Genomic DNA, 144,179 nt, shown 5'->3' with positions numbered 1-144,179 from the left:
AGTTTGAACTTCCACTTTCACTTTCCTCTTCATCAGTCAAAAACAGAAATTGTTAACTCAACATAAATATTTGGATTTGTTAATTCAACATACATGTTAAGAATAGTAGACATACCTTTCTCTTTAGTGCATTGGGATCTTGAGTTGTGCTTTTGCAAGTTTGAGCATTGTGACCAAATTTGTCACATTTAGTACACCTATAAGATACACCTGGCAATCTCCTCCTCCTTGCACCATCTTCACCACACTCTCTGATCCTTAATTTTTTAGGCCTGCCAGGACCTCTCTTGTACATAGGGGGCATTATTGGCTCAGACTGTACTTCAGGCCATATTTCTTCACCATTTATTGGGCTTATAGCAAAACTATAGCATATGGCATACTTGTCCCTGTGGTAACAATGGTCTACAAAATCTTCTGGATTTTGTTGTCTAAAACCTAGAGCAGCAATAGCATGTCTACAAGGGATACCAACCAGCTCCCAGAAATTACAACTACAAGATCTCTTAGAAATGTCAACTATAAACTTCTAACCATTATAGGAATGATTCGCCTCAAAAGTCTCATCCATTGCCCAGGTGGGCAGCCAATGTCCACTAAGCATGACCTCTTTATCAAGCCTTTTCCTAGGAATTGGCATTACTTTATGAGGCCATTTTTTCAGCTTTAGGGATGAGGCAGAACACTTATTCATTAAATACTTCCTAATCCACTCGCACATTGTCAAAATAGGTTTGTCTCTAACACTTAAAATGGTAGCATTAAAAGATTCAAAAATATTGTTCATCAGAACATCACACTTAGGATAAAAGGAGAAAGCATGCTTACAACCAACAAAAGGCCTACAACCACTTAGAAATCCTTTTTTACATCCTTCAAAGCAGAAATAAAAAGAACCAAATCTTGGTGGGATGGTTGGATTTGGCCTTTCAACAGTTATTGACAATGTGTTTCCAACATCTTCTTGGCTATGAGTTTTGCTTTCCACACCCTAGCCACAGTTATTCCAACTGAGTAATTTTGCCTCAGATCTTGTATAATATCAGTGATTCTAACATCCTGTGAGCTTTGCATCTTCTTCAGAACCGCCTTAGCAACCCACCTTGAATTTGCAGATCTGTTGTCTAAAACCCTACCACATGTGTGTTTGTCTACTATGGTTTTTATAGCAAAAGTCCTCTTATGGCCCACTTTGGAGCAAAGCATTAAAACCCCACATTTGGCCCTGCACACTACCCTTACCCTATCACTTTCATTTTTGGTAAAAGTTATTTCTCTCCCATTTAATACTGACCATTCACGTATGGCATATCTAAATTCATCTAGGGAGTTGAATTGCATGCCCCACTGAAATTTAAAATCCTTATTTAAATGGTCCTTTCTAAACTTTTCAAATTTTTGGACTTTGCCCTTCTCACTATCTGACAAATCTGGATTTGAACTTTCCAACTTATCACTAATATACTCATCCTCCTCACACTTTTTCTCTTTAGGCTCACTAATAAACTCAAGGCCTTTTGTGGTCTCCTTCATAGGTAAACCTATATCAATCCCTTCAAAACCATCAAGAATTGCAGTGGCCCTCTCATCTTCACTGTCACCTAAACCTTCAACATCATCTTCATCACTTCCTTCCATCTCAACAACCTCATTGACACACCTAGGCGACCTAACTGATGCTACAGAATCATCAACATCATGCTCTATGAAAAGTTCCCCATCTATTCGATTAACACAACTATATGCAGCAAAGTCATAACAATTGTCATCCTTTTTAAGTTGAAAATAATCTTCACATATTTCATGAATTAGAGTCCAGATTCTGTAAGTCCCTTCCCGGTACCCCCAACCCATCTCCAACCTATGTACACTATCCATTGCAAACTCTTCTAAACGGAGTTCAGAAACTAACGACGACACACCCCCTCTGTAAATCGTATCACCGTTGTTCAGAAGCACAAACTCACCACCATATTGGATTACAGCATTGAACATATCATTTGACTGAAATCATATGAAAACACATTAAAAACCAAGTCTTTAAACCTAATCATCAGGGAAGGTACCATAACATAGCTAAACATACCTGATCACCGTGAACGGATGTTCCATCTTCTTTGTGCTTCTCTGCATCCTTCTCCTTCTTCGTTTTCCTTCCGTGCTTCGTCTTTGACAACTTCTCCGACGGCTTTGACGGTGGCGACACCTTCTTAGAAGCACGCTTCTTCTTCCCCATTGCAATTTTTTCAGAATGGAAAACCCTAACTTTCTAAGGGGGGATTTGCAATTGGCCCTAATTATAAAATTCAAAGTGCCAGCGTGTCACCCCATGCCACATCAACATGAACATTCTGTCCACGTATGCTAAATTGAGAGAATCTGGCTCCATAAGGTTTTTCATTTTGGAATTTTTTTTTGTTAAGGGGTCAGGACAAAAAAAAATTTTAATAGGGGGGAAAATTAAATCTCGCTACTATTGCAGGGAGTGAAAGCCATTTAACCCTAAGAAATATAGTTTCTAAAATTCTAAATTTTTTCGTAAGTTTTTTTTTAGTTTTATTTTTGATAATATATCATATTAATTAATGATCGGATAAATTACAGTTTGGTGGGATTATATATATTGTGAAAAATCATGATTCTTTTTTCAAGTTTACTTCTTTTTTATATGGTTTACACACTCAACTCAATTAGTTAATATGCTTAAAAATTTTAATATGTCAAAATTATATTTATTTATTTTTACATTGTGAGTACATAAGAATCAATCCCTTATCTTAATGCATAATTGTTTGATATTTTTAAAATAGTGACATATTTGTATTTAGTTGATATAAGTCAAGATATTGGATGAGCTTTCAATCTCCATCTTCATCACCGACAACATTGACGGGTCTAAATAATGAACAAGACATGTTTGTCATTCAAATAAATGCTAAAAGTTCTTCTCCAAATTTTTGTGTTTCTTATTAAAATGTTATATTTGCGAAATATATATGCGATAGCATTTCCAAATATTTGTGTTTCCTAAAAAAAAAAAATTATTATACATTTAAATGGTGGGCTTTTATGATCGATGAATGGTTGCTATAACTATTTAAAAGGAAATCTTTAACACTATTTTATATTTTAATGGTTTTTTTCGGTAATTTTTAAGCTTAATAAACGTCAACTAAATTCGACAAATAAATATATACTCCCTCCGTCTCATAATAAGTGTCCTATTTGGAGTTTTTCCTTGTCTCAAATTAATTGTCCATTTACAATTCCAATGCATCAATCATTATTATTTTTCCACTATTATACTCCTATTTATTAACTTTCACGTTATTCAACTACTATTAATAGGGGTATTCTAGTAAATGACATTAACTATTTTACTAAAATCAACACATCCAATCATTTTCTTAAAAACCGCGCATTACTCAAATGGGACACTTATTATGAGACGGAGGGAGTATTTAACAACTCCAACTTTTTCAAGAAGTTAATAGTTAGATTAGTGTCTGAGTAGAGTAATTTTTAACAAATTAGATACTCTAATATTTTTATAATATTTTGTTAATTCAGATATTGGGTTAAATGCACGACCGTTAAAATCAATTTCACGTTATATTTAACTTTAGAATTTCACTAGAATATTGAATTTTCTCTCTAATGAGACTTGAGATAACTTCAAGATGAACAACATCATTAGAAATAGCTGAAAATATATCACTAGAGATTGATGTGATCAAGTAAAGGATCAACCAATATGATTTCACCGAACATCATAGTCATCATTAAAACCATCATGACCACTCAAAAGATCAAAGCATAATCAGTTGTAGTACCTACAAGCACATAGATCCACATTATCCCCCTTTTTTTATGACGACAATGCATCTCTCAAGGAGGTGGACAAAATAGAAAAATATAATTGATAGATTGGAGTGGTTAAACTCCCCAGACAAATATAGAGAGTGGACTATACTTCCTCTGGGAGTATACTTCTTCCCCTTTGACATTATCTAAACGACAGAAGAAGAAGAAGAAGAAGAAGAAGAAGAAGAAGAAGAAGAAGAAGAAGAAGAAGAAGAAGAAGAAGAAGAAGGAGGAGGAGGAGGAGGAGGAGGAGGAGAAGGAAAAGGAGGAGAAGGAGAAGGAGAATGAGAATGAGAAGGAGAAGGAGAAGGAGAAGGAGAAGAAGGATAAAAGACATTTAACAGGTATCAATTCATGCATGATTGACTATTTGACTCAATATCCCTAACTCATTTTTTATGAAAAAGAAATTTTGTTTAGGAAGCGGTTTAATAAAAACATTTGTGAGTTGATTATACAGAGACACATGTTCAATTATGCAATCCCCCTTTTCAACATGATCTCTAATGAGAAACATTTGTGGAATATCTAATTTTTGTGAGATTTATGGCAATAATGTTGTCGCATTTTATTGGAATAGCACCAAGATTAACTTTGTAATTACTTAGCTAGTGTTTCATCCAAATAATTTGCAAACAACAACTACTCACAACAACATATTATGTCGCAACTGTGGATAGCGCTACACTTGCTTATTTCTTGTTATGCCATGAGACAACGAGTTCACACGTAAGAGACACGTACCATTGGTACTCTTTCGATCTAATTTGCACCCAACGAAATCAAAGTTAGAGTACCCAACTAAGACACAGTCCATCCCTTTGAGGTATCATAAATCCAACTGACGTGTGCCAATGAGATATCTCATAATGTATTTTACCATAGAGAGATGTGAGTTTTTTAGGGATGCTTAAAAACATGCACACAAACAAACATCAAATATAATATCAAGAAGAAATACAATATGATAAAAGAGAGAACTAATTATATCTTGGTATCTGTTTTCCTCAACTGGCTTTCCTCTTTCATTCTTGTCCAAAGTGCATGATGTAGCCACTCGAAAGAGGTTAGAAACCTTTTTCCACTACCATAAGGAAAACATGTTATTAGAACCAAATGACTTTTCAAAACAAGCTGAATGAGCAAGTAAATATGATTAGAAATAAATCTAGACTAGTATATCAAGACTATAATTAGCAACAACATAAAGAGTTTACTAAAACTTTAGCACCTGTTGCCAGGTTAGAACCTATAAGATTATTATTATCATTTATTGTTAACCATTATATCACATTAACAAATTGATGTCAAAAGTGAATTTCTTAATGGATATTAATGAAAGAGTGTATTTCAAACAACTTCTTGGGTTCGAGGATATCAAATACCCAAAAATTATTTTAAAATTGAAAAATTCAATATAAGGTCTTAAAGAAGCCTCGTGTTCCTACGTTAAAAATGTGTTTTTCATAGGGTGTATTGATTAAACAATATTATGTAAAATAATCAAGAATGAAATTTTGTTGTTCAAATATATGTTGATAATATATTTTTTTGTTCTACCAATGTCAGTCTTTGTCGAAGTTTTGTTGACATTATGCAGGATGAATTTTGTAGAGTTATATTTGTGAGTATCCCAAACAAGGGCGACTGACTCCTGGGTCCGCGTCAAGAGCGATGTCCCTCGGGTGACTCCCAAATAGAACACGGGGGGCTCACCCTGGACATATGACATTTATAGTATTATTATCTCTTGTTAGTTATGTGAGAATGAGTTACACCATGATTCCTTGAGAAATAGGTATTCAACAGTTTCCCCTAAATGAGGGAGAGAAATTGCGGCCTCTAAAGTCCTCATCGAGAGAAGAGGACATATCTTAACTCATACAGATAACACCTTACATAATCAAAAGCCTATAGACAAAGTTTGGCACCTCATGCGAGCGGGTCGTTTAACACCATAAACACCACCATACATGATTTCTCTGCTTCATGGGCAAGCCATAGCCACCATACATTATAATATACATAATAAGTCCTCTGAGTTCCCTTGGCTTTGCAGGGTACCATGCATACCTTTACAATGAGCTTGATGGGAGAAATGAAGTTCTTTTTAGGAATTCAAATTAACCAAGGCACGGATGGAGTACACACTCACCAGACCAAGTACACAAAAAACTTCTTAAGAATTTCAACATGGTGGAATATAAGCCAATGGAAAATGATATACACCTAACTTGTACCATGAGAAAAGATGAAGACATCCCTAAGGAAGACCTAAAGAAAGACAATTCATGACAAGCTAGTAGGTTTTTCTGATGCAGGCTATGTCGAGGGATAGAATTGAAAGAAAAATACCTATTGGAAGTTGTCAATTCCTTGGCATAAATTTAATCTCTTGGGCTAGAAAAAGGTATCAAATGATTGAATTATACACACCAGAAGTAGACTATATTGTAGTTGTAAGTTGTAGCACACTTATCCCGATGAAACATCAAATGAAAGATTGTAAAATAAATGAAAGTAATATCTTTATCTTTTTTGAAAATACTTCTGTCATTTTCTTATCATATAATCCAATTTTATATTTTAGAGAAAAAGTTATAGAAATTAAGCACCACTATATCACATTATAACAAAATTGATGTCAAAAGTTGATTTCTTAATGGATATATTAATGAAGGAGTGTATGTACAACGACTTCTTGGGTTTGAGGATATCAAATACCTAGATATCATTTTAAAATTGAAAAGTCAATATATAGTCTTAAAAAATCCTCGTGTTTCTAGGTTAAAAATGAGTTTTAGTAAAATAATCAAGAATAAAATTTTGTTGTTCACATATATGCTGAGATTAAGCAGGATGTATTTTGTAGCGTTATATTTCTGAGGATCCCAAACAAGGGAGACTCTAAGGTTCATGCGTAGAGTGATGTCACCTGGGCGACATCCACACAAATCATGAGGGGCTCGCCCCTGGACATATGGCATGTATTGTATCATTATCTCCCGTTAGTTTTGTGAGAAGGAGTCATACCACGACTCCCTGAGAAATATGTAGTCAACAATCCCCCCTAAATATGGGGGGAGCGATTGCTGCCTCTAAAGGGTTTCCTAAAACCCTACGCCCACAAAGCTTCTATAAATATGTCTCCCACATAGAAAGAAGGGGACATATCTTAACTCATATAGATCACACCTTACATAGTTAAAGACTATAGACAGATCCATTTACCTCGCGTGAGCAGGTCCTATAAACTACCATAAACACCACATATAAGGTTTCTTCATGCCGTGGGTAATCCCTAACCACTTTACATTGTAATATACCTATTAAGGCCTCTGAGTGCCTCTACCCTTGCAGGGGTAACATTCACACATGTACTTTTTAACAAGTACAATAGTGCCCACCATTGTCATCCTCCACTCCTATACCTAACCTTTCGTAACCATTGTTAACAGGGGGGATACATACCTTACACAAGAGGATATTTGTGGTATGGGTGATCCCAACGCCTTGTCAAAGTTGTAGCCAAAAATGGAAAAACTATGCAGATAGAATCAAACACTAGAGGACAATTTCCATATTATTCGAAAACTCCGACAAAAATCCAATCCCTCAGAGGAGATGGAGGTGTCGGATCCCTAGGCACTCTCGGATGAGACATGGTATGTACATGCCCCTGAAGGATTCAAACTCCCATCTTTGGCTAAGTTTAGTGGATGCAGTGATCACTATGAGCATGTCACCTGACTTCATGAAGTAAAAACTTTTGTCTAAACACTTCTCCATGTTGTTGTTTTGTAAAATTCAACCAATTCAATAGACCAATTCGCAAAGAACTTCAATAATCAAGACTAAATATCTGTGTGTATCCTTTAGCTACCAAACAAACTTTGAAATGATCAATCATACCATCTGGTCCAACTTTCAATGTATAAATTTATTGACATCCCATTGTATTTTTTATGGAGGTAAAGAGACAACATCTCAAGTGTTATTTGAATTAGGGGTGGCAAAACAGGTCGTGGTCCACCGGCCCGGCCCCCGCATCCACCAAAAAATGGCGGGTTGGGTTTAGATTTTAGGCCTGCCTAAGCCTACCTCGCCAAAACCCGCCGCCCGCCATAGCTGCCCTGCCAAAGCCCGCCGCTCCGTCAATATTCTCTATTTTTTAGTTAATTCTAATTCTTGATGATTTTATTTTATACATTTATTTGTGAATATATAAAAAGTTGTTTTAAACATTATGTGAAAAATCTAATTAAAATATTAAAAAGTTGATTAATATATTAAAAAAATAAAAAATAAAAAATTAAATAATTAGGCGGGCAAGCCCGCCATTCTGCCACCTTGGCGGGACGGGCTAGGTTTTTATGCCCATTTCAATTTGGCGGGCTTACCCGCCCCGCTCTTTTTTTGGCGGGCATATGGTAGTGCGTGGCGGTCGCCCGCTTTGCCACCCCTAATTTGAATGCAAAGAAAATATTTCAACCACCATCTCCTGACACCAATTGGGATCAGTCATAGATTCCTCTTGTAGACTTAGGAATAGACACAAAATCCAAAGCTGAAACAAAAGAAACATAGGAAGTAGAGAGACAATCATAATTTATAACACAAACATATTTAGGATTAGGATGATGAGACTGAAAACCTTTTTTGTAATGCTATTAGAAGGTCAAGTTTAGGTGACGTAACTTGAGGAGAAGTTGGAGCGAGAGATGGTGTTAGTGGTGGATCATATCATCTATTTCTTTCGACGGAGGGTGTGTTTGTCGCTGGTAGACACGTAATGAAGGTGTAAGGGCCGCAATAGGTATGGGGATGACATGATATATATATATATATATATATATATATATATGGAACCTCTGAAGTACAATTCTCATCAGGTGACCCAGAGGCAGAGAAAAATGGGATTGTTTCAAAGAATGTGACATTGTAGGAAATAATGTATCGTTGAAGTTGGGGACAAAAAAATGATATCCTTTTTGTATAGGTGAATAGCCTATAAAAATATATTTGAGATATGTCGCAAAAAGTTTTTCTTTACTTAGATTGAGCTCATGAACAAAGCATGTGCAACCAAAGACGCGAAGAGGAATGAGGTAGAGAACATGTTACGAGTTCAAGATAGAGTATGGAATATGATCTTGAAGGACTGATGATGTCATTCGGTTGATAAGGTGACAATTTGTGAGAAGAGAGTCTCCCAAAAAACGAGAAGGGACATTTTGGTGAAGTAAAAAATTTTGTGTAGTTTGAACTTAATGACGATTCTTTCATTTAGCAACACTGTTTTGTTGTGGTGTCTAAGCAAATTATGATTGATGAATAATCCACTATGATGTTAAAAACAATTGAAAATGGGATGACAAATATTCATAAGCATTACCAGTGTGTAAAATTTTTAAAATACATGGAAAACCTATGAACGATTTTTCATTATAAATAATCAAGTACATCGTGAAAAATCATCGATGAAAGTTGAAGGATAGAAAAACACTTAGAAAGGGGGGGGGGTTTGAATAAGTGTAGTTTTAAAACTCTTAAGATAAAAACAATTTGCACAATGATTTTTATCCTGGTTCGTTGTTAACTAAACTACTCCAGTCCACCCCCTTGGAGTGATTTACCTCACCTGAGGATTTAATCCACTAATCACACAAGATTACAATGGTTTTCCACTTAGATAACCTCTAAGTCTTCTAGAGTATTCTGATCACAACCTGATCACTCTAGGAACACAATGCTTAGATACCCTCTAAGACTTTCTAGAGAATCCGATCACAACTTGATCTCCTCTAGTTCTTACAAATGAATGTAAACAACTTCTTATAAGAGTTACAATGCTTCTTAATAAGCTATTATCACAACTGTGATTTTTCTCTTAAGTTTAAGCTTAATCTCACTAAGATATTACAACAGTAATGAAGTGAGGTTGAAGATGAAGTTTGAGAGCTTTTAGAATTTGACAGCGTTTTTGTATGTTTGCGCAAAGTGTTGTATTCAGCTTCTCATTAGAACTTCTATTTATAGGCGTTTGAGAAGATGACCGTTGGGAGCATTTAATGCGTTGCGTGATCCGTACAGCATTGCATTTAATGTTTCAGTCTTTTGTCAACTACCTCGAGCCTTGCTTTTGCTGTGTTTACTAACGTTGCCTTTAATAGCTTCTAACGTTCCTTTTGTCAGTCAGCGTAGCCTGCCATCTTGTACTTGCTTCTGATCTGATGTTTGTGTAAACAACATTTGAATATCATCAGAGTCAAACAGCTTGGTGCAGAGCATCTTCTTGTCTTCTGACCTTGAAGTGCTTCTAGCGTGATACCATGAGAACTTCAGTGCTTCTGCTTCTGATCTCAAGTTCTTCTGATGCTTCAATAGACCATGTTCTGATTCTGCTTGACCATTTTCTGATGTCTTGCGAGAGCATGTTCTGATGTTGCATACTTGAACCTTCTGAGTCAGTGCTTCTTGCGCTGAATTTGTGCATACTCTTTATATATTTCCTGAAATGGAAATTGCATTGAATTAGAGTACCACATTATCTCAAGCAAAATTCATATACATTGTTATCATCAAAACTAAGAATATTGATTAGAACAAATCTTGTTCTAACAAAAGTTACAAAGTAATAGTATCCTAAAATTGACTTGACACGACTATGACCCCAAATATCAAAATGAACTAAAGCAAAAGGTGACACGATGCTTTTATTTACTCGTTGACAATAGGTGTGATGATTATGTTTGCCTAATTAACACGACTGACACTGAAATGACAAAAGCTTAGAAAAACTAGAAACTAAAAGACACATTTTATTAAGGCTAGGTTGACCAAACGTTGATGTGTAAGGATTTGAGAAGCAATGGAAGCACATGCGATCGATGGAGATAGATGATATAATCCTACAAACTCACTCCATGCTCCATTCATTCGTCATGTACATTGATCATGAACATAAACAGAATTATCAATAAAAAATGAAATAATCAAAAGTACGAGTGAGTTTGTTGATATATGTTATATTAAAAGGACAACCAGGAATATAGAGCACATAATTTAAAGAAAAATTTGGAATTGGGTGTGTTTGACCAAGACCTTGAACTTTGAATTTAGAGTCATCCGCCACAGTGACAAAAGGCAAAGAATCAGAATAAGACAAGTGAGATAAAAGAGATTTATTACTAGTCATATGATCAAAGGTACCAGAGTCAAGGACACAAGGACCCATGGATGATGTAGGGACAAAGGCTACGGGATTACCAAATTGAGCAATGATAGTAGAAGATGATGATTGATGGGCTGCTTTGAACTTTAGAAACTCTTTGTAATCAGCGGCCGAAATAGTAACATATTTAGTGATAGTCAGTTGAGCAACAACAGCATCCTTAGGTGGTTGTTGTTGTTCTCTTACATTTGTATGACATTCATCTTCAATATGATTGTAACGATTGCAATAATTACAAAGAATACCATGGCGTTGGCCACCACGTCATATGTTTCGTCCACCACGACCATGGTAGTGGGAAGCAAGAGCAGATGATTCAGTGGGAGATGGAGTAGAGACCTATCCAAAAGCATGAGAATTGGCCAAGCGCAACAACTGTTCACTAACTGATTCATAGTCAAGAACAGTGGATCCCAATAAAATCTAGTTACATAAGGAATCGAGTTTTGATGGTAGTTGGATAAGTGTCACGATCATGAAAAACTTGTTGCGTTGTTTTTCATGAGTGGTTGCATCATTTATAAACGACATTAGGGTTAAAAAAAGTTAGCCTTTAACGAATCAAACTTACTAAAATACACTTGCATATTCATGTTCTCCAATTTTAAAGAGGAGATTAAGGATGACAATATAGAGATAATGGACATCGTTCAAGAAACTTTTCTTAGCCTTTTCTAAAACTTCATAAAAAGTGGTAAAGGTTAATATTGCGCTTGAAGATTATGCATTATGGAAACCACCGTATGGTGCATAAAGAGGCATTGGTTTGCTTCCATATAATGCGATGAACGACGATAAGATCCTTTGATCAAGTGACCTTCAAGTCCTTTACCATGGAACCATAACTTGGCGACGCCGACCCATAAAATGTAGTTGGTTGTCCCGGTTAGTTTTTCGCACAGTATGGGAAGAACTTTGGTTAAAGTGACGTAATCGATTGCGGATGGATCTCCCATGATAGTTGATGGCTGAAAAACGTGAAAACAAGGGTATTTAGTGGTGGGAAGAAAGTGGCGGTCGGGACAAACAACGAAACGGGGTGAAAAATAGATATGACACAGTGCGTGCAAGACTCATGCGTCAGGACTGTGGTCGCGCGTGAGGGTGCATGTGATGTCGGCCAGTTGTGGGTGTTGCGACGCTGGGTTCGCCGGAGTATTGAGAACCTAATGGTGGCGGTGTGACAGTGACAGAGAATGAAGACCTGGAACGTGATTATGTATTATGGGCGACAAGGTTTTTAACCATAAAAGAAAAAATCGTAAAATCTTTAACCTATGATAACATATTAGAAAATTATTTTCAGTATAATATTGTCCGTCTAAACTAAATATATCGAGGAAATGGGACTTATTAATCCAGAATTGTGAACTGAGGTATGAACACTGGCCAAACATTATTCTCATCAGGAATCGAACTCGGTATTCCTCAAATGTCGTCCTTTGCAGAACTTCTTTACTACTGGAACCCAAATACTTTTGGTTCACACTAAAATATATTTATATTCATATGAATGGTATATAATAAGACATTGATAATGATTTATTCTTAATGATATTAATTGTACATAAGTTAATCAAAGTAACTTTTTTATTCATTAATTAATGTAACTTAAACCTCTATTAAATCTTACTCATCCCACACCTGTGTTGTGACGTGGTTGGATTCCAACCGATAGATGGTTAGTTAAAGATTGGAAATTAATGAATTGATAAAAGAAATATTGAAAAAGAGACGCAAGGAGAGTCAAAATATAAAAACAAGATGAGTTGTAGTTGTCAAGACGAGAAGAAGAGAGGAGTGGTCACGGGTTTCTCTTGACTCTTTCACATATAACATATGCCCATACTATACTATCATATCAACAATTCAACATGCAGCAGCAGCCTGTAGTAGCAGCAGCCAACATATTTGCCACGTGTGAATGTATATATCTTCTCAACTCAAATATCTGATTCCATTTGCTTCCCAAATACTCTCTACTTGCCTTTTTACAAGTGGTCCAAATATAAGAAACAAACTACAACTTTTTACTTTTCCTTGATTGATAGTTTAACAGATACTTTAACTAAGCTTTTCTAATAAATAACACACTCATAGTCACAAGTAAGGGTAAAAAATATATTATGTAGGGTAAATTAAGCTTTGCAAGGGTCTGACTTTGTAAATAAAAACAAAATAAAATTTAGGCCTATTAGCTGTCATTATCTTATTTTTAAGTTTAATAAGTCTTATATTTTTTTAAAATAGAAATGTATTTAGATAATTAAAGTTTATACAGAAATAATTAACTCTTAATTAAATAACATTAATTAAATTTTATAAATATTTTTTAAAAATTAATGTTATTTTAACTTTTTCAATTTCTACTAACACACTTAAACTTTTATTCCAGGTTCAATCACAACCCTCATACACTAAGCTTTTACACGAGTTTAACTTGCAATATTTATATCACTTACAATGTTGGAAGAAAAATAATTTCTTGAATTATAATTTCTACACAATTTGATCAAAACAACAAAATAACACAGCTCTAATTTAAGTATTTTGCTCTCTCGACACTAATATAAAGACTAGTGTATAAAAATAATGTGTATAAAGAAAGTGAATGAGGAAGAAAAATATTAAATGAAATTTTAATACTTTGGAAGAGTTCACAAGACTCCATTATATAGTAGAATATATTAGGATATAAAAGGAAATTATTTATGGGCTTTGTCCGCCCTCTAATCGATTATCTTGCAGCGCTAGTCGATTATACCTAGCAAATACATAAACAACTCATCTACGATCACATCATAATCAACTCAAAGGGTTTGAAATCAAGTAGGTGGCGAGTTCACTTTTTAATCGATTAGATATGTTGTTCCTTTTGGATTGGATGCATTATACAAAATAACGTAGTTTCTTCAAGTTGTTTCTTTGAAGAAGGAAACGTGTGGGAACAGATGTCCCAGCATGTGTGTCACGTCTATCCCCTAGCAGCAGGCCAAGGTGGATGGTGTTTTGTGCATTATTGTTTGATTGGTTCAATCAGATTTGTTGCAGATTGTTTAGAAATGTTTGTGTGATTTGTTTGACAGTTGTTTGAAGATCAAATCAATTTAAATGCATACCTTTTGTTGGAGACTTTGTGGAATAAATAAAATCCAATAATATCAACTATTATTCTAAACGAGATCATATTAAATATCCAAGGAGAACAAGCCCAAATTGACATTGCTATTTAAGGAGATTCACATCTCATGTTTGAGTGTGTGCTCTAGGATTGATTCTTTGTTCTAGGGTTTTTGTTGAGTCTTTTGTTTGTTGTTTCTTGTACACCACATTGTTGCTTCATTCATATCATAAGGAATAATAATTGGTTTTCTTAGTTGAGTTGTAATTCAATATTAATAATTGATTGTGATTGTTATTCACTTGGGATTAGTGATTGAGAGAAAGTGAGAGGGGGTTCTCGTATTTAGGGGAAGTCCTAAATATAAAAGATACTAGGGTAGAATTAAGAAGAGGGGCATTGAAATAGGGGCTTGTTCATCTAATACACTTTGTACTAATTCTATATAAGAGTTGATTTCCTTTATTGGTTTGGATGACCCCGGATGTAGGTTGGGTTTGCATTGAACTAGGTTAACAATTATTGTGTTCTTTATTACTTTTCTGCTTCATCATCTTGTATAAGTTAAAATGTCATATCTGGATTGGACAAGTTGTCCCAGACATCTGGTCCAAGATTTGTCCCCTAAGGAACAAAATTTCAATTGGTATCAGAGCAGACACTCTATTCTGTTTGGGTGGAGCCCAAAGGAGATATTTTTTGTTCATATGAATAACACTAAGTATGGAGGGTCTCTCAAAAGGGGACTGCATAATTGATTTAGTGTCATCATCTAATCACTCACGAATATTTTTTACAAAACCTCTTCCTTAAGAAAACTTCTTTTCATAAGAACTGAGCAGCAAGTAAGATCTATGTGGATCTATGTGCTTGCAAGTAAGATCATCAATTAGTTTTGATGATGACAATTGATGAAGCAACTTTGAATATAACACCTCCATAAGTCAAACGACTTATGGATGTTGATAGTTCTATATGACAAGGAGAGTTAATTTCAAGTGTCAAAGTAAAGCTTCTGATGATGGCATGTGATCATGAAGACATATCAAGCCTCATCATTAAGAAGATTTAAGTCCAAATTGAATTGCTAATTCGTTGATGTATCAAAAAGGGGAACTTGAAAATTTGAAGTCGTGAAAGTGTGAAAGCTCGTATGGTCCTACGTTTAGAGTGATCAATTAAAATGTAGAAGATCAAGAGTAAGTCTTGAAGTACTATTGCAACCATACATAGATAAAATTTATAAAACTCTCTCTGATTTCGTAAAACTTCTTGAAAATCAAACAAGGCTTGTGTGAACTTGATCAAGAAGTATTTTTAATCAATTGGAAATTTTTTGCACTACCTAATTGATTAAGGACTTGGTCCAATCGATTAAAGGAAGGTAAATGGACTCTTAATTGATAAGAAACATTTTTAATTGATTAAACTATACAACCATTTTAGGTTTCCTTTTTGGCTTAGGGTTATCGTAATTTAAAAGCCTTTAATTTAATAATATCTAGGTATAATGGTATAATTGGAAGAGACTCTAGGGGGCAAAAGGTATATGCTTAGACTATCGTCCTTATCAATTTACCATTTTTATTAGTTCAAATGCCCCGACCTTTTGAATAAGGCGCCCCTTTTTCAGATATTCCGCCCAGACCCTTAATATCTCCATCCATAATGTGCAATCATGCGTAAAATGTGTATTGAGTCAATAAACACTACATAGGAAATCATGGAATTTAGCTACACTCTCTAGATTTCAGGGAACCAAACACCCATTCTTATAGTTATAGTGGTTGCAACATCCTAGGAAGACTTAGGTCCAGACCAGGGCCGACCCAATGTAATGTGAGGCCTAAGGCGACTATTAAAACGAGGTTTTTTGGCTTATCCACTATGATAAAATATTTGATTTTTAGAAGAAGTTCTAAGATTTTTTACGAATAACTTTTTTGGTATCTACTATGAAACTAATGTTAATTTTGGTAGTTAAATATTTATATTTTTTATCAAGGTTGAATTATTTTTCAATACAAAATTGAATACGAAATTCTACTCATTCAGAGTTATAAAATTGAATACAAGATTTGAACACAAGACCTTCCAAATAAAACATCAATTAATATTTGTCGAAAAACGAAAAATTGTGTATAGATGCTTGTTTAGCCCGGGTCGGCCCAATGTAATGTGAGGCCTAAGGCGACTATTAAAACGAGGTTTTTTTTGTTTATCCACTATAGTAAAATATTTGACTTTTAGAAGAAGTTCTAAGATTTTTTACGACTAATTTTTTTGGTATCTACTATGAAACTAATGTTAATTTTGGTAGTTAAATATTTACATTTTTTATTAAGGTTGAATTATTTTTCAATACAAAATTGAATACGAAATTATCCTTATACAGAGTTATAAAATTGAATAAAAGATTTTAACACACGACCTTCCAAATAAAACATCATTTACTTACCAACTGAGCTAAACAAGCATCTAAACACAACTTTCGTTTTTCGACAAAGATACTGAATTTTAATTTTTTGAGGCCTAAAATACCTTTAAAAAAATAATTTTTTTGAGGGCCTAGCTCGCCTTACCCTTGGACCGGCCCTGGACAAGACCTCTGGGACTATAAATAAATCAGTATCATGATACTATAGGGGAACTAACAACTACAACACATTGACAATATACACATATAGTAGCTTCTCACCTCACATGAGTTAGCTCTCAGTACCACATGAACCTTAAATCCTATGATTGTCCTTATTCACTAATGGTTGTTACACATTTGTACTTTTAGTGAGTACTATTCGCGCACACCATGTACTCCCTATAAAACTAACATGGGCCATACATGTCGTTTACTCATGATTTCTTTCACCATCTTCTCACGAGAATGTTCGAGAAAAGTTACAAGAAGACAACCAACACCATCACTGGATATTTCACAAGGGGACTCAAGCTCCCTCCTAGAGAAGGTATGCTCGACAAGTGTTAATAACATGCATCACGCCCATAAAAGCTCTCAGTGTCTCCAACAAGGGCTAAAAGCCCGAAATCACCTTTTCACGAAGACACGGTCGACGTACTCCTTCATAATAATGATGTCATGGTCTTCATGATCCAATATATCAATTGGGATGTGAAGCACATGGTAATCAACCCTGGCAGCTCAACAAACATCCTTCCCTAGAGCACCTTCTAAAGGGGCTTCAATTGGATTCCAATAAAATTATATCTTTCCAAGGGTACCTGGTCGGACTATTGACATGTGTATGTTAAATGCCAATTCTCCCTCGAAATAAAATTTGGCTCAAGGTGGTGAAGTATCTTGTAGTAGACGCCACTTCCCCATACAACTTTATCATAGGAATGACCTCTCTCAATCACCTGGGGTGGTATTGTCCACCATAAACTTAAGCCCAAAATATCCACTATATAACAAGCACGCGGGTAGAGTCATAGGGGGTCGGGTGATAGCCCAAGAATGTTCACTAAGTAGCCTAGATGTAACGAGGAAACCTCTCACCCTGGGTGACATTCCTCGTTCTAAAATGGATGACACCGATACAACGACTTGGGACCTAAGGTTAGGAACATAAAGTGAAAGGTTTACCCTGACCGAAGATTTGAAAGAGGTCTAGATTGGCCTTTACACCACCATGTCACTAAGTTATGCACCTCATTGTCTGAATTTGAAGAAGAAAATTTGATTTCCCTACTCAAGAAGAACATCGACATGCTCTCTTGGGTACCCTCGGATATGTAGAACATAGATACTAGAGTGATATGTCATCGCCTTGCCATAGACCCCTTAGTTATGTCAATGTCTCAAATTAATCACAAGGTTAGCGAGGAGAAGAGAATATGCATTGACGAGGAAGATTAGAATCAATAGATACCTATTTAGGGAAAACTAGAATAAAATGGATCTCGTAGATGCACCTAAGACGACCTTCATGTCCAAATATGGTAATTGCTACTACAACATCATGCCTTTTGGGCTTAAGAACGCCAACGCCTCCTAGGCTAATGGATCCCGCATTATTAAAGATAATAAGGCATAACTTGGAGGTTTACATTGATGACATGATCGTGAAGAGATTAGATGGGGAGCCATGTAGCAGGCTTGGAAGATATCTTAGGATCATTCAAGAATTACAACATGCGCTTGAATCCTCTAAGTGATCATTTGGCAGGCAAGGAGGAAAGTTCCTGGGTTTCATGCTCACCAAAGAAGCATAGAGACAAACCCAGAAAAATTCCAAGCCATCATAGACATGATGAGCCCTTACAATGTCAAGGAAGTTTAGAAACTAACTGGATGTTTAGCCGCACTCTCTCATTTTCTTTCCTGTGCAGGTGACAAGGATTTCCACTTCTTCTACAAATTAAAGAAAAAATGAGAGATTAGAATAGACGGATGAATACGAGTAGGTGTTCTCAAATTTGAAGGTGTTCCTAGCATCACCGCCCATCTTGACACACCCAATAGTAGGTTCACATTTATATCTCTACTTGTTTGTTATTGACCAAGTGTTAAGCTTAATACTCGTCCAGAAAATAGATAAATTTGAATGACTAGTCTATTTAGTAAGAAAAGTGTCCAGGGGCGCTGAAACTCGTTATAAAAATATATAAAGCCTCGCATTTGCAATATTGTTGACCGCAAGAAAGCTCGGGCCTTATTTCCAAGGACATCCGATATTGGTAAAAATAGTTCATCCCGTACACAAGGTCCTCAAGAAGCCATATTTGTCAGAACAATGGTGTCTTGGGTAGTCGAGTTTTCTGAATAGGAATCCAATATATTAAAAAAGGAAGCATCAAGCTACATGTCCTAAAAGATTTTCAGGCAGTATTCAACACGCCAAATGGCGAGGAGGTTTCCCCCGCTTGGATCCTTTTGTTGGATGAAGCCTATAACATTAAAGGGAGTGGAGTTGGGATAATGTTAGAAGGACCATATGACCTATTGATCGAGTAGAAATTAATCTTTGATTTCAAGGCTAGTAATAACCATGTCGAATATAAAGCTACCATTGTCGGCATGTCCTTAACTCTGAAATTAGGTGTGTTAACTCTAAAGGCCAAGAGTGACTCTCGACTGGTGGAAAAGCAAGCCTCTGAAGAGTATCAGGCAAAGAAACCAAAAATCATCAAATATTTAAATAAGGTTCGTAACTTTTCATAGAGTTTCAAAATGTTTGAGATGATGCATGTGCCCATGGAACACAACTTCAGGGAAGTTCTATTGTTCAAGTTGGATAGTTCAAAAATAACAGGGTTCAATTGCACTGTGATATAAGAAACGCTCGCCATTCCTAGCATAGAGGCGGGGGAGGCAAACACTATCAATATCACCCTGAGTGGTTGCTAGATGACACCTATAATCCATTATCTGCAATCAGGAAAATATCCACAAGACCAGTTACAAGTGAAGCAAATCTACAAGCGTGCAATAAAGTACATTCAAATGTCGGAGAAGCTCTACAAAATAGAATGACCCACTCATATGTTAATGTGTCCGGGGGAAGATGAAATCTCCCTGATCTTAGCTGACGTTCACCAAGGAGCGTGTGGAAGCCATATTGTGGGCGGGCCTCGATCGACAAAATGTTAGGAGAAGGTTACCGTTGGCCTTCTTTAATAAGAGATAACATGGTTTTCGTCAAGAAATGTGAAAAATGTCATAGACATGCTAATCTACACTATGCTCTATTCAAACTCGTTCACTTTGTAACAGTGTCTTGGTCATTTTATCAATGGGGCATTGACATTCTAGGACTCTTTCCTATAGCTTTTGGCCAATTAAAGTTCATGATTGTGGGAGTAGACTACTTCACAAAGTGGATAGAGGTAAAGGCGGTGTCCAAGATTACGACAGAAAGAGTTCCCCACTTTTATATGCAGAAGATTATGTGCAGGTTCAATTTACCAGGAATCACCGTCTCACACAATGGAACTTATTTTGAAAGTACTACCGTGATTGATTTCTGTAAGGACTTAGGAGTACAAACCGTGCTCGTATCTTTCGTTCACCCACAGGAAAACGGACAAGTAGAATCTGCCAATATAGTGATATTGAAGGGGATTAAGAAGAATTTAGATGATGCGAAAGGATTATAGGCCAAGCAGCTGCACGAAGTGCTATGATAATATCTTAATACCCCTCACTCCACCATCGAGGAAACCCCATCTACGCTAGTGTATAGGGGGGTACCATGTTGCTAGTCGTAATCGACACGCCATCATAATGACACTCTAAGTTCAACGACGAAGAAAACATAACGGGGTTAAGATATTTCGATGACCTAATTGATGAAACAAGAGATGTCTCACACATCAAAGAGTTTGCCACTAAGATCAATCAGGGGTTAAAAAAGATCAGCCTCTACGAACCCTCGTGCTTGAGAGAATTTATAGTGTTATGTACTTGGAAGAGACCTTAGGACGAGGCAAAAGGTATACACTTATCCTATCATCCTTATCAAGTTTCCCTTTTTATTGGTTTGAGCTCTCCCCTACCCCCCCCCCCCCCCTTTTGGATAAGGCGCCTCTCTATCATATACGTTGCCTAAACCTTTAATGTCTCAGTCCATAACGTGGGATTGTGTATAAAATGTGTATTAGATCAACAAACGTTACGTAGGAAGTCGCGGGATTTAACTACACTTCTTAGATTTCAGGGAACCAACCGCTCATTCCTAGAGTGGTTGCTTCATCATAGAAAGACTCGGGTTCATGCCTCTAGGACTACAAATACATAAGTATTGTGATACTCTATGGGAACTAACACTATAAGAAAAATTGCTTTTAGTGACCGAAAAGGATTAAAAATTGGTCACTATAAGTCTTAGTGACCAATAAAGTGACCATCAATTTTCGGTTGAAAAAGTGTTAGTCGCTAACCTTTAACGACGTATTTGGTGACTGATATTTAGCGACGGAATTTGTAACCCAACTAGCGACCGATTTTGGACTGATTTTAGTTGATTAATGAAAGCGAAAAAATAAAATTTTAAGCACTCTAGGAATTGAACCATTGACAAGACGGTAACAGTTGACACTTCCTACCACTCAAATGTGTTGTCATTGACAAGAAGGTTTTTCTTTGTTTCATTTTACACTAAATTTCTTATTAGAAAACCTTTTATATTTCTTCTACTCTCACCATTTACCATTTTCATATTATACCCATTTTCTTGCGACTTTTTCACATTTTTCTTTCTAGAGAATAAACTGTATTAATGGTTGCTAAAGGAACAAACTCATAGAGAATAACAATTTGATCTTCTACTAGAGAAACAAAATCAAACCGTTGACTTTAAACTTAAACAAGAAACTAATGGTTGTTTAAATACATTTAACTTGATGATAATGTTGACAGGTAATGTGTCCTCAAAGGATACTTCAACAAATGTAATACCAAAAGAGAGCGTATCATATGAGAATGACATTTTTACGTGAGAATATGAGAATAATCTGAACTATTAGATTTTAAAATAAATGATGGAGATTAAGTATCAATCTTTTTTTCTCTCTCATCCATTATTAAAATATAATTAAGGAGGAGAGAGAAAAAAGATTGACACTTAATCTCCACCATTTATTTTAAAATCTAATTGTTCGGATTCATTCTTATATTCTCACATAAAAATGTCATTCTCATATGATACGTCCTCATACCAAAATGATTAATGATAACTTTGTTAGATGATATCATCCAGATTCATTAAGGTCTAAATGATAATTTAGTAAAACTTCTTTACTTTTTTTAGAAGATATATTACATTAAATCTATTTAAAAACTTTTTATAAATATAATAAATGTTAGACAATAATTTTATTATCTTACATTATATTATCATAAAAAAACTAAATTAAATAACATTGTATTCACACCATTCTTAATTCAACATAAATTATGTGCAGCTTTTAAGGGTAACTTAGAATTCACCTTATTTGAGAAATTTAATTATAGAAATTTATACATGGATGTTTAATGTATAAAGAATTGGAGAGAGTGTGCAAACAATACAATTAGTTAATTTTGAAGAGCACCTAAATACAAAATATTAAATAATTAGTGACCATCTCTATATATATAGGTAGAGGTTGTGATAGCTAAAAATTAATCTGAAGTTAAGCAAGTGTGAGAAAATAAATTAAAGTTAGAGCAAGCCCCACGAAAAGATAAGTATTTTAGTCTTTTATACTAGTTTTAACTAATCAATTGGTGACCACAAGACTACAAGATGGAACCAGCTAATTAAGGTATCCCCACCATATTGGCGCCATCGTAGCATGCATTGCACGAAGATATTTGATGACAAATTGTCAACCCAAGTTTATCTTGCTATATTTGTTTTGTTTTCTTATTACATCTAGATCACACGCTTTTTTTTTTAACCTCGGTCAATCACGTCCTAGACTTTTCCACACAACTTTTAAACAATAAATTTATTTTTTTAAAAATAAACTTGTCATTTTTTGAAAAGTTTATTAGATCTCAAGAGTAAATTATATACCATATTCACACTTTTCAATTTAATAAAACGTCTTTTTCAAACAAAAAAAATATCAGTGATGAATTCTCACACTTAAAGTGGACAATACTTCGTAATTGTTGAGAATAATGCAAATGCGAGTGTGGATAATAGTCTCACATTAGATATGCATGTGGTGACTTGAGCATATATACGTGGGAGAACCCACTCACCTATCACCTTAAGGTTTTAGGTGGAGAAGTGGTGTGTCTCCCACAAAGGTGTGTTGTTCAAAAAGAATGGCCACATAGTATGCTCCTCGCTCGGCACCCCCGATTGGTGTTCTAACACATGGTATCATTAGCCTTTGGTTCGAGAAAGGGACCGGCTTACTTGTAGTTGAAAGTCAACGGATACATGTAGTTGAAGAGAATCAACAGATACATGTAGTTAAAGAGAGTCAACGGATACAAGTGTATGTGGAAGTGAAGTTTCCCCTTGGAGGGGGAGCATTGTAGGCTCACACTTGAGGGGGAGTGTTGAGAATAATGCAAGTGTGAGTGTGGATAATAGTCTCACATTGGATATGCATGTGGTGACTTGAGCATATATAAGTGGGAGAACTCATTCACCTATCACCTTAAGGTTTTAGGTGGAGAAGTGGTGTGTCTCCCACAAAGGTGTGTTGCTCAAGCGGAATATCCCGGAAATAACAATGCTCCCGAACTCGACCCTCCCCCGATGTTCGCTAACAGTAACCACAATGATCAGTAGACTTGAAGTGGATCAGAACATTAATATTAGAAGGAGAAGTATGAGCCACATGCTCGTAGTCTGACTCTTTAACCTCTTATAGTCTCGATTAGAGCAACTATTGTGGTACACAAACTATGACGGGCTCTCACTCCTAAAACGGTTGCCATTAGCCTCGACTAAAAGGGAATTGTTCGATAAAAAATTCATATATTTTAAGAATCAAGGACAAAAATAATTTATATACCAAAATCATATTTCTCAAATCAACAAAAATGCCTTTTTCAAAAGACTAAATCATAGCGGTTTTCATCCGACTAAATCAAGTCTTTTTCTCATTTTGTTGTAATACAAGTTTGCAAAAGTGTATAAACTAAAAATTATAGTGAGAAGCAAAGGGTAAAGTTCCTTATAATTTATTATAGGGATTTAGCAGCTTTTTAGAGTTATCAAAGGGATTGGTAAACACTTTAAACACCTTGGAACATTTGTGTGATTCTTTATTGAGAGTTGGAGAAATTGGGAAATACTTTGGTAGAAAATAGATTTGTTCTTGAGAACTCTAAAGACTATTTTCTTGTAACTCATCATATTGTAATCTCTTGTAATAACTTTTGAAGTATAGTGAATTGGAGAGCTGCTCGTTTCCCCAAACTTAGATCGATTTGATCGAACTGAATAAGCAACTTTTATATGTTCTCGCTTATTATTATTTTTATTGCTTGAGGCCATATATCTGGTTGTCATTGTTCTTTGTCTCACACATCAAATTTTTGTGTGTGGTTGAACTATGAATAATTCTTCTGAAGTGGTTTTATTTACTATATCAATTTAACAACAAGTAGCACCCACCGCAACGTAAAGGAGCTAAGTTTGCAAGTGAGAACCATGGGTTTCAAATGCAACATCTAGACATTTTTTTTTGGAGAAAACGACTTTAAATTATGGAAGGTGAAGATGCAAGCAGTACTAATTTAGCTGAGTTGTGAAGAAGCATTCAAGGGAGAGGCACTAAGGCCTATAAGCCTTACACAAGCTGAAAAAATTGAGATGGCGGATAAGGCCAGAAACGCCATTATCTTGTACCTCGGGGAAAAAGTATTAAGGCAAGTCGTGAGGTAGAAAATTGTGTCTGAGATATGGGTCAAGCTTGAATCATTATGCATGACAAAGTCATTGGCTCACAGGTGGTGTTTGAAACAACAACTTTATTATTTTTATATGGTGGAGAATAAATCTATTGTGAAAAAGGTGACAAAATTTCACAAGATCATTGATGATTCGCAAAAAATATAGACATGAAAACTAAATATGGGGACAAAACTCTACTTCTGTTAAACTTATTAACTAGATCCATTGAGAACTTTAAGGATGTTCTTCTTTATAGTAGGGAAGAAACTATCACTTTGGATAAAGTTTAGACGGCCGTAAGATCAAAGGAGTTATCAAAGTTAAAATATTTAAAGGTCGACGATAGTGTGAATGCTTAAGTGTTTCAAGAGGAAGGGGTGAGAGTAGAGGAAACTGGAAAGTAAATACATCCAAGTTAAAGTCTAAGTCCAAGGTTTTTTATAAGTCAAAGTTTAAATATTTCACTTGTCACAAAATCAGTCATTTCAAGAAAGATTGTCCCGAAAGAGGAAACAAGGGTGATTTTGTTCAGATTGCAATTGCCTTATACGAAGATGGTTAAAAGAAGAGAATATTTTATAATATATATATATATATATATATATATATATATATATATATATATATATGTATGTGGAGTCAAAAAAGCGGATTATCTTATCACATATTCCCAAGAAAAGAATATTTTGAAACTTTGGAGTTAAAAGAAGGTGGATTCGTTCGACACATAAATAACAAGGCTTGCAAAGTTCTTGGTATTAGTACAATCAAATTAAAAATGTTTGATGACTGTGAGTTCCTTTTATGCAATGTGAAAAATGTTTCTGAACTGAAGCGAAATTTGTTTTCTATAAGCATTATGGGGTGTTGAAAATTTTGAATTTAATAATGGAAAAAGGGTTTAAATTATGTGTTATGTATATCTTGGATGGTTCCACTATTATTGTTCATGCATCAGTAGCTAGTCAAAACCTTCTTGATAAATATAAGTTATGACATTTGAGATTAAGACATGTCAGTGAAAAGGTTTAATTTAACTTAGGTTTGATAGGTAGTAAGAAACTAAATAAACTAGAATTATAAAATAATTGCATTCTATACAAACAACACATGGTGAGGTTTAAGAGTGGTGTGCATAATTCTAGTAGATATTTTGAGAATGTTCACTTAGATCTATGGGATCGGGCAAGGGTGATAACTCATGGAGATAGATTCTATTTTCTCTATATTATTTATGATTTTTGTGGAAGATTATGGGTCTATATTATAAAGAGTAAAAGTGACACCTTTGCAAAATTTTATGAATGGTATACTCTTATAACGAATCAATTAGAAGTCAAATTGAATGTTCTAAGAACTAACAATAGTCTAGAGTTTATTCAATACAATTTAATGAGTTTAGTAGGAAACATAATATCAAGAAGCATAGAATTGTGCACACCTCAACAAAATGGTTTAGCTTAACGCATGAATAAAATTAATTGGAACTTAACATATGCAATCAACATAGTAAGTTGGTTTATGGAAAATCCTAGTTACATTCACTGGGAAGCTTTAAAGTGGGTGTTGAGGTATTTGAATGGTTCTATAAAGGGAGGTTTAAAGTAAACAAGTTCAACTCAAGAGGATTACGCTTTGGTAGGTTTAGTATATTCAGACTATGTATGTAATGTGGATACTAGAAGCTGGAAGACGCTTTGTATTTACATTTTTTGGGACACATATAAGTTGGAAAGCAAATCAACAATCAGTGGTCACATTATCTACTACTCAAGCAGAATATACTGCCCTTGTTAAAGGGGTCAAAAAATTCATGGATAGTCAACATAACACATTAACATTAGTTTACGCTTTATAAGAGACATGATTGAATCAAAGAAGACTCTGGATCAGAAAGCACCTTTATAAGAGAATCCAACAAACATGTTCATCAAACCATTGCAAAGATCAAGGTTCAAGTATTTCTTAGACTCATTTAAATTTGTTGAATAGTAATTCAAACTTTAGAGAGACAAACAAGATGGCTAGTGGTTAAATTAACATCACCATCAATTTAAGTAAGGTGGATAATTGGAATATACCTTAAGTGAAAAAAAACATATTTTTTTTATATATACATAATAATTATTTGGTGTCCAACCTTAAATAGATAAAAAAAAAACTTAATAAAGTATTTAAGCTTTGAAATACTTTCATTTAATAAATTTTTAGATTTGACTCTCTTCATGAACTTAGGTCTTAACACTTATTATATTATTTATTATTTATTAAAATAATTTTTATTACCTTTTTCAAATTTATATTTCAAAACTAATTTAAAGAACTAAATCCCTTTTATTTTTCAAACATGTATGATTAATAAATTCAGTAATAGCATTGTGGAGACTGGAGACCAACTTTAAAGTTTTTTGTAGTTACATCATCATATGACTGATTATGAATGTTCAAGATTCATGTGGTGCACGTGAACTGCTTATGTACGGGACCCAAAATAAAATAATAATAAACTCAACAATAAATCCAACTCAAAACTTTGCAATTGCAAGCAACAACAGAATAATATAAAAAAAAAAAATTGAACATAAAAACAAAAATGTCATGATTTTCACAGCACATAATTCATCCTTGGTTAATTTTCTACAGATTGGATTAGCTTCAACACCTAAAATTTTCATGTTTGATTAAAATTTTGTTTTAGTTAAAACAGTTTTTGACATGACATAATGTATTGGAAAGAGACAGAAAGAAGAGGAGAGAGAGATCTAGATAGAGTGAGAGAGTGTTTAATTTTCAAATAATATACAATATTTTAATATGATAAAATAGAAGCATGTTTTTTTAAGAGTTATAAATAACATAATTATTTTTATAAACAATTTGTATCAGGATTCGAACTTGAGAACCTGAGACAACATTTAAAGAATATAATACTTTCTCTCTTCCAATTTATATTATGTGGTCATTTTCCACTGTTTAAGGAATATATATTTAATTATGTATCAGAAACAAAAGTTATGAGATAATTACAAGATTACTATTCATTAATTATATATAAAAAGAATGAAGAGTAATAAAAAAGATAGAAGATAACACAAAAAATAAATTTTAATATTTTATTAAAATTATAAATTGATTTATATTTCAATTTTTTCAAAATGATTTATAATTGAAAATAAATTATTGCATAAAATGTCATATTAGAATCATATAAATATGTTCAGCTTAATTATATTGATATTATTGATTGAACTAAGTTTACATAAAAAATGCAAGTAATTTTTCATAAATTAATAATAATTATTAAAAAAACACACACACGCTTATATATATATATATATATATATATATATATATATATATATATATATATATATATATATATATAATTGTGAAATTTTTTAGTGTATGTTTATCTTTTGAAAAAGTCAAAAATAATTTTAGTGATATAGAATTAATTTTGAAATGATTTTGAGATATTTGATACTTTAAAATAAAATAGATTTTGTTTTCAAAGTTTAATTTATTTGAAATTAAAATTAATTTTTTTAATTTAAATATAATTTTTATATTAAAATTTATTTTTCAACTCAATTTTATATAAAATTATTCAAATATAAATCGTTTTACATTCAACTCACTTTAATCATAATTAATTTTAAGGAATTAATTTATTAAAAAATTATCGCAAAATCAAATATACCTTATTTAAGTGGAGAACAAAAAAGTTTAACTTTTGAATTGAATTAAATATAAATTTAATTTTTATGCATTATTAGTATAAAAAAATTTACACCATCACTATATCATGATTATTCAATTGTATTATTTTAAAAAAATTAAAATAAAAGTTAAATATTGTGATTAACCGACCTATTTTAATTATATTTATTAAAAATTATGAAAAATACAAATATTTTATTGATATTTTGTTGCCACAAACTTCCAAATAATATATTTTTTTGAAAACATAGACTTACATATTAAGGAATTTTATTTGTGGTATTTTGTTCCAATATATGTTTAGTAAGTGTTGAAGAAAGGTCCAAGCAAATGGCACTCCTTTTTGGGCTGTGTCCACCCTGTCTCTTCTTAAAAGTCATTTTCTAGAGTGTAGGCCCCAAAACTCATAACTCTACTTCTTCTCTCATTTTCCTCATCAATCAAAAACTAAAAGAAACTAAAAATAAAAACTCAATTAATTAGCATACATACATATATGTAAAATAAAATAAAATACCAATATACCAATCTCTTATCTTTAATTAATTTTCCTGCATACCAATCTCTCTTATCTCTAATAAATTTTCCTCTAACACTATAAAAGAAGAGAGAGAGCAAACCAAAAAGTGAGTTCTGTTACTAGTTAGTTAGAGAGAGTGGATGGCAATAGCAGGAGGAGCAGCAACATCATCACCAACCATAACCATGAGCTTGAGCAACACCAATAGTCACGAAGATGGAACTTCTAATTCCAACGATAACAATATAATTACTAAACCTACAACAACAACAGCAACAGCTATAGTTGATGATGATCACGAGCATGACATGGTCATGCCAGGCTTTCGTTTCCATCCTACCGAAGAAGAACTCGTTGAATTCTACCTTCGCCGTAAGGTTGAGGGAAAACGTTTCAACGTTGAGCTTATCACTTTTCTCGATCTTTATCGCTATGACCCTTGGGAACTTCCTGGTATATATATAGTCATCATCAAAATATATATCTATATAATAATATGAGAACTTCCCTCTTCTTGAAGCAATTCTGGAAACAATCACTTTTTTTTGTTTCCATCTTTAATTTCATTTTTTATATATATTCTTACTGTACTACACTCACTATAAATATATATATTCATCTTCTTTAATAATTAACATACACCAATTGCTTTTGTTTATGTGATTGAAAATTGAATTGTGTGATGAACAGCTTTGGCGGCGATTGGAGAGAAGGAGTGGTACTTTTATGTGCCGCGAGATCGAAAGTATAGAAACGGTGATCGGCCTAATCGTGTAACAACTTCCGGTTATTGGAAAGCTACCGGAGCTGATAGGATGATTCGAACTGAAAATTTTCGATCAATTGGACTGAAGAAAACCCTAGTTTTCTATTCTGGTAAAGCTCCTAAAGGTATAAGAACTAGTTGGATTATGAACGAGTATCGCTTACCACAACACGAAACCGAACGATATCAAAAGGTATGTAAATAAAAATTACTTCTTCTTCTTAATTATCAAATCGTCTTTGCTCTTTATATATATTTCATCATGTATATGAAAATATTCAAACTGTTTCTAGTTTTGAAAAATCAATTAACCCTAATTTTAAAGAACTACTAGTATATTATTATAGTAGCTTTTTTCATAATCGATTAAGTAATCATAGATTCAAAGCTATATAACGCTATAACAGTAGAAGCTTCCAGCTATATATATTGAAATCAGTGAGAAGAGAATCGAAATTGATAGAAGAAGAGGAAGCAATTAATTAATACGTGATAGAAGAAAGAGAGAAAGAGAGTACAAACAAACAGTGCCTACTTACAACAACTATCACCGTTTGTGATTAATTTCTCTTTCTCTCTCCTTTTCTAACATACACATGTACGATTTCATGCATGAATTTGAAAACTCTGACCACAAATTAATTAATTCCTTTCATCTCTCGTGATCACTTTCATGGTGGTGCAGGTAGATTCACACTGTACATTTTTTTTAAAATCTATTTAAACATAATAATGCATATGAAGTGTTTGATAAATTGTTGATTCTTATAATAGTAACTAATAATAAATGTTGATTTTTGTTTGGATTTGAATTTGAAGGGTGAGATATCGTTATGCCGTGTGTACAAGAGAGCTGGAGTTGAAGATCATCCTTCTCTTCCTCGATGTCTTCCGATCACGAGACCTTCCTCGATTCCGTCGTCGTCGAGAAACTCCGAGAAGAATAAACAGAATGAAACATTGGGAATAGGATTTGTTGTTGGACAATCAGCAAAGATAATTGATAATAATCATCAAATAGTTAACAAAATGGATGGAAACAACAATAGCAGTGGTGGTGATTGTAGTTCAGATCAAGTCACAACAGCTCTTGGTTTATCCAAATACAACAACAATACTAATCCAATTTACAGTCCAGAAGAAGAGGAACAATTGATGATGATGCAACAACAGCAGCAACAACAACAGCAACAACCTAGGCAATTAGTACAATATGCAGGAGGAAACTCATTGTTAGTTTCTGCCTGTGGTGGCGGTGGTTCTATTTTCCCTGTCTCGGCTACATCGGCGAGCTGTTCTAACAACGGTTCGAGTTCGACAAGTGCTGCAATGATGATGGATGATCTTAACAGGCTTGTGAGTTATCAGCAACAGCAATACTGTTACAATGTTCAAAGCCATTCCAATCCAAATCCTAATCATTTGTCTAATTTGCTTATGCAACCAATGTCTCTACCAAATCAACTACCAACGACATTCCCTGACAGACTGTGGGACTGGAATCCAATTCCTGAAGATCATAATCATAATCATCCCAACAGTAACACCAGCAACTTCAAGTAATCACTAATTACTCAGTTCTAAGTTTTAATTATATCAATATGCATCAATCAACCTACTATAGTTCAAATATATATATATTGATACATGAGCTAGCTGATTTCAGTTATCAACTTTATGTAGGTTGTTTTTCTAATTACTCTGATTATTCGGCCTGTATCCTAGATTGAAGTAACATATATATAATTGTATCATGACTCATTTTCATCACTCAGTTATATGGATGATATCTTCCTATTATCCTTCCTTTAATTCCTGGTATGTATATATCTATCTATCTGTACCTGCAGTTATGTGTAGGTTAAGTTTGACATATAATATGTTATATTATTCAAAACATGAAGAAATCATATATATGCTAATGGGAAAATAATAATCTAAATTTGGAAAATATGACATGGTGTGTATGTGTTCTCCATTTCTCTTCATGTATATAGATGTCATTTTATGCTGAACATAATGAAATGAAATGGATTTTTTTTTTTTTATAGAGGGTAATCCAACTGAATTCCTTTGCTTTGGTAAATATTGAAGTGATTATTTTGTTTATACCTTTTTTTTTCTTCTATTCATCTTTTTATTATTATAAATTATATATATTTGTCGATAAAAAATATTGAAGTAGATAAAAAAAAATCTATCAAAGTGTGAATTAGGCAAAGACATTTTATGTTTGAATTATATGTATCCAAGAAGTTTTTTAAAATGTTTGAATTATATATAATCTCGGATGTTTAAAGGGGATCCTCCAAATTTATATATTTTTTTATATAGTAAAATTTTGTTAAAGTTAAAAGTTGAAAACTCGTATCAATGAAATATGAGGCTTTTTTTACAAGTTTAACAAAAGAAACATTTTTGGATGCTCCTAATATTGAATTCTAATAAAAATTCAAATATGAATTTCTACATTAATAAAACAGTGGGTTTTGTGCTATATGGTTGTTATGGTGTTGGGAGTGTTTATTTTCTCTGTTTTTTTTTTTTTTGCTTTTTTTAAACCTATTTTATTTTATGTTATCTTTTTTGTAATGAGTTTAAATACTTCTTACTTTTATTTTTATTTAAATATCTATTTGTCATTAAAAAATGAACCAGATGACTTGTGATGACATTTCATAATGGGATTATGAATGAGAATATTAATTTTAATATTTATCATAATTTTATGGTATTTAATGAATCTCCTAGTATTAATCGATTTGGGTGAGTGAGATAACTCATAAGATATCTGTTATTTGAGTTAAAATTGATCTAAATTGATAGTTTAAAGTCTAATCTCTAAAAATAATATTTATTTATATTTATGTATTAATATAAATAAATTGTTGATATTTATAAATTAATAATTTTTTAAATAAAAATTATCCATTGACTTCTTAAAAAAAATTAAATATAAAGTTACCATTTATAATAAAATAGTTTTTTTAATTTGTCAAAAAAAAAGTAAATGTGCTACTTTATTAAATTATAGAGTCCATCTTCTACCTATTTTGGTCCATATTAGGGACCGTCGACATTAATAATTTGTGTAACACCTAGCTAGGGTATAAAAGTTATGACCAATACAGTCTTGGCCAAATTCTTAGGTGGTTAGCTGGAGTAAAACCTAGAGAAATTGAACAAGAATCATGTCATAAGTTTTCTTAAACACTTCACAAATAGTTATGCTACATATAAATCTAAATAAGTTTCTTCATATGCATGCACATCCAAAGTATACACTACAACATCGTGTGATTTACAAGTTTAAAAACATTTTGTGGTTTATCAATGGTTAACACCCATGAAAACAACTTAGAACATTTGAATATTAGGTTTTTGCAAAATGGGACAGGACAGACAATAATAATATAAGTTATAAGTTTTGATTTCTTAAGGTGGCCATTTTCAATGGAAGCTACTTTTGGACAAAATCCCTATGAGGGAGAATATTTTTTGTATAAAGAGTAAGTGTTCTGCATATATCTAGCATATTTGAGTATATATATGATTTAAAATCCAGTATTTGTTATTATATATCTTTTGGCTATGTTGGAGCCTCTCTTTTCTCGAGCAATTTGTTTTGGCAATGAAAGGAAAATCACAAAGGAGGATATCAATCCTTGTTGGTATGCTCTTGTTTGGTGTATGGAATAATACCATTTACTCATATTAATACTTAGATTATGTACATCTGCACTCTATTTCAAAATATTAATTTTTTTTAGCATCTTAAATGTGTTCCAAAACTTTAGATGGGTCTATTGTAAAATATATTTGATTTTATTCTTCTAAATATATATATATATATATATATATATATATATATATATATATATATATATATATATATATATATATATATCTTATTTTTCATTTCACAAGACTTTTTAATGTTTCAATAAGAAATTTATTAATATTATATTAAAAATTCGCACCAATTTTAACCAAGTGTTTTTTATATGGGTATGTGTACTTGTGAAAAATATATTAAGATGAATCATGTCCGCACGAGGAAAATGAGAAGATTTTTAAGTTTGTAGAATATATATCTTAGAGAAATGTTTGCATATACACAATCTTAAATCCATATTCTTAGGAACAACCAATAAGAATAGAGCAATTTTTTAATTTATTTTTATTTTTATGGGGTGGTTGAGATTATGAAGGAGAGAGAAAACTCAATATTTATTTTTTAATTAATTAAAATTTTGTGATTGATTGTGTGTAAAACAATTTTTTAGGTATGTGTCTACCTAAGAATTTTCCTATATCTTAATAGTCAAAGATTCTTTCTCAATATAAAGGTTGGTATATTTAGAGTCACGATTCTATAGGTTGAATTGTGGGTGGAGAACTAGTTTCATCTTAACTTATTGGCAATGGGTTGGAAATCGGAAGACTCATTCTTCCCTTGAATGGGAGGAATGGTTTATTCAATTGAAAAATGATAACAACGTTCTTTCTCAGTTCTTTCTCAGAGAAACATGGTCTACCACATACTAAGAGCATTATCATTCAATAACTCTAACTTGGATCTGACGCCCTTACTCAAATGGGTTGATTCGGGTCGGACAATCTCATGATCTTGTCACGCCCGCTGACTTATTCTCTAATCTCTTACATTATTTTTGGGTTAATTAGGTTATGGGTTACTCTTTTGCATGACCCAAAGTTATATTAGTCTAGTATGCAATTAAATAAAAAATAAATAATAATTAGAAATAAAATAAAATATTAGATATTTTTATTTGTTACAGTAATTTATTTATAAAATAAAAATGAATTTAAAAATAAAATAGATAAAAATATTTATTAAAACTAAATTAAAAGTTCAAACGCAATAAAAAGATGTGAAATTATTAATTAATAATTATTGTGATTTTTAAAAATTTGTTAAGCTTGTTTATATACTACAAGAAAAATGGTTTTTAGCGATGTGTTTTTGCCACATGAAATCATGTCACAAAAAAGGAATATTGTGAGGTGAAATTCACATTGCATTGCACTTAAAATATTTATAAAAAAATGAAAAACAAGTTTACACGTGAGGTGGGAATTGTTGGTGCACAAGAATGAAAGATGATAACAAAGAGAATAAACAAAAAGGAATAACGGCGCAAAAGAGATGAGAGAATAAAAGTTAATGATGTATTTTACTACTTGTGTTAATAAATGATAGCTATTACAAGGCTATTTATACAAAAGAAAATCTTGCCACATAAGCCCTAATAGAGTAAACTTAGTGAACAAGTCTAAAGGTACAAACAATACAATACTAACAAATACTAAAGTACCCTTTAAACTAAACTTAACAACTACGCTAACAAACTCAACTCCAGAACATCAGAAGCATCTGCTTTTGATTAACAACCTCAGAAGCTTTTACTGCTTCTGACTAACAACAACTTCTAGCTAATCAACCTCAAAATTCTACTGCTTATGAGCAACACCAGAACATCATAAGCATCTTCTTCTGATTAATAACAACTTCTGAATACTGAATTACTTTTCAATATCATCCCTTAATTCATATTCAGCTAGCCAAAATCTACAACACCAACTCCATCCCTCAAACGGATAAGGTGTGAAAGCATCAGAAGAACGAAGTCAGAAGCAGAAGTTCTGAATTGGTATCACTCTCAAGCTCTTCAAAGTCAGAAGACAAGAAGACGCTCTGCACCAAGCTGTTGACTCTAATATTCAAACGTTGTTATACATAAAATCTGAGTCCAGAAGAAAGTACAAGATGAAAGGCTGAAACGTCTAATCTCTGACTGACAAAAGGAACGTTAGAAGCTACAAAAGGCAAAGTCAGTAAAAGCAGGAAAAGCAAGGCTCGAGGTAGTTGACAAAAGTGTGAAACATTAAATGCAGAGTTGTACTATTCACGCAAAGCATTAAATGCTCCCAACGGTCATTTCCTCTCAGTGCCTATAAATAGAAGTTCTGATCAGAATCAAAGTAGAGCACTTGTGCATAATACTGAAACGCTATCAAAATCAAATCTCACGAACTTCATCTTCAACCTCACAAACTCTTGTAATATTTAGTGAGTGTTAAGCTTAGAACTTAAGAGAAATATCACTGTTGTGGTTACAGCTTTATTAGAAGCAATCTTACTCTTGTAAACATTATTTTTACATTGTTTGTAAAAGGTTCCTAGAGTGATCAAGTTGTGATCTGTAGACTCTAGAAGACTTAGAAGGTTTCTAAGTGGATAACCATTTTAATCAGTTGGATTAGTGGATTAAATCCTCAGTTGAGGTAAATCACTCTAAGGGGGGTGGACTGGAGTAGTTTCGTTAACAACGAACCAGGATAAAAATAATTGTGTTCATTGTTTTTATCTTACAAGTTTTTGAAGTCACACTTATTCAACCCCCCCCCCCCCCCCCCCCTTTCTAAGTGTTTTTCTATCCTTCAGGATAATGATGTATCAAGCTAATGACGTTAAAAAAGCACTGCTTATGAGGAAACCTAAGGAAGGTATTCTTACCTTATACTTATTTTAATTTATTTTATATTTTTCAATTTTAAATTAAGTTCTTAATTTTATTTTGTTTTTATGGGCTTATTTTATGTTAGGTTACTTCCATCTAGTTATATGATAATTCATAGTAAATAGTGGTTGTCTAATAATCAATTAATATAGCTATTTTTAGTCATCATGCATGTTAACTCGCAAAATAATTTTTATATACTTCCGAATGTTCTAATATGGATTAATTGAGTCGTATTGAAAGTTAAAAAGGTTTATCGTAACTGACAATGAAACTGCATTAAACAAGATGCATTGTGTAGGTTGTTCATCTCTAACCAACCCAGAGTGTGACAAATAAATCCAAACACGTTGTTTCATCATGAGAGAGTATTTTGGTATGTATTCGTTTAGAACTTGTGTATGTTCTTAGTTGATTTCATTTGAATTGTTTACACACGTTGAGGCGAGTTATTTCTTTTTATCCTAGAGCCTTTCATGCTAAATTTTTCAGTTTTATCCCTTGAGAACCCCATTGAGCTTGTTTCACACTTGTTTGTTTTTAACCCTAAGTATAACTCTGGACCTAAACACTTTTCCACCCTAATTAAAGTAGAAGAATTAATTCTCAAATATGTGTATAACTTAAGGTTGAGGTTGTTGTTGGAATAGCAACCAATAAGTTTGGAATATCAATTATAAATTGAGAAAATCAAATGAATATGAATACAAATCTGAAAAAGAAAAAGAAGGGAGTTGAAAAGCAACAAACTTGAAGAGAGAAAAAAAAAAAGAAATAACAAGTTACTCAAAGAAAAGTTGAAAAAATCAACTAAAAAAATAACGATGAAGTCAAAAAGTTGGGAAAATTCAACGAAGCTAAAGAGAACTCGGTAGAAAGCCCGCAATAATTTTTAATTAGACATTATTAATGAGAATAACACTGCTTACTTCGGGTTTTAACTGACTCTCCAAATATATCATACCCTAGCCAAGGGGTGGCAAAACGGGCCCGACCCGTTGGGGGTGCCTGTTTTTTCCGCACTTTTGTGTAGGGCGGGCAAAAGATTTAGGCTCTCCCCCTCTAATGTGTCTGCCCTGTCCCGCCTCGTTTTCTTCGCGGGATTTTGCAAGCATGTCATATACATAAATTTTTGTTTTTTTAAGCTTACAAAGTGTAGTGCCCGCGGGCTTTTTCCGCCCCGCCATTACTTTTTACAGGATGGGCCTAGGTTTTACGCCTGCATCCTCAACTATGTCCGCCTCGTTTTTTGCGGGATTTTGCAGGGCAGACCTAAACGGGGCGGACATGTCTGTTTGCCACCCTATCCTTATCCTTATTACAACCTTAAAGACCTCAAAAGTATGTGTATAGTTTAATCTTGTTATCTTATTATAATTTATTCAAGCATGTGGTATAATTTTTCATATTGTTAATTTTGAGCATCTAAGCATTGTGGACTCACACTTGAGGGAGGTGTTGAAAATAATAACAAGTGTGAGTTAGAGTCTCACATTGATTATAAATGTGAAGACTTGAGCATTTATAAGTGGGAGAATCCATTCACCTATCACCTTAAGGTTTTTGGTGAATAAGTTGTGTGTCTCTTACAAAGGTGCATAATCTTCAACTTTGTATCAATGCTCTCTAGTGAAGAATTCCTCCAACAATAAACTCTTAAGAGATTTGGTGAGAATGTGAGAAGATCACAGAGGAATCATGAGGTATAATTTAGTAAGGTATGACAACTAAAAGGGTTTGGGCAGAGTACTGTAGCAATCATCTCCATACTTACAATTGAAAAAAATTATATGTACCCCAGCCCATACTCACTTAAAAACCAATGTTAGCCCCTATAGATGTACTTGTGGATATGTAAGTATCTATTGTCTTGTCATTACCTGTATTTCTATTAAAATTAAATAGATTAATTATAAAATATCATATCATTTTAAATTTTTAAGAATATTAAAGAAGTTTTAAAAATATTTATCGTTGAAATATAAAATAAATGAATGTTTATATTAAATATACATTTATGTTTTTTAAAATTGACAGACATTTATTTTTATATAAATAATACAAATTAAAATATATAAAGATATATTGTGTGAGTACTAAGGTGCTCAAACTTGGTTATTTTAATGAAAATTATCCTAATACATGCTTGTACCTATTTTGTAAAGGCAATTTCTTTTCTCATCCTTATAGATTCTCTCAAACCCTTGGCAAAAAGTTAAAAATGTCCTCTATATTTTAATATGTATCTCCGAATGCACCATTTCACATAAAGTGTAAATGGGTGGACGAAAATTTTATGGGGTATATTCGAAAATGCATTTTCGAAAACACCTCATAATATACAAATATAGACATTTAAATATGCACTCAAAAATATTTTCAGAGATGCATCTTCAAATTATTTATTGACAAAAATTGGAGTGGTTACGTTAAAATAGCTAAAAATGGACTCAAAAATGTTTTTCGAAGATGCATTTCCGAATTAGTTTTTGGCAAAAATGGAATGGCTGCGTTAAAATAGCTAAAAATAGACTTAAGAATATTTTCGAAGATGCATCTTAAAATTAATTTGGCAAAAATAGGGTGGTAACGTTAAAATAGCTAAAAATGTACTCGGGAATGTTTTCGAAAATGCATCTCCGAATTAATTTTTTAGAAAAAAATAAGATGGGTGTTAGATTTACGAAAAGATGAAGTGATATACTGTGCGTCTGAAAATATATCTTCAAAAAATTGAGGATAATTTTAAATTCTCAGATGTGTTAATCACACCATAAAGGTGGAAATTGGAAATTTTTCTTTTGGAAATTTTTTACCCTACTTTAGTTAGTGAGTATTTTTTACATATACCCACTAGAAATTATCATCCGCAGATCTAGTTAGCATTTTACAAGTAAATACTATTATGTTGAGCTTTCAAATGGTGTCTTTTTTTTTCTTTTTGGTACATAGACAAAATAATAATACAAATAAATATAGAAATTTATTCATACAAATTCGAATATTTGAACTCAAACTCAAAATAATGTGTTCAATTTAACAATATTAGCTCTTAAAATTTTGTTAAAGATTTTTTTTTAAATATATTTCATTTTAAATCAAAACTTGTTTTTTTAGTGTTAATTGGATATCCTTTTCACTAGTATAAAGATTAATCTTAAATTTAACATTATTACAATTGTAGAGCTAATTCAAATTCAAATTTAAAACAACTTGAAAGAAGAAGAGAAAAAAAAACTCTTTAACTCATTTAAGTAGTTTTGAATAAAAAAAATTGGGATTGCGCTTTTTGTTGTGATTTAGAGACCTTTTGAAAAGAAATTTCTTTGCCCACCTCCCAACTTTCTAGCCCACCTCCAGCGAAAAACCCAAATTACCCCTGACTTCGGAAATACATCTCCGAAATGTAAGGAAAAGGTGTTTTCGGAGATGCATCTCCGAAAGCGCCTTTTTTTTTAAAAAAATTGTCTTATTTCGGAAGTTCATTTTCGAAAACAGTATTTCGGAAGTTCATTTCCGAAAACAGTATTTCGGAAGTTCATTTCCAAAATACTGCGCGTTTTGCAGATTAAGCAAAACAGCCCCCCTCCCCCATTCATTTACCCTAATCTTCTTCCAAAATCATCCTCTTTCAAAATTTCTGCAACAAGCAAGTGTGAAGTCAAATAGATTGCCCAAGTCTTCTTCCAATCTCAACCTAAATAATCTCAAACACTAATTGGTAAGTTTAGCATTTTATTTCAATTTTTAGATCATTTGAATAAACTCTATTAGGGTGTTTAGAAATTGAAAAATATACATTAAGATAGGTTGGTACTGATATTAGGTTGTTTAGTAGGCATAAAAGTAGTTTTGAAGTTTGATTTTGGGGTCTGCCATTGGAGGTTGCAGAGAAGTTCTGCCCAGGGGTGTTTCGGAAGTTCATTTCCGAAAACACCTTCATCCCAGTTTTCGGAAATGAACTTCCGAAATGTATCAGAAGTGCAATTTTTTTTGTTTTTTCTTTTGTCTCGCATATTAATCGATTTCAATTGTTTACAGGAACATGTCAGGCAACCAACCAGCACGCATCAGACAGGGTAGAGAGTCTCATACTGCGTCGGCTAGACGCGAGCGGGCGGCGGCGCAGCTGGCGTCGACCCAGGGACGGGGGCAGGGCCGGAGACGCCGTGTGCGAGTTCCCGTGGACGTGGGAGAGGGTACCTCTTCATCTGGATCTAGGAGTCGGCTGGCTCGGGTATCTTCTTCCCGCCAGCGAGAGGAGGAGGAGGAGGAGGAGGAGGTGGCAGTGGCATACCACGAGCCGGAGGGGGTACCGGATGTTGACCCTCCATCCGGGAAGGAGGATGAGCAGGAGGATAACTACCCGGGAGGGCCCTTTGACACTTCCGTGCTGATATCCTACCGCGATCACGTCGCTCGGCGTATCTGGGAGGGAGAGGTATTTTTTTAATTTAACCGTTTATAATTTAGACGTTTATCCGATATTTTCTTAACGGTTTATTTAACATATGCTTTTATTTGTTTTTTTTGTAACAGGAGAGAGATCCTTTGAAAATGGTGAACCACGCCCGGAAGATTTTCAGTCTGTTTAAACCATTAGCTGAGTGGTTTAATGACGCGGTGCGAGGTTCAGGGCTTAGCGGGCTCTGCATGACGGGGTACACCATCATCAGCCACGGCATGCAGGGGGCTTTTGTGGAGCGCTGGCACAAGGAGACGTCTTCTTTCCACTTGTCGGTTGGGGAGATGACGATCACCTTGCATGACGTGCAGTGTCTTCTCCACCTGCCGATCAGGGGTCCGCTGTTGGCCCACACCCGGATCCAGAGGGTCGAAGCCAATCAGTGGATGGCGCTCTATTTTGGCATGGAGCCCGAAGCTGCTGACTATGAGTGCATCACGACATCTGGGCCTCATATCTGGTTCACCACACTGAGCGCTTATTTCGAGCACCACTTGAACGCGGCAGCCGAGGCTGAGGAGGCGGGTGACGATCTATTCACACAGTATCACCGCGGCTGCGCTCTCCGGTGCTGGTACATGCATGTGGTAGGCGTTGCATGCTTTGTGGACAAGAGTGCAAGGTACGTCGACGTGACCTACCTCCGCTACTTCATGGACCTGGATACCGTTCACCAGTGGAACTGGGGGCAGCTACTCTGACATACCTCTACCAGAAGCTGAATGAGGCCTCCAACTGGAGGACGAGGCAGTTGGTTGGATCCTGCACACTACTCACGGTACGTTTCATTTTAATTGTTTCGTATTTATTTATGTTTCGTATTTATTTATGTTTCGTATTTGTGTTTCGTATTTACTTATGTTTCGTATTTATTTATGTTTCAGAGCTGGATCATCTCCTACTTCTCCCGCATCCACGGCTTCCACATCGATCCTGTGTACGTTGACGCCATGCCCAGGGCCGCCAGATACGTTCTCCAGAGGGGGTACAATGCGGTGGGACCATACCGTGGGTACCTGGACCGCACGATGCACGACGACATTACCTGGAGGCCGTTCAGCGACTACACTCAGATTGTCCCCTTTGACGGCATATCTCTATATTCTGGCTGGTTGGCATGCGGGACCGGCATCATGGTCCGGTATCTCCCTGAGCGATGCATGCGTCAGTTCGGATTCGTGCAGCAGATACCCAAGTCACCCTTTGAGGCTGCTCCCGACACAGTGACCCGAGTGCAGCTCACTGCCATATGGGAGGACTGGCAGCATCATGTGGTACCGCAGGAGTACCGTCGCACTCGGGTCACACAGGACTGGCACAGTGTGAAGGGATACGTCACATGGTTCTACCGGGTGTCACATCCTCTGCTGAGACCCGACGTTCCCGGCGCTCCTAGGCCAGCACACGAGGAGATCCTGGAGAACCAGCAGGCCGAGGATGACCACGCCATTGATCTCATGCCGATCTGCCAGCGGATAGAGATGCTTGGGCGGGACGCGTTGGATCGAGGTGTCGTTCATCAGGGCGGTCCAAAGGCAGTCGCCGTGATGGAGATGATCGTCACTGATGCGGGTCGTGCGGCGGCATACAGGCGGCAGAGGAGGGCCCAGGATGAGAGGGTTAGGCACACCCAGTAGTGGTCGGGTTTATTTATTTTTTGTTTTCGGATTGTATCTTTAGCACACTATTTTTATTTGGATTTGGATCGGCTTGTATATATTATTTTTTTTATCATATTAGTTTTTTCTGTTTATATGTCATTTATTTTATTTCCCGGTTTCCTTTAATTAAAAATACGAGACTGTGAAAAACATAAAAATAAAAATAAAAATCAGTTTCTGCATAATTCGGAAGTTCATTTCAGAAACCCCCCAAAATCTGAACAAAGGTGTTTTCGGAAGTTCATCTCCGAAAACACCCCCCATGAGGTGTTTTCGGAGATGAACTTCCGAATTGTGGAAATTTTTTTATAAAAAAAAGTGCTTCGGAAGTTCATTTCCGAAGCAGGGGTAATTTGGGTTTTTCGCTGGGGGTGACCCCCATAGGGAGGTGGCTAAAGAAAAAACCTTTGAAAATTAGAGACATATTCAACTTTTCGAAATATTTGATTGTTGTGACTATTTAGATGGAGCTCCACGTATTTTGATGCATCTCATGTATTTCGTGTAAATGAAGTCTCTTGAGAACAACTACTTGAGGGTGTCAAGCAGATGATGAGTTTTATCAACACTTCACTAGAGCATAACATATTGAGTATAGGACATTAACTTTTTTATGTTTTTGTTGACTATTTCCTAACAAGTTGTTTCTTAAGATTGTGTTGTTTATGTTTAGACTGTTCGTGTTGGTTGTTGTTACAATTTATTGTTTAGTTTGTTGAACAAAACGATGCAAAATAAAAAGTAAATATGACATCAAGTTCATGGAAGTTTGTCATGGTTGAATCTTACTTGTAGTCGTTCATATCTGATTAGGGCATTTAGGGGTTTGTCGCAAACACACACAAAATGGTCTGGCTTGCTTTTTGATTTACTAATTAATAGATCGTGATTTTCCAAGTTTCTCTGCCATTTGGGAATTGCTATTTGCAAACATTTAACACCTAAAAATCAACATATACGACACATCTCTTATTTGATTCCAATCATTTAAAGCTTTCAAATATCTATTCACATAACTATTTTAAAATTGTAAAATGAACCACTTTCAAAATTATAGAGTACTACAAAGGTACACCAAAATATCAACGTCCAATTTTTGTTTGTTTAGTCAAATATTTTTGTTATCAAATATATGAATTTCTATTATCTCGATAACTATGACCAACACATTCTAGTATTATGTATATATTATGTATATACAAGTTCAGCACATTTGAAATTGCGCTTAAATCATATCACATGTGGTTCAAGAATTCCAGGTTAAGTTTATGCACTAAAGATAAAACCTGAAAAATAAATTAAAAGCAGGCGTCTAAGAGCCCGATTGCTCGTGATTTTGCTTGCTGCAAGCATAGTCAGAGTATTTTCTTTCGGTCAAACACTTGTTTGGAGCTTCCAAAATATGGAAAATAAGCTCCCTCTTGCATTTTTTGCGTAATGGAGTGACGGTCATGCCTTTGATTCAACTAAGTCGCCTCTTTCTCTCTTGTCAGACTTAATCCTTTCCGCCACTCTGCCTACTGAATGGATACTTTTGCTAGTTCCACTGCCATCTTTCTTAGCGATAGCACGTTGCATGATCCGTATAGGAATTCCACCCAAATCGAAGTCATCTTTCAAAGACTTCGTTAAGAACCTGATGTCTGTATCAGAAAGTCGGGCCTTTCCACGCACAAACGCAACAAATGTAGGTGGTCGAGCCTTAACCTGAGTGAAATACTTGATCTTAGGCTGTGCTGCTTGGTCTTTCCAAGAATGCCTGCTCATAACCTGGTCGAAAACAACCACGAGAAAGAATATTCACTACTGATTGCATGATTTACTCCATATAAAGTGGTAATGGAAGTAGTTAATACCTTTTGCAACCAACGGTTAAGACGAGCTGTAGATAATCGTGTACACCATTTTTCGTATGTATCAATCACTTGATGCAAGACGGTTGTCCGGCCCCTTCCCTCTAATGCTGAAATGAATAATACTGGGATTCCGGTAACCTGTTGAAAATTGCCAATGCAAAATCACAATTTACAATACAAACAATGGGTAAAGTTTGTCATTCATTCACTTAAAGCAAAGAAAGAAGATGTCGTGGATTGTATAATAAATCGATAACCTCATAAGATTATCTTTCCTCTTTTTTACAATTTGAAATATATTTTTTAAGTATCATGTTCAAATAAATACATAATTTTGGCATCTATTTTGAAAAAGGTAACAGTTTAAACATCATGTGTAGTAAATAGGTAACAGTTTATTGAACTTCTAGACAAAGTTAAGCTCATAACTACATAGCAAACCTGAGGTATAACTGTCTGAATTTCTTTTTGAACAACCTCCATAATCTGCTCATAAGATGATGATTTGTCTTTGCCCCTTAGAAGGTCCATCTTGTTCACAATCACAACCAGACCACGCCCCTCTTCCACGGCTCGTCTGGCTATAACTACTTCAGCATGTTTCATACTTCGTTTAGCATTTACTATCTGGTCAGCATAAATTTTCCAATATAAATCTCATAACAGATGATTAAATATCTAGTAGACACCTTGAAGTTAGCATACCTCGTCTGCATCTAGTACCAAAGCAATTATATGAGCCCGGAGAAGACTCTTTCTTGATTGCATAATGCTCAAGGATGATGCTCCTTTCTCCAGTTTTGTCCTCTGTAACCAACCGGCAGTATCAACCTGAATGACAGCAAAACAAGATAAAATTTTAAGAATGTAACAGGGGTTTCAATATTAAATGTTCACTTTTAGTTTATAATAGGTACTGAAAATTTAAGGAAACTCATTACACTTATAATGAACTTCAGGCATGTATGAAGGTGAAATCAGGTCCTGGGTTATTGAAAATTAAAAGATTAATGCAGAAGAAAGAAGAAACAAAAAAGCCTAGGCATAGGCAATCAGAGATATCAAGTTCTGCCAACATGTATTTTCCAAAAGTGTCCCGCTCCTGCCTAATTTCAAAAATCTTTCCCAATTCACATTCTCATCCTACACCCTTAATCCACTATCTGCTTTACTGATAACTTAGCAGTTACTAGTGGAGACCTTTTCCCATTGTCTACCTTGGTTACAATTCCCAGGCATTGCATCCCTGCATTCTCACTATTGAGATTGATGGCACGATTCTGTTCTCACCTTAGAGGAAGCCCGTTGGGTTCCTAAGAAATGCAAGTAAATTCTTTCAAATCAACATCAAATTCCTTAATTTTCAACACCTTGATTAATTTTCAAGAAATGTCGTTGATTCCCAACAATCTACCAAACTACAAACAATAACATTTGTCTTTGTCTGACTCTACCTATGTTTTACAAGATTGATTAGAAGTCAATCCTTCTTTGCGTTATCGGTTGTGGATGGCAGACCATAGGGTATGCCAAAATTACGGTATTTTAAGCCTTTATTTCTATCATAAGACACCATGGCCGCGTTTGATAACACTTATCCCTCTTTATTCTATATGGACAAATGGAGTGAGTATCTTGTCTTCTAATTTCTTATTTTCTTCCTCCATGTCCTCCATCATATGCAGTTGGTAGTGCTTAAACTGATTTTACACATCCTGAGGTCCCCATTCTCTCTACACTTAAAACATATCCCTTTTTACTTCTCTCGTAAGTTTCAGCTAGGGATAGTTTCTGCTCCACTGAACCCTTAGTTCTATAATTAGGCCTTTGTATAAATGGCCTAGTTTTCCCAAAATCCCTGTTGCAGCAGCCTTTAAAGAAGAAAACCCCTCAACCCCATATCATTCAGTCCCGCTTTTTCATTCGATGCAAATCCTCCTTTCTTTGACCTTTGTCTGCATTCCTCGTCCTCAATGGTGTTGAATCTATCTTAAACTTATCGTGGTGCTCCATAAAAATACTGATTCATCTAATGCCCAGTAGGAGTCCAAATGGATCTTTATTTACTTGGTGTGAGAATGAAATTAAACTATTGCATTTGTTTAGTTTTAAATACTTAGGTCTTTGGTGCTCCATATCGATATTGATTCATCTATGCCCAGTAGGAGTCCAAAGGGATTCAGGACCAACTCTAGTTGAAACTTAAAATCCTTATATCACATTATCCTCAAATTCCTCTCAGCTAAGTGAAGGCGGTTGTTCCTCCCACCATGGTACCAATTCAATGCTCTGTCCTCTAGAGTGACTTAAGCAACATCCAATATCTCAGCATCTACCATTTAGCTTAACATGAAATATTGCTCCACTCAAGTGATCCAATCATAAGTTGTCCCTAAAAAAGATTGAGACCTTGAGCTTTGTCCTTTATGACCGTAAGATAGAGGAAACCTTTTACTCAAAAGAACTCCGTTAAATCTTGTTGCTGAGGGTGTTTCAAATGGTCAACTCACGTCCACTCTACTTCCATGGATCTCTCCTTTGACATAGCAATTTGTAGTATTCCATTCTTGAGATCAACCTCTGGTGTACTCTCCGCTCTACCCCATCAAGAGCCACTTGACCAGTTCAACTGGGTTTGGCTCACATTGCTCCATTACAACGAGCTTCTCTCCAAACTCTATATGAGACTCCATCACAACTAGTGTACTAACCATCCAAGTTCCTTGAACTAAGAGCTTTGACACTAACTGATCGACGCCAATATAAAATAAACGGGAACAAGGAAAGATTCAGAGTACTTAAGCTTATACAAGCATATGTGTCGGTGATATTGAGTATTGGGTTCTATAGAAGATGAAATGATTAATATAGAAGAGAAGAATAAACAAAATAGTCAAGGAAATTAGATAGTGCCCAGTCTTTCCTAAAGATAGTGAACCTTGTTCAATATGGTAGTTAAAGTAACTTCAATCAAAATACTAATTTGGATGCTTACAACCACGAAGCAGCATGGTTGACAATTAAATATGCACATCAAGAATAGAGATTTAAAACTGAGGAAAATCAGAACTACAGCAAGTTAATTTTAAGCTTATCATGCTTACAATTACAAGACCAAATTTGCAATACTTCCCCTGATGATGTATATAAAAAGCATTATAAACTTTAAAGACAAGACTTGCATGTTGTCAAGGCTACGTTAGTGTTATCAAATATCGGCCACGGCAGATATCGGTGGAGGTTATTGGGCTAGCCGCAATGGTAAATAAATAATGACCGATATTGCGGGGTTTTCCACCATAATCCGCTTTCTCATGGACCGCTGTCTGCCATCGATAACACCGGTCAACAAGCAGCAAATAAACAGTGGCACTTGAAGGAATACACAAATTGGAAAAGAAATGTGTGGCAATAATATCTAATTTGAAGGTCAGAGAAACAAATAACTACTATGTTTTCCTCCTACAAGATACATTCCTTTAGATATGTCAGTTTCTAAATCTAACAACACTACCAGAAGTCCAAAGCCAAAACGTACCAGATAAATTGTTCTTCCTTGAAATTCAAACTGAGTTCTGATTGCATCTCTAGTCAAACCAGCTTCGGGACCCACCAGAACCCGGTCTTCTTGCAACAAAGTATTCAGTAAGGTTGACTTACCAACATTAGGGCGTCCTACAATTGCTAACTGCAACGGCAGTTTGCTTTCGTCAGCCTCAGGGGAACTAACCTCATCATCGCAGCTATTCTCTTTAGCACTTTCATCTATAATGAGTATTGAAAGCAGAATAAAAAGAAAATATTAAACAGAAACACAAAAGTGAACTTGATGTTGATAATTGCAAACTCTTACAACCCTTCTTCTTCAGCTATGATCACAAACAAACAAACTACCATCGAATAATTATACTCCCAAACCCATTTTCCATGGCCTAAAAAAACATAATGCTATGAATTGTATAAAAAGTTATCATAAAATAACATTGCAGTTATCATTTTACTAACTTCCAGGTAAAAGGGTATTGTAAATTGGGGCTTACTTACTTACCATTCAAGAGACCAACCATGTAATCCTCCAAGACAGGCTTAAGAGACAAAAACAAATCATGCATACCCAAACCAGTCTCAGCAGATATAGCAATAGGATCCCCAAACCCTAACCTTGACATTTCATTAGCAGCAGAAGCAAGAGAGTCATCAGCATCAAACAATGACTCAGATTTATTCATAACAAGAATAGGTTTAACTTGAGGAGCATTTCTCCGCAACCATTTTCCAACTTCCTGATCAAGAGGATGAAGTCCCGCTCTTCCATCCGTTAGGAAGAGTAAAGAGTGAGAAGTTGCCAATACATTAGCAGTGAACGAAGCGGTTCTGTGAAGAATGGAACCAGAAGTAGCTTCAGCTTCTAAACCAGCAGAGTCCAAAACCCTGAAACGCAAGTGACCTAACTTTGCGATACCTTCACGGATGTCGCGTGTGACGTGATCGTCGGGTGTGTTGTAAACGAGAGCTTCTCGTCTGCGGATGAGGCGGTTGAAGAGTGCGGACTTTCCGACGTTAGGTCGGCCGAGAATGATGACGGTGGGGAGACGAGAGATTGGAGTTTTGGTGAAATCGAAGGGTGGAGCTTTGTTGGTGATGGTGGTGCTGAAACTCCGGCGGGTGCGTGTCCAGAAGAAAAGGAAGAGATTAGATTTAGACATAGGTTGGTTGGTGTGAGAGAGTTAAGATGTGTGGCTCTCTCTTTGAAGCATTTTATCAAACAGGTGGTGTGTGGCGGTGGTTTCAATGGAAACTCGTTCGGTTTTACGTTCAGAATCTCTTCTGTTTGTTCGCTTGAGAAGAGAGTGAAAGACTATATTATAATCTTTCAAAATTAATCATAATAAACTCAATTCCTCTTCGGCATCAGAATAAAAATTCGTTTATTGTGAGTGTGTCTTTTTATTACTATTTCTTTAAATATTTGAGTGGATATTTATAAAAATAATTAGTATGATATAAATTTTTAATAAAAAATATCTTAACAAAAAGAATAAGGAGGAAGTTATTGAGCTGTGATTCGGTTAATTATTTGTGTCTTTATTTATGAAAACAATTAATATTATATTATTTAAATTTTATAATTTAATATATTAAATTATTAAATTTTAAGGGAAAGAGATAAGTAATATTTTTGGTATATAAATCATTATAGTAGTATTTCTTTATTATAGTAGTATTTCTTTATTGATTAATCCTTAATATATTATAACACAATACTATGTACCATTAAGCGCCTAAATGCCATCAATTCCCGCCTAAACTTATTTCCTAAACCTATTTACTTAATATTTGTAATTTTTTTTATCTAAACCACATTTATTGGAAAGAACAAAAACACGTCTATTGATCTGTATTTCTTTTTTTTTATGTCAACCACTTATTCTCTTTCCAATAAATGTGATTTCATTATTAATTATTAATTATTAATTATAATTATAAAACCGTTTTCTTTCTCTTTTTATTTAAATAAGTGGTTATCCATATAAATTTGCTTCTTCTTTTGTGTGTTTTTAAGTTTTCATCGTCTTGTGCGGTGTTTCTTGGTTTTCCCGTCTTAGTACGGTGTTTGTTGGTTTTCCCGTCTTAGTACGGTGTTTGTTGGTTCAGATTGACACATTTACTTCAAATCATTGCAGATTTGAGGAAGACTTGGGCGTCAATGTTGCAGATCCAGAAGTATGAATATTCTGGTGACTTTTATTTTGTCATATTTGTAGGCACTTTCAGTTTGCCGTTGTATGCTATTAACCTAGGTGTTGCAAGATTGTTTGCAGATTCACCTTTTTCCGTTTTTAGCGATCTTGAATTTGTAATGATCGATGTATTTTTCAATTTGAATGAATGAATATCTTTTTAGTCAAAAAAAAATTGTGAATCATTCTCAAAGAGACATTCTATATTCCCTTTTCTATCTCAACTACTTACACTCCTATTTTATATTTCCTTATTCCCTTTTCTATCTCAACTACTTACACTCCTATTTTATATTTCCTTTTTTATCACAATCACTTATACTCATTTTCTTTAACCCACGTTCACCTCCTAAAAAATTGACATATCAATTCATTATTATTAAATTGATTAATTTATTAGTAAATAAATTTTTCATCCAATTAAATTATAATAATTAAAAATCTATTTCATCAATTTAATTAATTAATTTATTATATTATTATTTTTTATTATTCCCTTTTTTATCTCAATCATTTATATTTTTTCTCTTTTTTATCTCAACTATTTATATTCTATTTATTCTATTATTATTTTTTATTGTTCTCTTTTTTATCTCAACCATTTATATTCTTTCTCTTTCAAACAAATGTGATTTAATTTATATTCTATATTCTTTCTCTCAAATTATATTTTATAAATAGGTCAATATTTAAAATCACCATTTAATTTATATTCTATATTATTTTTCTCAAATTATATTTTATAAATAGCTCAATATTTAAAATCACTTAATTATTTTTAACAACATATTTAAAAACAACTTTGATATTAAAAAAATATTATATATTTAATGCAAGTAACAATTTAAAATTTTGATATTCTTAAAAAGTTGTATTAAAAATATGAAAATTTTAAAACGTTAATTTATCAAAAACTATGTAAATTAATTTATTATTTAATATTTTCTTTTAGTTTATTATTAAATATTATAAAATAAATATTGATAAAATTTTATCAATAATATATACTATTAATCAATTTAATACAAATCAATCATTCATTTATTTATTTTTCTTTTCATTAAATACAATTTAATTATATATTATTAAATTATTTATTTATTGACATATCAACTTAATAATTTATTTACTAATCAATCATTTATTTATTTTTCTACTCAATAAATACAATTTAATTAAGAATTGTTATAATATATTGTGATTTTTTTTTTACTAATACGTGTAACATTTGTTTGGAATGTACAATCCAATAAGTTGTTATGGGGTGCAGTTACCGTGCATAGATGCAAATCTATGCACCATGCATAGATTATTATGGACCCTTGGATCATTGGATCAAATTCTAGACATCAATTGTTATTACTCAATACTCACCACTCAATACTCAATACTCAATACTGGATTAAAAACATGATCCAATGGCTTATGTAGGCTTATGCATGGTGGATAAGTAAAATCCTTATGCATATTAGCCAAAGCCAGTTGTTATGTATTCCCTTTTTAATATCAACCATATTATTTCTTTTTAATTATGTTTTAGTAAAAACATGAGATATCTGCACTTATTGCTCAAACATTCATTGAACAAAAAAACCCTAAAGTTTGCCTACTTTACCTTCTCCCCCATTCTTTGAATTTAACCCTTTGTTTCTTCTCCATTTTTAATTTTAATTCTGCAGTTTTCAACTTCCAATGCGAATTCCAAAAACTCCATGATTTTAGTACAAATAGATCCAATCTCCACATTTTTTCTATATTCTCCAAATTCTGAACAGAAAGGTTACATCAAAGTTCTTCAAACTTTAGGTATAGAAAATGTGCATTGGGAGTTCTTATCCCACATATATTTTCACGTTTTGACTTCTGCTATATCAATTAATTGTCTAAATTTTTTCTTTTGCACTTTATGCAGAATGGCACTGTGTATCAGTATGATTTCCGACATTGTCCCTCCAAAACTGAATTGGCAGATTAAAGTTCGTGTACTAAGATTGTGGAAAGTCCATTCTTGGAATGACCACAATACTATTACCAGTTTAGAAATGATTTTGCTTGATGACAAAGTGAGTGTTACAAATGTTGTTTATTAGCTGTAATCTGTTATTTAACTTTTTTGTTAGTTTACCAAATTATTACATTTTTACCTCTTCATGTGTTATTTTTCAGTGTTCAAGTATCAAAGCTTCGGTGAAATCGGCCCTCATCGGTGAATTTGACTCAAATCTTGAAGAGGGATTTTGCTATATTATTTCTAGGGTTAATAGGCATTTACACCCTTGTAATGTTAGCGAATTTTGCTTTTCCCCCCTCCGTTGTCAAAGATAGGTTTTGGCAACGATTTTTTTGAAAAAACCGTTGCCAAAACCTGCCTTTGGCAACAGAGGGGGGGAAAACAAAATTCGCTAACATTATAGGGGTGTAAATGCCTATTAACCCTTATTTCTAATATATTGGTTGGATTGCATGATCCTAAGTTTATTATGAGTACAAGATTAACTTCATCAAAACCACAAGTTGTACAAAGATTGGAGATATCCCATCCATCCCTAAAACTGATTTTAAATTTGTGGGTTTTCCTCAAATTTTGTCTGGCCTTGACCAATCTCGTGCCATAGGTCAGTCATACTTCAAAATCAGATTTTGCAATTTTTTTTAAGCTTAACTCAATACTATTTAATCATATTTTTTCAGATGTGATTGGTCACGTGATTAAAAAGTTTGACATGAAGGAATCAATGCGAAGTGGAATTAGAGTTAAACTGTTGGATATTACATTGGAAGTTTTGGAGTAAAATTTTGAATTATCAACTAATTGTTATGTTTAAAGTATAGAATAACAACTATATATTTATTGACTAAAATTGTTTTATTCATATCATCAATACAGAGGAAATAATGTTGATTGTACTTTGTGGGCTGAACATGCTGAACAAATGAACCATTATTTAACCGATAATGGTTATGATAATTCGATAATAGTCATTTTACAGTTGTGTAAGCCTAAAATTTTCCAATGTAAGTGATGCATATTTTAGTAGATTGTATTTTTTAATAGCTATACTATCTATACAACATACTAACAATTTAATTTCTATTTCTATTTTTTCCAGCAATTCATGGCATTTCAAATGCCTTTCATGGTACAAAAATCTTTATTAACAGCGATCTAAAGGAATCTCTTGAATACAAAGAGAAGTAATTTCTATAATTTGCCTACAATATCTTTTTACGTTTTTATTTTATTGATTTTTTGTTTCAATATATGTTTAGAATTATATTTTTGTTAATTTTATTGTCAGGTTGGAGAATGGAAATAATTCACTGAACCAAGTGATTAGTTATGTATCTGGCCAAAGCAACAATGCTTCAATGGATGATTTTCTTAAACATCCAAAAATGAATATTTTTGAGGTTCTTCAATGTTCTAAGGTAATAATTTATCTTTATGATCTATTCGTATAAATCCAGTTTCTTCTTTTATATGTGTAGATTAAATCAATTATTATTTGATATATATGTATTTGCGCATTAGGTTTCCATTGGAGTTGTTCTTGCTAAAATAATTGACTTCGACCACACCAAGAAATGGTATTATCAAGCATGTACTAAATGTGCAAAGAGTGTACGCACAAAAAGTGGAGAGTTGTATTTTTGTGAAAATTGTGTCGATGTTCTTCCAGCGAATCCAAGGTATCACGATCATTGTTTGTTTTATTTTTTTTATTAGTTTACATCCTATTGTAATTTATAACTTTTTTCTCTCTACAGAATTAAGATACATGTTCAAGTTGCTGATGTTAGTGGTTCTTCGACTTTTATACTCTTTGACCGAGTGGCTACTCAAGAATTAGAAAATCCACATATAAACCTATTTGAGGTAGAATATTTATATTTTTCTATATGTACTATTAAGTTTCTGTTCTTTTCTTTAATTACAGATATCTAATACTTGCAAAATGTATAGGATAATGATGTCACTTCATGGCCTGCTGTTTTTAATTCATTGTTGGACAAGACTATGCTCTTCAAGATTCAGGTTTCCAAGGGTAATATTGAAAATAAGTGGCAAAGCTATACTGTGATGAAAATCACTATGGATCAAAATTTGATTGATCAGTTCAAAATGAAACATGGCATGATGAATGTAAGATGGCATGAAACACCTTAATTTAACAAATATAATTTTTTATAATCTTGATAGTATTATAAATTTGACTTAAACATATAATGATAGGATGATGATGAAATTGATCAAGTCAGTAATAACCCTACTGAAGTTTCAAAGATTAATTTACTCTATTTTTGTTGAATTGCGGGGAAAGTCAGAGAAGCATAATTTATGTTTCATGTTCTTATTATATCAGTGGAATGTACTTTTTTGTTTTGTAGTATGAAAAAATATATATTTTTGTTATTTTCATACATTTATATTTTTACATAAAAATACAATATATATCCACATTTTGTCTCGTGCATCGCACGGGTAGAAGTACTAGTTTGTTTTATTGTAAAACAAATCTTTTGTGAAATTTTAGAATTTCAAATAAAAGATTACATCGCTTAATACATATTTCAAATCTATTGTGTGTTATTATTTAAGAATATCTTTATTTATTTGTTTAGAAACCAACATATAAATAGACTATTGTTTAAGTCTTTCTTTAGTTTATAATTTTCTTATAACTCTATTCATCTTCATTTCTCTAACAAGTATCAATTCAACCATTCTAAATTTTCAATAAAAAAAGTTCTACTAAAATGTTGGATTTCAAAATCTACATTTATCATCTTATTAAAAAGATGCCTTCGGGCCTTTCTATCTCTATTGAAACAATATATTAAATAATATTATATTGAAACTTACGCACGAATCTTCAAGTATTGTTCGATCTAAGAAGCTAACAACTATGACTGCTAAGGAGATGAAGGCGGCTATTCGAGAAGTCTTTTCCGAAGAAATGGTTGAACTTGCTCTCAAAGTGGCTATCAAACTTGTAACCGCTTTTGCTATCGTTCAGTTGTGTGATCAAATGGATAAAACTAAAATATAGATCAATTGTGTGATCAAATGGATAAAACTGAAATATAGGTGTCGGATTATTTTATATTCTATTGGAATATAATTTTATCCTCTTTGACGGCTATTGTTTTTAATAAATTGACTAGTTTATTTTATTTCAGTGTATAAAGTTAAAATTGTGGCATTCATAGTATCATATATTATGTTAAAATTATGTCAATTTTATATTATTCTTTTCACTTTTAACCATTCTTTCTTGAGAACAATGATCGTATTTATTTCTTTTTTAAATTTTTTTTTTGTTTTCACCACCGGTATAGTTTGACACAGAGGTTATTTTTAACATCAAGTGATCGTTAGCATTACCCTTATAATAATCTTTGAAAATTAATTGAAAAAAACTCAATTCCTCTTCGGCATCAGAATAAAAATTAGTTTATTGTGAGTGTGTTTTTTATTATATTTCTTTAAATATTTATGTGGATATTTATAGAAATAATTAGTATGATATAAATTTCTAATAAAAAATATCTTAACAAAAAGAACAGGAGGAAGTTATTGAGCTGTGATTTTTGTTTAATTATTTGTGTCTTTATTTATAGAAATAATTAATATTATATTTGTTTATATTTTATAATTAAATATTATTAAATTATTAAATTTTGAGGGAAAGAGATGAGTAATATTTTTACAATTTCAAATAAAAGATTATATCAGTTAATACATGTTTCAAATCTATTTTGTGTTATTATTTAAAAATATATTTATTTATTTATTTGTTTAGAAATCAACATATAAATAGATTATTTAAGTTTATCTTTAATTTGTAATTCTTTTATAACTCTATTCATCTCTCTTAACAAGTATCAATTCAGTCCTCTCCGGATCGTTATTACGGGGGATCGAACCGTAGTCCTTCTTACCAAGTTCAGCGCCAATTAAACCAACTAACTATTGGTTTTTTATCCACAAGTTTAACATCAATATACTTTTTGGTTTATTTGTTTCTCTCTAATAGATGACCAATAAATGTTTTGTATAACAAGGTTTCTTAACATATTTGGGTAATTATATGAGTTGTTGTTAACAATTTTGTATTAAAATTTTGAATATTTTAATTCAAATTTAAATTTGTTTATATTTTTGAAGCAAATATATATTATGAAAAAAAATATTATCTAATTCTATAATGCTAATTTTTTTTTTAAATTTTGTTTTGATTAAATAGTCTATTGACAAAAAATTTACTTTTTAAAAGTGAATAAGTGAAATGTGGCAGCTACAAACTTTCACCTTACATTTCGCTTAACTATGTTAAATTTATTTTGATAACACATTATAGTCATCATGATTGATATTTAAAAATCATAAAATAAGAAGAATAGATTAATTTAAAAAAAAAAGATTCTCAATATTTTATTTGTGGCATAAATTTATAAATGTATATAATAATGTCAATTATTTAGATATAATAAATATTGAATTTAAAATTTATTTTGATGATTCTATTATTTAATTTGAATTCACCCAATTTAATCATAATTTTTGGTTTAACTTTTTAAAAATTGCACCTATATTTAGATTTTGAGAGATAAGTCAAACACATATTTGTTTGTTGAAAATCTATTGTATTTTTTGGAGGGATCTCAAAAAATACATTTATTTTGATATTACATTTATATTATCACGATCGATAATAAAAAAACCATAAAATAAGAATAAATTAATTTTAAGAAAAATATGAACCTTACATTTATATTTTATTTTTCACTTTTAACTATTCTTTCTTGAGAAGTGTGATCGTATTTATTAGTCTTTTTCAAAAGTTTTTTTTTTGTTTTCACCACAGGTGTAGTTCAGCACGGGGGACAGTTATGGTATTAAGTGATTCCAGCCTCCTCCCGATCGCTATTACGGGGGATCAAACCGTGGTCCTCCTTATCAAGTCCAGTGTCAATCACCATTGGCCAAAATTGGAAAGATTATATGCAAAATCAAATCAATTTTTTTCTTCAATCGAAGGTTTGATTCTTTCCAAATATTATTGACCTGATCTCACCCTTTATATATACTCAATCATTCAGCACACAAGGGACGGATCCTTGCCTCAAGAACACCTCTCAAACTTTCAAAAAACTAGGGCAAGCAAAAAATCTTTGTATCAGCCATTATTCACAAGTTCCAGGCACGTCATCGTCATCCTGAGGATACCTGGAGTTCATCCCTACCCTTTGTAAAGCCCAGGACGATCCAAATTGTCCCCTCCAAGACTGCATCGTAGGGTAAGTAGTTCCTAATTGCTTGCTCACAACCAATTCAAATCTTCAAATACTTTTCACACCTCATGTTTTTCAAAACATCTTTCAAGATAATACTTTGTATATGTTCATACAAGAACCATTACAAAGTTATTTCTTTTGCAACACTTTCTTTTCAAAATACCTTTCAAGATAAAATATCTGAAAACAACACACTCTTCACACTTGCACCTTTATGGTACCCTCTCTTTGTTGCCTTTCGATTATATGGTCAAGTCCCTTGAGCATAGGGGTACCTTTAGCAAACGTTACCTACAATTAATATCATCATAGTCCCTTCGATATAAAGATCATAGTCCCTCGATGACCCTTCGACGTTGCCTGTGAAATATGATTTAGTCCCTCGAGTTGCCTACGAAAATGATGATATTCCCTTCGGATTGCTAAGGTATCCTTACATGTTGCCTTCTATGACCATTCGATGACCCTTCGATGACCCTTCACATCCAATGCATAAGACTACCTACCCACTAATGGTATGGATAGTACTATCTCTTAGGAAAAGTCACATGTACAAGAAAGACCTTACAACTTAGGGTAAGTAGTTCCTAATTGCTTGCTCACAACCAATTCAAATCTTCAAATACTTTTCACACCTCATGTTTTTCAAAACATCTTTCAAGATAATACTTTGTATATGTTCATACAAGAACCATTACAAAGTTATTTCTTTTGCAACACTTTCTTTTCAAAATACCTTTCAAGATAATACTTTTTATATATCCATACGAGGATCATGGGTCAGGTTGATGTGCATAAGGTATATCCTTATGCACGGTGCATAAGTCTCGTACGAGTAATATTTAAATTGTTTCGAGTAACATTTTAGTTAGAAATGAGTAATAATATCATAATCTATGAATAATATATGCATTATTTGTACACATCTATTAATTATGAGTAATTATTAATTGTGAGTAATAATGAGTACACTATTATGAGTAATATTTACACCATTCTGAGTAATATCGAATTTTAACTATTTTGAGTAATATATTCATTGTTCTGAGTAATATTTATACTATTTTGAGTAATCTGTATATTATTTTGAGTAATAAATATAATACTTTGAGTAATATAAACAATATTTGAGTATTTATGCACAGTGCATAAAGATATACCTTATGTACGTCAACACATTCCCGGGGATCATTACAAAGTTAATTCTTTTACAAAAAATGTTTTTCTAAACACACACCATATTTCAAACAAACCAAACAAGTTAAGCAAATGTGAGCTAAGCAATTAAGAGCCCAGGGACAACCATTGATACAAAGGGTGCTAATACATTCTCTTTGTATAACTTACCCCCGAACTCAAAATCTTTAAAGGTCTTTCCTGTTCTTTTTGCTTTTCTTAATTGGATAAAATAAAAGTCAGTGGCGACTCTTGCTAACCACAATATGTTTTGCGAAAACAAAACAAAAAGTTAGTTCTCCCACCGTATTACACTTGGTATCCCTTCCAACTTTATTAGCTGGATCATGAATACTCTAACTAGTGTTTCTTACAGGTTCAATACTAATGGATCCTTATCCAAGATTCTGATTGCTAAAAGAGGAATTAGGCAAGGGGATCCTATTTCCCCTTACCTTTTTGCAATTCATATGGAATATTTGCAGCGATGCCTTCACCAGATGCAGCTTGACCCCAACTTCAACCATCATGCTAAATGTGAGAGATTACACTTGACAAATCTAATGTTTGTTGATGATGTTTTACTGCTCTCTAGAGGGGATTTCATATCTGTGGAGATGATGTTTGATCCGCTGTCGCGCGCGAATCAAAACGAGTTATTTTGAATAAAACCGTAGATAGCGACAAGTGACTCGAATATCGTCTCTCAAGGATTCTTGTTTATTATCAATTAATAAAAATCGGTGGGGGGGGGGGGTTGGTTCAGGTTCGATTTATAGAAAAGGTGATTATCAAAAGCGATTAATGAAATAAGCTGTTTTGAAAAAGTGATTATAAAATTAAGCTAAAACAACAATTTGCTGATTCGGTTCCTATCTATCATTGATTATTGTAATTCCAACCTCCTAAGCGGATTATCTATTCCTATTCGATCATAATATCCATTGACAAGCGCAATTGATAGTATACGTTGTATGTTCCTATTATCCGAATTAAGCAAACGAGATTAAGTTTCATGAATTAAGCAAACATGAATTAAACGGACACGATAACGAATTAAGCAAACGATAACGTGACTATAGTTAGGATCATACAACCAATCGAATTAAATCAGTATAGTCTATGCAAATCGAATTAAGCAAACAAGAGACATAAATTAATATTGAAAGGAATAGAACTGAATTATAATTATAATAACCTCAAGGTCGGAACTTGAATACAGCAATTTGTCTCAAAGGAATTAGTTCTCCATGGAATTCGTACAAGCTTGACTCATAATTTCTTGAATAATAAAAACGTAACAATGAACATTAGCTGCCAGACCTAGGTAAATGTGAGAAACAATAATTCGGGTCATAACCTAACTGGGTCAAACAAACATAACCCAGGCCCAAAACTAACGATCCAAAACTAAATCAAACTAATGCTGCAGCTTCAAACAAAATTCTGGAAAATATGCGCTCCGAATATGACTTTGACTCCAACAGGAAAGTTGTAGCTCTTTCTCTTAGCTTTCCGGCGATTATTAGAACGCCTCAATCGGATTCCCGGAGCTCCACTTATGATTATTTTAGTGCAGACTACTAATGCTGAAAATAAAGTGCGAAAATCAAATTAAACCAAAAATAAACTAAATTAGAAAAACATTATAAAACATAAAAGTAAACAAAGAAAATCAAAGAAATGCTTAAGAACAAACATAGGAGAATGTGCATTAAAATGCACTGATCAAATTCCCCCACACTTGAACTTTTGTACTCCGAGCAAAATAAAATTAAAACTCAAAAGAAACACCAAGCAATATTTACTCATTATGGGCTAGAAACTCTTCTGCGGTTAAGATTGCATCAATAGGTACTAATCTTGCACACTAAGGATATTGTAGGAACACAATTCCGCAATTGTACGGTCATAAGCCTCCTGAACACACAAACCACTTCGAATAATGTTATTATGCCAAAACCTAACTTAATCATCCTCCTTTTTACTCTTTTTCATTCTGGCGCAATCACATTAAGCCCGTTATCTCCACACACTCATAGTAAGGCTACCGGTTAGTGACTCTGATCCTTTTTTGCACGGGGTTCTGGTACCTAAGTAGTATACCCCTTTTATTCCCCAATTGTAGTTGCGGGGGATCGGGCCGTAATCCTCCCTACCAAGTTCAGTACCAGAAACCTCTGAACCAACTAACAACGGGACTTGAAATCTTTTTTTTTGCAGGTTTTACAACCGTTGGGTTAAGTGACCGGGTGAGGGTCACCAAACTTAGAAGGTGCGTTCCTTTTTATTTTTTTTATTTTTTAAAAACTTGGATCACTCACTTATTTTCATCGGCCTCCTTGCGTAAAGTGTGTGAGAGATGGTGCCGATTGCTGAAATAAACTACTCAAGAGCTGTCAGAGAATGAGAATTTAAGGCTAAAACATAATAAAAAATTCAAATCAATTTCCATATGCAAGTGACTCACGGTGTTAAAACGATACCGATCTTGTGAATTTTTCCCAAGCCTCCGCAAACTCGACTCAAATAAGCCTCCGCAAACTCGACTCAAATCAGTCTATAGCCTAAAACTTTCAAAAAGATGCTTTTTTTTAAGAACGAAAACAAAGGAAAAAAAAACAAAAACAAAGAAAATAAAGAAAATAAATTATTCCCTCCCCCACACTTAAAACATGCATTGTCCTCAATGAAAGAACATAAATATAAACTAAGAGTGAGAGAAAGGAAAGAACACACCCGAGGGGTTAAGGTGGAATGCAACTTTCATGTCTGGTGGTTTTGGTGGAGGCCTTTCTGCACTACGAACATATGAAATAGGAAAAAGTAAATAGCAAGTGAACTTGAATATTAGTAAAAAATCTGGTGGCTTAGGAGGAATAGTCTGCACATATGGTAAACCTGCAATAACAAAAGTATGAAGAATAGAAAATCCACATTTAGCTAGTGAGTTTGATAAAATAGGTGGAAGAGATGCACAAATGGTGAAAGATAACTCCATGTTGTTTGGCTTAATTAGAGTTTCCTCCAAAAAAAGTAATGCTAAGGGCAATGGTTGCTTATGGCAAAAATCCACATTTTTTGTGTCAAATTCAAGAGTTGTTGAATTTGCTAGAATTTCTGCACAAGTGGTTGTCGGCATCAAACTATCTTCACCTGAAATGGCTGCACTAATCTCAAGACAAGCATTACAAACACCACATTCACAAGCAAAAATTTCAAGAGAGTTATCTACTTCAAGAGAAGTATATAATTCATCCAAATCAGATTTCAAGAAATTTTGTGGCATAATCTCTTTCATGCATTCACTTGAATGTTTGTTTCTTACTACGAGTTCATCATATGAAACAAACACTATTTTAATGGGCTCACCTGAAATTTCATCAAGGCTGGTATCACATCGTGTTAACTCTAATGATGCAACAGGTTGGACACTTGAGATTATTTGTTCACCTTGGACTTTTTTAACTGGAAACATAGATTGCATATGTTGTTGAAAGTGCAAATTATTTTCAGTCATTCGCTTATTATTTTCAGCCATTTCCTTAATAATTTCTTCCAAATATGATTGTGTGTCAGCTTTCAATGATGCATTTTGTTGAAATTGTTGATATGACCAAATAGGCTGCTCTTCAGTGTATGAGTATTGTCCTTGAAGATCACCTACCATTTGGGCCTCACCATGAAAATTAGTATCTAACAACATAGGACATGTATCATTACCATGAAAACTTGAAGAACAAATATTGCAAATCGCAAGTGGAATATGATTTTGATAGCACGATTGATGTTCTCTTGCTTCCATCAAATTAATAAGATAAGCCAACTGATCCAATGAGTCTCCCATTTTTTTTTACACGAAAAAAACAAATATGATTAAAATAAATTCAAAAAAATATAAAAGCACGAAATTTAATCTAATGAAGACAAATAAAAATTTTGAGAATTTTTTTGGAATTTTTTGACACTATGAAAACAGTAAATAATTCATAAAAAATAGAAAAACAACGAATTTGCGATTTTAAGGGTCAAATTCTTTTAGAATTCTATTCTAAAGTAGTACTGTTCGTCGATTTATTTCTGACTTTGTGGAAAAAATTCGGAACGATTCGAAACAGTAGCTTTCAAACTTACCTAATAGGCTAGAAACTTATCACTGTACACCAACCGGAATTGCAACCCTGAAAATCAACAAACACTACACAAAAAAAATCCTAGCAATAACACTATGCCTAATATTAGTTAATAACAACAAGAATCCCCGGCAACGGCGCCAATTTAATCCGCTGTCGCGCGCGAATCAAAACGAGTTATTTTGAATAAAACCGTAGATAGCGACAAGTGACTCGAATATCGTCTCTCAAGGATTCTTGTTTATTATCAACTAATCAAAATCGACGGGGGGGGTTTGGTTCAGGTTCGATTTATCGAAAAGGTGATTATCAAAATCGATTAATGAAATAAGCTGTTTTGAAAAAGTGATTATAAAATTAAGCTAAAACGACAATTTGCTGATTCGGTTCCTATCTATCATTGATTATTGTAATTCCAACCTCCTAAGCGGATTATCTATTCCTATTCGATCATAATATCCATTGACAAGCGCAATTGATAGTATAAGTTGTATGTTCCTATTATCCGAATTAAGCAAACGAGATTAAGTTTCATGAATTAAGCAAACATGAATTAAACGGACACGATAACGAATTAAGCAAATGATAACGTGACTATAGTTAGGATCATACAACCAATCGAATTAAATCAGTATAGTCTATGCAAATCGAATTAAGCAAACAAGAGACATAAATTAATATTGAAAGGAATATAACTGAATTATAATTATAATAACCTCAAGGTCGGAACCTGAATACAACAATTTGTCTCAAAGGAATTAGTTCTCCATGGAATTCGTACAAGCTTGACTCATAATTTCTTGAATAATAAAAACGTAACAATGAACATTAGCTGCCAGACCTAGGTAAATGCGAGAAACAATAATTCGGGTCATAACCCAACTGGGTCAAACAAACATAACCCAAGCCCAAAACTAACGATCCAAAACTAAATCAAACTAATGCTGCAGCTTCAAACGAAATTCTGGAAAATATGCGCTCCGAATCTGACTTTGACTCCAACACAAAAGTTGTAGCTCTTTCTCTTAGCTTTCCGGCGATTATTAGAACGCCTCAATCGGATTCCCGGAGCTCCACTTATGATCATTTTAGTGCAGACTACTAATGCTGAAAATAAAGTGCGAAAATCAAATTAAACCAAAAATAAACTAAATTAGAAAAACATTATAAAACATAAAAGTAAACAAAGAAAATCAAAGAAATGCTTAAGAACAAACATAGGAGAATGTGCATTAAAATGCACGGATCAATGTTGAATACTTTTCATAAATTTATGAATTCTACAGGTATGAAAGTTAACAATTCTAAGAGTAAATTGTATTTTGGAGCTGTCCATCCTGACTTGAAAGAGGACATGATTAGGTTAACAGGATTTAAGGAGGGCACACTTCCTTTTAAATACTTAGGGGTTCCCATTACATACAAGAAGCTATCTATTGATCACTAATTGGAACTAATGGATAAAATTCTGCATAGAATAAGGCATTGGTCATCCAAGATCCTGACTTATGCTGGGAGACTTCAGCTTATCAAGAGTGTCTCCTTTGCTTTGACCAACTATTGGATGACTTGTTTTCCCTTGGCTAAAGTTGTTATTAGTAAGATTAAATCCATTTGTAGATCTTATCTCTGGACAGGTAAAGATACTATTAGTCGCAAGAGTCTTGTAGTTTGGTCTACTGTGTGTAAACCCCTAAAGCAGGGGGGCCTTGGTGTCATTGATCAGAGCTTGTGGAACAAATGTACTATGTTGAAGTTGTTGTGGAATATTTGTAATAAACTAGACAACCTTTAGGTCAAATGGGTGCATGCCTATTACCTAAAGCATTATAGCATTCTTGAGGTGCAACACAAATCCACGAGCACTTGGATTATGCGTGAAATTCTAAATATGAGAGAGTTTATGCAGGATCATCAAAATTTATGGGATGGCATGTGTCTAAAAGGTAGATTCAAATGTGGAGCTGTCTATCATTCCCTCACCAATAATCCGTCTGTGCCGTGGAGTAGAATCTGTTTCAATAATCCTGCGAGACCGCGTGCTATCGTGATCCTTTGGCTTCTTTGTCATAGGAAACTAGCTACCAAGAGTTATTACCAAAGATTTCGACTTTGCCATATTTAGAAAGACTGAGGAAAGGCGAAAGTGGAGCTTAGTCGAAGAAGGTTTGACATAAACTCTAGCAACACTCTGTCGAAACAAACCTTTAGAAATTGTAAGTATCAAAAGCCTAGCTTCTAAGGTTAGTCGAAGTCGAAGGGGCGGGAAAGAGAATTGGCAGTTGTTGGCAGTTTTACATGCGGAGACACGTGGAGAAGTTTTGTTGATATCTTGTGCATGGTAGTACGCGTGTCATCAAGGGGTTACGCAACTGTCAGAAGCAGTTATTTTGGAAATGTCTATTTAAGCAGAAGGATAGGATCGTTTTAGTGGTCCACAAATTATTTTACACTTTTTGATAAACTCAATCTCTACACTGAAAATGAGAAACGAGTGCAATCTGAAAATGTATGTTTGTGTACCAATTTACTTTTAATGCAATCATTTACACCCTTTCCATTTAATATCATTTTTTGTTTTCATCATCTTTTATTTTGCATTTGTTTCAGTTAAAGTCTTATCATTTTTCTTTCTTTGTCTTTACTTCAATTTCATCAATTTTGTTTTGTCTTTATTACGTTCAAGTGGGTTTTTATCTCGCGTTTACTACATTCAAAGTCATTTATTGTCTACTTTCTATCATTCATTAAGTTAATGTGGTCACATTTAGTTAATAATCCACAACAAATCATAAATTAGCACTTTGGTCTGAAATATTCTAGTTGATTCCGTAGGAGTAACCTTTAAAAAGGAAACTAGCGATTGTTTACCATTTTTCTGGGTAAACAAATTGGCACACCCAGTGGTGTAACACCCGTATAATTTTATTATTAATTTAAATTGGAATATTTAATTAATAATTAGAATTATTAGGGATTTTGAGGAAATAATGAATAAATAATGGTTTAAGGCAATTGGGCCATAGGAGGAAATAGTAAAGATGGGGGTGTAATTTAGTAAAGCTTTCACTAATCCCAATATTATTATTTTTCATAAAATAATTGGGAATTGGGAAACAAAGAAAAGAAAGAACGTGAAAGAACAGAAGTGGGAACAAGGAACGTGAAGGAGAACTGTAGAGGGAGAGACCAAGAACCAAGATTTTATCTGAGGTAAGGGGAGACTCTCCGTTTAATCTCTTTTATCGTATTGTGGGTGATAGTATGGATTAGGAGTATGATTGGATCCATTGATTCTTTATTCTGAATTTTCATCTGTGTTCATCATTGAATCTGGACTGTTAATCCCTAATAACAGATAGATTTAGGGTATGATGAATGAAATTGATTATGGGATCATATACTATGGTTATGGACGAATTCGTATGCTGTTTAGATGTGATTTTTCTAGTTTTTAGACTCAAAATCGTGGACTGGTATGAGTAAAAACGAATGGGTTTTGGACTGTTACGAATTCTGCAGGTTCTGGGCATTTTCTGGTGTTTCGCGTATGAAACAGTGCCATACCCGTATGGAATGAGGTCATACGCGTATGGGGGACACTCCCAATGGGCTATACGCGTATGATACGCAGTTGCCCTGTCCCAAATACCACGTACTGGTGTTTTGCGTACGAGAGCGTATGAGGATGCTCATACGCGTATGGGAATTTGGAAAGAGGAAAATTATTCTGGTGATACGCGTATGGCTATACTGATACGCGTATGAGGTTGCTTGTAGGCAAAATCTGAGTCTGTTGAGATGCGTATGATACGCATATGAGGCAAGGGGATACGCGTATGGACGCGTATGGGCCATATGATACGCGTATGGCTTCCTGTATGTGAAAATTCTGTTTTGTGATTTTTCTGGAAAGTTCGATGATGTGTAACTTTCGATTTGTAGGCCTGTTTGTATGCTGTTTGAGATTGTGTAAACCTTGTGATGTGATTCTGTGGTTTACTGATGATTGATTGTATCGAATGATGTCAATGTATATATGAACATGCTTAGTATTGATGATGATGATGATGAAATGAGTATAGATGATGCTACTCATAGAATAGTAATGATGAAAGTATGTTATATATATGTTGCATGCATTCATAAACATGGGCTGAATCCTATATGATGAGAGGATTCAGCGAGGGGCAGAATTCCCATTGTGTGGAATTTGTGCTGGAAGGGCCGTATCTGGATGATGATAGATCGGTCGGTGGATGATTTCCACTGGTGATGATTGGTACCACATGCATAGTGTCAGTTTCATACATGTGCATGATTTGTTTATAGCATGATGATATATGTTACATGTTGACTGTCTGTTTATCTGTGGATGTATGAATGATTGATTTGTCTGAATATGAAACAATTGGGTGAATGATATAACTATGATATGTTATTATTTATGATGCAATAACATTGGTTAACTGTGATGAGGCTCACCCTTACTTGTTGTCATTTTCAGATTGAGGATAGCGGCGCGACTTGGTGAGGATTAGCTCATAAGTCGGTTTTTAGTTATAGTGTCGGTGTCATGCTCTGGTAGATGTAACACTAGGAACACGTTTGTTTTTGAGTTGATTATAACTCTAATTGGCTTTGTTGGTTGAGTCGGATACATTAATGATGAATATTGACTCTGTGCTTTTAATTCCGCTGTGTAAAACATGATTTTATTTAATGAGTTATAATTTCAGTTGTTTCAGTGAATGCATGATATGTACCGACGTGTGTTTTATTACTTATACAATTGTGGTGCCTCTCTACATGTTACTCTGATTTAATAATTGTTATTGCCGCGGGTTATTAGAGGGGTGTTACAAGTGGGACCCGTTTAGTGCTAAATATTATCATTTGTTTTAAAATGAAGTGAAAGCATGTATGAGATTACGAAGTGGTAGGCAATTGAGTGAGATGTCGAACAACAAAACTTCAAATAATGTCGATCCACCTAGAAATAATATAGATGTGGTTCCAACTGGAACGTTACCACAAAATACGGTGCTTATGTCGCCAACACGAAATGCTAATAATACTGGGACAGTGGCAGCCAACGTATCGTCTCCAGTACGTTCGTCATTCCTAGTGATGAGACCCCCATCATTTCAAGGAGGAATTCCTCCACCTGGATTTCCTCAATATGGAATGCCTACATCAATGATGATGGGATTACATACTAATCCTGCCACTTATTTGAAAACATGATGGCTACAGGCACTTCTTATAATCCAGGAGGACGAATCCCAGGAGTAGGGTATTTACCACCACCGACGTTAAATACATCTTCCATGATTTCAATTAGACAACAGATGGATGAAAGTAATCATGATATGGTTAATGCTTTGACTCAACAAATTGGGACTATATTCACTCCCATGGTAAATAACACAAACCATAGTTATGAAATGTTAGCCAATCAAATGTCTAGAATAGCAGACTTCTTTGGGACACCACCGGTTCAACCTAGGCATACGTCCCAAGTGTCGAACGTAAGGGTAGTCGAAACACCAGGAAATGGGTTTGATCAAGGTACTCAGCGTCAAGCTACGGAGCAAGACGAAGAGGAACATTTGGAACAGAATGTACCCAGGGTAGTACAAAGAAATCAAGATGCAAAGCAAGTTTTAAGAAATGTTCAGCAAAATAATTTTATGGGTCATAATAATATTTCAAATGTAGTAGAACAAATTTTAGTCCAAAATGGTATAAATGTGGGTTTGCATAGACCCAATTTTGTGTCTCCTTTGTCGGAGTACATTAGACAAACTGAGTTACCTAGAGGGTGGAAAGTTCCAAAATTTACAAAGTTTGCTGGCGAGACTGGTGAGTCTACCGTCAAACACGTTGCTAGATTTCAAACGGAAGCAGACGATCTTGCTAATAATGAAAACCTTAAAATAAAATACTTCCCCAGTTGGAAAGATTGTTTCACGAACAGTTTTATATGGGGCAATCTAAAATTAGTTTGAAAGAGTTAGCAGGTGTAAGACGAAAGACGTCTGAGTCGATAGATGATTATTTAAATTGATTTAGGTTACTAAAGGCTAGGTGTTTTACACAGGTCCAGGAACATGAGTTAGTTGAAATGGCCGCTGGAGGTTTAGACTATTCCGTTAGGAAAAAGTTAGATACTCAATATTTGAGAGATATGGCGCAGTTGGCTGATAGGGTTCGCCAGGTAGAACGACTAAAAGCTGATATGGCGCAGGTCGGTCCGTCCGGCCAATTGTCGAGTCAGTTGAGTTGCGCGACAGTTGTATACAGTCGGCGTTTTATCCCTTGGTTCGCGACATGTGAGTGAATCACTGTCGGTACTTATTTGTTTTGTTGCAGGTGTTGGATTGAAACAAGTGGGGGAGAAACTTCACTTCTCGGTTATGTTTCAGTTGTAAGATGATTGGTTAAGTAAGCTGTTGTTGGCAACCGTGCAAGCGTTGTTGGAGTTTGTTGTTTCCCGAATTGAAGGTGACTTGGAATTAAGACTTGGATGGTAATTCAGTTGGAGCATCTTGAAGGAGGATGATCAGATGTAATTGATGATTATTTGTAGGAGAGGAAAATTAGAAAGTTGCAATGTATCAACTCTGCTGGTGTACTGCGAAGTTTTCAGTTGAGTAGCCTTGCGTCTCGGAAGAGGTTCAGTTGCAAGTTTGCAAAGAGGATTGCTGTCGTGATGTTTCAGAAAACAAACTTCGGTGATGGAATGTGTTGCTCAAGTTGTAAGAATGTTTGGAAGCAAAGAGATATGATAAGGGGCTGCGTAGAATGCGATTGATTTGAAGAGGATGAGTTTCGGAGTGGAATTTCCACAAGCAAAACGCAGGAAAGTTGCTAAATCGTTATGAAACTTCGAAAATTCATAACTGGAGTTCTGGACATCCGATTTGAGTTCCGTTTGAAGTGACGGAAAGCTAACGAGATGAACTTTGTTATAAAAATGGTTGCAGCAGCTGTAACATATTTAATTGCGACAGAATGATGTTAGAAAGAGGTGAAGTTGTGGTTACGCTTGTTCTTAGAACTAGACTTGTTTGTTGGTACTGCACGGGATATCAGTGTCAGAGTTGAACGGATTGAAGGAATAATTAAAAGGTTTGTTGAGAAGCAATTTTAGGAATTAATTGTACCAATTGAGAAGTTTTGGATATATCATATAGAGTGTCGCTGCATGATGTCAGTGTTGCATTTTGGACAACGATTGGAAAATTCATATCTTGAGTTCCGAGTGTCGGATTAACGTGCCGTTTGAACCTACGAAGAGGAGAGATTATGTTCTATCTTATGAGAGAGTTATAAATACAGTAGAGTGATCCTATGAGGAGAGATTCTGATGTTGGTTAGGAAACGTGAAACTTGTTGAATAGGAATGTCTACTACCGCGATTGTTTGAAACGGAGTTGAGTAGAACATGTTATTGATGAATAAGTTGATGAGATGTTCGGTAATAAAGATGGTTTGAGTGCCAATGGATTTTAGTGAGAAGTGAATTAGTAGTAAAGGTGAGATAAACTTTAGAACGGTTGAAGTTGTATTTGCGAGGCATCATTGATGGGTTTGGGTGGTGTATTGATGCAAGATCAGGGAATAGTAGCTTATGCATCGAGACAACTCAAAGTGCATGAAAGGAATTATCCGACTGTCATACCCCAAAATTTACCCGATATAATTAAGGGCGTTAAAAATTAGGAGCCATAGGGTTTAATAGACCTATTATTAAACTCGCTCTCCTATAAAATCCCCTTATAAATTGATTAAAATAAAATGAGGTGTGGGTAGCAAGTATTTGGGATTCAATTTGTTTTGGGCTCATTTATCTCATCATCCAATCATTATTAGGACCATTAGTATTGAACAAATATTGTTTGGTCAATTTAGGATAATTATGTTAATTTAATTATTATTAGTATTTTAGATAATATTAGTGTTAGTTTAATCCTTTTTGTATTTATTAACTAATGTCATTAATTTTAATTATCATAAGTTATTAAAAGGTTAGTTAATTAATTAAATAGGTTAATTGGGCTTTTTGTTATTTCTGGTTTTTGTTGGGTCATTCATATTGCGTCTTGGGCCAAACAGCAAAAAGAAGCCCGTGATTCAAAGTTGGGTCCAAAGGCTGTGTCAACAGGCGGGTCAAACCGACCCGGCCCTGTTCATCTTCTCCTTTCCTCGGACCACGCTGACCCTAGCCTTCTCCATACCCAGCGGCGCCGTTCCTCAACAGAAATCCTAACTACAAACTCTGAATCCAAGCCCAGATCCAAACGAAAGCGTAACGGATCATAACACAATCAAATCAAAAATCTAATCTTAACAAATCTGAAATCAAATCCAAATTAAGCATAAACAGAAATCAGACAACTTTTATTGAATAAAATCTGAACCGATTACAAACGAATCATGAGCAAATCAAATCTTAATCTAACATTGCCTAAACTAACAAACTAACCCTAACTATAAATTAAAAAGAAAACAGATAGAAGAGGGGAGGAATTAGAGAGAATTTTCTGGAAACTTGAGGCGCCGCCGTGAATACGCACCACCTTGGACCTCCATCGAACCGGTACCTGCAAAGCAAAGAGAAGGAGGAGGAGATTAGAGGCACGGATCCAGAAAAGAACGAGTTCAAAGTCACAATCGACTGAGGTAAACACAAACATCACTTAGCTTATGATTTGAGACTGCATGTATGCTTTGGTTTGATTTGCGGGGTTTCAATTAGGATTAGGGTTAGAATTTGTAAAAGTTGGGTTGAAGATCTGGGTTTACGATGAAGATCACATGAAGATCTTCATCATTCTGGGTATTCTGGGTTCGTATGGGGATGAAGGTTTGAAGGTTTCGGTTGAGTATCAACCGGAAACCTGGGTCGGAGGGTGGTGCTTAGGGCGTTTCACGGTGGCGTTTTGGTGTTCTTTCTGGGTTTCGGGACGAGAGAATCATAGAGAGAGGGGAGAGCGAAGAGAATAGAGAGAGAAAGGTTGAGTTAGAGAGAGAAAGAAGGAGGAAAAATGAGAGGGAGAGTAAAGAGGGTGAGAGGATAACTCTCGGTGGACCGCTGGATTCCTGCCATGTGGCTTCGTGATAGCCACATGGTCTGCACATGGATGTTGATCCGGTGCATCTCCATAATCATACGCCTTCCCCTAGGAGGCATGCAGACCGTCAGATCATCCTCTGTCTTGATCTGAAGCCATCAGATCTGGATCAGGTGATCATGCCCACTGAACTCCCACCATAACATTGTGTACGCGCGCACACCCAACTAAACGGACTCAACATATCTATTGGGCCTGGCCCTTTTGCTATGAACACCCCTTTTAATCACTAACCTTTACAATATACACCCCCTGCGCTTACATAAATTTTTTTAATAAAAAAACTAATTAAGGTTATTTGATAAATTTAATAATCGTCTAGTTGTTTTTTTCCGATAATCAATTTTCTCCCCGACCCGATCATACCTATTGTTCGCATTAGGCGAGAAATAATTCGGATCAATTTATTTATTTAACTCTATTTTAATCTTCTCTTCGAACCGACTAAACCCATTAGTCGTATTAGACGAGAAGTGACATTTTAATTAATTTACTAACTCTAAATCAATTCTCTCCTCGACCCGACTAAAACTATTAGTCGCTTTAGACGAGAGATAAAAATATACAAATTCAAAATACATTTTAATTTGCTGCCCGCGACGATCAAACTATCGATCTGAGCAATCAGCAATGCCCTTAACCCGTTAGCTATACTGATCAAACCTATTGGTCACTGCATCTAACGGTGCCCAATCAAACCGGGGTTGTACGCCCAAATAAACATTCAAAATACACTAAACCACGATACTACGGATTTTCATCCATTCAACTGCGATTTTCAAATCAAATTCAAAACGATTTCAAACAACGTCAAATACAATAAAATTCTAACTCTAAGGCGTACAATCCTGAGCCCGAACTACGTTGACTCTGATTCTCCCTAAGGAGATACGTAGGCACTTGGCAACAAGGCGAGTCCCCTTCCTTCAAACCCTAATCATGTCAATGATTAAAATTATTAACCCTATTCTGTTTGTCACTTTTCTTTATATTTTGCCACAAACCTTCATCTTTGAAATGTTAGCCTTTAGGAAAGGGTTGAGGGTGCCTAACACCTTCCCTCGACCTGAATATAGTATCTTACCCAGATCTCTCAACTACGTAAGGTTTCCTATTCGCCTTGGTAGAATAGGTGGCGACTCTCTAAGTTAAATTTTTAGGCAGGTTGCTACACCGACTCATGATTTGGAGTTGGCAGCCATGGTTTTGTTTTGAAGTTATGGCGACATTGTTTGTATGGTTCGAAATTCGAAGTGTTTAGTGATCATAAGAGTTTGAAGTACCTCTTTGATCAAAAAAGGCTTAGTATGAGGCAGCAGAGATGGTTAGAGTATATTTTTTTAAGGATTATGATTTTGGTTTGAATTATCATCCTGGTAAGGAAAATGTTATGCTAATGCATTGCGTAGGAAGTCTTTAAATATGTCGGTGCTAATGGTGAAAGAGTTGGATTTAACTGAACAATTTAGAGATTTGAGTTTGGTATGTGAAGACACCCCTAATAGTGTTAGATTGGGTATGATAAAGCTGACTAGTGGTATTCTTGACGAGATTAGAGAATGTCAAAAAGCTGATGTTGAATTGATCGGTAAGTTGACTTTGATTAATCAAGGCAAGGGCGGTGAATTCAGAGTTGACGAGAATGGTATACTGAGGTTTGGTGACAGAATTTGTGTTCCTGATGTTGCTGAACTTCGAAAGAGTATTCTAGAAGAAGGACACCGTAGTGAATTATTGGACTACAACGATGTTAATGAGTTTGAGTGCTAACTCAGAAAGGACACTATTATGTAGTAACGATAATTTATGCTTAAATATGGTTGTCAGATATCTATTGACAAATTGAGGACTTGATCACCCTTAATCTCTTGTTGATAGTAGACGGAATCATACAGATGAGATGAGATTGTTTGTTACCTTAATGGTATAAGATGTGATGAATGCTAAGCCGTGAGAATAATCACTCACCATATTGTGGGAACTTATGAAGAAGTAACTATGAAAGAGTGCAACGTATTGGACGGTGACTTAAGACGGGTAATCGGAGCCGCATAGGGAAAGTGTGATGTGGAGTAATATTATGAGTACTACTCGTGGGCAGTGAAGAATTAATACGTCGGGAGCCTACGTGGAGAACATGTATTGATCTATATGTTGGATTTAGGATCTAGTGGATGTAACGATGTTGTATCATAGAATTAGAACTTTTTGAATAATTGCCGAGATGATGAATATGTTATTGTGGTTGTACAAGGTTGACGAGTATGTATTCGGCGAAGTTAAGGTGTTGAGTTGATACTATATGATGCTATAATAATTTATGTGCTGTTGTAAGGTGTTATGTAGATTTCCAAATATAATGAGGAATTATACCCTATGAAGGACGAAGTTGATTTGATTCTTAGTAGAGAGCGAGACTCAGTTGAGCTATTTTGTAAGCAATGGTATATTGAGATTGATGAGCGTGATTATAACTACTTGTGTGTACTCGTTCTGATGGTGGGAATGTTTTAATAGATGTAGTAACTCAGGAATTTGTTTTTAGTACGTGTAAGTATTGCTAAGTGGTAAATTAGTACCATGTGTGGTAAAGGAGGATTTTAAACGAATGAGTAAAGAGATTCAGAATTGAGTAAAGAGATTTCAAGCTTGCTGTAGCACAAACGGTTTATGGTGTTTGGGAACATCAGAACAAAACCTTTTTTGGCAACCATAGTGATTACAATCAAGTTGTGAATGAGATTGTAGAGAAAATTGTGTATAGAGGGTGGTTTTGTAAGGAAATTAAAATCCATATAGCTTCCCTTATGGCTATTTAGGCTGTCCTTTGGATCATGTGATCGCTTTGTACTTCTTTGTTTTTAGGATTAATAAAGTATTCTTTCTTCCAAAAAAAAAAAACTTTTTTAATCAACATTTGTCACTACTATTTTAAAATCTCAAAATATTTTTCAAAATTTTAATAAATTTTATCGTAAAGACTATTCTTAACTATATAATAATAAATTTATACTTATAGAAAAGTGAGTTTACAATTCTTTATACTATGTTTAATTTCTTAATTATAATTATATATTTTTTAACTTATAAAATTACTAAAACTTATAAAATTACTAAAACAAAAGAAAATATTTTCAAATTAACTTTATAATGGTAATCATGATAAAAAAAAAATGGTAAATGGTATTCATGAAAAAATATGTTAAATGGTATTCAAGAAAAAGTAATGATAATGAAAAAAAATTATTGATATATAACTAATAATTAAAAATGATTTTATGAATTTATTTAAAAAGTACTATGACATGATATAAGAAAAAAAATTAACTTCTTTTAATTTAATATGACTTATTTTTATTTCAAATCTAATAAATAAAAGCAAATATTATTTAATATTAAACCTGATTTACCTTAAATGTTCAAATTTTAATTTTTTAAATATCATTTTACTTTTAGTATTAAAAATTTACATGGTTATTGTTATTAAATTTATTTAAGTTTTTCTTTTTAAAATTTTAGTAATTTATTAACTATAATTAAAATTTTAATTAAAATATAATAAACTATATTAAAATTTCAATTTATCAAAAAATGTTTAGTATTTTTTAATGATAAAACATTATCATTTATACTAAAAAATGTTATAAATATTTATTTTAGATAAAAGAAGATGAAACAATTATGATAGAAAAATACATAAATTTTTTATGAAAAATATAAATTTATCATTCTTTTTACATTTCTACAATGATGTATTATCATTTTATTTAGTTAATACACATAACATAAAGTTTTATCACCGCATTAAAGTAAGTTTTGTCTATTTATAAAAATGTAGAAAATAAATTTTAACGGGATATTATTATACATTTTAAATTTATAAATTTGAAATTTGACGGAGAGCTAAAATATATTTTAGATTTGAAAAAATGAGCTAATATATAAAATAGGTTTAATAAAGTTTTAGAATTAACTCATTTGGATTTAACTGTGGTTTGTTATTTCATCTGAATTCACAGGTATTTATGAACGTATTTATGAAATATCAGCTTTTAATGCTCATCTTTTAAATCTTTGGTTTGCTTTGTTTAATATAATTGAAGTTAGAGAATTTGTTGTACAATTTATTATAAGTACGGATCAATGTTTTAAAATCAAATCCATATTATTAGCCTATATTGTAACTATGTGAATATTAACCAATAGAAAAATAATTTAATGATAGTTTGATAGATGCGTAATGTGAACTCTAATAAAATTCGTGCGGTAACATGAGTTTCTTAGTGGTTATACTTAAATTTCACTGAATTATACTAAATTTTAAAAGTATTTTAATACCTTGACAATTTGTTAGTTTTTTTATATTTATTTTTAAGGCTTAAATACACTTTTGTTCATAGTTTGATCAAGTCACGAAAATAGATGGAATTGAATTTAATGTAATGTTTAATTTTATTTAATTTAATAATAGAAAAGTAATGTGAATGATGGGAGTGGCACTGGCACGAACGATGAGTAGTTTATTTTTGTTTTGCCTCACATTGCGTGCGTCGCCTTATTATTCATCATTTCGGATAAACACAAGACAACACAAACACCGTTTTCCGTTCAATTTTATATTTATTTAGAATTTAGAATAGAAAAAAGAAAAAAATAATAATAATAATAAAACCCTAGGTAAGAAAAAGAAACGAAAAAATAGGTACCGTGGTAGACGAAAAGTAGTATATAATTGAAATTGAAATTGAAAGTGTTGATTGGAGAAAATGGAAGGAATAGGTCAGGCAGTACCTCGAACTGTTGAAGAAGTTTTCAGCGATTATAAGGGCAGACGCGCCGGTTTGATCAAAGCCCTAACCACTGGTACTGCTCAACTCTACTACTCACTGCTTTTTCTTCTTCTCTCTTTCTCGCTTCTTTTTTACTCATTCCTCGTTCTTGATTTTGCAGACGTTGAAAAGTTTTACCAACTCTGCGATCCCGGTTAGTTCATTTTTGTGCTTTTCACAATTCATACCCATTTTCTGCATGCCTACTGTTCGACTTTACTTCACTATGTATAATTTATATTTATTATGTTATTGACGGAATTGGGGATTGCAAGTTTCACTTCAAAAAATTTGTCAAATAATAGCTATGGCAGAGTGTAATGGTAGGGTTTTTGCTAACCGCTATGGTGAATTGCAGACAAAGAGAATTTGTGCTTATATGGATATCCAAATGAAACATGGGAAGTCAATTTGCCTGTTGAAGAAGTGCCTCCCGAACTTCCCGAGCCAGCGTTGGGTATTAACTTTGCTAGGGATGGCATGCAAGAGAAGGACTGGTTATCACTGGTTGCAGTTCACAGTGACTCGTGGCTGCTTGCTGTCGCGTTCTATTTTGGTGCTCGCTTTGGATTTGGTAAGAGTGAAAGGTAAGGACTTCTGTTCTCTATTATACTCAGGCAAAAACTGTCAACTCTATAATCCTTAGAAATTGCTTTGTTATTCTTATAGAACTCTCAACTTCTTCAACTTATTGATTTTTATTTTTCCCTGAAGTGTTTGACTTGCATACACCTGCTAGTTTTGAACTTCTTTGATACATCTAGGCTGTTTAGAATCATTCATTTCAAGCAGTGCACAGCATTTGAATTAAGTTTTGTTGTCAGTTTAATCTATTTGAAATTTGCAATGTACTTTTTGTTGCTCAGTAGTATACTTATGATTGAGTAGTAATCCCTCCATCCCCCTGTTGAGAAACTTATGGATTATGTTTTGCTTATAACACAAAAATCAGCATGGGACATGCCTATGTGATGTACATTCTTTCTCATGTCTTAAGGTTTATGCTTTGTGTAAGTTACATATTTGTTCTCACACTGCAAGAGGTTTGAAAATAAAATGATCCTCCATTAATCCATTCATTGCAAAGACTATATATGTATTATATTTTTCGCTGTCCAATTAACTTTTCTGCCTGATAATGTTACAATGGACTAGTGGTTCCATATGATTAGGAAATGCGGTATAGTCTTACCTTAAGTTGTTTTGAGTGTAGAATAGATGGTAGATTCTTGCCTTAAATATTTTGGGGATGTGTAGAGAAGACCTAAGGAATCACCAATTAGAAGGGCAGACCAGTTGGAGGATGGTCTCATTCTGATACATAGAAGTAGAGGGATATAAGAAAAACTTTTGGTCAAATCAGTTAGAGTTACATGATCTATCGTTGGACTTAATTCATGAAAGGGTACTATGGTGTTGTTTGATTCGTGTAAATGACCTGCCTAGTGGAAAAAGGCTTTTTTGGTTGATTTATAAAATTTGTAATGCTAGTCTAAAATCTGTATTTTTTTTCTACTTTATCCTTTTATCTTTCACCAGCTGTCTTATTATGCTTTGGAGTCATGGACCTTGGAATTTTATGAGGTTCAAACTTGTTTATCTAAGTATTATAACTTTGGAGTTTGGTGATATGCAGCTGATCAATGTCTTAAATAAAAATTATTTTCACTTTTCTTGGATGCAGCTGTTATAATTCCTAAATCTCCATTTAGTATCTTTTAGTTTGTATGTGGTAACTGGTGATGTAGGTTTGAAGGATGGATGTAATTTCTCATTTCAATTTTACGAATATTATATAACTTTATTCTGATAAGTCTCTTGAATGAAATAACTCAATGATTTACTTGTGTGATATTGTATATTTTCTTAATGTTCTTCTGTGAAAAAAATATTTTGGATGGGTTCAAAGGGCGAAGTTGGGGAGGGTAACAGGGCTAGTGCTTCAGTTGATATTTCGTTCACCTACTCAATGGGAATAACACTAAGTCTTGCTGTTGAATCTTAAGATCTTAGAACATGGAAATGGTTGAGAGTGCACATTGAGATATAACATAGCCTAATGCCAGGATGGTCTTGAAATAATGCATTATTTATTGGTATATCAGCTTTCAGATCTCTAATATAGCTGACACATATCTAGTATGGGTATGTGATATTTTGAATGTTATCGTTGCATTTCACTAGATTGTGTAACTTCATTGGGAGTCTTGAAAGTGCTTAAATTAAAAGTATTCCACTGGCAGTTGAAGGAGGGCAACCTTGTGCTACAAAGCTCCTATGAAAAAGCAGAGTAAGGATCCACTCCATTTCCTAAAAAGAAATGGAGGGTCCATTACTATAGTTTTGTGTGTATATTACACGTATTTCTAAGACATGTGACACATATTTACTATTTAATTAACTTTATGCACACAAAACTATAGTAATGAACCCTCCATTTTTTTTAGGAAATGGAGTGGATCCCTAATCGAAAAAGCAATATTCCTTAAGGAGCCTCAACAAGAAAATATATATTGCTAGAAATCTGATGAATATTGTTGAGCTCGAAGATTTGTTTGTGATACAATACTTACGAGTTTCTTCTAATTTTGGCTCAAATGGATATTTGCAGGAAAAGGCTTTTTCAGATGATTAATGAGCTGCCAACAATCTTTGAGCTCGCAACAGGAACTGCTAAGCAATCAAAGGACCAAACGCCTACTCACAACAATGGTAGCAATAGCAAATTCAAATCAAGTGGAAAGGTATGCAGTTTTCCATTTCATATTCTTATTGCTATCCATGGAAATTCACTTGTGTTTTTCTGTTTGGATACATCCTTTTAACAGTCCCGCCAGTCTGAATCTCAAACCAAGGGTGTGAAGATGTCTGCACCACCCAAAGAAGAGGAGGACAGTGGAGAAGAAGAAGATGATGACGATGAAGATGATGAACAAGGTGCAACCTGTGGTGCTTGTGGTGATAATTATGGCACTGATGAATTCTGGATCTGTTGTGATATGTGCGAGAGATGGTTCCATGGTAAATGTGTTAAAATTACTCCCGCCAAGGCTGAACACATCAAGCAATACAAGTGCCCCAGCTGCAGTACCAAGAAGCCAAGAATTGCATAGCTCTGAAGCTTTGGACCAATGACAAGATTTAGAATGTTTGATAGCATTTTTATAAGTGAAAGTGAAACCATTGTTGCCTGTTCTAGTCAATGCACTTTAGTGGCTACACAGATGTAATTTCAAGTTTTGTGATCGTTCATTCCTGCTGTCTACTGTTATTGGAAATTTGCGTCTTTAAGTAGTCACTGGCAACAAAAATATTATATAAATATATTATGCAGTTTCTGGTTTTAATTTTAATGAATATTTTGTTTATGCATTTTTTTAAAAGCAGCTTCATTTGGACAGTCACCTAGATGAGAGTCCTCAAAGGGACTTGGATGTCAATTTCTGAAAGAAACAAACGAAAAACAGGATGTTGATCATACAAACATTTATTTTGAGGAGGCTGTTGAGGAAATTTTGAGGGGACTGAAGTATGACAGTTTGAATTGCTGGAATGCTCAGACTCCAATTTCCGGGTTACAATTTAAGGATTCAAATTCTTTTCTATTCAAACTATTTCACCTTCAATGGATTTTTGGGAGATGTAATATAGAGATTGTAAAATATTAAAGAAATTAGGCTGTAATCAGATAATTTAGGTATGTAATTAGGGTGTACTAGTCCATGATCTCAATTCACGTGGTCTTTTGTCTTCATAATTATGCAATTTTGAATGCTCTTAGCATAACTAGCGAAAAAACAATATCATCGTAATCACTCACATCAACGTTAATCAATCACTTTTGGGTTAAATTCAACGGATAGATTAATCAATCATGTGATGAATTAAATATAGATTTTTTAAACAACAAAAGTTTTAAAAAATAAAATCAGAACCTAAAATTAAAACTTTGAGCTCATTTATTGCGGAGAAATCAAACTTTGTATTTAGTGGGTGAAGAGAAAATTTGTAGGAGAGACCCAAGATCACTTGGAAGAGATAATGGGGTTTAGGGGTCTCTTTCAATTTATTAAATTTTTTTTTTTTCTAATTCAACCATGAATATACAATAGTGTTAAATCTTTGAGGAAGAGTTTGTCGCATTTTATGATCTTACAAGATTTGAAGGTTAGTCTATACAATTGTGTGGAGAAGATATCTGATTTATAAAATAATTGTAGGAGAAAAACGGTCATTTTTTAAGTTTTTTTTATAGGAATGGTAAAAGACTTTATAATACAACATTATTAAATTAAAAAAATTGAAGACAGAGACAATGTAGTCTTAACTCTTAGGGTTTGTTTGGCTGACAAGAGAAATGGTAAAGAGAGAAGTATAAGAGAAAGAGTGAGAGAAGAAAGAAGTATATGAGAAATAGAGTAGATTTGATATATTGTTTGGTATAAAAGAAATAGAAGAGAAATAGAAAAGAAAGAAATGTTGATTGATTTTAAAATTACACAAATGCCCTCAAAAGTAAAAAAACTATTTGCAAATTGATTTCATTTTTTTGATATTAATTCATTTCAGTACTTATTATTTTCAATTATTAATAATTTCTGATTAATATTTGTTATTTTATTTAATCAATTTATTTTTGTCTTTCTAAAATACCTCATTATCATTTATAAAAATAAATTAAATATGCTACGAGAAACGTTATTTTTTTCCATCAAGCTACATATTAATCTCATCACTAACACCTTTCACTCAAATAATAATATTAATGATCAATTTTTTAAAAAATAGTGGCATGAGGAACATTATGTACAATACACTGTTGAATAATGAAACAAGCACAGAGTGAATAATGAAACAAGAGTTTTTATTTGCAGGGCATAAATGGAAAAATGAGTAGTTCTCCTCCTTTCTTCGCATGGGTGAGAGAATCAGAAAATGTATGGGTCCCACGCAATTTCTCTCTCTCTTCGCTAGTTCTTTGCTCTCCCAAACGAGAGAAGTTGGGTATCTCTCATCTACTTCCCTCTCTGTTACTTCTCTCTTTCATATTTCACTCATACCAAACAGAGTGTTAACGTAGTCCTCCTATAAGGATTTTTGAGAAAAACCCATTCCACTTTACAAGGTGTGCCCCAATGAAAATTTGAAAATACATTCATCGTGCACGATGTATTTCTTAGATGTACTTAAAGATCCCCTTATTTTTTTGTATTTCAGTCGACTACTTTATTTTTTTTGTCAAAATATATTTCAAATATGCATCTCGATAATATTCTGCGGTGAATCCGAAGATACATAGTTGTAAAATACCATGAATGTATTATATGCAACATCAATCTCTTAATTTTGTCATTTTTTGAGGCTAACTTATATTTTAGGTTATAAATTAAAAAATGTGTACATTAATTGTTTCAAACATACTATATACACATTAAAAAAAATTAGGGTAAGAAGACACTGATTAAGAGATTAAAAAGGTAAATTGAGTTTTATTTAATAAAGTAAAAAGATATGTTTTAATCCAAAATATATGTATTCAATGCAAATAAATAATTAGCTTTTCTATAGAATATTGTGTGTGTTCAAATGCAATGAATTTATGATATTTTCTTTATTTATAATGCTTAACCAGTGCTCCGGGGCACTCGTTAGCATGACCAATTAAACTAAAATTAAATTATATAGAATATGGATAATTTGTTCTAAAAAGGAAAAAAAAATAATAAAAACAAACATAAATTATTGGGTATGTCTCACCACCCGCAGGGCAGGTCCTTTGAATTTGCGTGCCTTGAGCGAATCAAAAGAATGGTGCCCCTATAATTTTTTTAACAATAAATACATAAGGATAAAATAAATAATTAGATAAAAAAACACATTTTTATTTGACATTATGCAAAAAGAATACAAGTATGGATCTTTGAATCAATGTTTATACTACATCAAAACATAAACCACTATAAAGAGACTTATTCATCTTCTTCTTGATCCAATCTTTTTTCCTATAAAAAATTGACCAAAATTTTAAATTTATTTAAATATCATCCATTAGCTGTTTTTGTTGCAAAAATCATTAATAATTTATTCATAATCAAGGTTTTTCAAAAATTATTTTCAATTGAAATCAACAAAAGACTATTTAATCTATCTTGTGGCATAGTAGATCTCAAATAAGATTTTAATAATTTTAATTTAGAAAAACTTCTTTCAGCAGATGTAACACTGATAGAAATATTCAATATTATTATATAAGTTATGCATGCAATAGAAAAACAATTAAAAGTCTTTAAAGAACTCAATATCATATACATTGATTTTGATTCAGTTGTTAAAACTTCTATAATAACTTTCAATTCTTCAAACAAAATTTCACCATCAAGATCAAGAGAATCGTCATGTTTTAAACAAATTTCAAGATGTTTATAACATCTTTCAAGTCCCTATCAAATAATGATCCAAGTCTTTCAATACTAAACAAGAATCCAAAAATATTTTCATGTGCTATACTGCTAAAATCTTCTATCAAGTGAGCCAATTGTTTGATCTACAATATATAAGAAATAGTGATTTCAAAAAGATTCTTCAGCAGACTCAAGATTCAGTTGTGTGGGTTTAGATAGATTTTCATCAGTGTTGTTTTCTACGAATTTGACATTCAATCTCCATTTCATTCTCAATCTTTTCAGCACTATCCTTAGCATTTACAAATCCATATTCTTTTTTAATATATATAGATGTAAAAAGTATTTTTTTTGGTGCCCCTAAAATTACGGGGCCCTGGGATCCCGCCCCGCGAGCCCGTGCTCAGGGCCACCCCTGACCACCCGACTTCTCCTCCACCTGCACTGCAAGACATTAAAGTGTTTGGGCAATAATGTCTTCTACGACGGCCAACTAGGGTCTGTCTTTCTCAAAAAGTTCAACCTCTATGCTCAATATCTACATATCCATAATACGCTGACAGACCCAGGCCCGGCCATTCCCAGGTGCAGCATGAGCTGCAGCACTGGGCCCCAATTTTTTGGGAGGCCCACCTCAAGTTCATTTAGTCAATTTTCTATATTTTACAATTTAGTAATAACATTGAATACATACTAATAAAGTATCAAATATTTGTGATTGCCATCAAAACACTTGATAATGAATTAACTACATAAATGTCATATTAAATATTGTGTGTTCAATTTTTTGAAAAAGTTAAAAATTGAGAGACAGTGTATATTATTAAACAAAAAAAGAAAAAGACAAAGTGTATGTATAATTTAGTTTGATTTAGTTATAAAAACATAAGTTATTGTTTTTGAGTAAAATAAAAATAAATTAAGCAGTAGGTATTTTTTAAACTCTAAAGTTTTAGAGTGAGACAAATAAAATTCTATTAATTTTAAATTATATTACACTTTTTTTTATCTTAGTCGTTAGATAGACTAAGTTTTGTTTTATTTCAAAGCTCCAACTTAATAATACATTAATTAAAAAAACAAATAAATTTAATTTGTCTATTTATTATCATTTTAAATAAAATATAACTCAAGCAAATTAACAATGTTTTATATAGGGTTAACCTTTCTCAGGTAGCACCATTGGTCCTAAATTTTTGAGAGGTTCACATTTTTTTTAATTAAAAAATAAATAAATTTTAAATTTAATTTTTTAAAAATACTTCTAAAATCATAATTTGTTTTTAAGTATTTGTTATTTTATATACATTTTTAAAAAAACAGGTATAAAATTATATTTTTTTATAATTATATATTTTTAATTTAACTCTATTTTATAAATAAGAACAGGGCCCTCGAATTGATTGGGCCGGCCCTGGACAGACCGATAATACATCCTTAATGTGGTCATCCATAGCCTCCAGTATCTCTTGATTAGATGATATAGGTGATCTTTCTGGAACGTCTGATGTCATGACAGGATGTGACAACCTATATAACCATGTGATGTAGTCCTCTCTGCATAAGCCCTACGATAGTCCTCTATCAAGATCCTCAATCATGGCATCAAAATTAACGTTATATGAAATTTCATTTTGACATTAATCTTTAGATATCTTGATGGTATAGTAAATAATTGTAGATTGATCTCAAACTTTATAATGTGATCTATTTGATAGTTTGTTTCATTCCAACAATTGATTTTAAAAAATATTTATTCGAAATAAAGTTATGAATGAGTGTAACTCGTAGTTTAACTCTTCGGGTGCAATTTGATCCCTCTTCACACACACACGCGCGCGCGCGCGCACACATATATATATATATATATATATATAAATATATATATATATATATATATAAATATATATATATATATATATATATATATATATATATATATATATATATATATATATAAAACAAATAAATATGCATTAATAATAAAAAATGGATATTAATTAGTGGACCATAGTAACAACATTACCTATTTCTCTATATGACCGTGAAGGAAATAAAATTATGAGATGAAGCTAGATATTGAGCATGATTGATCGAGATAAGACAGGATAATCAATCCTTTATTAGTAATTATTAATCACAATTATTGTAATTAACTCTTTTAACAAAATGAAAACAAGAATAAAAGGAAAACTAACGCAAAACCCACCCAATACTAGCATATATTTAATTATGAATCCTTTAATAGTTAAATGCATATGATAATCGAGAGCGTAAAAAAGGAGAAAGAATCAAAACAATGAATAAATAAAAACTATTTCGAAATATAAAAATTTCCAACAGCAACAAATGCCAGTGTCTTCTTTCTCCGTTGTGTGAAGTTCAGATCTGCTACGGGCGTTTGTAGGTGAACTCGTCCCTGTTATCGTGAATGTAGCAGAGAGAGAAGAAGAAGATGAATGATCCAAGTAATCTTCATTTGAAGAAGGAGCTTACTCAAATTCGAAAAGCTGCTCGTGTTTTGAGGGATCCAGGTACTACTTCTTCATGGAAATCTACTTCGAGATCTGTTCCTGCTGCTGCTGTTTCTGCTACGACTCCATTGAGGAAGAATCTCAATTCATCTCATGCTTCTGGTAATGGTAACAAGAGTGTTTTCTTGTATAACTGGAATAACTCTAAATCTGTCAAAGACGATGAACAAGAACAACAACGCATTGAAGAAGATGAAGATGAAGATGGAGATGGTTCTTCCTCTTTACTTGGAAGTTTGAGCGATGCGCGCAACGGTTGTGATGATTCAAAGAGTGACGGTGGGACCCGCAGTTCGTTTCTCCGAAATCCGAATGCTAGAAGAGCGGTTCCTCTTCATGTTAATAAGAAGAAAAAGAGTAAGAAAAATCGTTATGCTTTGTCGCCGTTGGTTAATAATGATGATTCTGATGATTATTGTAACTCGTTTTCTGGTGCTTCTTCGCTTCTTCTTAGGCTTAAGAGTAAGAATAAGTTTGTTAGAAGGACTAGTTTGAAAGAGGATGATTCTTATTCCTATAGTACCCCTGCATTGTCTACTAGCTCTTTTAATAGGTATCTTCGTCGTTATCCTAGTACTGTTGGATCGTATACGACTTCTATGAATGATGGGGATGATGAAATTGATGAGGGTTTGGATCTGCCGGGGAGTCGGGGGTGTGGGATTCCGTGTTATTGGTCGAAGAGGACGCCGAAGCATAGAGGGGGATGTGGGAGTTGTTGTTCTCCTTTGTTTTCGGATACTTTGAGGAGGAAGGGTAGTAGTATGTTGTGTGGAAGTCAGTCTATGTATTCGAGACACCGAAGATCGTCTTCTTCAACTTCGCTGACGCAGAAGAGGAGAATGTATTTGAGGAATGGTCGTGGTGGAGGAGGAGGAGGAGTTATTCCTTTGCTTAATAGCACTAGTAGTGGTGATGTGAGACAGTGTTCGTCGTCTATTGGTATTGGTAGGAGTAGGACGGATGATGAACTTTCTAGTAACTTTGGGGAGCTTGATCTTGAGGGATTGAGTAGACTTGATGGAAGAAGGTGGTCATCGAGTTGTAGGAGTCAAGAGGGTCTGGAGATTGTTCCTCTCAATGGAGGTGATGAAGAAGGCTCCTCCGAAAACGGTAGAAGTTTCAGCCACAAGTATAAGCCTTTGTTCTTTGGTGAACTCATTGGGCAGAATATTGTGGTTCACTCACTCATCAATGCTGTTTCAAGAGGCAGAATTGCTCCTGTCTATCTTTTTCAGGGTCCACGTGGGACTGGCAAAACATCTACTGCTAGGATATTTGCCACCGCCTTGAATTGTGCGGCTTCTGATGAAGGTAAGCCTTGTGGTTACTGCAGGGAATGTGCTGATTTTATTTCTGGTAAGAGCAGTGATCTGGTGGAGGTCGATGCGTCTAATAAGAAAGGAATTGATAGAGCTAGGTATCTTCTGAAAAGATTGTCGGTTGGGTCTTCTTCGGCGGCCTCCTCGCGATATACGGTTTTTGTTATTGATGAATGTCACTTGTTAACCTCCAAGACATGGCTTGGATTTCTCAAGTTTCTTGAAGAACCGCCTCAGCATGTTGTGTTCATACTTATAACATCAGATATTGACAATGTGCCAAGAACAATACAGTCTCGATGTCAGAAGTATCTTTTCAATAAAGTTAAAGATGGGGATATTGTGACAAGGTTAAGGAAAATATCTACTCAGGAGAACCTCGAAGTCGACACAGATGCCTTGGATCTTATTGCCATGAATGCAGACGGTTCACTTCGAGATGCAGAGACAATGTTAGAACAGCTTAGTTTGCTGGGAAAAAGAATCACTACTTCTCTTGTCAACGAACTTGTGAGTTTGCTGTGACTATTTTTCTTTGAAATATAACGGTTCTGACAATGCTTTTGTCTTCCACATAAGTTTTTCTTTTGGTTATATGAGTATATCATTGACAAATAATGCTCTTTTGTATCACCTGCAACAGGTGGGAGTTGTTTCAGATGAAAAATTATTGGAACTTTTGGAATTAGCAATGTCAGCAGACACTGCAGAGACGGTGAAAAGATCCAGAGAATTGATGGACTCCGGAGTTGATCCAATGGTTTTGATGTCTCAACTAGCTGGCCTTATTATGGACATCATTGCTGGATCATACGCGGTCGTTGACACCAAACCCGACGGTTCATTCTTTGGTGGTCGGAGTTGTGAGTGCAATCTCTGTTTCCATTTCATAAGATCTTTATTTTTGTTCATCATATTTTTGCATTGATATCGTGGTTAGTCTTCTTTTTTGTGGACCTTAATCTTTGGTACATATTATCAATACACGACATGTTTAGAGAATGTTGTATCTGCTTTGGTCATTTTCTCCTATATGTTTTGGGTGCTTTTTATCCTTTTTCATTGTCATACAATGAAAATCATACAATCCGATGATTATTGAAATATGCAATTGGATTTCATGCTCAGTGAATGAAGTGGAGTTGGAGAGACTAAAAAATGCTTTGAAGCTTCTCTCAGAGGCTGAGAAACAGTTGAGGACTTCTAGTGAACGCTCAACTTGGTTTACAGCAACTCTTTTACAACTTGGTTCCGTACCTTCTTCGGATGTTACTCAGTCTAGCAGCAGCAGGAGGCAGAGCTACAAGACAACGGAAGATGAACCGTCAAGTGCTTCAAGGGACGTTACTTCTTTCAAGCACAAGTCAGGCCTCCAATATATGTCTCAAAAATCAACTCCCACTGCTTCCCACCAAAAAGCATTAAATGGCAGTTCCGGCCTTCAAAATGGCTTGAAATCAAAACCATCAAATAGCCCGGTTATAAATGATGGCTCCACAGTGGTCTCGTCTGATGATCTTATAGTTGGGAATACAATGTTTAGATGCATAGATTCAGAGAAGTTATGCGACATATGGGCATGTTGTATTGAGAGGTGCCACTCTAAGACATTAAGACAGCTGCTACAAGATTATGGAAAGCTTGTGTCCATATCCGAAGTTCAAGGTAAGCTGATAGTATGCACAAAACAGATGTTCTTGCTTTGTACTAAGCTCCTTACATTTAACAAACCCGATACAAGATGCTTTTTATTGCTATGATTTTCAAATTCTGAAGCAGTCAGTGATTCACTTGCGCATTGTTTTTATTGATGAGAACTATCCATTGATTGCTTGATACTCATAAATGTTTCTGCATACGTCTCTTTTCCAGTTCAGTTATGCCTAGTTCTATCATTAAAACAAGCTAATGACTCTTTACTGGTTACTAGATATTTTGTGAAATATTATATACCCAAGAATAATCTTGGATCTATTATTTATTCATCATTATTCCCTCTAATACAATTTATACATATTCTAACAGCTTTTTCATCTAGTGTTTTCATTTTTGAAGACCTTCTTTCTCGTTCCTTTGCAGTATAACATCTCTCCCTGTTCTTTCCCCTGATTTAATGCTGATCTTTTACACCTTATTATTAAAATCCGGCTTTTATTTTGTCATGTATTGTTCCCTCTTCCTAATGTGTAGTTCTTCTAGCAGGTGTTCTTGTAGCATATGTTGCATTTGGGGATGAAGATATTAAACTCAGGGTTGAAAGGTTTTTAAGCAGCATTACAAACTCCTTGGAGATTGTTCTTAGACGCATTGTGGAGGTCAGAATTATCCTCTTGCCAGATGGTGAAGGTGAAAATCAGGTTAATTTGCCGCCAGGTCTAAAGCAAGCTGCGTCATTACTGGCAAGTGAGGACGAACAAAGGCGAGGCCATATGAATGGAACTGTGTCATATTCAAGTTTGCATCAATCTGCCCTAGGTTCATCAGATATTTTGACCGAAGGAAATGGCGTGAAGGAAAGAAGACGGGATAATCCAGTGCAGAGAATTGAATCCATCATTCGTGAGCAGAGGTTGGAAACTGCCTGGTTGCAGGCTGTAGAAAAAGGTTCCCCTGGATCATTGAGTCGCTTGAGACCTGAGAAGAATCAAGTCCTGCCTCAGGATGGTGCTTATTGTGTAAGCTCAATGGAGTCCATGGATTCATTAAGATTTTCCTCTCAACAGCATAGAGAAGATGGCGCAAATAGTGATCTTAAAATTTTGGGCCTTAAAAATGGAAGGGTCCTACCGAAGGATCAGATAGGTAAAAGGTCCGACAGTCACCCGATGTCCCCAAGTATATTGCATAACAGCAGTTTAGCAACAATGTCTGTAAAAGATAACCCGTAAGTCTTCCATCAATTGTGCAATCTATTTCTCTTGTACAATATGATTAGAAACTGTATCAAATTGCTTGGTGAAGTCATTGCATGATTGGTGGACAAAGTAGCTGTCATGTTTAGAGTGTGTTTCTTGGATGCACAAACTAATAATTTCTTGTAGGATAGTGGAATAATTTTGTCTTTGAAGAGTTAAAAAACAATTCCAATGCTTTAACTAATCATTTGGAAATAACAATAGAATGTAGAATTTAAATGAAAAATATTGGGAAAAAAATACTAATGTGTGTAATGAGTGAGATATCTTTTGGATTTTTTGGTTGTTTTTGTCAAAATTCAGTTTATATTTGTTGCTTACTGCCATTCTTAATTGTTTTTTTCTGCAGGGGTTATGAATCGGGTTCGGGAGGTAGAGGTTGTGGATTTTTATGTTGGAATAGAAAGTCCAACAATAAAAGGACAGGGAAGGTAACAACAATCTGAGCTTACATTTTCTGAAAATTCATCTACTTATCTAAATAACGAATCTGATGTCTGATCAAACTTGTTTAATTCTGTTGGAAGCAGATAAAGGGCACCCCAGTTGGAGGATCGCGTAAAGTCGGGCGTTCTTCAGTGTTAGGTGACTATGGTAAGCGGAAGAAAAATGAGCGGAAAAGATAAGGGGGCATTATTATACATTCTTTTTCCTTAGTAGAAAATTTCCCTACCTTTACTTTCTTTATTCAATCGGGGCGATTCTTCAAGGATGTGAGTGTAAAATGTGAAAGGTTTTGATGTTCAACAGCTTCTGATTATGTTCCTCCTTTGCTCCATCCTTTGTTTATTAAATTAATAAAGAGAAACAGTGTAACTTTTTTTATACTTTCTTCATAATTATAATCATAATTGCTTTAATAATTTTTATCCTTCTAAGTTGTGTCTTGTTAAGAGAAGTATCATTTACTTTTTCCAAATATAAACTGTTAGAAATGAGAAAAGCTCACAACACTTAACACATAAAGTTGTTGAAATTCAAATGGCATTCTTTTCAAGCAAGCATAGTAATACTATAAGTAGTAGAAAAAGAAGAGGGAAATGAGTTGATAGCAACGTGGTAAAAAGTGATTATAGTTGAGTTTCAGGAAAAGCTGGTTTGGTACTTGGTAGTAGTGAGTGTGAACGAGCGTGCATATATAAAGGTGTACTTTGACCATAGTAGGTAAAGTTTATGCTACTTTTACTAGTAAATTGAATGAAGGTTGAGAGCTGTTATATTGGTTGAAATGTGACAAGTGTCAATCAATGTAGTTTTTTCAATCATCTCATAACTTTTGTGCTTTACAGCTAACAGTATATTAATTGAAATTGACTCATAATCTACTAGCAAGTTCATAGAAGAATGCGGTGCACCAATATAATAATATTATGATTCATACAAAAACATCCCGCCAAAATATACCAACCAATCAATTACTCTGGAAATTGAGTTAGACATTTTGTCATTGTCGATGCGTCCACCACTATCACTCACCATATCCAATGCTTTGAATTTCACTTCTTGTCTTTTTATTCAACATCGCTTGTTCAGCTATAGTAATTATTTGAATTTTTAACCTACGTCCCCTCTTAAACCTCAAAATTCAATATTTTTTCCAATGTCTTAAGCTTTTCCATTTATAATTTTTTAATTATTTAATAATTTGTATCAAGTTATTAAACTAAAATAACTTATAAATTTTGAGTAGAAAATAAAAAATATTAAATAAAAAAATAAAAAAATATTACAAAGAAATTAAAATACTTTATTACAAAAAAAAATGAATCTGTCTTTGTTTGGGTCCTTGTAGGTGACACCTGATTCAACATCGACGAGATACTCTTTGCCGTTGACCTTTACAAGGTACCTTTTGGTTTGTGGTGGTTGAGAATAACTCTCCTTCATATTTGCTTTCAAAATCTAACTTGATGTTTGACGTGATATGATTGTGTTGTTTGTGGGTTTGATGTTTCAATGAAGGAGTAGTAAATAGAAAATATGTTGAGAAATTTAATAAAGTGTAACTAGTTTGCAATTTACTTGGTAGAAAATAGATTGACATATGAATTTGAATTTTCTAGTACTATAGATTGCAATTGTGATCATTCCATAGTTGGAGAAAGACGACACGTCGAGTCGAGTAAATGTATCTACATCTTTGTACATGACTTTAAACATGCCTCTGTATAGTTGTGATAAACAAACATATCGCTAAGTGTATTGGTATATTTGTAAAAGACCTACAAAAGGCAACATAGAAGGTTCACTAAAGGAGGGTGATGTAACATATCGCCCATGACTTCCTCGTAATCTCCTATTTAGTGAAACATACACTTATTTAGTAGTTGTTTCTACCATTTTCGGAATTAATCGCTCGATTAGTGAGAACGTAGGAAGTGATATGTCCCAGTTCTCAACAGTCCGAAGAAGGAGTCAAAGGAGAATATAAGTCCTCCTAAATAATAGGAGAGTTGTTTGCCCACTCCACTACCTCTATAAGCGATTACCACTTCCTAGGAGCCTGAGGTCCATGCCTATGGACTTATATAAATTCCTCAACCATAAGGTTAGAAGGGGACCCGAGGGAGAACATAAAATACCCTACACACGAGCTTTTCACCTTCAAGTCATCATTGTGGGTTAAGTTTGATGGGTTCAACGACCCGTATGACCATTTCTCCTCCATCAACATACATATGAAATTCATTTGGAGCTCATGATTTTTAAAAATGCAGGTTCCTCTCTAGCACCTTTAGAGACGACCCTAAGGTGGTACACGGGCCTTCGTCGATTATTTATCACTAACTATCAAGACTTGGTTGAGAAACTAGTCCACCAGTTTGCAGAAAGTAGGCAGATAAAGATGGCCACCACCAGCCTTTTCAACATTCACCAAGGCCCCTCTAAGTCTATAAAGGAGTACCTCACCCACTTCAATAAGGAGACAATTAAGACCTTTCACCCAACTAGGAAATGTTTGTGGGAGAATTTCAAAATGGGCTCAAGGCAAGACATTTTAATGAATCCCTTGCCTTAATGCACGCGTCTTCTTTGGATGAGGTGGTGACACGTGCATAAAGCTATATAAAGGGTGAGGAAAGCAATGTTGAAAAGAAGGCCAAAGATGTCAAAAAGCGTACCTCCAGTAATCCTGATAGATATACCAATTATAGAAGAATTAGTACACCTTGCTAGGGGTGGCAAAATGATACCGGCCCGTCAGACATGCCCATTTTTCCCACACTTTTATGCGGGCAAGACAAGGTTTTAGGTTCGCACCCTCTAATATTCCCGCTTCGCCCCGTACTTTTGCGGGCTTTTGCATCAGCGGGCATTAACATGAATTGTGCAATTTTTAGGCTTAAAAAGTGCAATGCCTGTGGGTATGCCTCACTCCGCACTCATTTTTTACAAGGCGGGGCAAGGTTTTAGACCCACACCTTAAACAAATCCCACTCTGCTTCGTTTTTTCCGGACTTTTGTGGGGAGGGCCTAAACGGGGCGGAGTACTCTCTCCCTGATGGACGGGTTGGGGTTATGTGGGGAGATAAAGAGATCTACTGGAAGTGTTACATAGAGAGTCTGAAGTTGAAAAAAAATGAAAGACACAGGAGTAAATGTGGTTGGCGTAAAGTTGGGAGTCAAGCCACGAGAAGTAACTCTCAAGAGGGTCTGACCTCTCAAATATAAGAAAGCACTAAGGCAGCAGGAGAAGATTTTTGTTAAAAGCTTATTATTTAGGCGTTCAACCATGTTTAGCTTAACTTCATTTACTATTTTAGTATATTAGGAGAGTTACAATATTTGTCTCTTATATGGTTGAATTTATGACAAATTTTGTTTTTTGGGGAGCAGTGTTTTCCCATATATTGACAATGAGGCGCGAGGTGCTTTAATGAAGCCCCTCACGTTATTATTGGGAATATTATTGCTTCATTTTGCAGGAAACCGACGAGAGAAATGTATTTTATCGAAACGAAACTTCGAGGAGACCATATATGTTGGATCCTCATGAATGAATCATAGTCACCCTTCGAAGTGACCGCACATGTTGGATCGTCATGTAGGAATCTTTGCCACTCATCAAGGCGATTAAGCATGTTGGATCCTTATGCATGAATCCTTGCCACCCCTGGGGAAACATTTTCATCCTTATGAACAAATTCTTATTCCTCAAGATTAGAACAACGCTTAAACATGTTTGAAGAATATTTTAAGACATGTCACACAAAAATAAAATAATGATAAACAAAGGCATTTGATCAAATCCCTATGGATGAAAATGGAAATGACGCCTTCAAGGGTATATTTTGCCATCAAGGGCATGATTGAAAAATAAAGTCAAAGAGGACCAAAAAGAAACATAAATACTTCTAACCCACTGGTCTTCCTTAGGGGCCTGTATTTTCTCATAAGCATCCTTTTGCGGATTCACCGATGAATTAACTTCCTTGACCTCCTTGTATCCCTCAGGCCTAACTTGGGCGTCTTTATCAGGGTAAGAAAATGGATTATTAGAGGAAGTACCCTTATTTTCTTCCACCAAATGACAATCACAAACCACTTTGAATATGTCTAGAGGGCTCATATCCAACTTAAGATGAATGAAAACCACCAGCTCTTACGCTCCCTAAAAGAAAAATAAGAGGTATCCACTAAATGTTTCAAAGATAATGTAACAAGGAACTTGAAGATTCACAATGGTGAAAGAGAGGAAGTGTGAAAACTCGTCTGGTCGACTGTGCGCTTAGTGTTGTATTAGAGTGACCCGAGTATTGTAAAAGTGTTAGATTAATTCATAATTAACTAAGGTAACTTTCACAAATTCATAAATATTTTTTAGGACCCTCCCTTTTTGGTAAAATCACTAAAAAATGTTTTAAGCAAATAACTAATTGGTTACTAACTCAAATAACCCCTTATGAGTGAAATTATACTAGATAATCGATTATCACTTGAGAATAATTGATTATCTCTTTTGTAATTCCTTATAATCGATTATTAACATCATAATGTGAAAACTTTCCATATTTATACTACTTAATCAATTATATCTATGGCCAACTTCATGTTAAGACTTCTTAGAAATTAAGTGTAGCCAATGACAACCACCTCTACATTGTCGAAAGATGCATTATCCATCATTTCCCGTAATCATATACAAGGGAACATAACCATATGACATATATTAATAGAGGGTTCATTATAAAATTAGATAATTTCATATCTTATCCTAAAATACGCTATATACCAAATATCCACATCCTGTATCCTTGTCCATTAAATCTCCTTATTAGGATCCCCACTGAGTTCAATAAGAATGGGTATACCTATAAAAGATAAAGTACATCTTCACACACACCCATATACACCAATTCAAGACGTAATTTAAAAACACCCTCATTTTGCCATAATTTAGTCCGGAGATACATCTCCGAAATAACCCCTTATGCACTTCATCCCTTCGTAACTGAGGCACATCCTCATTTTGCTATATTCCATCCATCCAATATTTAGGTAGTAAATTTTGACATTATTTTTTAGAAATACACTAATGTATAGACCATGTATTATAACTATACTATCTTAATAATTTTTATCAATTAAACTATACAATGATGTAACAAGATGAAAATAACATATATTAGAATCAATCAAGAACCATAACACTGTTAAAATAACAAATTACAAACGATAATACTATCAATAATCCATAATACAAATACTATCCAACTGGATATATCAAACCTCCTTGTTCCTTCGTCGCCTCTTATACTGCAATGTTGTTCATGCCTAAGATAGAAAGACATCTACAATGGAACTCCCAGAAGTGCCTTCCGAAAAGACTCCTCTCCCTATACCCGCTTGCACAAGATCCATAATACAATGACATGCAGGTAACCCATTAATGGAATTGATTGTCCAGCCTGCTCCTCCCTTAATATCTTCTGAAGAGCTAGCCTAGGTGGATCTCCTTGAGCATCTTGTGTCATGTAAGTATGCGACATCCTGAAACACCACTGGATGTAGTCAAATGCACTACTCCATTCGCTAGGAGCTACTGCAGCTTGTGTTTCAACCGATACCAAATGATTAAAGAATCATCATACACGACATATATATCTTTGCGGACCATAGTAAACAAAAAAGACACTAAGGGTTATCTTGGAACAACCTGCACAAACCCGAATTGGCACGTGACTCACTCTGGCTGACGTGGATACATCAGGCATGATCCACAAGCTGACCATCAAGAGAAGAAGGTCATGTCATCCAAAGGATGTAATTGATAGTGATTGTCGTACATCTGAAAGCGTATATCATTGACTGTTGTTCGCTTAAGATACACTATGAAGAGCTTGATCGACTGATTCTATCTGAACGAGACAAATGCACAAGCATGTGGCATATCCTCGATGTAGTTATCAATAAATGACCAGCCAGAGATACGTAGAAAGTGTTGGAAGATCCATGCCTGAAAAATGATATTGATGAATTATTAATAATGGTGTAGCATAAATATTATTAAAATGGTACAATAAAAATGAATAATGCAACCATATCTACGTAAACAACATGCAACTAGCTGTCATTCGTTTGGTCTTTCAAAGACAGCCTTCAGCTAACTTGGAGTATATGTAAATTAAACAAGCGCCCCCAGTTGTACTCTTGAATCTGCTTGAAATCAATGAAGTATCTAGGGTAAACCACATTGACGTGATAGACACCCTTGTCCACAAATATGGACGTGTGAACTAGGTACATGAGGAATGGCCTCAATGCACATGCTTTATGATGCACAATTTGTGCATCATCACCGTCGGCCTCCATTGACGTAGTCAGAAGGTGTACATATAACTTTTCAATGAATGCAAATCTAGCATGCCACCCTCACGTGTCTTCTATCTCCTTTAGAGCATCCTCAAGGCCAACTCCCAAATAGTTAACCATCATCTCCAGTGCATCAAGTCTAGTCATTCTAGATTGGTATGATAATTTTTCCCTGATCCGAAGATGTAGCAAGCATGACACATCATTCAGTGTGATGGACATCTCAGCAGCAGGTGACATCTGTTTTTGAGAAGACGAAGCCGGAGACACCTGAACTTCAGAAGTCGGCGCTTCCGCATCAAATGAGATGGCACCGCCACCGACCAATAGTCACAAGGATCAGACTCTTTCTATGCAAATAGATGCATGCTAGGACACTCCACCGAAGCTCAGTCGATCTTGGTTGTCAGCTATGTTATCTATAATTAAACTAGACAAGGCAGACAAAACAGAAAAAATCAAACCGAAAGTGGGTGACATTTAAAATCAAACCAAACAAAATACAGAAGTGCACTTCCGTATTCTTGGAAAATCAAAATCTAAAATAATACGAAAGTGCATTTCTCTAGTTACCCGCAACTTAGAAAAAATGAAAATGACAGAAGTGCAGTGAAACCAAAAAGAGACAAAACATATTGCACAATTATATACCTAACAATAACTAGAACTACATATATTGATGTATATTACATAACCTAAAGTTCCTATTTCTGAATGCATGTATAGAAAATCAAATGTGAAAAAAATTGGATTGAAATACTTATCAAGTGTGCAATTAATGTTGAGAGTAAAAATTGACAAACTACTTGGATTGGATGGAGTAGAAATAAAACTTGGATTGACAATATTTTTTGAAAGTGAGAAGAGTTTTAGTGTGTTTTGCTTGAAATGAGGAAGGGGAAATATTTGACGCGTATTTGATTAAAACCCTATCCAAAGCTTTTTGATTATATGAAAATACATTACCGAACTAATTTGAAGTAAAATGAAAGTGTGACTCACTTAAAAATGATTTAAGAGCGTGGACAGGGGTACGTCCAAAAATATATTTTTAAAATTTTAAAATAAATTAGATTTTTCACCAAGAGTGCCTCTAACACCCCTAAATTTTTCACCAAGAGTTTGTTAACACGGTGGAAAAGTAAACCTTTGCTTAAAGCAATTAAAGGGAGCTGAGTCAGTTTAGTATATATGAAAAAAGTAGGGATGAGGGTTGGGATGAGGCTTCAGAGACTTTGAAGACCCATGACTTTGGTGACTTTAGTTGTTTTTGATGATAGAAAATATGAAAATTGGAGGGAAATCAGAGGAATTGGAGGAGAGAGATTGATGCATAGGTGAGAGAAAGACTCAAAGTTATGGCAATGAAACCTTACCCAAAAAGTAGGGTACTTTGAGAGTTTAGGGGTAAGATGTTATTTGAGTGAAAAAATTTAGTTATTTCATTTATATATAAAATACTAACATCCAAGTTACCAATCAATCATAGTTAACTAAAACTATCATTTAAAAAGATTAAGTGCATCTTAAATTTTATTATATAGTCAGTCAGAAAATGGAGATACATGACTAGTATATCAAGTTCACATTACAGTTTCTTCTAAACAATTGAAAATCGAGACCTTTATTACGTTTGTCAAACATGATCTACAGTAACTTTAGGAATATGATCCCATTGCATGGGGTTCTTGTGTGTGTGGTAATGAAAGCAGGTTTCTCCTACCATGCGGAAACATTTACCTTGTTTTAAGCAAAGTGCCATGTGTTATTACACAAATCTCAATAACTAACTCAGAAACTTGTATCCTTGCAGGACAAAAATAATAATCTATTGAAGAAAAAATGTTTTAACAATGACTTCTCTCTTTAGTGGTGAAATTGGCAAAACTTCATTAAGAACTTTCCCCAGAGTTTATACTCAATATTCTCTCTGCCAGTAATAAATCATCAGGCGTAGTCACCTGCAAAAACATTGCAAAGAGTTAACATAGTCCGGCACAAGATAAGTTATGTCAGAAGCCCAGAAATGCATTATTTTAAGGCAACATGGGGGAAATTGCATAATTAATTCACGGCCAAAATCCATGTTGAATCATAAGCTACACTAACCAACTTCTCAAAATCCCAGTGAAAAGAGCCTTAGCAGTGGTTATCCAAATATCCATTACTAATTTGCATACTAAACAAAGGCTACAAAGCTTTGTATAGTATAAGAATAAATGGCTAGCCATCAAATATCCAAGAGAGTTGACTACCTTGATGTTGGTATAAGATCCTTCAGTAATATAAACAGGCTGTTTAAGGTGCTCAACAATGGACACATCATCAGTAACTTCAAGACCTTCTCTGCGAGGAAGGAAGATTGTACATAAAATACCAGTTAGTTTTTGAAAGGAAACATATCTTCTAAACATTGTTACGAATAATGAAACCAAATTGTCTAAACTTGTTACCACATAGGATACTTCGCAATTAAATTAACTGAAGAATAGGATACTTCACAATTAAATTAAGCATACGACTAAGAAACTACCTATTTACAAGCTCAAAGCCTTTCCTCAGCAACTCGGGCTTGATAACCTGCAAAAGTTAGTAAGCATTGTAAACAGTTGACTAGGTTTCCAAAAATAATTGAGATATACATTTTCATCTTTTGCAATTAGACCTGTGGGGTCTGCATCTCCCATAACGTTTTTCTGTCCAGTGTTCTAACCACAAATGAATCAGCGTTTGCCTGCAGAATGATAAGTTTACAAATATCATTATTTTCAAGTCCACCGAGAGAATGCGACGAAATTACATGCATATATTCGCCCAAGCTCAAAATAATAATTTCATTCTTGATTAGAAGACATTCTTGCATGCACAACTATGTTCATAGTTATTGATACTTAATCAAGTATGAACAAACAAAGATTAAAAACATGTCCACAGTTGTAAAGCTAACTGAATTGAACAACAGAATTTAACCTCTAAACAAATTTTGAACTTAAAAAAGCATATGGTTTTAGAAGAATGTTAGTTGAGCAAAAGTACGTGGTTTCAAGTCAACAAAATCACTAATATCCTTATACATGGTTTCTTGTGTATTGATTTGCAAAGTAAAAACAAGTGTATATTAGTTTAGAAGAAATTCGTGTTTATTAGTACTTTGGAGCTTTACTAGTTGTTTTGTTTCATCATTTAAGTGCAACTTGATATGTGGCTCCTTAGTCCCTTGAAAATTTATTTGGATTTTTTGATTTATGTTCCTTAAGTAGATTATCGCGAGCCACACATACTTTGTCGCGGGCTAAAATACTATTTTGATAACTAGTCAATGATGCCCTTCCATGGATTCACCTATATACGCCGCAGCTAAAGTAGCGAAAATAAGAGCTTGAATACCGCTTGTAAATAATCCAAGGAACATAACAGGTATAGGAACTACTAAAGGTTTTCAAGTCAACAAAATCACTAATATCCTTATACATGGTTTCTTGTGTATTGATTTGCAAAGTAAAAACAAGTGTATATTAGTTTAGAAGAAATTCGTGTTTATTAGTACTTTGGAGCTTTACTAGTTGTTTTGTTTCATCATTTAAGTGCAACTTGATATGTGGCTCCTTAGTCCCTTATGGTTGTGGCGGGAAAATTTGCAAGGAATGAGCTTAAGGATCAAAGCTAGAATTTTGGAGGGCTACTGGACAAAAGATGAACCTGCCTCTCCCAAACTAATATCTAGGCACTCCGACAACATATCAGAGTCTTTTCATCAGCATGGTGTGCGCTTAGGTTCTCAAAATGATAAATGTCATCTAGTGCTATAAATATCAATTTTCTCCATTTTTTTTAGAGGTGGGAGTGCACATCATGCACATCATACTCGAGGGCAAGGTGACTGAGATTTTAGGGTTATAAAAGGAAATTTTTGAAAGACTTTATTTTCACTGAATTCATCACTTATTTCTTGAAGATGGCTAAGTAATTCTCACATCTTTGTTTGTCAATTGTCTTTATAGTAATTAATAGATAAAAAAAAAGTTCCTCAGCCACTTAAAATAATTGTAAGAATAGCACATGCAAACAACTAGTGAATACCTCTTTGATTGTGGCCTTCGAAGGAACACCGAGAACAGCAGCTCCATTCAACAATCCATCTTTAAAGACCTTAAAAACATAATATGACAAGTAATCTAAGTAGGAGGTTAACTGAATATATGTTTGGATTCATTTTTTATAACAAAAAAGATCTGACCAAAATAGGTCAAAAGTGCATTTGAGTCTATTATAATTGTACAGGCACAAAACATGTCATCATGTCAATCTAAACAACATGAGCCCTCATATAAAGACTCAGCCGTTGGCAATGGTTGTCATTTAATTCCAGAGATAAAAAGAGACTCAGCATGATTTGTGGACTTCTGAGTGAATAAGGTTCAAATACTAAAGCACATAGTTTTCTTTAGCTCTTGTTCCATATAAACCATTGACAATAACAATAACATAAATGTCAAGTTGGTATTTCCCTGAAATATCACTGCTTGGAGGTTGGAATTCTTCCATAACACTCTCACTAAGCTAATGCAACATGTTTGATTTTCTTGATGTGTGCATAACATTCAGAAAAATTAAGCGGTGAACTTAGTAACATATGCGAGAGAAACTTATTAAAGCCAAACCTTTTTCACATCTCCTTGTAGAACCAAAGGTCTTGCAGAATCATGGACGCAAACAAGCTGAGAGTTAGAATCAATAACCTGAAAAGAAAGGTAACTATGAATATATAAGGAGAGTGTAAAAGGGATAAAAAAGTGAAAATTAACATGAACGAAAAAAATTGCTTGCAGAAACTTCTCAACTTTAATTTATGCAAACTCAATCAAATAAGCAAACCAGATGTTGTTGCACCAACAGTAGTTATCTTACAAGGATTTCAAGATTTTGAACATTTTGTTCTATGAGTATGTGAAAATTTGGATTTTTTTTTTTTAAAATGTGGTGACCAGAATGCCAACTTATTATCCATGTATTTCAAAAACATTATCTTTGATTTTCTTGCATCCTGATAATAATGTTTGAACGCAGATTCACTAAACTGTAAATCACAGAGTTAGCAAACTGTGTGGTGGTGCCGTGCTCCTCAATTTCCAAACACACACTAATATTATTTTGATATCTGAATTGGTCAGAATTTTAGTTACTACATCACATCAGTGATCGATTCCTCTAGCAATGTGATTCAGCGCTTCTGATGATCTGACCTAGATATATCTATATTTACTGTTGAGTTATCCAAAGTTTCTGAGAAAATCGTTTGGGTACCTTAACCATCTGGCAAGGTTCAGGTTTGTCACACACAGCTAGTCATCTTGTTTGGGAAGGAAGAGGTAAGAAAAGAAACACTGGCCTCAACTAATATAAAATTGAGTAAAAGGAAATGCATGAAAATACTTCACCATCACAAGATTAAACAAAAATAAACAGCACATACCTGAAAGCCATTGTAAACAGAATCCTGTCTTTCTTTTCCCGGCAGTGCAAATTTGAGTTCTGCTTGGCATCCTTTCACGTCTAAGGGATGAAAAAACGAATATTAATAGCCAACAGCGAAAGACATAGCCTATGGAAGAAATAAATGGTGAAGAAAGAAGAAACCTTCGAAAATGTCCCTGTAGGAAGGATCACAAACAACAACGATTTCTTTGACTTCAGGCATGCGAGAAAAAGTCAAGAAACTGCATAGGATTGACAGATTCTCCAATTAAATTATAATAAAAGAAATTAAACTCATTACAAAGCACATAAAGTGAGTGAAGATATGAGCCAAATAAAATGAATACATGATACTACATTATATTATATCTCTCAGAACCATGTTCTTTCTTTTGCTGTTAAATTCAATGATGTCCCCTTCCGCATAAAAAGACAGCAGATTATGTACATTGAAAAATCAACACAATCCTAGTTATTACTATCACGATTTCATTGTGCAGGAAGGGGCCATCATTGACTTATAGACATAGGTGTTATTATGAAAATGAGATGGAAACATGATTGTTACCTATAGAGTGCAATAGGTTGACCCAACAGAGGAAGATACTGCTTTGGCATAGTAGCCTACAATTATACAAACAAATAAACACAAAAGACATTGATTCATGTAATATATTTTGAAGAAAAATCAAAATACTAATAACAAAAGATAGAAATCATACTCCCATCCTCTTGCCCTTCCCTCCTGCAAGCAAGACAACTGAAACGCTTCTCTCTTTGACAACAACATCAGACTCAGCATCTTTCTCCTTCTCCTAAGAAAACAAAAACACCTCAACTTCTTAGTTTATTCATCTCAATAATTGGAAGCTATGAATTTCACATACCAGAGATACATATACCAGACTCGACACTGACACTAACCCGATCAAAGTGAATCAAATCAAAATGAAATGAAATTGAAGAACTTACTTGGACGGGAAGTGCAGAGCAGAGAATTAGCCTCGAGTTTGATTTTGCAACAGATAATCGATTTTTGTTTAAGCAGAATTTAGGACCTGAATACAGATAACAACATTGAGGTACAAGTAAAAAAAAAAGCTATATTCAAGAAAATTGAGAAAGATTCACTTACCTGTAGCAGTAGCTATAGTTGCAGTAAATGGTTTATTGATTATCGTTGGAAACGCCAATCTCGAAAGAGAAGAACAACGTTCAAACTTAATCAACTCCATTTCAAAAAAATAAAAAACAAGAGATAATAAAATTTCGGATGCTAATTACACCTGTATATTTCTGCATATTCCGTATTTTATTTGGTCGCTACGGACAGAGTAAGAAATAAGATGAAGTGGCTTATTATTGGGCTTGGGCGAACGTTATGGGCCAGGCCGAGCCGGGCCCATTAAGTTTAGTTTAGAAAACAAAAAGAAGAGGAGAGAGAAAGAACTATCGATCGATCTCGGAGAAGAATGGGAGCAGGAAAGAATACGGCAGAGTTCTTCCGACGGAGGGACGAGTGGAGGAAGCATCCGATGCTTGGGAATCAGTTTCGTCACGCCACTCCTGGCCTCGGCATCGCTCTCGTCGCTTTTGGTGTTTATCTCGTCGCTGAGCAAGTTTACAACAAGACCAATGCTTCTTCCTCTTCTCACCAAGTACGGTTAGGGTTTTTTCGATTTCATCAATTGACGATTCGATTTGATATTCTTTGTTCACAAATCTCATATTGTTACCTCTCATTTTTAATCGTACAATCTCTGGATTGAATACATCAACACGTTTTCGTTTCGTGTTCGTTTCGCAACTTGTTGAATTGAAAATGGTTCTGGATTACTAATTGACTATGGCGGTTGCAGGTGAAGGCTGGGGAGCATTGAGGAGAATCGTCAATTCGTCATTTTCCTTGTTTTGTTTGTTTGTTTCTTTAAAGCGTTGGTTGAATAAGCTTTTACTTTGCAGGGCTTTCCCTTCCATGTAATTTGCTTAGGAGAAATTTTAAACTCTGTATAATGAATGAATGTATGTATGCTCACATTTTATGCTTCACTGATTTCTTTCAGTGACTGAATATTTACTATAATTTTGAATTTTGATTCCAATTCAGATGTGCTCTTCTCTGCGAGCTAAATTTTTTAAGCGTTGTGTTTGATTAGATTTTAGCCCTGCAGAAGGGGGAGGGAGATGACACTTGGTTGATTTGGGAATGATTTTTACTGGTTTGAGGAGGATAATAAGGCTGCCAATTTATTTGTTTTAGAGGGTGATCTTGTTGTTGTGTTTCTTCTCTATGATTTGATTTCTGATATCATAACAGACACTGACACATGTTGGCAATTGGTTCATTGAAATGTTATCAATCATTCCATAAGCAAACTTAGTGTAACATTTATAATGTCCATGTATATTGAAAGAAAATAGTATATATCATGGACAAGGTGAGTGGTTTAACAGTCAGTAGAAACTAGAGGTCTGGTTTTTGGTTGATTGTGTGGTTATCCACCACCAGATGTTTCATTTCAATGGTTGGGAGATATAAGAAAAACAGGATATCTCCCAGCATCACTTTACTTGTTCTAGTTTTTTGGGCTCCAATAACTTGTTCTAATGCTTAATAACCACCTTCCAAATTCAGCGACAATATGTAAAAATTCATAGTGAGATGCCCAAACTGTCATCATATCTCTGGTGGACAGCTTGTTGTGCTGCAAAATCATTCTTGCCATCTATTTTGTACAATATTACATAACAAAATAATTGGCTGTTCTGAGATTCTGATCAATTGGTACATCCCAATGATGGCTATAACAAAATTTACAACTTACAAGGCTAAAGCTGCAGAAAAGGGGGTGTGAGGGGAGGGAAAGAACCCTTGGTTGGTTTAGGAATTGAAATCTTCTTGTTTTAGAATGATAAGGGAGCCAAGTTATTTGGTTTTGCTGATGCCTTAGTTATGATGTTTCTTCTATGATTCAAAAGGCAGGCTTATGCAGAGAGAGTATATTCTGTACATTTCTTTTGTAACAAGTCCATATATCCCAACATTTGAACTATTGTATAAACAAAATGGTAAATCCTGATATCATAACAGAATCACATTTTGCCCATTGATTCGTCAAAATCCTAATCTTCATTTAGATCCACCACCTCAATGTAAGATAATAATTTCATTTCAATGTTTGGGAGAACTAGCGAGATTTCAATTTTTAACTAGCATCACTTGTTCTAATGGTTTTTTATTTGGTAAAAACTTGTTTGTAGCAATATTTTGGGAGTTTGCGGGTGTTTAGATTAATTTCCTTGAGATGCATTTTTAATTTTGATTGATTTTCAAGGATTAATTCCTTTTACATGGTTTTTTAATTTTGATTGGTTTTCAAGGATTAATTCCTCTTTTACATTTTTTTTTTAATTTTGATTGGTTTTAATGTATTTTAATTTTAACTAGGTTTTAAATATTTAAATTATAAATTTTAATTTTTTTTATTAATAGTGTGGTTGACTATCTTATTCTAAAAGACTCTTTAAGAAATAGCGATTTCAAATATATCATACTCTCAAAGAAGAGAATGTTTGTGTTATCTAAGAAAATATAGATTGGTAATAGTAGGGAATATTTGTGCGGACTATCTAAAATCATAACTATTCTACTACTATCTTTTACTAAAATAAACCTTTATTTTTAAAATAATTTATTGTTTTTCTTCTTTTTCTTTAATCATCTGTACCAAAATATATATTTGATATTATATTACAAAATAACAAAAGACGAAATAAATAATATTAAACACAAAAAGCTATTGGTTTGATATAGCTATCTTACATTAATTAGTATGTAGTGTAAAAATCTTTACACAATGCTTCTTAGCTATTCAAATAGATTATTTTAATAAAAATTAAATATTTTTAATAAATCAACGGTTGTGGTTCACGGAGAGTATAAAATTTATTTACATTATATATGTATTTCAATTAAATTCTATTTATATATTACAAAACAACAAACGAATAAATAAGTAATATTAAATCATAGACCTTGATTACCTCCCTAAAAAAAAAGTATGTGACCATTTGATTCAATTAAAATCGGATGATTATGATCTAAGCTAATAATTTTAGGAATATTTTTAATCATGCACTTCGGTATATATTTTTATAAGTTAAAAGATATATTTTACACAGTGAATGGTGTAAAACTGCTTTTACCCTGTCCATTAAATAAGATTAAGATCAAACGATTAATAATATCTTGACAGGTTGAATACGGTAAAATTCCTACTGATTCAATATTTTTAAAATAAAATAAATATCCATCAATAAAAGACTAATACAATATATCATATTAAAAAAATTAAAATATATACATGCAATCACTTCTGTGCAGCTAAATCCGTACGAGGTGCTGGACAATCAGAACCAGAGTTTCTATATGACCGAGTGATTTGTTAAGGAGCGATATGATTGGCATATACTGCAGCACAGATTGTTCCATATGTTATACTTATGTCAGAAGTAACCGTATATTGTGACTAAAAAAACATGAATTTCATAGAGGCATAAACACAATTAACAGGAGAAAAAAAAAAGACAGAGATCCTTGTATCCAAGAGAGAATTCCTATAGTATTATAACTACAAACAACAGTTTTGTAAAACCAAAGCCATACTGTAACAGAAAAAAAAACAGAGATCCTAGGGGAGAGAAATCCTATTTATTATAATAACACTACAACAAATTTGTAAAAGCAAATCCATACTGTAATAGTACATCTGTAACAAATCTATCTATCTAAAGTTTCCCATTAGAAGCATATTAAATCCAAGAGGATGATAGTTTTTCCCTGGCTTCAATGACTGCAGCTGGAGTTGTCTATGACGAATATCCACCATTTCCTTGATCGAAACATAGCTCAAAACCTGAGGAGTGGCTTGAACATTGGATGCAACGCCCCCAATATCAATGTGTCGGAACACACCAGTTTCAGGGCAAAAAGAGACCAGACATTGGGAATGTGAATGGGAATCAGAATCAGCTCTGAGCCACATGTCTCCACAATTGTTGAATCCAATTGGTCTGTGCTTGTCCTGAGGACTCAATCCACAGTAAGACTTTATGTCAATACTAAACGCCTTTCTCCATGACTCTTTCGCACCGTAATCCTCCATCAACCATGTCTCGAATTTCGCACCTTCGATTACATAGCACAGACACAAACAACCTTTTAACACACCAACACTGATTCCTGAGATCTTACTCACATAGTCCTCGTCGAAGTGCGACGGCGGTGGCACGGAACCGAATGTGTTACTGTTGAGATCAAACGAACATATCAATTCAGAACCGGTATCCTCAGTGACCCAATGAATTGCACCGTTGAATGAGGGATCAAAGGAACAATTTTTAGACTTAGGTTTAGCAGAGGGAGCATTTGGAATCACAGTCCATGTGCTAACCCTTGAATCAGATTGGTACATTTCAGCCACCATTTGTTCCGATTTCAAAACAAGCTGAATTATCTTAAAATTCTTCTTTTTAGGATCAAACCCAAAAGCCGAAAAACGGAGATTTTCATCTGCAGCACTTAGGGCAGGAGGAACAGGAAGAACCTCACCCAACAAAGGATTACATACATAATAAAGAGAGCGAGAGTGATAATTAGAAGCGCGTAAACACAAAAGACCGTTGCTAGAATTGATCAAATTCATACGCCGATTGATATGAAACGTAACAAACCTGGTTCTTCTGTTCACCGATCGTTGATTAGCAAGATGAATTGGGGTTCTGGTGGGAGTGGCAGTTGTGGTGGTGTTTTTGCTCCGCTTTGAATCGGATGAATAAGACGGTTGCAATTGCATGGCCATACAAGACGATCCATGACACGAATTGGGAACGGATTGAATTTGAGTAGAAGACGAATCGATACACGTGAGAGAATTGTGATCGGAGAGAACGACGAACGAAATTGGGGCTTTTGAGAAATAGGATTGTTGAAAGGAAGTATCGGAGACGATGGATTTGAATCGAGAACAAACGGAGGAGCATCGAATTAGGGTTACAGCGGGTAGTTTGAGCATGATATCGAAGAGGATGTGATGGGGAATGTCGAGGATGTGAAACCCTAGGTCTGGTTCACTGCCTCTTCTCACCATTTTCGTTTTCTGTTCCAATTGCTAACAACACCCCCCTTTTGTTTCTCTCTCTAGTTTCTCTCTCTAGTACAGCTTTGGAGTAAGAGTTAACACGCACAACGATGGTTCTTTTTTCTGAAATACATGTAACTTGTTATGGTTACTCTAAGCATTCTCTAATCTAATTTATAGACCAAGTCAAGTTAACCTAATGGTTAAAATTATTATAATTAATGTACATTTTAGTCATTATCAATATTCATATTCATAATTCATAAAAATTACATGTATCAATTGTTTTTATTTACTAATTTTTTTTATGCTAATAATGTATTAAATTAAGATTTATTGAAAAATATTGCTATATGTAATGTTTGAATATTGACTGTTTTTATATTTTTATTATAAGTAAAAATATTTAATCCCAAATATTAAGAAATTTTATTTAGTAAATTTACTTTTCTTTGACTAAATTTAATTAAGTTTTGTAAGTCATACAAATATTATTTTTTTTCTTAAAAATGTTATTTATGGTAAATTGTTTCCTGGTCAAAATTCTAGAAACATTTATATCAATATATTAAGAAAATTTATTTAATAATTTTAATTTATTTTGACTGAAATTTAGTTTAATTTTGTAACTCATACAAACATATATTTTTTTCTTGAAAATTTTATTTATGGTGAATTTTCTGTATATAAATATGATAATAAATTGTTTAGTGGGGGTTGACATAATAGAAATATTTAATATTAATATATTAAGAAAATTCATTTGATAAAACTTATTTTTATTTGACTATAATTTAATTTAATTTTGCAACTCGTACAAATATTTTCTTCAAAAATGCCATTTGAGATAAATTTTTTATATATAAATATAATAATAAATTGTTTCAAAAGGATCAAAGAGTTATTAGAATATAAAATTTATATTTTTAAGCCTAAATGTTAAAATAATTAAAATTATTATATTTTAATCATTATTATTATTCATAAAAATTACATGTATCATAATTTTAATTTATTGATATATAAATATTTCTATACTAATAATGTATTAAAATTAAACTTGTTATAAAATATTACTATATGTAATATTTGAATGTTGACTGTTTTTGTATTTTATTATAACTGGAAATACTTAATTTCAAAATATGAAGAAAATTTATTTTTCTTTGACTAAAATTTAATTTAGTTTTGTAACTAATACAAATATAATTTTTTCTCAAAATATTACTTATAGTAAATTTTCTATATATAATTAGGATAATGAGGGTCAAAATATTAGAAATATTTAATATCAAAATATTAAGAGATTTCATTGAATAAATTTATTTTTCTTTTGACTAAAAATTAAAATTAATTTTATAACTTATACAAATATATATTTTTGTTTTCTCAAAAATGTTATACATGATAAATTATATAATTCACTATCGCGAATACTACATTTCTTAACAAAAGTTCATATCTATTAACCCACCAATTGAGGTAAAAATAATTATATTATTATTACTATTATTATTATTATTATTATTATTATTATTATTATTATTATTATTATTATTATTATTATTATTATTATTATTATTATTATTATTCATAGAACTTACATGTATCAATAATTTTTATTTATTGACATATAAATATTTTTATACTAATAATGTATTAAAATTATATTTAATAGAAATATTAACTGTTTTTATATTTTATTTTATGTAATATGTGAATATTGAATGTTTTTATATTTTTTTTTGAATCAATAAATTTGATTAATTCAAAAAACATTATGTACACGGCGATCGCTAACGATCCAGCCAAGCCCAAAACCCATAAACAAACAGAAAACTATAAACCTGCACCACCCTATATCATAAGGCCTGCAATATGACTTCTATATTTCCTGACATTCCAAATTCTATACACAATTCTATCTATGATTTCCTTATCTATATCATCTCTAGTTGTAGTATGCCCAAACACTCTATCATTCCGTAAGTTCCATATCGCATAAATTGCTTCAGTGATGGCACATTTAATAATACTAGCACGCCAACTCTTCCTTTTACAGTTTCTAATGAGCCACTCTAATTCACCATCCCAAGGCAACGAGGAGTGATTCACTTGGATCCACCTAAGCACCTTACTCCAAATCATCTTCAAACCTGGACAGCAGAAAAACAAATGATTCAAGGTTTCTTTATCCTGACAGAAGCAACATTTATCCTCACTAATCATGCCAAATTTCTTCAGTCTATCCTTCGTAGCCAATCTCCCATTGCACATAAGCCAAAAGATGAACACAGCACGAGGCCTAGCATAGTTCCCAAACATCAAGTGACGCCAGGCAGGTCTGGATTCAGCACCTAATACAGCATAATAAACTCGTTTTGTCTGAAAAGCTCCACCACTGTAAACGTTCAGATCCTGATAAAGCTTCCTGGACTGGAGCAAATGCTTCATCACCCAAGACTGACTTTCTTTAATCTGGACCTGCAAGAAATCAGAGTTCTTTAGATAATATTCATGAATCCATTTTATCCACAACGAGTCCGCTTTCCTGTGAACATTCCACATGAGCTTCAGCATACAAACTTTATTCCAACTCTCAAGGTCAATGATACTCATACCCCCTTGAGCCTTTGGCCTGCAAACATTCTTCCACGAAATAGGAGATTTTCTTGAAATATCTCCACCACCTGTCCACAAAAAGCTACGGCAGACACCATTGATTTGACTCAGCACAGCTTTAGGCAAAGGCAAGACTTGCATCCAGAAATTAACGACAGAAAAGAGCACACTTTTTATAAGCTGAACACGGCCAGCATATGTCAACAGCTTAGAACTCCAATGAGTAATTCTCTGAACTATATTATCAATCAGAACCAAGTAGTATTTCACAGCTAGCTTCTTACTAGTTAGGGGTAAACCAAGATATTTAAAAGGTAGATTACCTTCTCTAAATCCTGTGAGGCCCCGAAGAACTACTTTATCTTCATCTCTCAAACCACCACAATAAAGGAAGCATTTGCTAGGATTCATAATTAAACCTGTGGATCTGGAAAATTTGCCCATTTGATTCAGAATCAGAGTAATTGAATCTTTATCACCTCTAGAAAACAACAACAAATCGTCCGCGAAAGTAAGACTGATGAGCTTCAGCTTTTGACATTTAGCGTGGTACCTGAACTTGGGATCCATATCCAGCTGCATGAGAGTACGAGTGAGGTATTCCATCATTAGAACAAAAAGAAGGGGGGAGATTGGATCTCCTTGTCGAATCCCTCTTCTTGCTTTCATACTTCTAGTAAGCCTACCATTTATCCGGAATTTATACGTAACAGTAGTAACTGTTAGCATGATCCACTTAGTGAACATTGCAGGAAAGCCAAACTCCTCAAGGACTCTCTCTAATGCCCTCCAATCTACCATGTCGTACGCTTTCTGTAGATCAATCTGCATCATACACTTCGGGGTAGATTGTTTCCTCTCATACCCTCTTATTAGCTCATAAGCCAAAAGAATATGATCTTTCAAATTCTGCCCCTTGACAAACGCTGCTTGATTCTTAGTTATAAGAGAGGGCAGCACAGCTCCAAGTCTACTAGTTAAAACCTTTGAGATAACCTTATACAAGGTAGTACAGCAGGAAATAGGTCTATAGTCCTTAGGAGCTTTAGCATTATTAGATTTAGGAATGAGAGAGATCACAGATGTGTTCATTCCCTTATGCAGTCTTCCTTGAGTGAAAAAAGAATTCACAGCCTTCACCACATCTCCTCCAACAATATTCCAGGCACTGTTAAAGAATCCAGCTCCAAATCCATCAATTCCAGGTGACTTGTTGTCATTGATGCCCTTAAGAGCTATATAGATCTCATCTTGGGAAATAGGTTTGGTAAGGAACTGCCTTTGGTCATAAGAAACCTGGGCCCCTTGCCTCAAGACTGCACAATTAATCTCTTCTAAATTCTCTGCAGCTGTGCCCATGAGGGTAGTGTAAAATCTCAGGATCTCTTCTTCAATAGCATGCTGTTCAGCCACAGTGGTACCATCTTCTCTTTCTAAGCTACTAATAGTGTTTTGCTTAGTCCTTTGCTTGATAGAGGCATAGAAATATTTATTATTCCCATCACCAGCACGAATACCTTCAATTTTAGCCCTCTGAGCAATGTCCACCTGTTCTAACTCTGCAAGGTGAAGAACTCTCTCTGTGCACTCCCTCACATTAAGAATGATAGCAGGATTATGCATATCAGCTGCTAGTCTCTGCTGTGCCACCAGGAGGTTGTCTCTAGCTTCACTAAGTTGTCTTTTCAGCCCATTCAAAGGTTTGCCAAACTTCCTTATGACTGGGATTAATCTCTTTAACTTATGCCAGACTATATGCATAGGTCTACCTGACACCCTTTGGGCCCAACTTTGGGAGACAGTATGGAGGTAGCCTTCTAAGTGAGTCACATTATTCCGGAATTTGAAGTCCATGTTCCGTCTTCTATCATAAACCATACTGTTTAAACATAATAAAGCATGGTCAGAGACATGAGGTTCCTTGATTGATAAATTCCAGTCCTGAAAATTAGAAAACCAATCTACATTCCCCAGAACATGATCAATCCTAGAGTAAATCACTCCATCAATGTGCTTATTGGACCATGTGTAATATTCACCCATGTTATCCATCTCTGCCAGACCACTTCTATCCATCATCTCTCTCAAACCCCTAAATTCATATTCCAACACCAGTCTTCCACCAACTCTATCCTGAGCCTTGATAACATTATTAAAATCACCTAATAAGCACCAAGGACCCTGCAGATTATGGCTGATTCTCTCGATGTCTTTCCAAAGGAGTTTCCTCTTATCATTTTGGTTCAATGCATATATTGCAGTGATCCAAAACAAGAACTTCCCCCTACAATCATACACGCCACAGTGGAGTAACTGGTCAGTAGAGCACACCCTCTTAATGACATACTTGCTTTCATTCCAACTGAGCCAAATACGTCCGTTGTAATGGTTGTCGTAATTATCCAGATATGCCTCATGAATTCGCAGTTTATTTCTAACACAAATAGCATTATTCCTTTTAACTCTAGTTTCTATAAGAACTAAGATGTCAGGCCTAAGATTGTTGAGACGGGAGCTAATCTCAGAAATCTTAGCTGATTTATTCAGCCCCCGGATGTTCCAAGAGACTATCATCAACCTCCATTGCTCCCTAACCCCTCATTCTCCCGAGTTAGTGGATCAAACGAATTATCTTGTCTAATCTGAGGTATTCCTTCATTCACTATTGTCTTTCCTTTTCTGTGCCTTTCTATGGTAGTCCAAACCTCTGCTTCAGTTGTGGTCTGTTGAGGAATTTGCACTGAGGATGTTACCTTCTCCATTTCAGGATCATTTGGTATGGTCTTTTGCTTCCATTGCTTAGCAGGCTTTTTCTGATTGTTGTCAAGGCAGTTATGGCCAACCCGTTGGCATCTTTCACAAAATTTCGGTCTCCAGTCATACTCAACCACCTGCTTCCTCTTGTTCCCCTCAGCATCCCTAATGTTAATCTCTGTTACCGGTGCCTTTGTGATATCCATCTCAACAAGTATACGCGCGTATGAGACTCGTAGTTTATTCGCTGTGCACTCATCTGTTACAATTGGGGTGCCTAAAGCACTACCAATCTTACTCAGACTCTTCTGACCCCATAGATGAAGCGGTAGATGAGGAAGAGTGACCCAAATTGGTATCGTACGAAGCATGTCCTTCTTAAGGTCAAAGTTTGGTTTCCAATCCGTCAGAAGCATAGGCATGTTGTGAATGGTGTAGGGGCCCTTCGTTAGCACTAGATCTTTATCATCCATAGTGTGAAATCTCAGAATGAAATAACCCTCGTCGTTGAAATACATTTCCGGCAACTTCACAAAATTCCAGTTCCTTATCATAAATTGTTTCACATTGTTCATGCTCAAATCTCCTCCTAGCACATACATGATGAGAGCGGAGTCCCAGTGTCTAAGTTCAGACGCAATATCCTCCTCCTCGATCTCCACTTCCAGTTCACCATTGACGACCTTGGGCGCTACAAATTCCATCTGCAATCCATTTGTTGGATTCCGATTGCCACTAATCACATCCACCCAGAGCTTCTTCGGACTCGTTGGTTGTTCATTCACACTCTTGCTTCCTTCATCTCTTGACATTTCTCCCTGATTCGAATTCACTTGCGTAATCTTCTTCACACTGATGCTCTGCTCCATAGTTCCTGATTTGTTGCTTCCTTTCTCTGGTTCTGCCGAAGATGCTGTCGTACCATGGTGAACCGGAGGAATTGAGGCCTTCTTCGGCCGTCCCCTCCCCTTTCCACTCATGAGCGAAACCCTAGCAGAGCGTCTTCAATTACTTAATGTCATTTAAATCGTTAATATGTTTTTATATTTTATTATAAGTAGAAATATTTATTCTCAAAATATTAAGAAAATTTCCTTAAATAATTTTTTTTCTTTTGACTAAATTTTAAATTAATTTTTCAATTCATGCATTTTTTTTTCTCTTCTAAAATTTTTTATCTGTGGTAAATTTTATATATATAAAATATGATAATAAATTGTTTAATGAAGGTCAAGGTATTAGAAATATTTAGTATCAAAATATTTTACTTAATAATTTAATTTTTCTTTTGAATGAAATTTAACTTAATTTTATTTTCTCAAAAATATCTTTTATGATAAATATTATAATGAATTGTTTTATAGCTTATAAAAAAAATTGTTGTATAAGGGTCAAGTAACTCCTCAAGTCACTATTATTTTGAAGAAGAAAAAAATGGTACTAGTATTAAATTTTGGTCAATGTTTAGAACTATTTAATGCATTTGATCTATATATGAGGTTAAATACATCAAATATATCCAAATATATCCAGTATATAAGTAAAAAAATTAATATTTAATATTTTATTAAGTAAATTTAAACTTTTATGTATTTTAAAAAATATATTTTCTAGAAAGATGTAAAAATAGTTTTAATTGATTATTGTTAATGAAAAAATAAGAAAAAAAGACAAATTAAATGCAATTTAATTTAATTTTAAAAAATATTTACTTTTTTAATAAAATAATTAAATTAATTAAAACTAATTGTAAAATGAAAAATATATATTTTTTATTTATAAATTGTTACGAAGGAAATAAATCTTAAATTAAATTATTTTTTTATACTCTCTCTGTCTCACATAAGTTTTTTCGGATTCTTACACTTCAGAATCAAAAATAAACAAAAAAAATCCACAATACACAATTCAACCCATCTTTCTTGATTATTTTTCTCATCTTTAAAATCATTGAAGTAAAATATCAATAAATTAATTTAAGATGATGTGGCCCAATGGAGTTCACTTAAAGAATTCAAAGAAGGTTCATCATTAGATTTATAGTTGTTGTTACTTTAGTGCATCCTCACATAGGTATATTAACTTGAATATTTTAATTTTTTATTGGAATGGTAGTGTTTGTTGAGTGACTAAAATTTATTTAATATAGATCAAAGCTTTTCATAATGACAATCCTAGCCTTAACCCTAGTTCCATGCTAACGTGTTGTAACACCCCAAATTTTAGATTAAATTATTTAATTGATTATTTGTGAATTATTGGTGAATTTGAATGACGTATGATGATATATGTAGGATATATTGTGGGATAGTAGTAGCTTAAGGTGATGATTAGAATTATTTAGATTTAAATAATTTAATTTATAGTATTTAGATTAATAATAATAATAAATGAGTAGTTAAAGAGAGTTGAGTGAGTGCATAATGGAGATAGCATAATAGGGGTCTAGGGGATAACAAAGTAAAAGTGAAAAATAAGAGAGAAAGCAATCATCTTGTGCGATCGTAGAATTTGGAGAACGCTAAGAAGAGGCTAGGGTTCAAAGGAGGACTTTTTAGAACGTGAAGGAAGAGACTAACTTGCTAGGAATTTGATGTAAGCGGGGTGTAATCGGATTTGTGTTGATGAATTGGGTGAAATTAATGATGAGTATTGTATGATCATGTTGATGTGAAATAATTTGTGCAAATCATGTAATTGTATGTTATGTTGATGAATTGGATGTGTTGAAATGTGGCTAATGATGTATGTGATTGGGGGTTGATACATGGAATGTGAAACTATGCGTTGTGTGAGAGTTGGGGCTGTCGGGTTACTGAAAAAAGTGTTTTTCGTGTCAAAAAACAGCAGAAAAGTGCTTCTACTTGTTAGACGCTGGCCTAAGGATCTAGAGGGGGGGTGAATAGATCTCACAGAGTTTTTCGGAGTTAATTGAACTTTAAGCGAAAGCGGTTCTGAATCGACTCGCGTCTATTCCGGACCACTATTGAAACGATTGTATATGTGTTAAAACCACTAAACAGCTTGAGATAAACGATAAGAGAATACCCTATAGAATCAATATGTCGCTTTAATAAAAATCGATTAACTTCTTATATGATGAACGATGTTTGCAATGCAGTAATAGTGAAAGAAGCAAAAACACAAACACTTGGTGATAATGATCAAATTGATAGTAATTCAATGTGTGATGAATTGTGATGTTTATACAAGTTCTTAATTCACAATTTTAACACTCGAACCGTTAATCAATTTGCAATTATAACCAAATATGAACAGAACTTAAATGAAAAGATAAAAGCGATAAGAACACGATATTTGTTTAGGCAGTTCGTCGATCGTCCTCGCTACGACTACGTCTGCCCCCAATTCCAAATTGAAATTGGGAAATCTTCCATTAATGTTGAAAGCAGTTTATACAAAGAAGATAACAAAGCGATAAACAATAAACCAAATTTGTCGATCCTTTGAATCTTCTTCCCCCTTAATCTTGAGCCAGATTAAGGTCTTCCAAGAGCTTCACTTTGATCACTTTCTGCAGTGTCTTGAATTGCTCGAACACTTGTTCTTCAATCTTCACACTCAGCTGGATCCTTGATGAAGCTTCTTGATAAAAACCCCCAAAATTCACCTATCTTGGAGGACAAAATCCTCAGATTTTATTCACCAAAAACCCCACAAATCTTCACCCACTAGGAATCTTCAATTCCGTTCCATGGACGTTATCGAACTCGATCACTAACCCTCAACACAAGAATGATTATGTGTAATTGTGTTGGAGATGATGAAGAACGAAGATGAGAAGCCTTTGTGTATCTTTAAGTTGTTGGTGTTGAGAAGCAATAATGAACCTTGGACAATATATGTGAGAGCTTATCAGTTGGAGCAAAGAAAACCAGAAATTTTGGCATTTTTGATCAAATAGGTCGACCTCTTGTAGTGCTTAGGTCGACCTAACAGAGCTGCATATCCTTTGAATGTCATTTGTTCCCAGTTAGGTCGACCTGATAAAGAAGTAGGTCGACCAGAATCCACTTCAGATGCGTTTTGGGGATCTTTCCTCAGTTTAGGTCGAACTAGTTGTTGTGTAGGTCGACCTAGCAGAATGATGTGTAAATTTCTCCATTTTAGGTCGACCTGGGTTAGGAGTAGGTCGACCTGACTGCTATTTTTCTGAGTTCCTCCTATTTTACTTGTGTTGAGTCGACCTATATGCATAGTAGGTCGACCTGCTCTGTCATGAGTGACCAATGCTTGCTTTTCTTTGAGTTCTTCTGCTTGTGCCTTGTTGCTTGTATGCTTGTTGAGTTTGCCATGAATCAAAAACATCTTTGTGAGTGTGATCTTGTATTCACATACTCCCCCTTTTTGATGATGGCAAACCGGTAGTAGAAGCTTTGGCAATAAGTGGTAAAAGCTCCCCCGGACTTGTATGCGTAAGCTTAAGTGGCTGCATACTGAGCTCCCCCGTACACTCAGCTGAGCTCCCCCGTACACTCAGCATCTATCTCCCCCTTTGACAACATCAAAAGAGATACAACAAAATAGAAGAAGAGAGTAACGAGAGAAACATAGACAAAACGCTAGCATTCATAGTATAATAGATAAAAGGCAGATAGTTATAACATAAGAACCAAACATGTTTAAAGGTACACTTTAACATACATAATAATCCAAGAGATAAACAAAAGGCAATGTACAACAACATATAGCAATTGAACAAAATGATAATGAAATGAAATGCAATGATATGATGATATGATGGAGAATGCATCCTAACGCCTGCCCCTTCTTCCTCTTCCTCTTTGAAATGTATGAGGGCGATCTTCTTCAACTTGTTCCAACAGATCCAGCACAGATAGGTTGAGACTGTTGAAGCTTTGGCTTATGTTGGCATGACGATGCAGAGCAGTTTCTTCAAACTGATTCTGTCTTAGGGTCGAGTTGGATGCAAATGTCTCAAAATCGCTTTTGTGGTCTTGAACCAAGTTGTACAACGAGTGATATTGTCGTTGTTGTTCGTCATAGCGATCTTGTTGGAGCTGTTACATCTGTTGGAATTGGAGCTGCTGTGTGTCGAAGTGCTGTTGTTGTAGGAATTGCATATTTTCTAACATGGAAATGATGTTGGTTTGATCTGGCGGGGGCGGAGCTGTGTATCCCCAAGGGATATCCTCTTGTTGTGGAGGAACATATCTCCAATTTGCATCCGTATCTTGTGCAACATCTTCCATGTGGTGATCATCATCATTTGCATTGTCTTGATCAAGTCCTTCTTCTTCATTACCTGCATTGTTTCCAAACTCCGTGGGATCATCATAATTGTAAATAACCTTCCCGGTTCCCTTTTGAATGAGATAGTAGGTTTTCCTAACTGGATTCCAATGGTATCCCATAAGGGTCAAGGTGGTTTGTGAGAATTCTTGAGATTGGTGTATGCTGGTGTAGTGCAAGTGATCAAGCCTCATGCCGAAATGGTTGACAATTGTTTGAATTATTGATCCATAACACAGGGCTGTAGTTTTCTGTTGGACCTCATGAAACTTAGCAGCTAGGAAGTAAGGCCAATGTATACGCGTTCTGTTTTGCAGCAGATACATGAGCACAACTTCATTCCGTTCAATTCTTGAGTACCCTCCTGCTCTTGGTCGAATGATTCTTGAGATGACCCAATTTAGGAGCCTAGGATCTCGCTTCAGGTGACCGGCTGTTATTGTTTCATTTGGTTTGTCAAAGACAGAAGGGTCTTTGAGGATAGATTTCATGTAGGCCACATGGTCATAGTTTCCCGGTACATCCCCGTCTTCCATACAGAATTCATCACCTATAATTTTGAGACCAAAGATGCTAATCCAAGCCCGTTTGTCAACAACATGCGACCTAGAGCCCATTTTGAATCGGAAATTACAACCATCCCCTTTTGTAAATCCTGCATAGAAAGCCCTGACAGTATTTTCACAGTACGGAGTATCACACTGCACTAAGGGATGAATATTTTGATGTTCAATCAAATCAGCGACATCGGGGATATGCATGTTTTTGACAAGATTTGGATCATAGGTATATTGCTTAACAATTTTTCGTTTCATCTGCCACTTCTCAAAATTCTCCCTACAGTCAGGATGAACAAGAGCACTTACCGGTTGAGATGATGAACTAGCAACAACTTCCTTTCCCTTTCTTGATTTTGGAGGCATGTTTGTTGAGTAGGAGAGTGAGAAGGAAGATTTGTGACAGATTTTGTGCTTGAGGAATTAGGGTTGGCCGTACAAATGGAATGAAAATGAGCAAAAGAGGTAAAAGAGATGATTATGTATGAAGGGGTATGGGTCGGGTCGTCCAACAGACCCAATTTGGGAAAATTTTATAGCAGTAGGTCGACCTAATTTAGGGCTGGGTCGACCTAACAGACATGCCTTAAAAAAATGCAGACTAGGTCGACCTAAAAGAAGGGTAGGTCGACGTAACTGGGCATTTTAGTTGGTATGCTGAAAAATGACTTGTGTAGGTCGACTCAGAGGCAGATTAGGTCGACCTAAATTCCCAAAAATTGTGAAAATGCTCAATATGAGATGTGTTTATGTCTAGTTACTTGCTTGTATGTTTAGAATATGATATGCTATGATTAAAATGAAACACATACATGAGCAAGAGAGATATATGTATGAAGCCACTATAAGCATGTTAATTGATAGCATATTATAACATCAATGATATTTTTGGAAGTGAACAACAATCACGTTACCGCCTTCTCAATATGTAGGTGTCACCGTTTAGTGGAAGCCTTCAGTCAATGTGGAATGATGCCTGGCTTGATAATGAACTACATCGGTACAATTTCACATCAACCTCTTTACCTTTCTCATCTTTGTCTAGGTTAGTATTTGTTGCCATAGGTGTGTCAATCTCCTTCGCTTCACTCATTCCAAATCTTTTGAGCAGCTCTGTACAGTATTTAGTTTGACTTACAAACGTTCCATGACTGAGTTGCTTGATTTGTAGGCCAAGGAAGAAATTTAGCTCACCCATGAGACTCATCTCAAATTCACTCTGCATAAGCTTAGAAAAATCTTTGACAAGTTTTGCATTAGTCGACCCAAATATAATATCATCTACATAAACTTGGACTAAGAGTACATCTTTATCTTTTCTTTTAATAAAGAGAGTAGTGTCAACTTTACCCCTAGAGTACCCTTGACTAAGAAGAAATTTGCTCAAACGTTCGTACCAAGCCCGAGGGGCTTGTTTAAAACCGTATAGAGCACGTTTCAGCTTATAAACATGAGTTGGATACATGTAATTCTCAAAGCCGGGTGGCTGAGCAACATAGACTTCTTCATTTATATAGCCATTTAGAAAGGCACTTTTAACATCCATTTGGAATAGTTTGAAGTCTTTAGAACACGCATAGGCAAGTAAGAGGCGAATAGCTTTGAGACGTGCTACAGGAGCGTATGTGTCATACCCCAAAATTTGCCCATGCTATTTTTCATACATAAAACCAAATCAGAAGACAAAGCTCCAAAACACACTCTCCTATACAAAAGCTCTGAATTAGGGTTTGACTAATTCGAGGGAAAATCATTGAATCAAGGGCTCAAGATGGTTCCATAGGTTCACCAACATCCCAAAGTATACCCATATAAAATTTCAAGTCAAACAGAACAAGTTTGGTCCCTCAAATCATGATTAGGTCAACAGTCGACCCTCAAGGGCAAAACAGTCATTTCAAGTCAAGATGCAGTCAAAGTTCAAGATATTTGGTCAACAACATCCTCATAACCCTAAAATCATCATTTGATCAAGGGTTGATCATGATGATGCAAGGAAAGATCAGAAAAGTCAAAAGTCAAAGGTTACTATTTTGGGCATGAACTGAAAAAGTCAACCAAACTTTGAAAATTCACCAAATATTCATACTTCATCAGAAAAATTCCCACTAAAGCTCATTTTGAAGGGAATTCATTCCTCTATCCAATGGTCCAAGAATCAGGGCTCATAGGTCAATGGTTTAAGAAATATGGCTTCATACATTATAGGTCCTTTTCAAAAGTCAACAAAAGGACACTTTTTTCAAAAGGACATAAAATGAAAATGGAGAATAATTTTGATATAAGACCAAAGACACTGGTTAGAGGACTCTTTAAGATTTCTAAAAAAATCCTATAACACTTCAATACCTCAAAAATTGAGAGAGGTAGACCTTATCAAAGTTGGACCGTTTTGAAGAAAATATGAAGAAAAAAGGTTCAAAATGAATATTTTTCAAAGAAGCCCAAGTTTTGTGATCCAAACTTGTTCCAAGAGGCCATCCACGACCCATGGTCCATTCAATCCTTTTTTGGTATTTATTATTTATTTTATTTTGAATTTAATCATTTAAATTCAATTTAAATTGAATAAAAATATTAGAAATATTCAAAGATTTTATTTGGTTCCAAATATGATCTAAAATCTCACCAAAAAAATTAAAAGCAAATCTGTTGGATTTCATTCAAGGGATAATTGGCTAAATTTGGTATCAATGTCGCAAAGTTTCAATCAAAATTCAATAAAAAAGATTTCATACTCAATCATACCAATTGCAAAGATTTGGATCAATTTTGATGACCTAATGCATCCATATAAATGCATAAAGATATTCAGAAACAAGAGGACAAGGTTTTGGACGAAAAATCTGCAGCAAGAGCCATAGCCAAGAGCTTGAAAATCTCATAAAGAGTCAAATTCGGTTTCAAGATTAAGGAAGCTCTCAAACAAAGTGAAGGATCAAATCATATTCCTTGGAGTCTTCTGAAGCTATTGCAATCATCACTGAAGCGTGAAGCGCCAAGAGCCACGTCCATAAGTATCACGGTTTGCAAGTTTATAATTTGAATTGATTTGCAATATTCATGCATCATGGACGTTATTCAGTTGCATAATCATGTTTACATCAATGTATAGGACGTTTCTGGACTGTTAATTCATTGTTTATGGGTCTATGTCGTAAACTGCCATGGCCGGATCCTAGGGTTTCGGTTTAGGGATTTTCGTTGCAGGTTAAATCGGGCCGAATTAAAGCCATCCTTGAATTCGTGACGACGATACGAGTTCAACCGTGCTTTCTTTTTTGGATTTTCATGCCCGTATGAGGTTTTGCGATTTGCAGGTGTATAACCATGTTCCAAAAGCGATTGTCAAAAGTTTCAGTAATCCAGTGAAGAAGATGAAGCCCAGGCGCGCTGATTTTTTCGTTTTAAATTTTATGTGATTTTTGTTGTTAATATTACAGTGGTTATTGAATTCATTAGCAGCAATACATCATGGTACGATTGGCAGGGAATCACGTGCGTTACCCAACGAGACGGGGTTCGATCCCCAGGTCTCCTTGTTATTTTTTAACAAATTATTTGGTTGAAGATTCAGGGTGCCTCACGCGCAAACGCCTATCGTAGGCCTTCAACATGAGCCTTCAGATTTCTTCCCATGCCAGATCCAAGGGCCCAGGAGCGAGCCACATCATGTCTCACCACAGAGCCAACCACACCCAATCGTACCAGCTAAGTTTGTTTTTCTTTTCTTTTTATTTTTATTTATTCAATACCAATTCTATTTAATTTATTTTTATACCAAATTTTCTTTTAATTTCTTTTTTCCTTTTTCATAAAGTCACAACCATTTATTTTAATAAAATGTATTTTATAATTAAATAATTAATTTGATTTAGTGCTAATAATAATTGTTATTTGATTTAAGTAATTAAATGATTAATTTAATTTAATTGTTTAAATATTTAATTAGGTTAACATTGTTATTAATTGATTAAAATACGTATTAGGATTAGACAATTTAATCGAAAACCTGTTTTGTTGATTTAGCTAATTAGGTTGAAAACCAATAATCAATTTGGTTTTTTTTATTATTTATTAATCATGGTTAACTTGTGCCCTAAATCAGGGTTCGTGAGGTTTATCAGTAGATCATTCATACACTAAAAATATTTCTTTTGTGCCTTTTCAGGATTATCAATATGGTTCACCCCAATAACGCGCCACGTCGAATTCAAAAGCTAAGTCCCGATTCAACCCTTGTTCTCTTTGTTTATCTTCCCTATTTTTTTATATATAATTAGGGTTTGCTATTAAATATCAATGAACTGCCTATACACTCACGCCTTGTTATTTCTTCTGTCAATTCTCTGATGGTCAGAGTCAATGCTTCAGGCAAACCTTTGCCCACCAACCCTGGCAGAGCAAATGCAGCTAAGTATTCTTTATTTATTTACTTTTAATTTCTTTATTCTTTGGTTTTAGAGTTAATAAAGTTTGCCTCCGAACCTGATAATGCACTCACCCCCCTTCGTGTTTATTTTTCCTTTTCCAATTTTCAGGCTTAGCTAACCAGTCAAAGCTCGAATGTTCGGTAACCTTGAAGTTCATCTTTTTTTTTTATTTTCTGTTTAATTATTACTTATGTCAAACCCTATTAAGGGATCCGCTGGTTACAATTTCCCTCCCCCATATCTGTTTTTGATTATATTATTTAAATGCGTGGTTAGTAATCCTAGGGAGTGTAACTTTTGAATTGAACATAGAATCACTAAATCTATAAGATAATATATTTGAATATAATCACATGATTGGTGCACACACGCACCCTTTTGGGGTAACCTCTCTGTTGCCTTGTTGCCTTGTTGCCTGTTGCCTTCGTGTTTTTTTTTGCAGAATAAGCCACGTCCCTCGAATTCGAAGATACCTCAGCCATGTTGCCTCGAATACTAAAGGTCATACGACCCTAAATGATGCTGCCTTCGATACACAAATATGACCTCGACCCTCGGAAGTTGCCTACGGAAAAAGGCTGAGGTATCTTCTAGCTGCCTACGAAATGGCTTATTCTGATCCTTGCCTCAGACTACCTGCCCTTCTATGGCATGGGACAGTCTTATGGCAAAGGATGCTTCGATGACCCTTCAACCTCCAAACGAAAGGCTTCCTGCCCTCTTATGGCAAGGATAGACCCTTTCATTCTGAAAGGCAAAAAGAGACCTATTATCTGAGTTTAAGGTAATTGCCCCTAATTGCCTTGCAATGCTCAATTTTCATATTCTTTTTCACAATTCTTCAAAAAACTGGCTACGCTCATTTACGAGCTAAAGTCCACTTTTTTCTTTCATCTACATTTTCTAAACAAACGAGCAAGCAAAGCAATTAAGAGCCCATGGAAAACCATGGATGCAAAGGGTGCCTTACACCTTCCCTTTGCATAAATTACCCCCCGAACTTAGATTTCTTTAAAAAGGTTTTTTTCTGTTTCTTTTTGCCTTTCCGAATTTGTTTGGATAAAATAAAAGTCGGTGGCGACTCTTGCTTACCGCGACATTTCGATCGATAAAAAGTCAGTTCACCGTATTACAGAACTGGCGACTCTGCTGGGGATTTTTCGATTAAGAGGGGTTACCTTAAAAGTTTAGGATTCACTTAAATGTTTTCTATTGTTTGTTTTGCTTGCTTTACTTTTGCAGGGCTGTTTTGGGTATTCTGCTGTGTGAAAGATCCTAACCCGGATCTGAGTACCTTAGGTATGTGGCATGAGATCAGGGAGACTGTACGACATGTATCGTTATGGTTGAACTGGTGGCCACCGTTAGTGCGACACTTTGGTTTGTCCTGATGGCCCTTGAATTTGATCGAGGAGACATTTGGCTACCGCGTGGTGTCATGAGCACTAATTCGCCTTTAGAACCTTAGTTGAACTTGACTTTGGCTTATAAGAAGTAGCGAGATGGCTGGCTTCGGATTCCTGACTGAAGCCGGTTGATACTCGATGCTACACTCATTGAGATTAGACTCAAGGGATGCTTTTGGCTGGCCGATTGAGTGCTATGTTGAGACAATGCCCACGAGAAAGATCAGGGATATGAGCACCATAGAACCTGGTTACTTTTTAGGACAGGTTGAACCAACTAAACAAAAGGAAGAAGGGTATAGACCTATGAACTTCATGCAAGCCTAACCATAAGGCAAAATTGTATGACTTGTGTGACTTGCGTGACTTGTTGGTGTTTGCTGCTAACCTTCGTTTCCTTGCAGGTTTTGTTAAAAGGACTTGTTTGTCCTTACTACCCCACACTATGCCTAATGAACCGCATTCGCATAACATCCATGACATCATGACATCATAAGCATAACATGATTTAACTAACCCTTTCAAGGATCTTAGGAATTTAGGGCGCACAATTTCAGGTGCTCTTATCAAAGACTGATCTCCCATCAAGGGGCAAGAGGATTTATTTCCCTCTGGCCACGTACCTTCCAATTCAAAGACACAGTACCAATCAAGGGGCAAGAGGATTTATTTTCCTCTAGCCATGCATGTTCAAATTCAGAAGTATCCCGAATCAGAGGCGATGACCCACTCGATATGGTGAGCTTGATTCTCAAAGAAAGACGTGCAAAGACAAAATTCAGATTTCTCCAAGACAAAGACGCGACCAAATCATTTTCTAATGTTGCTAACTAAATGCCTAAAGATCCTTGAAAGCATTGCATTTGCATTCATAACATCGCATAACAGGTTTCTTACAATAGGTCTCTCATCCTTCCTCGCTGTTTATTTCAGCATCATGAATCTCGAACAATCAGTTAAGGATCTCCAAGCTCAAAACACTGAGTTCCAAGCCTTGATTCTGAATTTGTCCAAGGGGCAAGATGAGCTGAAATCCCTTCTGACCGAGAAGGACAAGAAGACCAAGAAACCTAAAGGTGTTCTCAATCTGGGAAGAAGGTTCAAAGGCCCTCTCAAAAAGGTTGAAGAAGCAGAAACTCCCAAAGAAGGTAAGAAGACTCGAGTGAAAAAGCTTAGACCGATCCTGCAACTCAAGGATGCTGAAATCTCTGAAGACAGTGATGAGGATGACCAAGATGATGATGCTAGTATCAAAACCGATGCAAAAAGTAACCACGATTCTGCCAAACTCTCTGAAGAAGAAGAGGACTATTACCATGAGGACGAACATCCAGATGACAAATACCAGATGTTAGAAGAGCGTCTGAGGAGCGTGGAAATTCAGAAGGTACCTGGGCTAGATTTTGAAGAATTAGGACTCGTTCCTGGGGTAGTTATTCCTCCGAAATTCAAAACTCCCACCTTTGCTAAGTATGATGGAGTCTCTTGTCCCAAGATACACTTGAGGTCTTATGTAAGAAAGATTCAGCCTCACACTGCTGATAAGAGGCTCTGGATCCATTTCTTCCAAGAGAGTTTATCTGGAACTCAACTCGAATGGTACTTGTAATACGGTGAACTGACTTTTTATAATCGAAAAATGTCGCGGTTAAGCAAGAGTCGCCACCGACTTTTATTTTATCCAAACTAAATCAGAAAGGCAAAAAGAAACAGAAAAAAAACCTTTTAAAGAAATCTAAGTTCGGGGGGTAATTTATGCAAAGGGAAGGTGTAAGGCACCCTTTGCATCCATGGTTTTCCATGGGCTCTTAATTGCTTTGCTTGCTCGTTCGTTTAGAAAATGTAGATGAAAGAGATAGGGACTTTAGCCTTTCAGAATGAAAGGGTCTATCCTTGCCATAAGAGGGCAGGAAGCCTTTCGTTTGGAGGTAGAAGGGTCATCGAAGCATCCTTTGCCATAAGACTGTCCCATGCTATAGAAGGGCAGGTAGTCTAAGGCAAAGATCAGAATAAGCCATTTCGTAGGCAGCCAGAAGATACCTCAGCCTTTTTCCGTAGGCAACATCCGAGGGTCGAGGTCATTTTTGTGTATCGAAGGCAGCATCATTTAGGGTCGTATGACCTTTTAATTATCGAGGCAACAGGCTGAGGTATCCTCGTATTCGAGGGACTTGGCTTATTCTGCAAAAAAAACACAAGGCAACAGGCAACAAGGCAACAGGCAACAAGGCAACAGAGAGGTTACCCAAAAGCGTGCGTGTGTGCACCAATCACGTGATTATATTCAGAAAATTATCTTATAATTAATTATCTACATTGATTTAAGGCTTGCACTCCCTAAGATTACTAACCACACAATAATATAACAATAATAATGGGGAAGGGAAATTGTAACCAGCGGAGGAGAGGGGAATTGAAACCAGCGGGATATAATTAAAAATTAAAACAGAAAATATTAGAGCTAGGGTTTAGGGTTACCAAACTCGTAGCTTTGGCGATCAACAACCCTGAAAATGCAAACCAATAAATAAATAGGGTGAGTGTATGACTAATTCAGAGGCGAACAGGATTGACCCTAAAATAAAGAATAAACACATTTAAAATAATAAAGAAGGCAAGGTACTTAGCTCTGATTTGATCTGATATGGTTGATAGGAAGCCTCAGAGGTAACCCTAAAAAATGGCAAAGGCAGAAGAATGGAGAGTGAATGTATGCAAAGTTCAGAAAATGACGAACCAAAATATTTTTTAAATTAAAGAGAATACTTAGCTTCGATTGGAAGGTTGATGGGCAAAGATTTGCCTTGAGCCTTAAGCATTGACCCTGACCATTGGAGAGTTGGCGGAAGAAATAAGAGGAACCAGTGAGTATATTGGCAGTTCATTGACATTTAAGAATAAATCCTAATTTAATCTATAAAGCATAAATTAAAAGTAAAATAATATTTAAATAAATAAATAAAAATAAAGGTTGAAACTTAGCTTTTTGATTGGTATAGCGCGTAGTCAGAGAATTTCGAAAAGCAAACCCTGAAAAATGCACAAAAGGAAAGATTTCAGTGTAGGGAAATGATCGTGGCAAACCCTGATTAGGGCACAAGTTAGCCATGGTTAATAGAATCAAAATAAATTGTTGGTTTTCAACCCAATTAATTAAATCGGTGAAAATGGAGTTTCGATTAAATTACCTAACCCTAATGTATATTTATCATTTAGTAAAGATATTTAAATTAATTTAAACATTTAATCAAAATAAAAAATTATTTAATAATTAAATTAATAGATATTTTTACTTTTTAATGTTTTTGTGAAAAGGAAAAGATAAAATTCAAAGGAAGTTTTGTTTTAAAGAATATTAAAAAAACAACTTATTAAATAAATAAATAAAACTAGTTATTAAGTAAATAGAAAATAAATAATAAAATAGAAATAAATAAAAGAAACTTAGCTCAGGATTGGGTGTGGTGCGTCACTGAGCTTCCATGGTAGACTTGCAGGTTTATAAGCGTTGGATCATCTCTGGTAGTGATCTGATGGTTGGATCGTGAGAACACACCGTAGTCTTCCTTCAGGTAATGACCACATAATCTCGCTGTGTAATTTAGTAAAAAATAATTTGCGTGGAAGGGGAATCGAACCCACGCCTCCCATGTTGCCAAGGAATAGTCTTACCAGTTGCACCAGATACGCTATTTGTTAATTGAAGGGTTTCGTGAGATAATATATGAAATGAAAACGCTTATCTGGAAAAAAGAAACGCGCGCTGGAGGAAGTACTTGAATCGAGCCAATGACTGAGGGCCACCTAATCATCTTCTCCACCAAATTCCTGCAAGGTGCTTTTTACACCGCTTGTTTCCAATAGGTTGTAAAAACTCGTATCTTTTACACCGTATGAACGTTAGATCCTCATACATGCAAAAAATAAAAAAAACGAAACCATAGTTTTGCTCGGTTTGACCATACGAATCTAACGGTATATGTATCGGGTCCTAATTCATGCTAAAGCAAAAAGCCCTAATTAAAAACTCGCAAACCCTAACATGGAAATTGGTCACGAACGCACACAGAAACACAATTAAACTTCCAGATAGTATCAGTGCATCGCCATGAACAAGAATATGTAGCCAAAACGTGTAAGAAACGCGTAAATAATTGAAATCGATGGTAAGAAAAAAGTGCAAACCGTAGGGGTCGGTGAGCGCGTTCTAGAGGCCTTGAAGTCTGGTAATGGTGCAGACGGCTTCACTTTGTCCCCAGGAATGTGTAGCAACCTTCAAATCGCCTCAAGAGTGGCTGCAACTTGGAATTCGAGTTTGAAATTTTTCTTCACCTTGTATGTACGTAACTAGGACTTCCAAGGCTGCAAAATCCTTGTTCCAAAAGTTCTTCCTTGCCTCAGAATGTGTTTATGCATTTATAGAGAGTGCATTAGGGTAACAAAATTAGATTAAATCTGTCTTGAATCAAAGATTGCAATTTGGAGGAAAATTGATTCATGAATCTTTCCAAATATGCTCAATATTGGTCCAATCTCTTTCAATTCCGAAATTTGATCAAATATATGTCTTAAATGGTGATTGATATTGATTAGAAACAAAACAAATCCCATCTTTTCTATTTTCTTTCAAAAATATTTAATTAAATCGACTTTTTAATGAATAAAAAAATCATATAAAATCAACTAATCATTAATAAATCGTGGCATAGAGATCGGAGCTTCTAGTTGACTTGTATAGCAAGATTGGATCATAAAACATTGGGCCTCTTTGCAAGAAAATTCATTTTGAACCTTTTTACTTCACCTTTTTCCTCCTAAAATCGACCAACTTTGACAAGGCATATCTCCCTCAATTTTTGAGGTATGGAAGAGTTCTAGGACTTTTTAGAATCCTCAGAGAGTCCTCTAACCAGTGTCTTTGATCTCATATCAAAATTCTTCTCCATTCTCATTTTATGTCCTTTTGAAAAAAATGTCTTTTTGTTGACTTTTGAAAGGACCTATAATGTATGAAGCCATATCTCTTAAACCATTGACCTATGAGCTCTAATTCTTGGACCATTGGATAGAGGAATGAATTCCCTTCAAAATAAGCTTTAGTGGGAATTTTTCTGATGAAGTATGAATATTTGGTGAATTTTCAACGTTTGATTGACTTTTTCAGCTCATGCCCAAAATAGTAACTTTTGACTTTTGACTCTTCTGATGTTTCCTTGCATCATTATGATCAACCCTTGATCACATAATGATTTTAGGATTATGGGGATGTTGCTGACCTTATGGAACCACTTTGAGCCCTTGATTCAGTGATTTTTCTTTGAATGAACCAAACCCTAATTCAGAGCCTTTGTATAGGAGAGTGTGTTTTGGAGCTTTATGTCTTGATTTTGAGATTGCATATGAGAAATGGTGTAATACGGTGAACTGACTTTTTATCAATCGAAATGTCGCGGTAAGCAAGAGTCGCCACCGACTTTTATTTTATCCAAACTAAATCAGAAAGGCAAAAAGAAACAGAAAAAAACCTTTTTAAAGAAATCTAAGTTCGGGGGGTAATTTATGCAAAGGGAAGGTGTTAGGCACCCTTTGCATCCATGGTTTTTCATGGGCTCTTAATTGCTTTGCTTGCTCGTTTGTTTTTTAGAAAAAAGTAGATGAAAGAAAAAAGTGGACTTTAGCTCGTAAATGAGCGTAGCCAGTTTTCGAAGAATTGTGAGAAAGAATATGAAAATTGAGCATTGCAAGGCAATTAGGGGCAATTACCCTAAACTCAGATGATAGGTCTCTTTTTAGCCTTTCAGAATGAAAGGGTCTATCCTTGCCATAAGAGGGCAGGAAGCCTTTCGTTTGGAGGTTGAAGGGTCGTCGAGATATCCTTTGCCCAAAGACTGACCCATGCCATAGAGGGGCAGGTAGTCTAAGGGGAAGGATCAGAATAAGCCTTTTCGTAGGCAACCAGAAGATACCTCAGCCTTTTTCTGTAGGCAACTTCCGAGGGTCGAGGTCATATTTGTGTATCGAAGGCAGCATCATTTAGGGTCGTATGACCTTTAATTATCGAGGCATCATGGCTGAGGTATCCTCAAATTCGAGGGACATGGCTTATTCTGCAAAACACAAGGCAACAGGCAACAAGGCAACAAGGCAACAGAGAGGGTTACCCAAAAGCGTGCGTGTGTGCACCAATCACGTGATTCGATTCAGTTATTTATCTTGTAATTAGTCATTCTAGGTTCAATTCGAGGTTATCACTCCCTAAATTACTAGCCACGCAGATAATATAAGGCAAGAAACAGTAATACGGGGGAGGGGACAATGAAACCAGTGGATCCCTTAATCAGGGTTTGACACAAGTAATAATAAACAGGAAAATATAAGGTTAGGGTTTAGGGTTACCAAACTCGTAGCTTTGGCAGTCGACAAACCCTGAAAATTGGACAAGAAAGAAGAAACAGAGGAAGGTGAGTGCATTAGCAGTTCGGAGGCAAGTGAAATTAACCCTAAAAGTAAAAGAATAAAGAAATTAAAAGTAAATAAAAAGGACACTTAGCTTTGCATTCGATCTGATATGGTTGGCGGTCGGTGGTAGCCTCGGAGGTAAACCCTGAAAAAGGAAGGCAAAGGTAGAAAAGAAGAGGGTGAATGTATGTACAGTTCAACAAAAGGTTAAGGGCAAACCCTAAAATCAAAGGAAACAAAATAAACTTAAAAATTAAATTAAATACTTAGCTTCGATCGGCAGGTTGATGGGCAAAGGTTTGCCTTGAGCTTTAAGCATTGAACCTGATCATCAGAGAATTGGCAAAAGTATAAGTGTAGGAGGAATTCTATTGACGAGGGCACTAAACTCTAATTTAAATAAAAAATCAGGCAAACAAATATTTAAATAAAAGAAGTTAAGACTTAGCTTCGTATTTGACGTGGCGCGTAGTCGGAGTGTATTTGTAAAGCCAACCCTGAAAAGAATGCACAAAGAAAATATTTTTCAGTGCAGGCGCGATCTTTGTAAACCCTGATTAGGGTACAAGTTAACTATAGTTAATAGAATAAATAAAAACCAGTTTTATTAATTAATGGTTTTCAACTTAATTAATTAAATCGGTAAAAACAGGTTTTCGATTAAATTATCTGACTAAGTAATTTGATTAAAAATGTTAACCCAATTAAATATTTATACAATTAAATTAATTTGATCATTTTTTAAATCAAATAAAAATTACCATTTAAAATTAAATCAAATTAATTATTTAGTTATAAAATAAGTGTTAGTAAAATGATTATAATAAAAAAAAATAAGAAAAAGATTCTATTAAATAAAACCAAAATATAAAGAAAAAGGTTATTAAAAGAATACAAATAAAATTTTCTAGAAATCTTAGCTTTTATTCAGTGTGGAGTGTTGATGAAGGATCATGATGTGCCTGCGGCCTTACAAGCGTTAGATTGAGAGCGGCAACGATCTGATGGTCTTAGATTGAGGGTGTATGGTAGGTGCGTGTGGGAACAGGCGCACATGATCTGCAAGTGAGGTTTAACATAGAAAATAAAGAAAAACGCGCTTGTGGGGATCGATCCCAGGACACTTCAATTGAACATACACTGAAAACCGCCCCTTTTACCACTCAGGCATATGTCGTTTGCTGATAATAACCAGAAACCAAATTTAGATAAGCCATCAAAAAACGTTAATGAATATTAAAAAAAAAAAGCGCCCAGATTCTTTGAACCAGGCCAACCGTCACCCGCCACGTAGGCTTCTTCTTCGTGCATCCGTCGTTTTAGCTATGGCTACAGCGACGGTTTCTTCAGCCATGGCTATAGGACCTGCACTCATCAACATCGCAGAATAACAACTATAAACGAGGTATAAGAACATGATTCAATTCGGAATTACCTCCTGAATACAACGGTAGCATTGGTTTTGCTCAATTCGTCCTAAAACTAAAACCCCCAAAAGTTCACCTCCGAAACCTAACAATGGCAAGTTGCTATCCCTATACCAAACCTTGCAATTAACACTTCAAAATCGTCCAGTACAATCATATGAACATATATTCATGATTAAAAACCAATTAAATCGCATGAATTAACAGAGAGGTGTTGAAGAAAGATTATGCAAACCGTGAGTCTCAGTGGAGCGTATTTTCTCGTTCTGATCGATGATGATGATACAGCTACGTCCAGCGAGCTCCAAGGGATTGATTGCGACCCTTTATTACGCCTGAATCGCCCTGAAATTTGATCCACCACCCTCTCTTTCGGTTCACGTTTTTTGTTCTTTTAGGGGTTCACAAGGCTGCCGAAAAAATCCTGTGTATCCATCCCCCTGCATTCTGATTCTGTTGTGAATATATAGGCAGTGGTTTTAGGTTGACCATTAAATCCAATCTCTTTGAATCATGGAATTGAGATTTGATTGAAGAAAAAATAGAAACTTTTTAATTAGCCAAATCACATATTCAATCAAGCTTTCCACGATTTTCTGTCATATAGATTGGATTTTCTGGTTCTTTGAAAGATTTAGCCTATAATTTATATTTTTAATAACTTATTTAATATTTAAGTGAATAAAAACTCAAATAAACATTAATAAATTTTTATAAAAATAAAAATGATAGGACTAAGGGCTTCTTTTAAGGTCATGGGCTTGGATCAATTTAAGTTCAATGGACTTCATTTCTATTTGCACCTAAAAGCCAAAAAGAAATAGAATAATATACAAACATAATATAATGATTTACTAATATTAATTCTAAATTAAATTAAAATTGTAAACCAGAAGAATTAGTAAATTGAAAATGTTATTAAATCGTACAAACGAACAAAACGTGCAAAGATGAATATGTAATGTATATGAATGATAATGCAAATGGTGTAAATGATTCTTAAGTGATAAGTTAGATAAAAAAAGGAGGGCAAATTTGGGGTATGACAGCTGCCCCTGTTCAATTATCTTAGACCTGAAGATGTAGAGTGGTTTGTATGCCAGTCGGTATCTGAAGGTAGAAGGTGATTGAACACTAGAATACTAAGAAATTTGCCCTAGCTGAAGGAGGGACTTTTGTCGGAGATGGGCTTGTAGATGCCATCTGGTAGTTGTTGGAGTATGGATTGTTGCGAAATTTCTGCTTTTGCCGTCTTCTCTTTTTTGTTTGAATGTTGAGGAGCCGTCAAAGGTGTCGACTCAAATCTGTGTTGGGTTATTTAAGGAACCGTCAAAGGTATCGACTTAAATTTGAAATACGTCGTTAAGGAACCGTCCAAGGTGTCGACTTAACTCTTGATGTGGGTTGTTAAGGAACCGTCAAAGATGTCGACTTAACTTTGAAGCATATCATTGAGGCACCGTCAAAGGTATCGACTCAGATATGTAGATAGATTGTATAAGGAACCGTCAAAGGTGTCGACTTATATCTGAAGCATATCATTGAGGCACCGTCAAAGGTATCGACTCAGATATGTAGATAGATTGTATAAGGAACCGTCAAAGGTGTCGACTTATATCTGAAGCATATCATTGAGGCACCGTCAAAGGTATCGACTCAGATATGTAGATAGATTGTATAAGGAACCGTCAAAGGTGTCGACTTATATCTGAAGTGTGTCGTTAAGGAACCGTCAAAGGTGTCGACTTTAACTCTTGATATATTAAGGAACCGTCAAAGGTATCGACTTAATACTTGAAAATAGATTGTTAAGGAACCGTCAGAGGTGTCGACTTAACTCTTGTAAATGGAGATAGTGGTATCCTGAAAAGTAGAGGTTAGTTTTCTTATGTCATGATGCATGTGTTATGTAATGAGTCTCTCAAAATAAATGAGAAATTTTGTATGTCATGCATGAATTTATTATGAAGTTATGTATGCAATGCATGAATATGTTTGTGTCATATGGTATGTGATTATGATCCATGTTGTTTTAGTCGAAAAAATAAATCTCCATGTCTTCGTGATTTTGATATCTGATTTCGTCTTGAAGATGCTCAGCTGGGGATTTATGGTTTCTGCTTGGGGATGATCAGTAGTTTGATGTACCCTGATTTAGGGATATTAATAAATCATGTTGGAGAAGAGCAAAGTGTCGGAGAACAAGTGGTATTGAAGATGTAAACTCTGTTGGGGAGCCATGTCTTTGTCGGGCCGAGTATGTTTGAAGATATCTTCTAGAGGATTGCTCTGTGGGGATATGATTTTGTGAAATCGGAATTGCGGGAAGGCATGGATGCCTTGAATATTTCCCCCAGTATTATAGTGACTACCATTCCTGGATTTGATTAGGACATGCCACTGAGTATTTGATAAAGATGTAAAACTAGACTTGCATAGATTTGCCCCTGCTAGTAGGAACTTTGGAAAGATTCGCCTCGCGAGGGCTTTATGAGATGTACACTATGGGCGATATGCCCCCAGTAATCATAGGCTCAAGACAGTGTCCCATGTTGATAGGGGACTAGCTTTAGATATACTTGGATGTATGCCCCTGATTGTTCGAGCATCCATGAGAGATTCTCGGAATCTTGACTTGATTGCCCCAGATTGATCGGGAAATAGTTTGAAGTCCACTTGGGATGAATGCCTTTGACTTTTGGCATTTTGAAAGATTCTTCGAATCTTGACTTGATTGCCCCAGATTGATTGGGCAAAACATGTCATGCCCCTTGTATACGTAAGAGACATGGCTTCTTGGAGTGATTTTGTTTGTCGGGATAACTTTCAGTCATTAGCCATACCCTATGCAAATTTATTCTGATGCTAACATTTGAAATTACGTAGCAGAATATGTTTAATAATGAATTCATGAGATGCAATGCATACGTTTGTCTTGAGTTTTTAAAAAAACATTAAAACAAGAGATGTAAAAGCGTGATATTTGTAAAACATGCTATTTTTTGTAGAAGCGAAATATCCACTCAGCATTTTAGTAAACCTTAAGGAGTCGGGATACCTTTTTGGTGACAGTATGCTTTCGAACTAACCATGCTTCAGTTAGGACTTTCAAGGGTTGTAACGTGGCTTGGTTCACGGTTTTAAGAAACAAAAGATAAAGGCTCAAAGTTTATTTATACCCATCCCCTTCTTCGTGATGTTCTTCATTCCTAAGCTCAGTTGGTTCGACTTATGCATTCAGGTTCCAAGAGACTTTTGGATTTGCGCCTTTGATAATGTTGATGGTTCGCAAACAAAGAGAACTCTTGAGATGGCAGTCACTTCTTCCTTTTGGTAGTCACAACTTTGAGTTGTTCAAGAATTTATTGACTTCTCTCTTTTTCTCTTCATCTTTTTGATATCCCTAACTTTTGCCTGAACTGTCTATTTTGAGCTTACAGTCAGCGGGATGCCTTGATTTTTGTCTAAGTCACCTTTTTGATTTTTGACTTAGCAGGCTTTTCTTTGTATATATGTTTTTTCATTTTTTTCCTTTTGAAAGATATTGACTGCGTTGCTTAATGATTGATGAATCATCATTGTCTTTTGATTGACATCTCCAACACTTCTTTGATGTGTATGGTTGAACGTTTATGATTGAAACCTTTGTTTGAAAGGCGTACTGAATGATTCTCTTAAAATAGAATGCACAGCCAAATTAACTGAGAACTACCCTGCCCCAGGTTATGATCAAGGGTTTTAATTATTACAAGAAAGAAAACTTCTACTTCTTAGGCTCAAAGGGGTTAACGAGGGATTAACATCCTTATATCTCCACTGTTTTAGGAATTGAAACAATGCCTGTACATCGTCAGCATAGTCTGTTCGAAAGCATACTGTATGAGGTTGCGGTATTGTTTTCGTCATCCTCCCTCAAAAGGCTTACAACTTAGCAGGAGTTGAATAAACACAAAACATATGCAAAGTAAATACACGATTTAAAATGAGTGATAACGAAATAATGTATTCAAGACAAATATATGCAATGCACTGATGATAATTATTAAAACAGATAATGTCTATCATGATTTGAATGTTTAAACAAACAGAATAAAGTTTGCGCATGAAAGTAAATCTAATGTTTAAAAGTTCATCCACTTCAGACATTAGTCAGTCTTGTCGTGATTATGCATAGGAGCGGTGATCACCACAGGAGTTCTCGGATGGTTGAATTCAATTTCTTCAACATCGATCATGTCCTGAATCTTGTTTTTCAATGACCAACAGCTATTTGTATCATGACCAAGACTATCAGAGTGATATGCACACCTTACATTAGGATTATAGCTACGAGCAGAAGTACTAGGATTCTTAGGGGGATCTTTTAAAGTGATCAACTCCGACTTTAGTAGGTGTTGTAATGCTTGAGCCAATGACATATTGATCTTTGTGAATTGACGCTTAGTTGCATCTGACTTGCGTCTTTATTGTGGAACTGGTGTAGAGATCAGAATTGTCCCCACAGTTTGGCTGTGTCCATTGCGACCTTTCAGATTGTGCACAACATTGTTCGTGATGAGAGGAACGGGTCATACATTTGGACCCTATCTGAGGAGGAATATCAGAACGAGCCATACATTAGACCATATCTGAAGAGGAATAGCAGAACGAGTCGTACATTAGACCATATCTGTTGAGGGATAGCAGAACGAGTCGTACATTAGACCATATCTGTTGAAGGATATCAGAACGAGTTATTCATTAAACCACATCTGAAGGAGAATACCAGAACGGGTCATACATTAGACCATATCTGATTGAGAATACCGGAACGGGTCATACATTAGACCATATCTGATAGAGAATGCTTGCTTGTTAGAGTCGATGAGTTATTTGACGAAGTTTTGGAATGTAAAAGGCTTGTCAGAATGAATCTCCAGCTCGATTATATCTGAGAGGAATGATTGCCGAGGCGGAACCTGAAAACAATGTTAGAAATATGCAATGTCATGAATGCAAATGAAATGTTTTCAAGGATCTTTAAGGAATTTAGTTAGCAACATTGGAAAGTGATTTGGTCGCATATTTGTTTGGAGAATTCTGACTCTTGTCTTTGAACATCTTTCTTTGAGAATTAAGCTCACCATATAGAGTGGGTCATCGCCTCTGACTCGAGATACTTCAGAATTTGAAAGTATATGGCTAGAGGAAAATAAATCCTCTTGCCCCTTGATAGGTACTGAGTCTCTGAATTGGAAGGTATGTGGCCAGAAGAAAATAAATCCTCTTGCCCCTAGATAGGAATTCAGTCCTTGATAAGAGCACCTGAAATTGTACGCCCTAAATTCCTAAGATCCTTGAAAGGGTTAGTTAATCATGTTATGCTTATGATGTCATGATGTCATGATGTTATGCGAATGAAGTTCATTTGGCATAGTGTGAGATAATAAGGACAAACAAGTCCCTTTAACAAAACCTGCAAGGAAATGAAGGTTAGTAGCAAACACAAACAAGTCACACAAGTCACAAAATTTTTGGCTTAAGGCTTGCATGGAGTCTGAACAGGTGTCCTTCCCAAGGGAATTTCTATGGATAAGGAGATTTCAGCAACGGGTTCTACAAGTTATCCAGAATTGTCAGCCCTTCTAAAGCACCCTCGGACATGATGCATTCGCACCATGCAATGATACTTTGAGAAAGAACCTATCTGAATTGTAGCATCGGGTAGCGACTAGTTCTTAACATTTGTCAAGAGTAGTCCCCCCACTACGTTCCTAAAGGCCAGGTTGGGTTAAGGGTAACTAAAGGTCCTTGAGCTCCGGCGCACCCACAAACACATACATAGACCCCCCTCATTTGAGAAAGGTGTGCATATGCTATGGAGTCCTAACTCAAGTGTGAACTTCATATTGACTCATCTCCCACATATGTGAAAGAGGTCGCCATGACTATGCCACTCCTAATCTTAAGTGTTCTTGAATCCGGGAATAGGATTCGTCCATCAGTTAATTCCCAAAACGCCCCTGAAAAATAAAACAAACAAGCAAACAATAGAAAACATTTAAGTGATTCCTAAACTTTTAAGGTAACCCCTCTTTTATAAGAAAATTCTCCCCAGCAGAGTCGCCAGTTCTGTAATACGGTGAACTGACTTTTTATCAATCGAAATGTCGCGGTAAGCAAGAGTCGCCACCGACTTTTATTTTATCCAAACTAAATCAGAAAGGCAAAAAGAAACAGAAAAAAACCTTTTTAAAGAAATCTAAGTTCGGGGGGTAATTTATGCAAAGGGAAGGTGTTAGGCACCCTTTGCATCCATGGTTTTTCATGGGCTCTTAATTGCTTTGCTTGCTCGTTTGTTTTTTAGAAAAAAGTAGATGAAAGAAAAAAGTGGACTTTAGCTCGTAAATGAGCGTAGCCAGTTTTCGAAGAATTGTGAGAAAGAATATGAAAATTGAGCATTGCAAGGCAATTAGGGGCAATTACCCTAAACTCAGATGATAGGTCTCTTTTTAGCCTTTCAGAATGAAAGGGTCTATCCTTGCCATAAGAGGGCAGGAAGCCTTTCGTTTGGAGGTTGAAGGGTCGTCGAGATATCCTTTGCCCAAAGACTGACCCATGCCATAGAGGGGCAGGTAGTCTAAGGGGAAGGATCAGAATAAGCCTTTTCGTAGGCAACCAGAAGATACCTCAGCCTTTTTCTGTAGGCAACTTCCGAGGGTCGAGGTCATATTTGTGTATCGAAGGCAGCATCATTTAGGGTCGTATGACCTTTAATTATCGAGGCATCATGGCTGAGGTATCCTCAAATTCGAGGGACATGGCTTATTCTGCAAAACACAAGGCAACAGGCAACAAGGCAACAAGGCAACAGAGAGGGTTACCCAAAAGCGTGCGTGTGTGCACCAATCACGTGATTCGATTCAGTTATTTATCTTGTAATTAGTCATTCTAGGTTCAATTCGAGGTTATCACTCCCTAAATTACTAGCCACGCAGATAATATAAGGCAAGAAACAGTAATACGGGGGAGGGGACAATGAAACCAGTGGATCCCTTAATCAGGGTTTGACACAAGTAATAATAAACAGGAAAATATAAGGTTAGGGTTTAGGGTTACCAAACTCGTAGCTTTGGCAGTCGACAAACCCTGAAAATTGGACAAGAAAGAAGAAACAGAGGAAGGTGAGTGCATTAGCAGTTCGGAGGCAAGTGAAATTAACCCTAAAAGTAAAAGAATAAAGAAATTAAAAGTAAATAAAAAGGACACTTAGCTTTGCATTCGATCTGATATGGTTGGCGGTCGGTGGTAGCCTCGGAGGTAAACCCTGAAAAAGGAAGGCAAAGGTAGAAAAGAAGAGGGTGAATGTATGTACAGTTCAACAAAAGGTTAAGGGCAAACCCTAAAATCAAAGGAAACAAAATAAACTTAAAAATTAAATTAAATACTTAGCTTCGATCGGCAGGTTGATGGGCAAAGGTTTGCCTTGAGCTTTAAGCATTGAACCTGATCATCAGAGAATTGGCAAAAGTATAAGTGTAGGAGGAATTCTATTGACGAGGGCACTAAACTCTAATTTAAATAAAAAATCAGGCAAACAAATATTTAAATAAAAGAAGTTAAGACTTAGCTTCGTATTTGACGTGGCGCGTAGTCGGAGTGTATTTGTAAAGCCAACCCTGAAAAGAATGCACAAAGAAAATATTTTTCAGTGCAGGCGCGATCTTTGTAAACCCTGATTAGGGTACAAGTTAACTATAGTTAATAGAATAAATAAAAACCAGTTTTATTAATTAATGGTTTTCAACTTAATTAATTAAATCGGTAAAAACAGGTTTTCGATTAAATTATCTGACTAAGTAATTTGATTAAAAATGTTAACCCAATTAAATATTTATACAATTAAATTAATTTGATCATTTTTTAAATCAAATAAAAATTACCATTTAAAATTAAATCAAATTAATTATTTAGTTATAAAATAAGTGTTAGTAAAATGATTATAATAAAAAAAATAAGAAAAAGATTCTATTAAATAAAACCAAAATATAAAGAAAAAGGTTATTAAAAGAATACAAATAAAATTTTCTAGAAATCTTAGCTTTTATTCAGTGTGGAGTGTTGATGAAGGATCATGATGTGCCTGCGGCCTTACAAGCGTTAGATTGAGAGCGGCAACGATCTGATGGTCTTAGATTGAGGGTGTATGGTAGGTGCGTGTGGGAACAGGCGCACATGATCTGCAAGTGAGGTTTAACATAGAAAATAAAGAAAAACGCGCTTGTGGGGATCGATCCCAGGACACTTCAATTGAACATACACTGAAAACCGCCCCTTTTACCACTCAGGCATATGTCGTTTGCTGATAATAACCAGAAACCAAATTTAGATAAGCCATCAAAAAACGTTAATGAATATTAAAAAAAAAAAGCGCCCAGATTCTTTGAACCAGGCCAACCGTCACCCGCCACGTAGGCTTCTTCTTCGTGCATCCGTCGTTTTAGCTATGGCTACAGCGACGGTTTCTTCAGCCATGGCTATAGGACCTGCACTCATCAACATCGCAGAATAACAACTATAAACAAGGTATAAGAACATGATTCAATTCGGAATTACCTCCTGAATACAACGGTAGCATTGGTTTTGCTCAATTCGTCCTAAAACTAAAACCCCCAAAAGTTCACCTCCGAAACCTAACAATGGCAAGTTGCTATCCCTATACCAAACCTTGCAATTAACACTTCAAAATCGTCCAGTACAATCATATGAACATATATTCATGATTAAAAACCAATTAAATCGCATGAATTAACAGAGAGGTGTTGAAGAAAGATTATGCAAACCGTGAGTCTCAGTGGAGCGTATTTTCTCGTTCTGATCGATGATGATGATACAGCTACGTCCAGCGAGCTCCAAGGGATTGATTGCGACCCTTTATTACGCCTGAATCGCCCTGAAATTTGATCCACCACCCTCTCTTTCGGTTCACGTTTTTTGTTCTTTTAGGGGTTCACAAGGCTGCCGAAAAAATCCTGTGTATCCATCCCCCTGCATTCTGATTCTGTTGTGAATATATAGGCAGTGGTTTTAGGTTGACCATTAAATCCAATCTCTTTGAATCATGGAATTGAGATTTGATTGAAGAAAAAATAGAAACTTTTTAATTAGCCAAATCACATATTCAATCAAGCTTTCCACGATTTTCTGTCATATAGATTGGATTTTCTGGTTCTTTGAAAGATTTAGCCTATAATTTATATTTTTAATAACTTATTTAATATTTAAGTGAATAAAAACTCAAATAAACATTAATAAATTTTTATAAAAATAAAAATGATAGGACTAAGGGCTTCTTTTAAGGTCATGGGCTTGGATCAATTTAAGTTCAATGGACTTCATTTCTATTTGCACCTAAAAGCCAAAAAGAAATAGAATAATATACAAACATAATAAAATGATTTACTAATATTAATTCTAAATTAAATTAAAATTGTAAACCAGAAGAATTAGTAAATTGAAAATGTTATTAAATCGTACAAACGAACAAAACGTGCAAAGATGAATATGTAATGTATATGAATGATAATGCAAATGGTGTAAATGATTCTTAAGTGATAAGTTAGATAAAAAAAGGAGGGCAAATTTGGGGTATGACAAATGGTATGGGCAAATTTTGGGGTATGACAGCTGCCCCTGTTCAATTATCTTAGACCTGAAGATGTAGAGTGGTTTGTATGCCAGTCGGTATCTGAAGGTAAAAGGTGATTGGACACTAGAATACTAAGAAATTTGCCCTAGCTGAAGGAGGGACTTTTGTCGGAGATGGGCTTGTAGATGCCATCTGGTAGTTGTTGGAGTATGGATTGTTGCGAAATTTCTGCTTTTGTTGTCTTCTCTTTTTTGAATGTTGAGGAACCGTCAAAGGTATCGACTCAAACCTGTGTTGGGTTATTTAAGGAACCGTCAAAGGTATCGACTTAAATTTGAAGCATATTGTTGAGGCACCGTCAAAGGTATCGACTCAGATATGCAGGTAGGTTGTATAAGGAACCGTCAAAGGTGTCGACTTATATCTGAGGTGTGTTGTTAAGGAACCGTCAAAGGTGTCGACTTAACTCTTGTTGTGGGTTGTTAAGGAACCGTCAAAGGTGTCGACTTAACTCTGCAGCATATCATTGAGGCACCGTCAAAGGTATCGACTCAGATATGCAGATAGATTGTATAAGGAACCGTCAAAGGTGTCGACTTATATCTCAAGTGTGTTGTTAAGGAACCGTCAAAGGTGTCGACTTAACTTTTGATGTGGGTTGTTAAGGAACCGTCAAAGGTGTCGACTTAACTTTGAAGCATATCATTGAGGCACCGTCAAAGGTATCGACTCAGATATGTAGATAGATTGTATAAGGAACCGTCAAAGGTGTCGACTTATATCTGAAGTGTGTTGTTAAGGAACCGTCAAAGGTGTCGACTTAACTTTTGATGTATTAAGGATCCGTCAAAGGTGTCGACTTAATACTTGAGAATAGATTGTTAAGGAACCGTCAAAGGTGTCGACTTAACTCTTGTAAATGGAGATAGTGGTATCCTGAAAAGTAGAGGTTAGTTTTCTTTATGCCATGTCATGATGCATGCAATGTGTTTGTGCGACGGGATTCTCAAAATAAATGAGGACCTCGTATGTTATGTATGCAATTGTCGCGCTGTTTTATGTATTATGTATGAACGTGTATGCAATTGTATGAATATGTTTATGACATGTGATATGTGAATATGATTCATGTTGTCTTGATTGAGAAAATAAATCTCTGTATCTTTGAAGATGTTCAGCTGGGGATTTACGGTTTCTGCTTGGGGATGATCAGTAATTTGATGTACCCTGATTTAGAGATATAAATGGACCATGTTGAAGAGGTGGACTCTGTTGAGGAGCTATATCTTTTGTTGGACGAGTATGTTTGAAGATGTCTTTTTTGAGGATTACTTTGTGGGGATATGATCTTATGAACCTGGCTCTGTGGGGAGATGTGGGTGTCTTGAAAGTTGCCCCCAGTATCATAGTAACTTACTACTTGATTCAGGACACGCCACTGAGTATTGATCAAGATGTTGAACTTGGACTTGCATAGATTTGCCCCAGTTAGTGGGAACTTTGGAAAGATTCGCCTCGCGAGGACTTTATGAGATGTGCACTTTGGGCGACATGCCCCTAGTAATCATAGACTCATGACAATGTCTCA

General features: G+C 34.6%; 9 protein-coding genes and 1 pseudogene across 9 annotated transcripts; 6 read left to right on the top strand and 4 right to left on the bottom strand.

Moving 5' to 3' along the window:
- Positions 1 to 28,815: 28,815 nt before the first annotated feature.
- LOC131599316 (NAC domain-containing protein 35-like) lies at positions 28,816 to 31,398 on the top strand. The gene is made up of 4 exons (XM_058871721.1): positions 28,816 to 29,273; positions 29,511 to 29,779; positions 30,406 to 31,145; positions 31,270 to 31,398. The coding sequence occupies exons 1-4, from the start codon at positions 28,961 to 28,963 to the stop codon at positions 31,280 to 31,282; spliced, it is 1,335 nt and encodes a 444-aa protein (XP_058727704.1). The 5' UTR covers positions 28,816 to 28,960; the 3' UTR covers positions 31,283 to 31,398.
- Positions 31,399 to 43,426: 12,028 nt separating this feature from the next.
- Positions 43,427 to 49,040, bottom strand: LOC131626076 (uncharacterized). The gene is made up of 6 exons (XM_058896901.1): positions 48,162 to 49,040; positions 47,652 to 47,878; positions 44,819 to 44,944; positions 44,555 to 44,740; positions 44,114 to 44,251; positions 43,427 to 44,027 (listed from the first exon to the last, which is right to left on the bottom strand). The coding sequence occupies exons 1-6, from the start codon at positions 48,817 to 48,819 to the stop codon at positions 43,707 to 43,709; spliced, it is 1,656 nt and encodes a 551-aa protein (XP_058752884.1). The 5' UTR covers positions 48,820 to 49,040; the 3' UTR covers positions 43,427 to 43,706.
- A 2,727-nt stretch (positions 49,041 to 51,767) lies between these two features.
- Positions 51,768 to 54,022, top strand: LOC131645224 (uncharacterized). The gene is made up of 9 exons (XM_058915899.1): positions 51,768 to 51,917; positions 52,021 to 52,132; positions 52,546 to 52,642; positions 52,742 to 52,869; positions 52,965 to 53,049; positions 53,154 to 53,283; positions 53,387 to 53,544; positions 53,623 to 53,731; positions 53,819 to 54,022. Exons 1-9 carry the CDS (start codon positions 51,768 to 51,770, stop codon positions 54,020 to 54,022), a joined length of 1,173 nt encoding a protein of 390 aa, XP_058771882.1.
- A 13,686-nt stretch (positions 54,023 to 67,708) lies between these two features.
- Positions 67,709 to 68,473, top strand: LOC131645223 (uncharacterized). The gene has a single exon (XM_058915898.1). The coding sequence runs from the start codon at positions 67,709 to 67,711 to the stop codon at positions 68,471 to 68,473; it is 765 nt and encodes a 254-aa protein (XP_058771881.1).
- A 7,801-nt stretch (positions 68,474 to 76,274) lies between these two features.
- On the top strand, positions 76,275 to 79,778 carry LOC131626068 (PHD finger protein Alfin1-like; annotated as a pseudogene).
- A 5,301-nt stretch (positions 79,779 to 85,079) lies between these two features.
- LOC131626063 (protein STICHEL-like) lies at positions 85,080 to 90,470 on the top strand. Its single transcript, XM_058896879.1, has 6 exons — positions 85,080 to 87,198; positions 87,332 to 87,551; positions 87,817 to 88,353; positions 88,891 to 89,572; positions 89,953 to 90,034; positions 90,134 to 90,470. Exons 1-6 carry the CDS (start codon positions 85,288 to 85,290, stop codon positions 90,227 to 90,229), a joined length of 3,528 nt encoding a protein of 1,175 aa, XP_058752862.1. The 5' UTR covers positions 85,080 to 85,287; the 3' UTR covers positions 90,230 to 90,470.
- A 7,451-nt stretch (positions 90,471 to 97,921) lies between these two features.
- Positions 97,922 to 103,202, bottom strand: LOC131626045 (2-C-methyl-D-erythritol 4-phosphate cytidylyltransferase, chloroplastic-like). The gene is made up of 12 exons (XM_058896864.1): positions 103,027 to 103,202; positions 102,864 to 102,949; positions 102,614 to 102,706; positions 102,460 to 102,515; positions 102,054 to 102,133; positions 101,890 to 101,969; positions 101,078 to 101,155; positions 100,497 to 100,565; positions 99,082 to 99,150; positions 98,950 to 98,996; positions 98,672 to 98,762; positions 97,922 to 98,377 (listed from the first exon to the last, which is right to left on the bottom strand). The coding sequence occupies exons 1-12, from the start codon at positions 103,124 to 103,126 to the stop codon at positions 98,309 to 98,311; spliced, it is 918 nt and encodes a 305-aa protein (XP_058752847.1). The 5' UTR covers positions 103,127 to 103,202; the 3' UTR covers positions 97,922 to 98,308.
- A 121-nt stretch (positions 103,203 to 103,323) lies between these two features.
- On the top strand, positions 103,324 to 103,993 carry LOC131626052 (NADH dehydrogenase [ubiquinone] 1 beta subcomplex subunit 3-B-like). The gene is made up of 2 exons (XM_058896871.1): positions 103,324 to 103,549; positions 103,751 to 103,993. The coding sequence occupies exons 1-2, from the start codon at positions 103,364 to 103,366 to the stop codon at positions 103,769 to 103,771; spliced, it is 207 nt and encodes a 68-aa protein (XP_058752854.1). The 5' UTR covers positions 103,324 to 103,363; the 3' UTR covers positions 103,772 to 103,993.
- Positions 103,994 to 106,675: 2,682 nt separating this feature from the next.
- LOC131645221 (F-box/kelch-repeat protein At3g06240-like) lies at positions 106,676 to 108,040 on the bottom strand. Its single transcript, XM_058915897.1, has one exon. The coding sequence runs from the start codon at positions 108,038 to 108,040 to the stop codon at positions 106,676 to 106,678; it is 1,365 nt and encodes a 454-aa protein (XP_058771880.1).
- A 5,186-nt stretch (positions 108,041 to 113,226) lies between these two features.
- On the bottom strand, positions 113,227 to 114,387 carry LOC131645220 (uncharacterized). The gene has a single exon (XM_058915896.1). The coding sequence runs from the start codon at positions 114,385 to 114,387 to the stop codon at positions 113,227 to 113,229; it is 1,161 nt and encodes a 386-aa protein (XP_058771879.1).
- Between the last annotated feature and the right edge of the window lie 29,792 nt (positions 114,388 to 144,179).

Source organism: Vicia villosa, linkage group LG1, assembly GCF_029867415.1.
Source record: "Vicia villosa cultivar HV-30 ecotype Madison, WI linkage group LG1, Vvil1.0, whole genome shotgun sequence".
Lineage (NCBI taxonomy): Eukaryota > Viridiplantae > Streptophyta > Magnoliopsida > Fabales > Fabaceae > Vicia > Vicia villosa.
Note: the sequence above shows the minus strand (reverse complement) of the source record. Positions and strands in the feature narration are given on the sequence as shown.

What these genes read in the sequence shown, in the direction of transcription:
- LOC131626045 (XM_058896864.1), bottom strand. Translation starts at nt 103,126, where the DNA reads ATGGAGTTGATTAAGTTTGAACGTTGTTCTTCTCTTTCGAGATTGGCG. An exon ending in AACTATAGCTACTGCTACAG is followed by an intron (nt 102,950 to 103,026) that starts GTAAGTGAATCT and finishes ATCTGTATTCAG; the next exon opens with GTCCTAAATTCTGCTTAAAC. An exon ending in GCTCTGCACTTCCCGTCCAA is followed by an intron (nt 102,707 to 102,863) that starts GTAAGTTCTTCA and finishes TTGTTTTCTTAG; the next exon opens with GAGAAGGAGAAAGATGCTGA.
- LOC131599316 (XM_058871721.1), top strand. Translation starts at nt 28,961, where the DNA reads ATGGCAATAGCAGGAGGAGCAGCAACATCATCACCAACCATAACCATG. An exon ending in TGACCCTTGGGAACTTCCTG is followed by an intron (nt 29,274 to 29,510) that starts GTATATATATAG and finishes TGTGATGAACAG; the next exon opens with CTTTGGCGGCGATTGGAGAG. An exon ending in AAACCGAACGATATCAAAAG is followed by an intron (nt 29,780 to 30,405) that starts GTATGTAAATAA and finishes TTGAATTTGAAG; the next exon opens with GGTGAGATATCGTTATGCCG.
- LOC131626076 (XM_058896901.1), bottom strand. Translation starts at nt 48,819, where the DNA reads ATGTCTAAATCTAATCTCTTCCTTTTCTTCTGGACACGCACCCGCCGG. An exon ending in TTCAGACAGTTATACCTCAG is followed by an intron (nt 44,252 to 44,554) that starts GTTTGCTATGTA and finishes AATTTTCAACAG; the next exon opens with GTTACCGGAATCCCAGTATT. An exon ending in TTAACCGTTGGTTGCAAAAG is followed by an intron (nt 44,028 to 44,113) that starts GTATTAACTACT and finishes GTTTTCGACCAG; the next exon opens with GTTATGAGCAGGCATTCTTG.
- LOC131626063 (XM_058896879.1), top strand. Translation starts at nt 85,288, where the DNA reads ATGAATGATCCAAGTAATCTTCATTTGAAGAAGGAGCTTACTCAAATT. An exon ending in ATTCTTTGGTGGTCGGAGTT is followed by an intron (nt 87,552 to 87,816) that starts GTGAGTGCAATC and finishes TTTCATGCTCAG; the next exon opens with TGAATGAAGTGGAGTTGGAG. An exon ending in ATGTCTGTAAAAGATAACCC is followed by an intron (nt 89,573 to 89,952) that starts GTAAGTCTTCCA and finishes TTTTTTCTGCAG; the next exon opens with GGGTTATGAATCGGGTTCGG.
- LOC131645223 (XM_058915898.1), top strand. Translation starts at nt 67,709, where the DNA reads ATGGCTACAGGCACTTCTTATAATCCAGGAGGACGAATCCCAGGAGTA.
- LOC131645224 (XM_058915899.1), top strand. Translation starts at nt 51,768, where the DNA reads ATGGCACTGTGTATCAGTATGATTTCCGACATTGTCCCTCCAAAACTG. An exon ending in TAAGCCTAAAATTTTCCAAT is followed by an intron (nt 52,870 to 52,964) that starts GTAAGTGATGCA and finishes TATTTTTTCCAG; the next exon opens with CAATTCATGGCATTTCAAAT. An exon ending in GTTCTTCCAGCGAATCCAAG is followed by an intron (nt 53,545 to 53,622) that starts GTATCACGATCA and finishes TTCTCTCTACAG; the next exon opens with AATTAAGATACATGTTCAAG.
- LOC131645221 (XM_058915897.1), bottom strand. Translation starts at nt 108,040, where the DNA reads ATGGTGAGAAGAGGCAGTGAACCAGACCTAGGGTTTCACATCCTCGAC.
- LOC131645220 (XM_058915896.1), bottom strand. Translation starts at nt 114,387, where the DNA reads ATGAGTGGAAAGGGGAGGGGACGGCCGAAGAAGGCCTCAATTCCTCCG.
- LOC131626052 (XM_058896871.1), top strand. Translation starts at nt 103,364, where the DNA reads ATGGGAGCAGGAAAGAATACGGCAGAGTTCTTCCGACGGAGGGACGAG. An exon ending in CTTCTTCCTCTTCTCACCAA is followed by an intron (nt 103,550 to 103,750) that starts GTACGGTTAGGG and finishes TGGCGGTTGCAG; the next exon opens with GTGAAGGCTGGGGAGCATTG.